Raw genomic sequence first — 134,094 nt, 5'->3', positions numbered from 1 at the left:
GACCTTGGGCTAGTTCTGATTTCACATCCCCAGCTCTATTAGTTATTCCTCTCCCATATTTTAAAAAATAACTTGAATTTTAGATTTATAGATTGCCTTGACAGTAGTACAGAGTTTCCTTATACACTCCCAGCTTCCTCTGTTACTAATATGTTGCATTAGTGTGGTACATTTGTCACAATTAATGAATCAGTATTGACACATTATTATATACCTGTAGAATATATAGTATTAGCATATTATGTACTTTATTCAGATTTCTCTAGTTGTTAGCTGGAAGTCCTTTTTCTGTTTTAGGATCCCATTCAGGATACCACATTACATTTAATAGTCTTATCTTCTTAGGCTCCTCCTGGTTGTGACTGTTTCTCAGAGTTTCCTTGTTTTTTGATGACCTTGACAGTTTTGAGTACTGGTCAAGTATTTTGTAGATCATCCCTCAACTGGGATTTGTCGGGTGTTTTTCTCATGGTTAGACTGGGTTAATGTTTTAGGGAGAGGAAGACCACGGAGGTGAAGTGCGTTGCCATCACTTCGTATCAAGGGTGCACACTATGAACACAACTTATCCCTGTTCATGTTGACTTGGTCACCTGGCTGAGGTCATGTTTGTCAGGCCTGTCCACTGTGAAGTGATTCCTTTCTCCTCTTTGGAAGGAAGTCACTGTGCATAGCCCACACTTAAGGAGTAGGAGGTATGTTCCACCTCCTTAGAGTGGAGTAGCTATGTAAATTATTTGGAACTCTGCATGGAAGTTTTATCTATTTGTTTACTTACTCAGCCATTTATATCAGTATGAACATATGGATAAATATCTTACACTTTGGGTTATAATCCAATATTACTCTATGTTGTTGCTCAAATTGTTCCAGCCTTGGCAATAGGAAGTTTTTGCAGTTGGCACCTGTATCCCTTTAGCTTTCGACATCCCATTGCTGTGAGTTGTTTGTTTTTTTAGCAGTTCCTTACCTTCTGGAACTACAAGATGCTCCAGGCTCACCTTGTCTGTTTCCTGCCATGGTTCCTTTTACTGGAGAGTGGTATTAGGAACCAAGGTCTGGGCATTAGGTGTGCTCATTGCTAATGGGGTGTCACTGCGTCTAGGCCCTCTCAGCTAATAGAGCAAGGAAATATATGTGTGTAGATATGTAACCATCTGTATCTATATTAAGGTAAACATGAGTTCATACTGATGTCTGATCTGATGATTCTAGCCTCCTCCTCTTGCTCAACTGTAACTTCCCACTGCTGCGGGGAGAAGCCCCCACTTCTGCCATCCACTTGTTCAATTCCAGTATACATACGCAGCACCTTCAGAATCGTTCGTCCATGCCCTGTGGGAAACAACTTTATCAACTAGAGTACAGTGCTTTATGTACAGTTTATCATGCCCTTAGTCCTACAGACTCCACACATTTCCAAAGTTACTTAGCTCAGCACTTTATTCCCCTACCCCAACCTTCAGTAATATTGTTTTATTTGTTTGTAATATATTTAGATTTATTTGTCCCATTCTGCATTTCATCCTGGGATCCCCCAACCTCCTAAATGAGTTTTTAAGAATTTATATACATTAAGGCTTACTCTTTGGGCTGTAAAGTTTTATGGGTTTTTACAAATGCTTAATTTATAAATTACATTACACTATCATACAAAATGTTTCACTGCCCTAAAAAACATGCCCTGTGCTGCACTTATTCAGATTTCTCCCCTCCCCCATGCCTGCCAGATACTGCTCTATTTACTGTCTCCATAGTTTTGCCTTTTCCAGAAGGCCATGTAGTGAAATCACATGGTAAGCGGCCTTTCAGACTGGCTTCCTGCATGTAGCACTGTGCATTTTAGAGTCATCCATGTCTTTTCATGGCTGGATAGCTCATTTTTTATTCCATTACCTGGATGTACCAGTTTGTTTAGCCATTCCCCTACTGAAGGACATCTTCTAGGTTTTGGCGATTATGAATAAAGCTGCTATGAACATTTGTGTGCAGGTTTTTTGTGGACATAAGTTTGTACACTAGTTGGGGGAATATCTAGGAGTGTGATGCTGGATTGCATGGTAGGGCTGTTTACTCTTGCCTCTCCTGTATTTTCCCACTCTCCCTGTACTGACAACTTTTCTGAATCATATAAGCATTCTCAAACCTCTCGCTTCTTTGGGGGAAAAAAGTCAAACCCTTGAATTTTAACTCACTCTGCTACTCCCCAGTGCCCCTGCTCTTTCTTCTTTTTACAGCCGGGCTTCTCAAAGAATCACCTGCACTCAACTGCCTCCTCTTTACTTTGCTCACCCCTTCGGTTCAGCCCACACTCAAGGAATGGGGGTTGTAACTGACTGCAAGCTAGACCTGTACTTCCACCAGGCCTCCTCCTCAGTTGCTCTGTTAGAGATCACTGTGCCCCGCATCTCATGGGATCTATTCTGTTCTCCTTCTTGACCTTTTATGACATTCGACACTGTTAACCACTCCCTTCTTGAGGCTTGTGACCACTCTTCCTGTTAGTGTTTCCCTTTATCTCTTACCCTTCTCCCTCTTCCTAGGTGTTTTTTTTCTACTCTCCTGGCCTTTAGTTTCTGCTGTGGCCGACACGCATCTTTATCTCTGCCAGTTGTCATTACAAAACTTCAGATCTCTATCCAACTGCCTATTAGATGGTCCCTTCCCATCCCACACACTTGTCCCAAACTTCACTCGCTTTTCCCCTTTCAGACCTGCCAGGTTCTCTAATTTGGGGGAAGCATCACCCAAGTCAGAAGCCTAGGCATCATCCTAGATTACTCCCTTCCCCTTACATCCAGCCCAATCTGTAGTTGAGACCCATTGATTCTATTTCTTTTCCATCTTTCATGTTAACCCGGTGGAGTTCCTTGATTTCAGACCCTCATCATCTCTTGCCTGTAACAGACCCAGGTCTCCAGCTAGACTCCCTGCTCTAATCTTACCCTCCTCTAATCTGCCGAAGCAATACCCCAGCCATTCAAGTTACCCCCATATATCAGAGTCTTTCGACCGTTCTCCACAGCCACTCTAGACTCTGTAAGTGAGTAAACTGGGGGAGTTCTGTCTACCCCGTGCTTACGCTTCCCCACCACACCTTCACCTTATGTTCCAGCAGTAGAAACACTGGCAGGGCTTTTGCTCATGTTCTTCCCTCTGCCTGGAGAACTGGCCCTTTCCCCCTAGTCTTCCAACACTTATCTTGCACCTAGTGAATTGCTACTCATGCAAGGTATTGGCACCATGAGGCTTATAATGGAAAACAACAGTCCTCTGCTCTATACCTCTCCTGCGGTAACTGCTTTTAACTGTTTTAGCTGGTTGCTTCTGGTGTCTGCCTCTGTATTTCTAAATATACTCTCATGAGGGTATATTTACAAATATACTGCCCCCCCCGACTGCCCCTATTCTTCATCCTTCTCTTCCTGAGCAGGTGTTTAAGGAGAATAGTCTGAACTCAGTCGCCACCTCCTTAATTCCCACCACAACTCAGGAGTAAATCCAGAAAAGATGACATTGGCTCAGGGAAGCAGGGGACCCAACACAGGAGAGAAGGAGAAGTATTTCCCAGGATGATGGGAAAGGAAGTCTTGGTCCAGTAGCTGTGACGTGCAGAAGGCCTGGAGAACTCAGTCCACACTGGAGCAAGAAGAGGAGGGCTCTCAGACCGATGTCTCTGAGGGGGAAAATGGAATTGATTTATTACATACTCTGACTCAGTTCCAGGAAAAACTTGACTCAGTTAATTACAGGAAAAGTTGTAGAATAATGAAAATTAGTCACTGTATACAATTGGCTCAGCTGAGAACAATATACAGAATGTCTTAAAAATATAAATACTAGGGCTTCCCTGGTGGCACAGTGGTTAAGAATCGGCCTGCCAATGCAGGGGACATGAGTTCGAGCCCTGGACCGGGAAGATCCCAGGTGCTGCGGAGCAACGAAGCCCGCGAGCCGCAACTCCTGAAGCCTGCGTGCCTAGAGCCCATGCTCCGCAACAAGAGAAGCCACCGCAATGAGAAGCCCACGCACCGCAACGAAGAGTAGCCCCCGCTCACCGCAACTAGAGAAAGCCCACACGCAGCAACGAAGACCCAACGCAGCCAGAAATAAATAAATAAAATAAGTTAATATTTTAAAAAATATATATATATATAAATACTAATTTCTGATTTGTTTATAGTGTTGTTTTATGACTAACTTGAAAGAATGAACAGAGAGGGTTAGAAGGGGTGTTTGAAGGCTGGACTCTTTCATTTTCCAGGAAGTCAATGGATTATTAAAATTCTCTGTCTCTTCCGTATTGGATCCTCTGTGCTGGATCCTATGTCTTCATTTTCTTGATTTCCTCTATCTTTTTGCTGGAGCTTATCCTCTAGTAGTTTCCTAAGAAAAGAGACTTGGGAGATATGTTTTTTGAAGCTTTGCATCTGAAAATATCTTAATTCTGTCATCATACTTAATTGCTAATTAGACTAAATAGGGACTTCCTGGTTAAGACCCATTTTCCCTCAGAATTTTGAAGGCATCGCTATACTGTTCTCTTCCTATATTGCTGTTGAGAGAATCAATATCATCCTTTATGATTTGTTTTCTTCTCTCTGGAAGGGTTTGGAACCACTGTTCTCAAGTGTCATGATTATGTGTCTTGATGTGCCTCTCTTCACGCCTATGCTGGGTGTTTGAGATGGACTCTTTCAATCTGGAAATTCATGTCCTTTGAATTCATATCCTGGAAATTCTTCACATCATATTGCTTTGATAATTCCCTCCCCTTCCTTCATTGTATCTCTTTCTGGAGCTTGTATTAGTCAGTTTGTGTCTGGATTGGTCTTTCTATCTTTTCTCTGTTGTTTGCTGACCTCTGATTGAAGGCAGTAAGATACAGAAGTGGTTGAGTCCTGGACCTTGAGTCAAGATGGATCTAAATTATGGAGCTGTATGTGTTGTTTTATTTTTTTTTAAAGCAGAATATTCTGAAGATTTTTAGATCTTTTGAAGAACAATGAATTTAATAATGATGTTTTATGTAAATGCACATATATTGACAATATGGGAAAATTAGCAATTTCCTTTTAGAAGTATGTTCTTCTTACTCAGTACTCAGTTATTAAGAGATAGATATTATTTGCTAAACAAAGGGCAACACATAGACCCTATTCTGTGAACTGCTGTTTATTAAGTTTCCTTCGTTTATCAGCTAGACATTCACAAAGTAAGTTTAATTTTTTAAACGTAATCTAAAACTTTTTTGGGGGAAATATTTTACATGTAGAGCGCCTTGGGTTCATACAACTATAATAATAGAGAAAGAGTGTTGTTACATTATTGTCCCTTTAAAAGTTATATGGTCTGCAAATATTTTTAAATATGTTTCAGGATACCAGCAACTTCTGGATTTGGTGACAGCTGGGTCTTTTTCTTTAGCAACCACCTTTTTCCCTCCTCTGCACTCTCACATGATATTAAAAATATCTCTTATTAAATCTCTTCTGTTATCTGCTTCCTGTTGCCCTTTTCTCCCTCTGTGTAAGTGTCCTATCTAAGCAGTGAATACATGAAGTCTTCTAAGTTCTGATAAGCCACACACTGTCCCCATAGGTGGGTTTGGAGCAGAGCCCATGGGTGCGTCTGTGTCCTGCTGAAACCAGAGCTTGTGATGGGAGGAAACAGGTGGACAAGTTGCTAAAGGGAATTCATTACTGATATATCTTGGAAAAACAGAAGGAACAAGTGGAATCAAAGCCTGAGAATTTGGCAAAAAATCTTAAACTAGCAAAGACACACTTTGCAGTTTCTTGCAATTCTGTTCTTAAGGTCATAATCAAGAATTAAGAAACAAAATCATGCTGGCTCTGTATCACTTTGGAAGTAAACGCATGGCAAGTCAGTAAACCACCTTAGATACGGGTATGAATATGGGTCGTTTACAAGGGACCAACTGTACTGAGTCATTCTGAACTGAATTTTGCATAATTACTACAAAAATTTGGGTTGGAAAGAAAGTTCAGGGCTGTTATTCCTATTTTCAGAGGAATTTTAATTGTAAAATTAAGTGCTCAAAGGTTTATAGCAAATTAGACCTGCCCCCTTCGCCACCAATCCTGTTCCCCCAAGGAAAACACATTCAACTCTTATAACTGTCTTTTCATGGCATCTACTCCCCTGGCTCTAACTCACTTGCTAATAATGCTATTTCTTGACTTTCTATTTTTAGACTTTTTTAAAAGGATTTTCTGTTATGGGAGAGGAGGATTTAGCTCTCTTAACCCCACTTTTGTGTCCTGTATCTCCTCCCCAGTTCTAATATATTTACATCAAAATTTTGTGTTAAAGCAGTAGTCACTCCTAACTTACTAGTACATAAATATGATCCACTTATGATCCAGGTAGTATATTGTGATTATTTTCTTATATAACTTTTGGGTTTTTGTAGAGTTAATAATAATTGCCCAGTTTAAAAAAACAAAAACAAAAAACTGTTTCATGTATGTACTTAAGTTTTTTTCCTAATTCTTCCATTGGTTTTTAATCTGCCATTCAATATTTTTACCCCTGGTCAGGTATATCAGTTAATCCATCAGTTTCATATTTTTCCTGGAGCCCTCTCCCCGCTGAGTCCTCTGACCTTTTGCCCCAATCTGGACTGGTCACTTTCTAGGTCTTTGTGCATTGCCATCTTGAGACCTCACTTGGCTGTTTTCAGTGTTGGGTCCCTTATTTTTAGAGTCTCCTATCTTCTACGTTCTTGCTTTCACGGAATACATCCCGCCAGGAACTTCATGAGAATTTTGTTAGTTTTTATGTGTTTTAAATGTCTTTATTCTACCCCCATCCTTGATTTTTATACTTACATACGTGGCTGGGTTTTAAACTGTCTTCCATCAGACTTCTGAGCTATTATGCCATTTCATTTTAGTTCCTACGGTTGATGTTGAGAAGTCTAGGACTCTTCTGATTTTTCCTTAAATGTGATGTCTTTTTCTCTCTGGAAACATTTAGGATGTTTTCTTTACTCCCAGTGTTGAGAAATGTCATGATGTGGTTGGCCCTTTCAACCTAGAGACTTGTGTCTTTAAAGTCTGGGAAATTAATCTTGTATTATGTAGTACTATTGCTTCATCATTTAGTTTTCTGTTCTTTTTTTCTGAAACTCCAGTTAATCAAGTATTGGATCTTAAATTCTTTTTGAAATGTTATTTTGATATACTCTTTCTTCTTCCTTCCCTCCCTCCCGTCCTCCCTTCCTTCCTTTCTCTCTCTCTTTTTATTTTTTAGCATGGTACCCTGCTCTTTCTTTTTTCCCCTAACTTTATCTCTTTGAGGACATAAATGAGGTTTTTTTGTTTTATTATCTCAACAATTCTTTATTAAGCGCTACTATGTACAGACAGTTGTCTAAGCACTTGAAATATACATGGGACAAGATAAACAACAACAACAGAATAATAGGACAAGCCACCCTGACTGTGGAAGATTGCTGGTTTCCTACCCTAATACCCCTCACACCCCTTTCCTTAGAAAGAGACCTCTAAGCTTTAGCTGAACACAAAACTGTCTGAAAAAAAAAGACTACATTCCCCAGCTAGTGTTCTGGGAAGTGAGCTGGGGTTCCCCTCACTTAATTCAGCAAACTCTTTTTAACTCCCTGATTTCAGCCTAAGGCCTAGACTTTACCCCCAGTTGAGTCTGTGTCCTCAAGTCCGGAGCTGCCCTGATTTTCCTTCACATGCCCGACAAAGCCCCCCGCTCTCCTGCCCTGCGTGCTTCTCCATCCTCCCCTTGCACCATCGCCCTCCCCGACCCCCGCGCCTGCTCCGGGGCCACACACAACTTCTCAGAGTGGGGCTTCCACCTTCCCCTAGGTGATTTCTGCTGATCCTTCGGGCTCCAACCCTTAGGTTATAAATGCTTGCTAATACCTGTACCCACAGCTCCACACTAGGCATGGCCTCTGCTCCCGTCACCCTCTCTGTCACCCTGTATCACAGCACTCGTCAGACTGTGGAGCGCACGTGGCTGCCGGTCTGTACGCCCCCCGGACTGTGCAGAAAGAGCCCACACTGCCAACATGCCCGGCATCAGCTGGCACAGAGTAGGCTCTCTGATCTCTGAATGAATGAATGACAACTTCTTTGAGCTCCCAACATTTTTGGTGTGACTTTTGGATAATTATTCTTGACTTTTTTCTTTTTTATCAGTAAGTTAAGGTTTGTGGTGTTTCAAGGGAATTGATAATATGTATCCATGAACTCAAAGGAAACTTTTGATTTTTTTTTTTTTTAAAGATTTTGCAGTCTCTGTTCTAACCTCTGCCATCAGTAAAAGAGGGTTACTGTGCCTAAGGGGACACTTGAAGTATGGCAGTGATGCATCAGAGGCATTAATGAACTTGAAGATTGAGAGATGAGTGGAGTCATCCAGTGCTGGAAAAAGGGAAACTTGACACACGCATTCTCGTGGGTCGTTGTTGCTGCAGCAGGGAGCGCTGATGGCTTAGGCTGTTGGCAAGGGCTGTGTGTGCCCATCAGGTCAGCACTTGCCATTACATCATGAGGAGAAGCCAAGAGCAAGGATGGTGCAGCTTGTGCTAAAAGCACCTCTTACGTGGCAGTCATCCAGCTCAGATTCTGATTGTTACTGTTGTTTTCTTTTTGGAGTCCTTGCAGTTATACATCTGGAATTCGGGTGTGGAAGGCCTAGTTACCACAGCTACTTCAGAGGGGTCTAGATATACTTTCCAGGTAGCACTTTGTGACTTGCTTCTGGGATGGCCCAAAGGTTCCTTGCCCAGAGTGGATGGGGCAGGGGGTAGGGAGAGGGGAGAGGGTGAAGAGGGATGACAGAACAAGAGTGAAAGAGAAACTGTGTGTTAGAAAGTAAGCGCTGAGTGATCTTATTAAACAGGCAGTTTTCCTGCTCTGCCCCCCTTACCTCTAGGGTCGTCCCTCGGTATTTGTGGGGCATTGGTTCCAGGAAACACCCCTCACACCAAAATCTGAGGACACTCAAGTCCCTTATATAAAATGGCATAGTATTTGCATATAACCTACCCACATGCTCCCGTATACTTTAAATCATCTCCAGATTGCTTTAATACCTAATAATGTAAATGCTGTATAGTTGCCAGCATGGGGCAAATTCAAGTTTTGCTTTTTGGAACTTTCTGGAAAGTTTTTTCAAATATTTTTGATCTGCAGCTGGTTTAATCCGCGGATGTGGAACCCATGGATACAAAGAACCAACTGTATTGCGTTTTTTATCAATTGTGCGGAAAGGCGGTCACAGAGAGCACTGCTGAATCTAGTGGGAGGTGCAGGGAGGAAGGGTCTGGGCAGAGTTTAGAGTGGAGCTGGTAATAAAACTTTCATCTCCTATAAATCAGTGGAAATCATCAGCCATTTGCCAGCAAAATTTCCCATTCCTGAGTGAACAGTGATGTTAGCGTCAAATGGAACAAGCAGTGGTTCTGCAGGGTTAGTACAGAGGGTTAGGCTAGGCCTTGCGTAACAAAGACAAAGCATATAACAGGAGATGAACCAGTTTGCTGGGGCTGCCATAGCAAATGACCACACACTGGGGGGCTGAAAACAGCAGAAATTTATTCTCTCACAGTTCTGGAAGCTACGAGTCCGAAATCAAGGTGTTGACAGGACTGAGCTCTCTCTGAAGGCCCCAGGGAGGATCCTTCCTGGCCTCTTCCTATCTTCTGGTAGTTGTGGCCATCCTTGGCATTTCCTGGCCTTTAGACACATCACTCCAGTCTCTATCACGTGGCGTTCTGTCTCGGTATCTTTCTTACAAGGACACTGGTCATGTTGGATTTAGGGTTACCCTACTCCAGTGTGCCCTCATCTTGACTAATTGCATCTGCAAAGACCCTATTTCCAAATAAGTTCACATTCTGAGGTTCTGGAAAGGGCATAAATTTGGAGGACACTATTCAACCCAGTACAATAGCTTAAATAAGAGTGTTTTTGTCTTTCACAGAAAAGTTCCAGGAGAAGCAGTTTGAGGTGGCCAGGTGACAGTAGGAGGAACCCAGGTGCTGCCTATCTAATTGCCCTACCATGTTTAGCACATACCTTCCACTTCATGGTCCGTGAAGGCTGCTTAAGTTCCAGCCATCACATCTGCTTTCCATCTACAAGAAGGAGAAAGAGGGGTGGAAGAAGAGTTTACGGAGGCATGTGCCAACTGTACTTTAATAACACAATCCAGTATTTCTGCTCACTTTGCATTGGATGGAACTTGGTCAAGTGCACAGCCAGCTGAAAAGGAGGCTGGGGACGTTGCCTTTTTTCAGACAGCTTTGTGTCCTGCTAAACCTTGCAAGTTCTCTTTCTGAGAAAAAGAGGGTGAATGGGTATTAGGTAGGCAACCAGCAATCTTCCACAGTCAGGGTGGCTTGTCTTATTTCCCCAGGACATGTATAGAAAGTCGTTTCTTAAATGAATCTCCGAAAGTTACTGTGCTTGTTTAATGATTTTCTAAATGTCTTGATAATATATTCTCTTAAAAAGTGATCTGGGCTTCCCTGGTGGTGCAGTGGTTGAGAGTCCGCCTGCCAATGCAGGGGGCATGGGTTCGAGCCCTGGTCTGGGAAGATCCCACATGCCGCGGAGTGGCTGGGCCCGTGAGCCACAGTCGCTGAGCCTGCGCGTCTGGTGCCTGTGCTCCGCGACGGGAGAGGCCGCGGTGGTGAGAGGCCTGCGCACTGCGATGAAGAGTGGCCCCCACTTGCCGCAAATGGAGAAAGCCCTCGCACAGAAACGAAGACCCAAGATAGCCATAAATAAATAAATAAATAAAATTAAAAAAAAAAAAAAAAAGTGATCTATGTTGTAGGAACCAGAGACACCTGAAGAACTCTAAAACTGACTTTGTTTTTAATGAGATGCAGGCTGTTGCGTTAGCTTGGAAGCTCAAAGGAAGTGACGGTGCTTCACGTCTGCTGCTCTGCAAGCACGACTAGGTAGCTGAGCCCCAGCCTCCCGACCTTGCCCAGGCAGCCCTCGTTCACAGAGAGCGGCGCCTTCCCGCCCGCACCCGGGTGTCGTCGAGTCTCCTCCGCGCTGCTCTTCTTGCAGATGGTTCTCCTCCGTCTCCTTCCTAGAGGTGTTTCTAAGCCCCCAAAGGTATGAAAGGAGTTAGGCTTTCTTGCAGCAGTCTAATAAGTCCGGACGTTATCAGATAACGTAAGAGGGAAGGCATGGCATTCACTAAAAATAAAACCTTTGGTCCGAAGGAGGCTGGGCCGAGGACGGAGGCGGAGAATTTCTCACTTGTGCCGCCTCATGTGGCCCTGGTCCAGTGAGTCCCCATCTTCACGCTGACGCAGGACTCTGACTCACTTTGCCTGTCTCTGTCAGTCTCTACCCGGTGTTCCCGCCGAGGGGGGCTTTCTGTCTGCGAAGATCGCGTTCCTCACGCTCGTTTCGTTGTCACTGCCCCCCCCGCCCCCGCCCCCGCCCCCGCCCCCGCCCTTAGCATATTTCAGTGGACTTGTTGAGGACACGTAGGAGGGGCTTAGACACTTCTCAGCTGAGTCCAGAGCTTGGGGGCGGGAGGGGGGCGGGAACCGGGATGCGCAGTTGGGAAGATGCGCCGGGCGGTGGGCACCTGCCATCGTTAGGCTCCTCCCCCGAGTTCATCCTCGCCCCTCTTCGCCTTCTCTTGGGTTCCTGCTGTTGGAGCGGAATGCCCTCCGAACAGCAGGGCTGGTGCAGGAAGGCCTCCACCTGAGAGCTTCTAGTCAAAGACTCCATCCTTCTCCTCGAGAAGCCGAGAACTAACAATTTCACTTTAATAAGACTTCATCGCGGACAGTTGCTTATACAACTCATGGAGGTTGGTGCATGATTTCCTCATTTGCCACTTCTCACCAGTTGTGTTAGTTTCGTAACAATGACTGTGCGGGAATAAAGGCAATGCTTTTCCCTCCAGGCGATTAGACAAATGCATATTTTCTGACAAAAATAAACCTTCCTCCTCGCATATCCTTTTAGGCTAACCCATACATCCCTTATTCGGGAGAGCTAGTGCCCTCCTACTAATGACAGCCCTTTGGGGCAGACCCAGAAGTTGTATCCAAAGATTGAAATACCACTGCCAGCTGGGTGCTGCCACCACTGTGCTGGTTGATGGCCCTTATCAAGCTTACTCGTGTTGAAATATTTCATCTTCCCAGGGCTTAGAGGGAAGAAGAGGCCGGAGTAAGATGTTCAACTTCTTTCTGAAACAAGTCAACTTGAAAGTATTGGGTGAGGCGGGGAAGAGTGATATAACTTGCTTTTTCCAGTGTTAAAAGATGCCATCTCTCTGCTTCTCTACAAAGAAGAATCATTTAAGCCAAATTACGTAATTTATTTGTTTATTGGGGCAGGTTGAAAAATGTATTCAGGGAAATCATATATTTTCATACCAGTTAGACACTGAAGAAGTATTTATGAAATGCTTACCATTCTGTTAGGCACTAATATAAATAAAAACATATATCTATCAGCTGTCCCCAAATCATGTTGAAAATGTGGGAACAAATATGGTTCTAAAATATGTAAACCATAATGTTAGCAAACAGATGAAGGTATAATTGGCCTGAAAATCACATCCAAGGCATAGAAAAAAGAGATTATTTTTCCTTTTTCCAGCTCTTAGAGCCACATTAAAAAATCCCAAAGCATGACCCCTTTGCCGAAGCCATTGAAGGCTCTTATCCACACCAAAACTTCAGTGTTTACCTGGCTTATCAGTCTTCCTTGAAAGGCAGGTAGACTCTTCCTACCCAGCCAGAGGTGGATGAAAGCCTTGGTTCCACGTCCTCATCTGTGTTTAGTTCTCAGTCCACCAGCCAGAGATGGGCCACTAGGCATCCTCGGTCAGACGGTAAAGTCGTCACACCGAATTTACCTATGAGACAGCATGTCGACTGTGAACTCCAAGCTAATCTTGGGAATCCGAAACAGTTCATTTTAGTAAGATGTTTTAAAAATCCTTGGTCCAGGACTTCCCTGGTTGCTCAGTGGTTAAGAATCCACCTGCCAATGCTGGGGACACAGGTTCGAGCCCTGGTCCGGGATGATTCCACATGCCACGGAGCAACTAAGCCCGAGCGCCACAACTACCGAGCCTGTGCTCTAGAACCCGTGAGCCACAACTACTGAACCCCGCATGCCTAGAGCCCGTGCTCCGCAGCAAGAGAAGCCACTGCAATGAGAAGCCCGCTTACTGCAACAAAGAGTAGCCCCCTCTCACCACAACTAGAGAAAGCCCGCGCACAGCAACGAAGACCCAGTGCAGAAAAAAATAAATAAAATAAATAAACAAACAAATATATTTAAAAAAAAAGTCCTTGGTCCAAGATTGGTGCTTGTCTAAAACATTTGTTTTGAGTAAGCTTCCAGGACTGGGATAGGAAGAACCTTGAATATCCCACGGAGAATGCTTCTCCCAACTGACGTTGAACAGGACTGAAAGGCCTCCAAATGCCCTCCTCTCCATATAGGAGCACTGTGGTCACACGTCATCCCCTAGCCCTCCTTTTCCCACCTGTCCTAGTGTAGGAAACACATTGTCTGCTTCTCAGAAGCCAAGCTGTAAGTCTGTCTCATGAGATGAAAGTAGAACTGTCTCAGCCCTTTCAGGGAAAGCTTTTGCTTTCTTGGTAAAAGGGAAAGATGAGCTTGTGGTTACCCTTTGTCCCAGTTCAAGTTTGAACCATGTGGCCCCGGTGCCCGGAGGTGCAACAGTGGCTGGACCATGGGCAACAAGCCTACTTGCCGTGGTCGGCAGAACAGAACCTGTAGATTCATCGCCAGCCCTGGACTTCTTACACCTGAAAAAGGAGCCCTTTCTTGTTTAAGTCCCAGCAGACCCAGGTTTCTGTAACTTATGGGCAGACACATCCCTGCCTGATACAGAATTAGGTATCTGAAAATGAGTGGCTCCCAGGATTATTTTTTAAATTTAATACGGAGCTTAGGAGGTGATGTTTATTTCACCTCATTTTAACAAATGTTTACTGAACGTTTTCTGCACGCCACGCATCGTGCAAGACCAACAACACAAAAAGAACAAGATGCATTTAGAGTCCAAGCCACATAGAAATATGAATCCATATTCAGCAAAGGTAGTTTTGTGGCTGGCTGACTCATTCTTGTAACAATTATTGTGCATCTACAGTGAACCAGACTCTTGGAGCTAAAGATACATGATGAATATCATGGCCCTAAGCTTTTAGGAGCACAGTCTTCCAAATAGCCATCCTTCATCTACCCAATAAATGTTCGTTGAGAACCTACTATGTACCAGGCAGGCTCAGAGCTCATGTGTTGAGGGGAAACATCAGTTAACAGGATTACAAAGTCATTCTGCTTTGAATAGGACCATAGGTGCTAGAAGTTGAATTCAGGAAGGAATGAAACAAGGGGAGGGGACCCGGACGGAGGCACTTCGGTGGGTCTGACCAGCATGAATGGTCAGGGCTCTCCCTGCGGAGTGATCGGGTGCTCCAGTGCCACTTGGGCCACAAGCCTCTTCCCTCTTCCATGTTTTGCGTCTGGCCGGGCAGTTTCCCCTGGCCCACATCCTTCGCTCCAAAGCCCAATTTCCTCCAGGGTGTTGGCTGTGTAATCAGTGCCTGCACCTCCATCAGTCCACCCGGTGCCCTTGTTACCTCTCCTTTGCCCCCAATCTGCCTTTCCGTCCCTAATTCAGAGACCTGTAGTGCCAGGGCTGGGAAGCCCCCTTCGAGGTCTTTCAGTCACTTTAGAGTAACTGAGGCCCAGAGAAGGGAAGAGGCTCATCCAAGGTCAGCAAATTAGCTGGTGGCAGCAGTTGGCACCAGAGCCTAGGTCTCCTGATGCCTGGCCCTTCCCATAAATCTGTCTATGGTTGGTGAAGCCCAAGGGCACAAGCTGCTCTTCTGAGCCAGGCTTGACCCTTCAGGACCGCCCAGCCCGCTCCTGGAGTGACAGCTCCTGACTTTAGGAACCGCTCTTCCCCAGCTCGGAAAGCGTGCTTCCCGTCGTAGCCGCCTGCACCTTCAGGACCTCCAAGATGGAGGGGGAGTGGGGACACCAAAAACCCCTGCTGTCGCCATCAGCTGTGTCCCTGCACACAGGGGTGGGGGGCTGGTTCACCATGAAATAAGGTGACCATCAGCAGGAAGAAGAGATGAGAGAGGGGCGGGTCCCGGCTGTGTCCAGGCGTCCTTGTGCCTGTTGTCCCTGTAGCAGGTTGTCATTCAGTCCTGTGGTTTGGATGTTCTGCCTTTTGTCCTAAGTAACCTCAGCATTCTTCCAGAAAACTGCCCTTTTGCCTACGCTCCTTTGAGTTAGGTATCTGTCCTTCAGACCCAAGAGTCTGATGCCCTTGCCCTGTGGGACTGATTTGGTACCTTGCTTTTTCTTTAACCTTATGCAGTCTCATCCTTCTCTCCTTCCCTCTGCAGCCCTGTGCCTGAGGAAGCTCTGCAGAGCGGCTGGCAGAGACCCCAGACACAGCCCTGGATGCTTCTGGCACATGACACCGTTTAGAAATTAATTCCCTGGCTAATTCTTGAAGCCCTTTTGAAGCAAGCAGCAAAGGCCTGGGAACAGCTTCAAAGCTCTTCTCAAATCCCGTTTAGCAACTTCCCAGCAGCAGATCTATAATTTAGCTTTCTTTTTAGTTTTAAACATTTTATTGCAAAAATAAATAACCCCCAACTCCAGTCTGGAAACCAGTATTACGTGTTATCTATAGGTAGCTTCAGTGCCCTGGGACAGAACCCTTGACTTGCTGGTAATGACAATTGTTTCTTTATTAAGTTTCTTATAACCCTGGAAAAGTTTCTATGTAAGCAGAGGAATATGAAGCAAATTAAACTCATACTTTTGAAAATTTGGGGTTAAGTTTAGGTGATCTGTATTTGGTATTTTAAGAACTTTTAATTTTAAGAGAAAGTGTCAAATTTGGGTAACCAATGTAGGAAGCTTGTGATTCGAATTGAGTAATTGATGTAGACTTGTGTTAAGTTAAAAGGTGCAGTGCAATTTTATTAAGATCGTAAGCAGTATGGGAACATTTAAGTGAACTCAAGATTCACCATATTCAGTTGGTCAAGAACTTGGGAAGTGGGACTTCCCTGGTGGCACAGTGGTTAAGAATCTGCCTGCCAATTCAGGGGACACGGGTTCGAGCCCTGGTCCGGGAAGATCCCACATGCTGTGGAGCAACTAAGCCTGTGTGCCACAACTACTGAAGCCTGTGTGCCTTAGAGCCCGTGCTCCACAACAAAAGAAGCCACCTCAATGAGAAGCCCGCACACTGCAACGAAGAGTAGCCCCTGCTCACCGCAACTGGAGAAAGCCCACGCGCAGCAACGAAGACCCGACACAGACATAAATAAATAAATAAATAAACAAACAAACAAACAAACAAACAAACGAACTTGGGAAGACTTGTGAGCAAACTGAAGTATTCTAAAGTTAATTTCATAAATGCAGGTTTAAATTGTTAAGGCAGTTTAAATAACTAAATTTCTAAATGGGACCAGTCATCCAAGTTTCCCTTAACAGTGAGAGCTAAATTTTACTCTATTTTATAAAATAAAGTTCTAAGTAGAATGATGCAGTTTTAAGTTAAACCTAAAAGCGTAAGGAAAACCTAAAATTTTGAATTTGAATAAAGTGGATATTAAATAAAAATAGACATAATTCAAGCAGTTTTTTATATATGTAAAAGCCACTCTCAATTACAGTAAAAGATGTTTGTCTTACATTAGAACTTTGATGTATCTTTTCTTTTAAGCAGTCGTTTGCTCCTTACATTCAGCCGACAACAGGTATTCTTTGTTGCCGAGATGGGGAAACAGAGGCAGAGGAAGGGAGAAGTGGCCTTGGCAGCAGAACCAGAGCCAGCACTGGACTTGGTCATGCATCTGCCACCTGCCTCCACGGCCTGACCCGTCCACTGTTTCGTTTGCCTCTTGAGTGAGTGTCCTTATTACAGGTGAAGTGAAACCTCATAAAGCAAATTTACCCTTTTTCTCCAGAAGTGATTATGTGACTCATTGAAATCACAATGACTCTTCATTTTCCCCTTCAGAGGCAGCATCACATTCTTGGACCATAATGGGGTGGAAAGCCGCCACTTGGCCCAGGAGATTTAGCCTGATTTCTGGGAAAGAGGCAGCCTGGCTCCTCAGCCATAAATAGGTTATTAAGACAAAATACATTGAGATCAAATGGCCCCCGATTCCCAGCTAAGCTTATCCTCAGGACTGTGACATCCTGCCCGCAGGACAATGAGGGCCAGGAGAGAGCACAGCTCCCTGGAGAGAGGGTGGGGAGTGAGAACAGTGGCCTCGGTCGAGAGGCCTAGATTCGGGCCTCTGCTCTGTCCTTGTCTGGCCCAGCCACGGGGGCAAACCCCTCCCCCCCGCACCCCCCTCCCCCCCCCACCCCCCGGGGCCAGCTTTGTCATCCGAGAAACGGGGTGAATGTTGGCCTCTGCATGAATCAAAAACTTGTCAGAGTGCAGTGAAAACAACACACGAAAGCCCTTTGTAACATTAAAAAAAAGCCTGGTTGTACTGACACAGGAGTGGCTTCCTAGGAGCAGACTGGTTACGCTCGGTCATTTGGGGCCCTGATGTTTTCAGTGGCTGTCCTCAGCGCAAACCCATCCCTGGGCCCAGTGGGCTTCAAAGGCCGGAGTTAGACTCTGTGAACCGCCGGCCAAGGCCAACCACTGACTTTGGAGCCTCACTTCAGCTATTCTTTCCTTCTGAAGAAAGGGGAGACTGTCCCCGACGGAGCTGGTTGGCCGCGGGGCACATGTTCCCAACAGGCTCAGCTGTAACTGCTCCGTGCTTACGAAGTTGCAGGGACAGTTGAACAAGAAACACAATGGCGCTCTCGTCCCTTGGGGGCATTAATCAAGGATTTGAAAAGGATCGGTCCCCTAGAGACTAAATCCTGATTTCTGAAACTCCAGCTGAAAGGAGGAGAGAGGAAAACTGACCACATTCCCGCACGGTCAGGGAGTTTAAGCAGGATGATTGCCTGGAGAGAAAGGAGGCCTCTCTGAGGCTCAGCCCATGGCTGGGCAGGGTCAGACTGGCTGGGGGGGCCCTGGGGCGTCTGCATCCTCACTGCGGGTAGCCCACTCTCCCCGTCCGTAACCTGCTGCCAATTCACATGCATGCATTCAGTTTAAGAGATTACTCCCCATGGTTCCAGGCTTCTCCCATGGCCCCCGAGATTCCTGGCCGCGGTGTACACACACCTCCGCAGTGATTCTGGCAAACAGGAGTCTAGGTACCACAGAGGAGGGAATTGCAGATGTAATTAAGAGCCCAAGTCAGCTGACCTTAAGAGAGGGGGATTATCCGGGTGGGCCTGAGTCCTTTAAGGCAGAGAGTTTTCTCCAGCTGGTCCCAGAAGAAGAGGTCAGAGCTCTGAGCGTGAGAAGGACTCGTCCCGCCTTGAAGATGGAGGCGGGAACGCAGGTGGCCCCGCGGACAGCCAGAGGGAAATGGGGACCTGCGGACGGCCACGGGAACTGAATTCTGCCCACGAGAAAGGGCTCGGAAGCGGGTTTTTCTCCAGAGCCTCCCGGTGAGAACTCAGCCCGGCTGACACCTTGGTTCAGCCTCGTGAGACCCTGAGCAGAGAACCCAGTCCCGCTGCGTGACCTCTGACCTACAGAACAGCAAGCTAGTAGATGGGCAGTGTCGAAGCCCTTCGCTGTGTGGTGATGCTTCCGCCACCTGGCAGTTGGGCCGTTCCCGTCACGAAGGTAATTAGCAGCTGATTACATGGCCAAATCAGTTTGGGAGTCTTCTCATTTAGTGAGCTCTCCAGCATCTATAATTACTTTTTAATTTTTAAAAACTTTTCATTTTGAATTAATTTCAGACTTACAAAAATGTTGTAAACAGTACCAAGAGTTCTCAAATACCCTTCACTCCAATTTCCCAATTGTTATATAAACACAGCACAATTATCGAAATCTGGAAATTAACACTGGCACAATCCTATTTAAATTTCCCCGACTGTCCTACTGGTGTCCCCTTTGTGGTCCAGGACGCAGTGCAGGAACCCTTCAGTCCTCCTCAGTCTTTGTCCTTTGTGATTTTAACGTTTTCGAAGAAGTACTGGCTAGTTATTTTGTAGAATGCCCCTTATTTTAGGTGCCTGATGTTTCCTCAGGATTAAATTCAAATTATGCATTTTTGGCAAGAACACTGAAGGTGTCATCCTGTGTCCTTCTCAGTGCCTTGTGTCAGGAGGCACACAGTGTCGATTTGGTCTATCACTGGAGGCGTTCACTTTGATCGCTTGGTTAAGGCAGCTGCCGGGTTTCTCCCCAGTAAAGTTGCCTTCTTCCCCTTTGTCATTAACAACTACCTTGTGGGAGATACTGTGAGACTGTCAGTATCCTGTTTCTCATCGTATTTTTGCTCACTAATTTCAGCAACCACTGATGATTCCTCTGTGAAACAATCACTACTGTGGGATTTGCCAAACAGTGACTGTCCTAGTCTACGATTCCTTCTACATTTATTAGCTAGAATTCTTTTTCTTTTTAGAGTTTTAAATCTTTATCTTTTTATTTGGGATTGAAGCTGAAGAATAGTAAACCAATTAGATAAAAAAGCAAAAAGTCTAAATATCAGTAATTGTGTTCTACAGCTTCTCCACGAAGAATAGTATTAGAGGGAAAACACTTTAACTGAAATAAGAACTTTAATTACAATATGAGGTAGTTATGGAGAAATGCTGTTTTTGATACTTGGAAAAAATTTGAGTTGATGCATTTATATGAATGGCAGGATTTTTTTTTTAACATCTTTATTGGAGTATAATTGCTTTACAATGGTGTGTTAGTTTCTGCTTTATAACAAAGTGAATCAGCTATATGTATACATATATCCTCATATCTCCTCCCTCTTGCATCTCCCTCCCACCCTCCCTATCCCACCCCTCTAGGTGGTCACAAAGCACCAAGCTGATATCCCTGTGCTATGCGGCTTATTAGCTAGAATTCTAATAATTTCTATAAATTTTAGAAATCATTAATTTCCATAAATCCTAGAATTTGTGAGGAAGAGCGTTCCCTCTGCTCCCACTTATTTACTCATGTACCTATTTCTTTATATCAGCGTGGACTCACAGAGTCTTTATTCTATGGGTCAGAACCCATTGCCATCATGATTTATCTTGTTGCTCAAACTGTCCCAGAAGAGCCCTTTCAGGTCGGCCCCCGGGTCTTTCAGACACATCCCCGTCACTTGTTGGCACCTCAGCATAAAAGTTACTTATCTCTTGGCACCCTAACATGTTCCAGGCTCATCTTTCCTGCTCCAACCCGCCAAGATCTCCTGGGCCCTTTAATCAGAGAACGGTATTTAGAAACCAAGATCTGTGTGTTAGACGTGTCCATAGAACTGTTTTTTTTTTAATTTTATTGACGCACAGTTGATTTACAGTGTTGTGTTAATTTCTGCTCTTCAGCTAACTGACTCATATATATATTCTTTATATATATATATATATATTCTTTTTCATATTCTTTTCCATTATGGTTTGTCACAGGATATTGAATATAGTTCTCTGTGCTATACAGTAGGACCTTGTTGTTTATGTATCCTATATATAATGGTTTGCATCTGCTAATCCCAAACTCCCAATCCTTCCCTCCCCTAACCGCCTCCCCATTGTCAACCACAAGTCTGTTCTCTATATCTGTGATTGTTTCCGTTTTATAGATATGTTGATTTGTATCATATTTTAGATTCCACATATAAGTGATATCATATGGTATTTGTCTTTCTCTTTCTGACTTACTTCACTTAGTATAATAATCTCTAGGTCCATCCATGTAGCTGCAAATGGCATTATTTCATTCTTCTTTATCCATTCACCTGGTGATGGACCATCCATCCATGGTGATGGACCATTGTTTCCATATCTTGGCTATTGGTGATGGACCATTGTTTCCATATCTTGGCTATTTCCATAGAACTACTCTTAATGGTCATAGTTTTCTCTGATACTGTGGATCATTAATCTTTTCATAGTCACACACACGCACACACACACACACACACACACACACACACAAACAGACTCACATTTTGGTAAAACGCAGAGTCACTGGGAGCTCATCCCCCGGCAGCTGGACTTCTCTTGCTGCACTTGACCCCCCTGAACCAGCCCCTACGTTTCCTGGGCCAGCCACACACTCCCACCCTGTGCCTCCCCAGGAGTTCCTATCACCTACCTCCTCTGCTGGGACCCTTCCCATTCACTACCCTGGGGACCCTGAAAGTAGCCTCTCTACGCTTCCAGCTCTATTAATATTAATATCATTAACAGTAACTACCTTTTGTTGGGTCCTTGTGCTCCAGGCAAACATGAGTTCGAATCCTTACAGCGATGCACAAAGAAGGCAGTATCCCCATTTATAGACCGACAACAGAGGCTCCAAGAGGGTGTATCACACAGCCAGAGTAGGAGGCACACTGTGGCGATTCTCACTCCCCACCCCTGCTCTTTGCGTCCACCCTTCCCCGTGCTGGCTGTAGGTCTGCCTTTTGGCAAACACCGAGGAGCTGGAAGCTTAAACCATGCCGAAGGGCAGAGAGTGAGGGGGCGGCCGGGCCATGGGAGCCAGTGCAGTGGGGACAGCCCCTGGTCTCCCCTCGCTGGCAGTTTGGTGGAGGCGGGGGTGGGCCCTGCCCCCGGCACCTTCCTCTTCCTTCCTCTTTCACACACACACACTTCTTTTTACCATTGTTCCTAACCCCCATCAAAAGTTCCCAGCCCCCTTCTTTGGCCTGGGAACCCTTCACCGGAGACAAAGCCTTACATTCTATAATTAGAGAGACAAGGCTTGAAAATGCAGATGCCCAAATACCTGGGAAGGGAAAGGCTGTGGTAGGGACAATGAGTTGCCAGGGGTACAGAGTGTTAGATCTCTTCCTATTTGAGTGCTACCGTCCCTCTGAGAGGGCATGAAAGTCTTCTGCCTATGAATCGGAAAAGAAATCTGGGTAGGGGACCCTTTTCTTCCTGCAGTGAGAAAACCAGAGGCTGTGGCCTGGGCACTTCCTGCCAAGAGCCTGGGAACAGGTCACCAAAGCCAGGAGGAAGGCAGCTCATGCCCTGGGTAAACAGAGCCCAAGATTCTGATCTAGCTCCTCCGGGGCCTTCACCTCACCGCTGAGTTTCACTTTTCAAGGGCGGTCTGGAACCAGGAGAACCAGCTACATCCTTATGACCTGGGCACCTTGCTAGATGGGCCAGTTCTTAGGCCCCGCCCCAGACTGAATCAGAAACGGGGGCTGAGGCCCAGCGATCCATGTGGGCAGCCCTCTAACCTCCTCTCCTGCCTGCAAGTTGGAGTGCCTCAGGACCTCAAGTGACCTCAGATTATGCTGCTGGCGGTGACCATCCTAAACTGATGATAAACTGGGGCCTGGAGGAGGCCTTGGAGTTTCCTCATGGTTGTAGCAATTAGGCTAGATTTTAAAAACATCACTTTGAGGTACCAAGAGTTCCTTAGGAGAGGAGCAGTGTTGAATCAATAGTGCATTAGATTGAGAACAGAAATGTCAGCAGACACAATTGAAATTTCGTGAACACTGATGAAATGACTTAGTTTATGACTCATGCTACATTGTTGACAGGGCCTGGGAATTTATTCTCAATTTCAAATTGCTTCCAATCTTTCCTCCACGTCTGAAAACCAGAGGGCCATGACCCACCACCCCAGCCCAATTCCCCCCAGTGCTGCGGTGATGAGTTAGTGCTTCAGCAAATCCAGCCGTCCACGCCACTCTTATCTCTTGCGTGAACTTGCCTGGGCTGTTTCTTCCCTTCTGCAAGGGAAAAGCAGAAGCCCTCTGAGTTATAAGATGTTGACATCAATCCTTGCTGGCTGCCTCTGACTGGTGGTGAAAGAACAAATGTTCTCAGGATTGTTAAACAAGCACTACAAAAATCTGAGAGGGCTGCTCTCTGAACACAGGATGGTAACCAGACTGTAAGGAGTCCTGCGTTCTTTTTCCTGCTGGCGTTAGACTCAAAGCCGAGGTCAGGCTGCATGAATCTGAACCCTTCTGACACCCAATGTGTCGGTTTTCCACACCAACAGCCAGTTGTCCAGCCCTCTGGACACTAACTGGATGTCCTGCAACTCAACTCCGTCCTGAAACTACCAGGGTTTAGCCCACATCCCACAGGTTACGGCCTCAGTCCCGCAAGACTGCCCCACTACAGATGCCCAGGGTACCCACCTTCTGTCCAATTTGGCTACGAAGTCTGGGGATCCTCCAACCCCGTCCTTTCAGGTTCGATAATTTGCTAGAACAGCTCACAGAACTCAGAAAAGTACTTCACTTGCTATTATCAGTTCGTTATAGAGGATGCAAGTCAGGAGCAGCCACGTGGAGGAGATGCACGGGGGGAAGGTGAGAGGGCAGAGGCATACGGAGCCTCCGTGCCCACCCTGGGTGCTCCACCCTCCCAGCGCCTTCATGTGCCCACCAACCAGAAGCTCTCCGAGCCTCATCATGGTGGGGTTTTTACTGAGGTTTCATTTTGTAGGTATGATTGATTAAATCATTGGCCATTGGTGATTGAACTCAATTTCCAGTCCTCTAATCGTGCTTGGTCTTCTGGCCACCAGCCCCTCTCCTGAAGCTATCTAGGGGCCCCCAGCCACCGGTCCTCTCCTTAGCATATAGAAGATCACTCCAGAGATTCCAAAGGTTTTAGGAGCTCTGTGTCAAGAACCGGTGAAAAAGACCAAACATAAATTTCTTATCGTAGCACAATCATCCATGTGAGTCCATAGGGCAGTAAAGGTGCCAACCAGAATGGCGCAAGGCCCGTCCTCTCAAAGTGCATGTCCTCTGGCTTCAGAATGACTCACAGCAGTCTGAGTCCGAGATGTGCGGTCTTGACACTTCATCTGGCCTTAGGTACAATCTGCCTTCCGTGGCAGCTAAGCCCACTGAGTAAAGTGCACGTCCACCAGGCATTATGGTCGTGGCAGGGAAAAGGGCAAGGGAGCTGGCCATTGCTCCCAGCACTGAATCTGGGACTCCCCCAGCATCCCTCACTTCCTGCTCCTCTCAGGCTGACTGATGCCTACACTCATCAGGGCTCACCATCTGGATCTCCAGCTGGGTCCATGCAACAGTGTCTTTCCAGGAGGCTCTACCATGTTCCCAAGCCAGCTGACAATACAGTATCTGACCCAATGGCTACTTCCTTCTCCCTTCAAAAGGGGGTGGGGAGAGCTCGGACTATTAATCATAAAAGACAACAGGCTGAACAACTGATTCTGATTAAGAAAAGATTCAAAAAAAAACCCCCACCAAACCACTGGCTCTGACTTTTCCAGCTCACCTGGATGGTTTTTTTCACTATACAGAAAGTGGGCCAATTGCTATCTGCATGGGTGCTTTAAATATTAGATCAGGAGATTGTGGCAACACCGGTCTTCAAACTGCAATGTGAAACAGCACTTGTCACAGGAATTAACTCTTACCTGACTGGAAGGATGACCTGCCTTTGAGACTTTTGAGTCCGCCAAATAATAAAGCATTTTCTCAGGTGCGGATCTTCCCAAAGGCAAAATAAATAGTAATGTGAGGGGTGAGCCCCCTCCCCCATTTCTCTGGGTTATAGTTCCTTAAGTCCCACTACCATCATTATTTTTTAACATATTTATTGAGTTGTGTGTGGGATTGCTCCCTCCAGCCCTCACTTAATTTCAAGTCAAGTCAACCTGCCTTTGAGCGGACTCCTGGGTCTGAGGACAAAAAGATTAAAATGGAATAAAGTTCCCCAAATACTTCCAGGGATGATGTCCTCCAGCCGCCCAAAGGCGTGGATGAGTGAGTTGCTTTTCTTCCAGATCAGGAGTTTCCTTTCCGCCCAGGGGCGTCAGGAGAGGCAGGCCCAGCTCCGTTGCACGGCGTGGGGGGCTCGCGACCCAGACCCCGGCTCGGGCTGGGGAGGCCGCCGGCGCGCTGCCTGGCCGGGAGCTCAGGGGTTAAGCGGTTCCCGCGAGGCCCGCCCCGGGGCCGCGCTTCCCGCTTCGCCGCGGTTCCTCCCTCCGCCGGTAACGCCCCGGCCTTTGCCCAAATATGTCCCTTTCCCCCTCCCTCGCCCAGCACCCTGCGCCCGTAGGCACCCCCGAGCCGCGGGGCTGGTACTCGGACGTCGCCCGGCCTCGGTGTCCCGGGCCGGCCCTGCCGGGAGCGCCCCTCCAGGATGCCCTTCCGGAAAGGTAGGCGGAGTGCCCCCCCCCCAGCGCTCCCGGGCCGGGGCGGGAGACCTGCGCCGCCAGGTGCCGGGGGGCGGCCGGGAGGGCGCGGGGCCAGGATCCGCACTGCCCCTCTCCTGCCGCATCGCCCCTCCGACCCCACATCGCCCCCTCCGGGCACTCGGCGGCCGACCCCACGTGCCGGAGCCGGTGCGCAGAGCCGGCGCGCAGAGCCGGCGGCGGAGGCGGCACGCAGAGCGCGGTCGCGGTAGTTCGACCGCACCCGGATTGCGCCGCAGCAAGTTCTGAGATGCAGGTGGAATCGGGTTCTCCCGGCGGACTGGAGATTTGGGGCGGGGGGGGTGGATTGTTCTACGGTGGCGAGAGGTTTGCAGCGTGGGGTCCCGGCGGCGCGCTCGGATTGCGGTCCGAGTCTCTGGGAGGGAGTGGAGGGCGAGGGGTTAGGGGGGCAGCTCGGCGGTGTGGAAGCAGGTCCGAGTGCGGGTCCTGTCTTCGGCCTTTTCTACCCTCTGACTCTCGGGAAGTCATTTAACCACCCGGAGCCTCAGTTTCTTCATCCGCAAAACGAGCGCGTGACCCGGGACGGCCGTGTGGGGACCGGGACGGGTGAGAGGCGCGCGGCGCAGCATGCAGAGGCGCGGGGAAACGGCCGGCCGGCCGGCCAGGCAAGACCTGCCTCCCTGTGCCTGGCAGCTGGCACCCAGCGCCCCACCTGGCCCACCTGCACCGCGGGCTGGGTGCGCGAGGCCTGCCGGAAAATCCCAGATGCTCGCGGGTCCCCATTTACCGGGCAGGGCGATGGAGGCCCTGCTGTGCCCAGGGCGCTGCAGAGCTGGGCCGGGACTTGCCACCCTCAGGTCGGAGCCTAGGATGGAGGAGACTCGTTTTACTTTCCGAACAGAGCTGATTGGCTCCTCCTGCTTTTTCTGTTTGTGTTGGAAGGGGTTTGGGCTCGGTTACCCATTGTCACTCTGACCCAAGGCTTCCCCACCCCCACCTGGGTACCACTGACCGGGGCGAAAAGAGAGGAAGCCGAGACTCCCTCCCGGGCACCTGGGTACCTGGGACTGGCTGCGTGGCTTCCCGCCGCTGCCTCCACCCCACCTTTCTGGCCGCCTCTTCACTTCTCTCATAATCCCGATGAATCGTCAGGTTAATGCTACGGTTGCCAGTATTACCTTATTGGCCTTTGTCCCTTAAACGGAGGTTGCTAAGGTGCCACTGTGAGGTCCTGGTTGTGAAGATACATGGTTGGCACTCCCTGTGCTGTGGGGATGTTGAGAAGGAAGGTGAAAGCCACGAGCAGGGACCGAGGCTTCAGTCGGATCCTCAGCTGATGACGTGTGGTCCCAAACTCACCGTCTTCATTGGCTCCATTATTCCATATATAACGGCAACGCCGTGTCCCTGGACGTTCCCCCGAGTCCCCAGCTGACCTCATTTAGCTGCAGTGTGAATGGTCATTTATCTGCTGTGTTCTGTGGCCTCTGGAGGCAAACTCCTAGGAGGCAAAGTGCCTGTTTACTTGTCACGGAGCTGGAGGGAGCCTTATGCAGGAGGCTTAAGTACCTGGGCTGTTGAGTGAGTGTTCACCTGTGAAGGTTTCCCTGTGTGATGGCATCATTAGGTCACATGCGACAGACGTCTGTCTGCCCGCTGCCAACCACGTTAAGCTTTGATTTTTTTTTTTTTTCTAATCCGAAGAGAACACTGCTGCCTGGAGAGGTGAATCCTGCCCCTCCATTCTGTGAATGCTGATTCCTAAAGGTCCAGGGTGTGAGAAACAGGCGTTGCTGGGTTTTCTGGAAGCTTTGGTGTGAGCCAGGGCAGGGGCCCTGGAGGGCTTGCTTCCAGCCCAAGGCAGAACCTCCCCACTTGGCGTGGTCGGAACCTCCTGTTGAGAAGTGAACACAGCAAGTGGAAATGATGGCGAGGCCGGGCTTGTTCGATCTGGTGATGAGACGTCATCTGGACCTGCCTGGAGGTGGAAAGGTGGGCCCGTGACCCGGGATATGGCACTCCACCCCTGGAACTGTCCCGGTGCTGGAGACTTCAGCATATGTATATATATATGGAATATATATACAGTATATATTCAGACTTCCGTATATATATACTCTTTTATACTTAAAAAATTCTTTGAACCATCGGAATCTACTAACTATTCAAAAAAAGTAATTTAAAAGATGGGAAATGAAAAGACTTTTGCTTCTCGCCCCGCAAAACGAAGAGAAGCCAGATGGAGAAGGACTTCCTTGTAGCTAACGTCTAGAAGGTTAATTGACCGCTGATTCCCTTCCCAGGCTGTGTTTCTGTGTCTTGACAAGTAAGACTCGGGGACCAGCTGGGTCAGGGCCTGGCAGGAAGCACACGCCCGCTCATATAGGGCAAGTTGAGAAGAATTTAATGAAGGGCCTGTTACAAAGGTTTGGGTTAGGTTAGAGGAAAACCACAGGGGATATTGCAGAAGCCCAGGCAGTCCCACCCCAGGCCTGAGGGGTGAGGGTCGAGCGGTCACTGGAGCCAGTGGCCCAAGGGGGGCTGCCCCTCCCTGGAGGATGCAGGCGGCTTGTGGCCCTGCAGAGGCCCCACACTGCTCCCTCCCTCTGACCCCAGGACATGGGCGGCCGAGGGCCAGGGAGCCTGTTGTGTGTGTGCAGGTCAGCCTGCGGGGACCGGAGCCGGGTGGATTTGCCCTTCGTGACAGCGGATCTGGGGGAACAAACAGATGACCAGCCGATCTCTGGTACTCGTCCTGGGCCTTGCCTGTGAGAGGCTTGATCAATGGCACTGAATGTAATTAGGGCAGAGTTCAGTGACTGCACGCCACTCGCTCGCTCGCTCATTCATTCATTCTTTCGTTCATTCATTCATTTTCTAGACGGAGCGCCTGCTCTACGCCGGGCACGCTCGAGGTTCTCTGTGAATGACAGACTTGGCAGTTCCCTCGCTGCAGTCACACCTCCCCGGCGTGGTCCACCTGCTGTGATCATGGCCAGTAGGGACCGTGTAGCCTGAGATGGGTGAATGGTGGGGCGGGGGGGCGGGCAGTAGCCGATGGTGCCCTTCCCCGCCGGCTGAGGGGATGGCATGCGGGCACCGCGTTCACACTCACATCCGCCCTGGCCTCTCTGCTTGGTGTCTCCAGGGTGCTGGGCGCTAGTGGGGCGAACAGAGTCCGACCCTCAGCCGAGCTGCTGGAATTTTGAGATGGGCTTGAGTAAGAAGGAAATGCCCTGACGTGGACCATTAGGGAAACTCGTGAGAACAAAGGGGTGGGAAGAACTTAGGTGGGCCCCAGGAGGAAGGTGGTGAATGGGGTTATTAGAGCTGGAAACTTCTCCATCTGGAGGATGTTAAAGGCAGGCTAGATGGTGATTTTCTAGGGGGTTGAGGAGTGCTCTGTTCAGCGACTGTGGTCTTGGCTAAATTCTCGAGGTCCCTTTCGGGTGGAGAAGCTGAAAAAAATGTCTTCAGATGGTGGAGTCCTAAGTATTCCTGCACATCCTACCTTCAGTAGGGATGGGGATAGGGGTGAAGGTTCTAATAATAAATAACAGTAAGAAACCAAACACACTTAGGGACCACCTTCCAGGTCCTGTGCTGAGTGCTTTGCACGTGTGCATTTGTCCTCACAACTACCCCAGGGGCTATTTCCACTGTGAAGGTGAAGGAAGTGAGGCTCAGAGAGGCTCCGTACACAACCGTCAACTCGTGTGCTGAGCAGCGCTGGACTGAGGCTCTGCCTTTCCGGCTCGGACCCCAGTGACGGGCTAGCCTGGGATGTGGTATGATGTGTGTCAGGCTGAGACCGTACAGTGTGATAAGTCTGCCGTTATGAACATCAGACGTCTTCCACGTTAGAAATGAGCCGAGAGACAGACTTAGATGCCTGACTCTTCTGAATCCTTGAGAGAGGCAGGTGGAAGGGATGGGACTGCACGTGGGGACAGTCGGGGTTCCCCTCTCTCCCGTGGCCCCAAGGGCACAGCTGTCAGGGGCTGGACTCATAACATGGGTCTGGTGTCGTGGAGATGATAGGCCAGCCAGATGTCAGGTCACAGCTGCCCAGGAACTGCCCCGTGCCCTGCTGGGCACGGAGGCAAAGACAAGTCCCACTGTTGCAGGAGATGCAGCACCTTAGGGGTTCCTGCAGGTGAGCTGCTTGCAGCGGGAACTCCATCGCAGTTAGGTCAGCATTTTTGGACCCAAATCCGGGACCTCTCCTTCCTTTCACTCCCAGTAGAAGTGCAAAGAGCAGATCCCGACTAGACTCGGCAGGGCTGGGCTGGTCCCTGGTCCTTTCATCCCTCCCCTGAGCTCCGGTGCTGGGCCGGCACCGCCCTCCACTCTGGGGCCCTGCGGGCGGGCTCTGTCCTCAGGCACACTTTCCTCCCTTGGGGTCTGGCAGCTTGCTGGGCAGGACGGGCTCCATTTCAGAGACTACTGCCCCAGGGAAGCACCCGCCAACCAGGCTGGGCCTGCCCGTTTCCATCAGGGCCTCTGTCTCCAGGTTTCCCTTCTGAATCCTCTGCTTTGTCTTCTCAGGCCTTTGATCCCTGGGCTGCGCCCTTCTAATGCCTTCCCATTATCTTAAAGTGCGTCCTCTGCTGTGGTCCGTGTCCTCAGTGTCCAGTAGTGGCCACCAGGGTCCCTGTGCTCCCACATCTGTGCTTCCCTCCTGCATCCTCTCCTCTCTGAGGACCCAGCCGCACCCTCCCAGGTGCTGCCATCCTTCACGGTACATTTGCACACGTGTGGATATACACGTGGGCACGTGCAGGCTTCTGGTGGTTCCTTAAGGCCCTGCTCAAGTTCAAGTCTTCTCTGCCCTGTTTTCCATCTATTCTATGCAGATGGGGCTCTTGCAGGCAGTTACTTGTCCTCACACTTAATTGTCCTCCATTTGGGGGAGGGTCTAGATCTCATACTTCTGTCTGGCCAGGTGATAGCAAGTGATTCATAAATCCTTTGCCTGGTTAATTTGTCCAAAACTCCATTTTCTTCTGCAGTGGGTAGTTGCAGAGCCGAGGTAAGACCGTCAGATCCCTAAAAGATTAGGGTCATCGTCCCACATGTAATTTAAAATAAAGACAATACCAAGTCATAAATGTAAGCAAGGCGGACACTCTTCTGATTTTTACTATGGTCACGATTTTGGTGCTTTTGGGTGAAATAGCAGGGTCCAAACAACAATAACAACGGCACCTGATGCTGTGTGCCTGAGTGTGGTCTGCACCTTGGTTAGTTCAGACCTGGGGGCCCTGTGCAAGCAGGCGCTCTTCTCCTTGCGGAGCTAAAAGTACCACATGCTCAGGAATTGTACATCCGTGAAGCGTCCAAGCATGCGTCATCCCTTTACCTCCCCTGCAAGGAATGTGAATCTTTAACTTCACAGGACTTTCCCAGGGCAGGGCCTGGGTGGTCACCTCTGTCCCAGCTCCTGGCACCTACGCGGGTGGCCTCCTGTTTCCTCCTTATCTGCGTCGGATTCCTGGGAGGTGCCGGAATCAGCACCTGGGGGCCCTACAAGAGGCAGGCAGACTCTGTCTTCCTGTCCTTCCCAATTGCTGCATTTAGATGAAAGCTGGATAAAACGAACACAGGAAGTCACAAAGTCACAGGAGAAACCCGGGAAGAGCAGGGGGAGGGGCACAGGCAGTGAGGGGAGGGGGAAAAGGAGGGGAGGGGAGGGGAGGGAGGTCAGGAGTGCTCCCACCCCAGGCCCCTGGCCGGCAAGCTGTTCTGCAGGAGTTGAGGTCCGAGGTCTGTAACCTAAGAGCCCGGGTCTTTTATAACCTCTGCCGCCCCGGCCGGCCCGCAGTGTGATGGCCCCAGGTGATGATCGGCAGAGACCAGGAGGAGGAGGAGCGAGTCGGCGTTTACAGGCAGGCTCTTCTCTCAGTGTTTATTCATCATTGTTGGGACAGTCCTGAGAGTGGCTGGGGCAGGGCAGGTACCCACAGGTGGCAGAAGTGACGCGGAAGCTGCAGGAAGCATCTAAGGATGTGGGGCCGTGCCCTCAGCAGGAGTCAGATGTATGCCATCGGGGAGACACCCTGGCTGGGCGCTGGAAGACCCAGTGGTGGCAGGTCCACCGTGTTGGTGACGGGCTGGGTCTCAGGGCCACCCCCTGGATGGCGCTCGGCCTCGGTTGACCCATCTGGAAACAAAGGGGGTGAAGTGAGATTCCCTGCAGCTCCGGTCCAGAGACTGATGCTTCCCAGTTGCTGGGACGCTTGTCACACATGCGCCCCGTCTCCCCCTCCGAGCTCCTTGGCTAAGCCGGGCCACAGGAGGCTGGGGGTCCCTGCTGGGCCGGGTTCTCCAGGGACTCTGTCCCGGGCACCCTGGCCTGTCTCTCCATCAGCTTCAGGCGGGAGGCGAGTGGCAAATGATGGCGTCTTGGGCCTGCGGTCTCTGGTCTCTGCACTCCTCCGGCTGCGACTTCAGGACGGACATTGGACCAAAAGGAAGTCGGTGTTGGAGCCCGCCTTCTGTGGAAGCACACGGTACCCTTCTGGAACCTGCCCGTGATGTCAGGCCGACGTCATCCTGGGTCTGCATCCTGCAGGGAGCTCGCGGCCACCACCTCTTTGCGGGTCTCCCCAGAGTCTAAAGGAGTCACCAGCAGCAGGGCCTTCCGTGCGGAACTTCAGCAAAGAGTGACCGAGCCTCACGTGTTCACAGGGGGCCTGGGGAAGAGCTGTAAATCAGGTATATCAAAAATCGAAGCCCCGGGGACTTCCCTGGCTGTCCAGTGGTTAAGACTTCGCCTTCCAATGCAGTGGGTGCGGGTTCAATCCCTGGTTGGGGAGCTAAGATCCCACATTCCTTGGGGCCAAAAAACCAAAATATAAAACAGAAGCAATATTGTAACAAACTCAATAAAGACTTTGAAAAATGGTCCACATGGACTTCCCTGGTAGTGCAGTGGTTAAGAATCCGCCTGCCAACGCAGGGGACACGGGTTCGAGCCCTGGTCCGGGAAGATCCCACGTGCCATGGAGCAACTAAGCCCGCGAGCCACAACGACTGAGCCCACCTGCTACAACTACTGAGACTGCGCGCCTAGAGCCTGTGCTCCGCAACAAGAGAAGCCACTGCAATGAGAAGCCAGTGCACGACAACGAGGAGTAGCCCCCGCTCACTGCAGCTAGAGAAAGCCCGCGCGCAGCAACGAAGACCCAACACAGCCATAAATAAATAAATGAATAAATAAGTAAAGTGGTTCATCTTATTAAAACAAACGGTCCACATCAAAAAGTCTTTAAAAAAAAGTGAAGCCCTAGTGTTTCCCACGTAAGTTCAATTGTGAGCAACTAGGAAAATGCAGAGAACCGCAAAGAAGAGCATGAAAGCCGCTCATCATTTCACGACCTGCAGAGAACAGTTCCAGGATCCCTCCTGGTGACAAGGCCGGTGGAGGGACAGCAGTAAGAGGAGCAAACCCCCATCCCACTGGCCTGAACCAGCATGTCCGGCTCCTGCCTGCATCTGTGTCCAGACTGAGCGAGGGGACCCAGCCTGGAGGTGTCACAGCCCTGGTCAGGGGCCAGGCAGGCGACGTCTGTGGAACGGGAGGGTTTGGGGCTGTGCTGCCCTGGCCGTCCTGCCTGGAAGTGCAGGGATGCTGATGCTTTTGAGAAAACAACCGAGGGCCGATTGCTTTGGTATTTTGACTGTCGGCCTCACCTGCTGCACCCCAGCGATGGGATTCAGGAAGGCCTCCCGCTGAGGCGTCATCCAGAGACCTGGGGATGAGGGCCAGTCTTCACAGGAAGGGCAAGATTCCATCAGCCGGCGGGGGTCGGACAGGAGCTTAGCAGGGTGCCCCCATGTGGGCTTTGAAGCAGGAAGAGAGAAGGAGAGAGGTCCTGAGCACAGAAAGATGCATTTTGATGCAGACTCTTGGGAAAGCCTGGCCCTCGGCACCACGCCCCCTGACTGCTGGGGTGGCTCATGCTGCCCGGGAACAACCGGTACAGGGGCACCGTTTGTCTCATTCCTGGCTGCACATTTGGGTTAACTGGGGAGCTTTTAAAAAAAGTCGGATGCTCCAGAAATTCTGATTTAATGTTCTGGGTTGATGCCTGGGCAGAAAGATTCATGAATCAATCTTATCTGTAGGATACGAGGTACAAGGTGACATTTCCAGTCTATTCCATTTCATTAACAAAGATTCTGGTCGGGCTCCAAAGACCCATTTCAAGGCCACGAATGGGGAGAGACCCACACTCTTGAAAATGCTAGGAAGCCCTCACCGGCACCTCCCAGACTCCCTTGCACCTCGGGTTCTGGGTGTGACTGCGTGTCTCCGTCAGGTCTGGGGGGGTGCAAGTGACCTGCCTGACCTTTGGGGGGTGGGTTTCTGAGCCAGGGGGCCGTGGGAGGAAGCAGCGGATCCATCTAGAGGGAGGGAGGCCCCCATCAAGCAGCCATCTGCATGGGCCATGTTTTGCTGGAGAACATCATAAACATTTTGGGAATATAGGAAAGGGAGAGTTATAGCTGAGGAACTTGAGAAGAAAAGGCAAGAAACACACTAGGAGGCCGGCTGCGCTGCCCCTGCCTGTGCCGACTGCCCCCAGCCCCGTGATGTTATCAATACTTTAGTCGCCCCCATTAGCCCTTCCATCACGTGGCAAATGTCTGTTCAGCGCCTCGTGGAGCAGGGCTGGGTCAAGTGCTGAGGGTGCAGCAGGGAACTGGACAGAGACGCCTGCCCTCGTGGCCTTACGTCCTGACGGGGAGACAGACGGTAACAGACGAGTGAGTACGGTATGTGTCCAGTGGGTATCAGTGCTGGGGAGAAAAATAACACGGGAAAGAAGAGGGAGGGGGCGGGGGCTGCTGTTTTAAATAGGATGATAGGATGGTCACTGAGAGGACATCTGGGCAGAAACCGAAGGGACTGGGGGAGTGGACCACGCGGTATCTTAGGAGAGTGGCTGGCAGGGGGACGTGTAGGTGCAAAGGCCCTGTGGCCACAGTGGGCTGAGTGTGGAGGCCAGTGGGGCTGGTGTGTAGTGCGTGTGGGACATGGCTCAGAAAGCGTGGGTCATTTGGGTCCTTGAGGCCGTGGTAAGGCTTTGGCCTCCTCCTTGGAGTGGGTGGGAGGCCCTGGGAGGGTTTTAGTGGGGGCGAGGCTCGAGTGAACTTTAGGTTAGCAAACCCTCTGGATGGTCCGTGGCTGCCCTCCCGAGATCAGGTTGCAGGTGGCACGGGAGTCGGCTGAGATGGCCCGCGAGCGGTGCCGTGGGCTGGGGTCCGGGTGGTGCAGTGGGAGGTTGGGTTCTGAGTGTGTTCAGGAGGTAGAGACCGCGGGACCTGTGGATGGATTGGACGTGGAGGGAGGGAGAGTGAGTCAGGGTAGCTCCCACGACTGCCCCCTGGCTGATCTGTGGGGATGCTGAGGACGTTAACAGCCTCAGGACCAGCCAAGGGGACAGGTCACAGCGGGGTGGGGTTAGGGGCCCCGGTGCCTGTTGAGTAACTACAAGAGGATTCGAGAGGTTTGGGACTCGGCACGCGGCCCTCTGCAAAGATCCGTTATGCTCCGGGCTCGTCTCCAGATAGAGAAGCAGCTGGCTTCCAAGTCAAATCAGGGTTGACCATTCTTGCCGCACATAAGGGATCCATCAAGTTTCCGTGTGGCGCTGGGCACAGATAGTTTCCAAGCTGGGAGGGAAGCGACTGGTAGGTTTCCCACGGGGCCAGTGTTTCCATGTCAGTAGTACCAAAGTAGCAATTTAATTTCTCTCCCTTCCTCAGTTTCCTTAAACTGTGAAGGCCCCCGTTGTGGGGAGAAAAGGAAAACCCCACTCCAGGAAGGCTTCCTGAACAAACTCAGGCCAGCCACCATCTGACCAAGTTAGCCTCCTAACGGGGTGACCAGCTTACCCTGGATCACCCGCGATTTCCCTGTTTTAGCCTCGACAGTCCCAAGACCCAGCCACCTCCTCATCCCAGGCAAACTGGGACAGTGGGTCAGTGGGTCAGCCTCCCAACCTCCAGCCAACCCTCATGCCTTGGGCTTGATGACCCCTAGACGGCCTCATGTTAGAGAACGAGGTTTGAAAACCTCAACCACGTTTGAACAACAAATTGAATCCAAGCTAATTCTGTGGCCCTGGGTTACGGCTTGAAAGTATGGAAAATACGTTTCAAAGCAATTCTGCCAACAGCCGCATCAGGAAATCAGAGCAAGAATTTTATCATCAACTTGCTGTAATAACAGCACAGAAATCTGAATCTGCAAGTTGCCTGGTTTCAGTGTGAAAATCCTAAAACTCAAATGTCATCCCCTTTTCATGAAAATGAGTCAGTCAGCATCCACTTTACCATGAATCATGTTTGCTGTTGTTACATCATTTCCCAGATATAAGTGGGGAAAAAAAACCAGAAAGCAGTTCCAGCTGAAATCATGTTTGGTGCAAGTCCCGGATGATATAAAAGCTTTTTGTATAAAGTCATTTGAATGCAGTGAAAGGTCATATGGTCACTACTGCTTTAGAGGAAATTGGTTTCTTAACCTCATAAAACTCTTACAAATTCATTGTGGATGCCTCCCAATAAGTAATACATGGCATGACACTAAACTGGTCATCCCCTCTCCAGGAGAACCAGCTGTGCCCAGCAAGGGGACAGGCCTGTGTGTCTACGTGGCCGTGTTCCTTTCTCTGGCTTCTGTTAGAAATAACCAGATGACTGGTAAAAACCTTTTAAAAATCAGGGAGCGTGTAATGGGCTGAAGAAAAGAAGAGAAATTTAGCCTCTTCTCAGGAAAACACAGATGGAGATCACCGTGGAAGACTCCATTTTACCCTTCTTTGCTGGCAGAAACGAAGTCTGACGTTATCAAGTGTCGGGGAGAATGCTGGTCAGAAGGGTCTCTGATATATTGCTGGTGGGCGTGGGAAACAGTTTGGAATTGTCTTGTAAAGTTGAAATCTGCACACCCTGTAACCAGGTGTCATTCCCGGGTGTGTCACAGAGAGACTTCTGGCCCGCTGGTGTTCACTCTAAGACTCTATTAGGAATGCCTTTAAACAACCTGAAAGCACATGGACAAGAGAAGAATGAATTCACTCTTGGTGTAGTCCCATAACAGAATATTCTATGGCCGTCTGAATGAGCTACACTCTGAAGACAGCTACACTCAGTATTGTCCATGACAATTTAAAAAATCTCAAAACATTAGATACAGTCAGATACTTTTTAAAAAATAAAATCAAAACAACAAAACTAAACAATATGCTTTTGAGGAATACCTATATAATAAAACGATATTTCTTTTATGAGATTCAGGAGAATGGTTACTTCTCTCTTGTACAGACAGACGTTATCAGAGCCGGTAATTCAGATGTCAATTGGCTGATAGATTCCTGGTTGTCTATTATATCATTAAAACGAACCAACATACAGAAGAGGGCCATTCAGGGGTCAATGATGGGAGCATGAGATGAACCAAGGGTTAAGATTAACCCAGTTCTCTATACCCAAATCACCAAAACATGAAGAGGAATTTTCCTTCCTACTTGTTAAAAAGATCAGCAGCTCCCAAAGCTGTAAGTTTTCATGGTTTATAAAATAGCTGTAAGGCAGTTAGATTGCCGTTTGTGCCCACAGGAGGGATTGTTTGCTAAGTGAGTGGACGTGTAGCAAGAAGAAGACGGTCAATCCAGGACTGAATGTCACATGGCATCTAAATAGAACATAAAGTCATATTTTAAAATTTTAAATTCTTGTTTCTACTATTACCAATTATATTTAAGTTTTAACAGAGAAATGAAATGATTTGGAGAGTCCATTTCAAATAGTAGGTACTTTAAAGTATTAGGTCCTTAGAGGGAAGGACCCAGATTAGAGACAGGACCGTAAATGCGGTGGGTGGTCCTGCCCCGGGTCCTGGGCGTGATGGTGCCCATTGGCAGAATTCATTTGGAGCCTGTATTGTATTTGAGTTAATTTCCTGCTTTTGATGGTTGTCCTGTGGTTATGCGTGTAGGCGAGCATCTTTGCTTTTAGGTAAGTATTAAGGAGGAATGGGGCACATTTTACCCTTGTGGTTCCAAAAAAAATAATTTGTATGAATATTTAATAATTAAAAATACTATGTGTGGTATTTTGTGTATGTAAAATATGTATATATTTAAATAGTGATAACACAGACTGATAAAGTAAATACGGCAAAATGTTAACAACTGGTGAATCTGGGTGGAGGATACATGGAAATTCTTTGTGCTACTTGAAATTCTTCTGTAAGTTTAAAATTATGTCAAAATGAGAAGTTAAAACAGAGGTGAGAGGTGTGTGGTCACCTCTCCAGCCTCATGGCCTTCCCCTGCCCCTGGTTCCTCTACGCACTTCCCATCACTCTCCTTGGCTGTCTCTCACCCCACTGTGTCTAAGGGTACAGACAAGGGCACTTTAAAAAAATTAAAAAAAAAATTTTTGGCTGTGCCGCGCAGCCCCCCCAGGGATTGAACCCGTGCCCCGGCAGTGGATGCGTGGAGTCTTAACCACTGAACTGCCAGGGAAGTCCCAGCAAGGGCACTTCTTATACAAAGGATTCATCAACTGTATAACCCAGCAGTTCCACTCCTAGGAATATGCCCCAGAGAAATGAAAAAACACATCTATGCAAAAAGATATGCGTGCATTTTCATAGCAGCATTACTCATAATCCCCTAAAAGGAGAAGCCACCCAATGTCAGTGGACTGATAAATATTTTAAAATGTGGTATATCCATACAATGAAATACTATTCAGCAACAAAAAGGAATGAAATATGCCACAACCTAGACAACCTGGAAACACACTCTCAGTGAAAAAGCTATTTCCAAAAGACTGTATGATTTCATGGATACTTACTGTCCAGAAAAGGCAAATCTATAGAGACAGTAAGTAGATTTGAGGTTGCCTAGAAGTTAGAGTGGGAGGGAGATGGGGACTGAGACAGCTGAAGAGTTCTTCGGGGGGGGGGGGACGGAAAGGTTCTAGATTTGTGATTTTTGCACAAGTCTGTGAATATACTAAGAAACAGTGAATTGCATGGTTTTAAATGGGTGAATTCGATCTCAAGAAAGCTGTTCCAAAAAACAAACAAAAAGAATTCACTGTCTTCACGACAGCTGGTTTCTCAGCCTTTGAGAAGGAAGGTTTGGCTCCACTTTCTGGATAAGCAGAAAGAGAAAGATTTCATAGACCTTGTCAAGGTGACGGATGACCAGGAGGAATGGCTGAGGCTGGTCCTGGGTTCCAGGCTCCGTCTGGACTTCTGCCTGCCCATCACTTCCTTGTCCTTCTTCCGTGAGGGCTGGCTTCGGGGCAGGGGGGCTTCGGGGCAGGGGTGACGTGGACCTTGACCTGGGAGCTGCCTCAGGAGACCTCTGGGAGTATGGGAGCGTGCTGGGCAGGCAGAAGGGACCTGGGTTCCAGTCCTATGATGTCTCTACCTGTCGAGGGACCTCTGATGGTTGCTTCATCTCTCTGGACCTTCATTCTCTCCTCTGTAAAACAGAGGAGTTAACTGGGTCATCTCTTCCAGCAAGTTCCTTCTGCAATTCTAGTGGTCTTTCATCTCTCATGCTGTTAGGATTAACAGCATTAAACATGCATTTGATTTTTAGCACCCAAAGGGCTATAGTAATGATTCTTACGTTTGATTTGTAATATATGTATTTAGTTATCTTGATGGGTATCATGAAGGTCTTCAGAAAATTAACTTTAATTAATTGCTCCTCTTCATGCCCTCTACAAAGCGTGTGGCAGACTGAGTTCTGGGAAGACCATGTGTAGAGGCAACTTGAACAAATCACGACAGGCCAGTCTCTCTTGCTTTGAAGTGTCATCTCTCTGTCCTAACCTGGGGCCCGTACACCTTACGTCTTTAGTGATTTCAAAACAGTGGTTCACACCAAGATCTAAGTCAGTCTTTTTTGTTATTGGTTTGCATTTTACGTTTTTTTAAGCTGATGTGTAGCATACATGCACTAAGTGTACAGATCTCAATCAGCTTCTACACATGTACACATCCATGTGACCAGCACTGGGGTCAAAGCTAGAGAACATTTCCAGTCCCCAAAGGCTCCTCAGTGCCCTTGCCATTCAAAACTCTTCCCAGCAGGAACCCCTATTCTGACTTCTCCCATTAGAAATCTTGTTTGTTCTTGAACTTTACCTAGATGATATTATGCATTACGTATCTTTTTTGTTTCTTCTGAATATTTTTTATATCGAATTATAGTTCATTTACAATATTATATGTTTCAGGTGTATAATGTAGAGATTCACAATGTTTAAAGGTTATACTCCATTTATAGTTCTTAGAAAATATTAGCTACATTCCCTGTGCTGTACAATACATCCTTGTAGCTTATCTTATACATAGTGGTTTGTGTCTCTCAATCCCCTACCCCTATATCTTGCTCCTCCCCCTTCCCCCTCCCCACTGGTAACCACTGGTTTGCTCTCTATATCTGTGAGTTTGTTTCTGTTTTGTTATATTCACTAGTTTGTTTTATTGTTTAGATTCCACATATAAGTGATATCATACAGTATTTGTCTTTCTCCATCTGATTTATTTCACTGAGCTTAATGCCCTCCAAGTCCATCCATGTTGCTGCAAATGGCAAAATTTCATTCTTTTTTTAACATTACGTATCTTTTGAAGGTGGCTTCTTTCCATCAACATTCTGACCATGAGATTTTCCTATGTGGTTGTTTGTAGAAGGCTTAGTTCATCCTTGTTGCTATGGAGTGTTCCGTTATGTCCTTTCTGTTGTTGACCTTTGGGTTGTTTTTGGTTTGGGGTTATCATGCCCTGAGCTCCGATGAACATTTTATTTGTACCTGCCTTTTGGTGGTGAAAACACTCATTTCTGTGGACTTGCCAGCTGATGGTGGAGATGGAGGTTTAGCTCCTCTAGCACCTGGCTGTAGATGAAGTTGTCTTTTGTGGATTAGAGATTGTGTTTTCTACTTGATGTTGGAGAAGGATGCTGTCTTCCTTGGGAAAAGTTTACCTTCCGGAGATTTTTTTCCCCTCATATCTTCCTTACTCTGCCTTCGCTCCCGGAAACACAAAGTTTTGCAATTCTTTACATTTCTTGCAATTTCATTGCATGCTTTTCCTTGTGCATACCCCTCACTTTCCCAGCTCTGCTTTTTCTCATCAGCTCCCTCCTTGGATGCATCTGTACCCTACCCTTCAAGGCCCAACTCAAAACACAGGCTGCCTTAAAGTCTTTTTAAAATTTGTCTAGTGTTTATTTTTAAAATGTTTATAGGTGTTGAATTCACTATTACAGTAGGAGAAATTCTTTACTTTGCAAAAAAGATCCAGCATTTTCTTCTTTTATTTTTAAATTTAATTAATTAATTTTTTAAAATTTAGCCTTACAGTCTTCAAGCCGGAGGTAGTCATGGTTCCTGTGCTGTAATGTGTGTTCATTCCATTTCCCCAGCTAGACTGTAAGCTCCCAGGTAGTGTCCTGTTGTCCAGCCTCGGGCCTGGTAGATGACTGACAACCATATGTTGAATTCACTAATGAATTAATAGGAACATTAATACTTCAGTGCACAGAAGAGGCCTCAAAGAATGTCATTCTCTGACTTGAGGGTCTTTCTTGCTTCTTGATTAAATCAGAATCTTATCCCAATCCCTGACAACGATCACACAGAAGGTGCGCTTTGGGGAGCCTGACCTACCCATGAAGGAACAGAAGCCCAGAAAGCCGACACCTTTTCCAGAGTCTCTGGGGTTTGCAGCTGCCTGGCTCGGGAGCACCCAGCCTCTAGGCCTTCATGTGTTGTTGACCCTGCAGAATAGCTCTGATGACTTCTTCTGCGGCATTTCCTCGAGTTTTATTCTGCATTGCACCTCTCCTTCATTGCTCCCCCTTCTAACCAAACACCTCTTTTTCAGAGAGAGACGAGTTAGACGCTGTTCTCTCCAATATGCTTAGGTAGGATCCTAAGTTATTCCAGCCGGGACACCCGCCATCACAACCACGCAGGGTGTCTGGGGGGACATTAAGAACGAATCAGAACCCCTGAGAGGACCCCCCTGGAACACGAGGTAATAGAGTTCAGGCGGTCCTGGGTCTCCTCCTGAAGGTTTGAGAACCACTGCCGTGTGTGTGAGATGAATGGATGGGACAGGCCTGGCTGGCTGTAACAAAGGAGACACGAAATGCTTAAGTGACAGCAGAAATGCGTCCCAGCACAAGTGGCCAAAGGGAGGCCCAGGTTTCAAGAGACCTTTTCTGTGACCCCTGTGCTTCCTAATTATCAATGTCCACGTTGTTCTTTGATCTGCAGCAGAAATGGCAGCATCTGCCCTCCTCGAAGTCTGTTATAAAGTGGCCGCCCACTGAGCGTGTGAGCCTCCCTAAAGGGGGCAACTGCCCTGCTCAGGAGGCAGGGGGCCTGGGAGCAGATGGGAAATCTTTTCCTGCAGTGAATGTTGGATAAAACACCCGGGACTCATTTGCCCCAGACGTGTCCCTTTAATTGCATATGTATTTTATTTGTGTGTCTACACAAACATAACACTTTTAACTTACACTTGATGACTCAGGAATAGTTTTCGGCTGCATGAGCATTAATTGCGTGTGTCAGGAAAGTAATAAAAGTGTGTGACGGCAATGAGGGACACTCCTTGCCTGGAGGGTTTTCCATTTCTCTCTTTTTACTTTAAAAAATGTTAAGCATTTAGCAGAGTTGCAGGCATGGCACAGGGAACAACCCGTGTCACCTGGATTCCCCGGCTGTTGCATTTTACTGTGTTATTGTCTCAACCTGTTTTGCTGTTGTTGAACCATTTGAGACTTTGTTGCAGACATAATGACACGTCATCCCTAAATAATTCAGCGTGTTCCTCCCCAGATCAAGAATGTTCTCACTCCCTTTTTTTTTTTTTATAAATTTCTTTTTCTTTCTTTATTTTTGGCTGCGTTGGGTCTTCCTTGCGACGTGTGGGCTTCTCACTGCGGTGGCTTCTCTTGTTGCGGAGCTCGGTCTCTAGGCGCGCGGGCTTCAGTAGTTGTGGCTCATGGGCTCTAGAGCGCAGGCTCAGTAGTTGTGGCACACGGGCTTTGTTGCTCCGCGGCACGTGGGATCTTCCCGGGCCAGGGATCGAACCTGTGTCCCCTGCATTGGCAGGTGGATTCTTTTTTTTTCTTTTTAACATCTTTATTGGAGTATAATTGCTTTACAGTGGTGTGTTAGTTTCTGCTGTATAACAAAGTGAATCAGCTATATGCACACACATATACCCATATCCCCTCCCTCTTGCGTCTCCCTCCCACCCTCCCTATCCCACCCCTCTAGGTGGTCACAAAGCACTGAGCTGATCTCCCTGTACTATGCAGCTACTTCCCACTAGTTATCTGTTTTACATTTGGTAGTAAATATATGTCAGTGCTACTCTCTCACTTCATCCCAGTTTACCCTTCCCCCTCCCCATGTCCTCAAGTCCATTTTCTCCCCGTGTCCTCAAGTCCATTTTCTATGTCTGCGTCTTTATTCCTGTCCTGCCCCTAGGTTCATCAGAACCATTTTTTTTTTTTTTTAGATTCCATATATATGTGTTAGCGTACGGTATTTGTTTTTCTCTTTCTGACTTACTTCACTCTGTATGACAGACTCTGGGTCCATCCACCTTACTACAAATAACTCAATTTCGTTTCTTTTTTTATGGCTGAGTAATATTCCATTGTATATATGTGCCACATCTTCTTTATCCATTCATCTGTCTATGGACACTTAGGTTGCTTCCATGTCCTGCCTATGGCAGGTGGATTCTTAACCACTGTGCCACCAGGGAAGTCCAAGAATGTTCTCTTAATTTGTCCATATGGATTCGGGGATTTTTAAAATTATGATCGCATGTGTTAGAATCCATTCCCGACATGATGCATTTTGACGCTCAAATCGTCCCAGATTTGGCTGAGACCCTTTCAACATGGCTGCCATGTCTCTTTGACACATTCCCTTTGCTTTCTGAGCTCTTCCTTACTTTCTGTCACGATCAGGTGCTGCAGGCTCGCCTCTACAGCCTGTCTCAGCCTTGGGATCAGCCATTTCTCCAAGGAGCCCTGGTTACTTTCACCGGAGGATGGCAGTTAGAAGCCAGACCTGGGCTCTGGTTTGCTTCCTGCACCTGGGCTACCACTGTTTCTAGGGCCTTTTCAATGGGCAGAGCTAGGAAACAGATGCTTTAAAATATCATAAATTCATACTGCTCTCTCGCATTCCGGTCCAATACCAGACAGCTCTTCCCTCTCCTTCCCCTCCAATTCCATATTTACTTTTTATATTTTCCCCAGGAATCTTTTTTGGTTTTTTTTTTACATCTTGAATCTCCTTTACTCCTGGTGTTATTAATTTGGTAGACAAAATTCCTCATGATGAATGCCTGATTCCCCAAGAGCAAGGGCAGCGAATGGATCATAAATTCAGTGCACAGGTGGGGGCTGACCCCGAGTCTTCTGGGGCCTTAAAAAATATCTGCACAGGCAGGGGGTTCTGGAGAAAACACAACCAGGAATTCTTCATGTTATTTCTGTACCTGCCAATCATTTCACAATGCGTGTATGTTACTTTAAAAATAAGACACAGGAATTTATAAGGGAAAAGTTTGGGGAATGGGGTGTAGAACCCCCTCGCCTGCTATCCAAGCCCCCCGCCTCCTCGCACTCCTCTGGTCAGCAGGGCCGCTCCTCACCCACAGTGATGGGAGCAGATAAGCAACAGGCAGCTCGGACCATCAGGCATTTCAAAAGGAGAAAGGAAAAGAAAAATGCTGAGGAAAACCAACACTAGAAGAGAGAAGCCACAAGCTTAACAGATACAAGTATTAACAGACAAGACACAGAGTTCTTAGAGAACACAGAGGCCGACTGTGGGATTGATGATTAACATCTTCAGAATGATTAACGCGGAGTCACACTGTGAAGAGGCAGCGGCTAGAGCCTTGCTTCTCGAGGTGTGGTCCCCCTCGCTGTGACCTGGGAGCTGGTTAGAAATCCAGAATCTCAGGCCTCACCCCAGAATGACAACAGGACCTGTATTTTCCCAAGACCCACAGGTGATCTACATGCCTATTGATGTCTGTGTGGCGCTGAGCTGGAGGGCCTGGTGTTTGAAATTCTGATGATTGGATGGAAAAAATGATTGGTGGACTGAAAAGCAGAAGTAGATTCAGCTGAACTGAAAATTAGTCAAAAGCCCCAGGTGAGGTGGTCTCTTTTTAGTACTGCATCTGAGCTTTCACTGGCAAAACCAGACATTAGGGGAAAACAAGGAAAAATATTTTTTCTTGGACTCCTATATTTAGTATATAACGTACCAGTGAAATGAGAGCAAAATAAAGATGCATTTAGGATGGCAAAGATTCAGACAAGTTACTAGGCTCATGCCCTCTGGCAGAGGGTCTGGGGAGTGAGGGGGACTGAAGGATGATGAAGGTAGCTGAAAGAATTTAATGTTATCAGATACGAGAAACAGTGGTAACGAAATAGAAAACCTAGATTAGGTTTCAGTAACTCTCGATGAGTAATTTTAAAATATGTATAACTAAAATCCTAGATAATCTCAAAATGGAAGGTTGCAGAGGGAAAAGAGAGGAGGGCAAAAAAAAGCCCTATATGGATCGGATGCCAACATTGCATCCTACATATTGCAGGGGAGGAAAGAAATTTTCCCTCCACCCTTCTGGGTCGTTGGCTGAGGACGCCCCCTCCAACAAAAAAAAGATTAATAGGAAAAAAATTTTTAAATGATGGACGTACGTGTACCCACAAAGATATGAGATTCAAAAGGATGCCAGGCAGTTGAGGCTTATATACCCTCCTGAGCTAAGGCCAGGGATGGGGGTCTGGGGGCTTCTCAGGGGAAGAAGGCAGTTCGCTGGAAGGCGGGGGGTGGAAAGGTGTGGTCCACAGTCCCCCGCCCTGCAGACAGGTGTCTCAGGTGAAGAAGTGCGCCTTCCCAGAAACAGGCCCCCCCTTCTAATGTAAATTTCCCTTGTAAAAGGGTAACTTCTCCTGTGTCTGCGGTTTCTCAAAAATAACCAGCTCAAAATAACCCTTAAGCCAAGAGGCATATTTTGGGGTGGCAGATTCTGCCGCCCTTGATACACCTCCTGGAGCCAGGCTGTGGGGACGGAGGTGGGCAGGTACCGTGGGATAAGGCGGGGCAGGCACAGGGCAGGGCTCTGCGGCGTCTCCCGGTCGGGAGGCCAGGCAGGAGCCTGCAGGTGGAGCCCTGCTCTAGCCGCCGCGCCCTCCTGGGGCTGATGCCCTAAGCGCAGGTCAGCTGAGCCCGGCCGCCCCTGGAGAGGTCACTCCCGGACACTAGGCAGCGGCGGGGCGGGGCCTGGCGGGCGGGGCGGGACCGGGTGCGCGGTCGGGCGCGCGGATTGGCTGCCGGCGCGGCGCACGGGCCGGTCAGCGCGCGCCCCGCCCCGCCCCACGCCGCGTTCACGTGGCGCCACCCCAGCCTGCCCCGCGGCGCGGGTCCTGCACGTGGGCGCGGCGTGCACCCCGCGCTGCCGTGCACCCCGCGCTGCCGTGCACCCCGTGCTGCTTCCCCTCCCCGCGGCTTGGTTTCATTTTCCGGCCAAGGGTTTCTTCCGAGAAGGCCTGGGAGTGGCTGAGCTTTGTTAAAGCGCCAGAGGAACTAGGTCGGCAGGTGGCTTGCCGAACCCGGGCGGGGCCAGGCGGGGGTGGGGGGGGTGCGCGCCGCAGAAGAGGAAAGGGGTCCGGGGAGGCATTAAAAAGAGCCCTGGACGCGGGAGATTGCGTAAGCGCGCGCAGTGTTTTTAATCTTCGGGAAGTAAATAGTGCAAGTGCCCCGCGCTGCGTTTTCCTGCCCGGCAGAAAGACGTACCAAACCCGCTGATCGTGGACGCGATGTTCCGTGTGACATCGTGTAAACAGCCCACACAGCCACCCTGAAAGGACGCCCCCCGAGGGTCGGGGGCCTCAGTGAACTCCAGAAACCGCAGCCACCCCTGCATGCAAGCTCTCCTAGCCCTCTCCCCTACCCCCGGGTTGAGGCCCGGGCCTGACCCCGAGCTGAGCAATTCCCCTCAGCCTGCATCCCAGCCCTCCCCCTCCCCAGAGCCTAGAATGAGTTGGGACCGTGGCTATGTACGACTCTTCTCTCTGAAGTTAACTTTCGCAGAGACTCTTCTCTCTGAAGTTAACTTTCGCAGAGTGACTCAGCTAGTGGAGGGTCAGGAAACCAAGTCATATGAAGAGTGGCTGAAGAACTGTGGTGTTTAGACCAGACAGGCCTCGAGGGCACACGAGCCCAGCTGCAAATATGTGAAGGACTCTCGGATTGCTCTGGTCCAGTGCTGCCTGAGCGGACAGAACAGAGATGCTTACAGGAGGTGAATTTCAGGTCAATTACAGAGACGGGTCAGGGAAGAAAGTTGATGGCGTTTTCTCCAGGAACCTGGTACAGCTAGGTGTTTACATGTATCAGTAGGAAAATGGTGGAGCTTAGATTCAAACTCTGATCTGCCAGATTCCAAAGCCCTTGCCTTTTCAGTTTTCATGATGTATCTGTTTTAACGGAATGGGTTACTTTGGGGGTAATGACAGTGCCAAAGGGTTTCTGCACTGATGGAGTGCATTGGACTGGAGGATAGTGGTGTCACTGAATCTCTAGCTCTGATGAAGAGGGAAGTTGTCCTGGGCCAGACAGGATGCCATGGCTACCTGAGAAGGAGGAGGCCCCCTATCTCACCAGCAAGTCAGATTTTCCAGCCACGCACATCTCTGATCCATTGTCCCTGCAAGTGCTCTCACACTGGTTAAAGCAGTCTTGACTTTGAGTTTAACAAATGTGATCACAGTATCCAATGGTCATCAGTCTTTGTCACGGCCTCCCAGCCCTCTTTTTGCAGCTGACCCTCTGCCCCTTGCCCACTCTGTCTGCCTAGACCTGGCTAAAAGTGGGACCAACGCAGTAAGAGCTGAGGACTGGGGGAACAAATAACTGACCTGAGTACATGTCAGCCCTCCAGGCAGCATGAGACACAGCACCCTGAAGTCAGGAGGGGAGTGCCCAGGCAACAAATAACTCTGACCTGAGTACATGTCAGCCCTCAAGGCAACATGAGACACAGCGCCCTGAAAAGTCAGGAGGGGAGCCCCCGGGCTGGTTGGAGTCTCTCTGTGGCCCTCAGTGCCTCATAGTTCAGACTTTAAGCCTCTAGGGAAGATGCATAGAGGAGGTGGCCCTCCCTGAGGTCTTGGGTTCATTTTATGAACTAATAGCTTCATGCTTTCTGAAAAGACAAGAGTACTTTAGGAGTCAGTTTTTGTCTCCACTACATGTGTTAAATTGTTCAGTGTATCCCATTTTAGCATCCCTGGGAGGAAGGTAGGGGTATGAAATGCATGTAAAGAATCTGGATTTTCTTGGATCTCTAGCGGACCTGGTTACAATTTCTTATTAAAAAAAAACCCAGTGAGAAAATACCAAGCTGAGCCCTCTTCCCCGAGAGGAACTTGCCTGAGGCTACTTCTGCTCTGGACACAGTTTATAGAGCTCTAGAGGCTATTTCTGAAGGTCCACTCTCCTTCCTTTTAGTAAATCTCCTGATTATTCATCCTTAACCTCCTGGGTCCTCCTCTGTCCTCTGCCTCCAGGGTATCAAGGCATTGGTCGTCTCCCAGGCAGCCCAGCCCAGCCCTCATCAACAGGGTAGAGAGGGGGAAATGTTTCTGTCTGCCTGCCTCCTGGTCCGTTTCTCCCCCAGGTTGCATTTTAACTGATAAACACCCTAGGGTTAGGGTAGGGGCCAAGGTTAAGGCACAGTGTTCTTCTTTCCCTAGCTTTCCCCTCCGCACCCTAACGTTCGCATCCTAAACGGCAGCTCAGGTGGGGTGGCTGTGGAGGTGGAGGTGATGAGTGCTTGGAAGCTAGCCATGAGACACCTCACTTCTGTTCCTGCTTACTGAGCCAGACCTCCCTGTCTGGTGGTCTTTGTATTCACTTATAATTCATTCAATAAGGGATTTGGTCAATAAGACCAAACCCCCCAGGCTTTGTGCTGGAGGCTGGGAGTGCAAGCGAGAGAGGTGGGATATTGCTTCGAGTTCTGGAGTCACGCTTCCTGGGCTCACACACCAGCTGCGTGACCTTGGGGAACTTCCTTCAGGTCTCTGTGCCTCCGTTTCCTCCCCTGTCAGCCGAGTGGGGTGGTCCTGAGGATGAAGCAGGAAGCACTCCAGTCTGGGCCTGCACGTGCTCGGTGCTCCACAGCCGGTGCCCTCAGTCCAGCGATGACAGCTCTGCGGTTGCTGCTGCCACCCGCTTCTGAGTGAGCTTCAGTGGGTTGGACGACGGGGGGGCGGGGGCGAGCGGTCAGCACTGCAGCTGCCGCCGCCTGGAGGGCTCACTGCCCTTCCAGGCCCGATGGACCCTGACACCCAGGACTGCCCTGTGGGAAGGCAGGTGGTCCGCGGTGCCGACTGTCTAGGAAACTTGCTAGTGATCCATCTGCCCGGGACCGCACCTCCCAAAGTGGTCCTCAGCGGAACGCCCCCCTGCCCGCCTCCCCAGATTCTCCAGCAGGGACCCCCCTCGTGCTTTCCCGGCTGCAGCTGATGGGGTGGTCCCTCTGCCTGGGGCGAAAAGTTTCTCCAGTTTTCCTCACTGGCACACCTGTGGTGGTGTAATGGGGTCTCTGGTGGCTACAAGCAGAGCTGGATCTTAACTTTAGTGGAAATAGGAGTGAAGGGGGCTCAAAACCGGGCCACAATCATTGCAGTTGCTGGGAGCCGGGAGGAGACGGCCATCCTCAGTAGATACAGAGCAGACCTGTGTTCCCGCTGGATTTTTGATTTTGATCTTGGGCCTTTGTCCCTCAGGCCTCCAGGGGCAGGGTGCGTGTGTGTGCGTGTGTGTGTGTGTGTGCGTGTGTGTGTGTGTGTGTGCGCGCGCACTTGCCCAGCTGACTGGTGGGTGTGGGGGAGGAACTGGGAGAAAGGGGTAGTTCTCTGAGGGCCAGGGAGAGGCTCACAAGTGTGAAGAATCTTTAAAAATCCTTCTAAAAAATGCAGCGTCCTTAAATGCATACGTAATTGGGCAAAATCCCAGCCTCTGGGCTTGCTACAAAATTTGCAACAAGGATCAGAGACCCTAGGGAGGACTGGCCCCGGCCTGACTCCCAATTTTATGTTTTTATGAAGTTTTAGTTTTGTAGATGTGCATTTCCTTAAACCTTCACCAGCCTCTTTGAGGTTCTGGGTCTGTACACTAGAAGATTGACGTTCTTACTGGTAGTATGTATGGCTTGCTCTCTGGAAGGACTTGACTTTTCCTATTCCCTGTTTGTACGAACCTTAAATTAGTAACATTTTGGGAATCCTTTTTTTTGCAGCGAATTTCCTGGATGTCTGTTTGTGGTTATTTTGAAGTGGCAGGGTTGGGGGGATGTGCCTTGGGGGCCTGCCCGCCGGTTCTCTGACGAGGAGACCGTGGTTTTGCTTTCAAGCAGAAGAACCACGTTTAGCATCTCCTGGAGCTCCAGAAATAGATCCGTATTCCAAGGTAGCAGGTGGCGTGCCTAGAAGCAATTAAAAAACCTCTGTCGTTTGAGCCTCATCTTATCTTGAGAGACTGCTTGGAGTGTTTGGTGATCCGGAAATCAGAAAGAGTGTGGATTGCTTTCACATCAAAAGAGAAATCTGTCTTCCAAGCTCACTCCCACTCTCTTCCACTCCTCATGTATGCTCGCTTTCCTGCCCCTGTAACAAATGCAATACAGAAAGACGTCTGTTTAAACGGGGGTGGAAACTTTCAGCCACACATATTCCTGAGGCCATGGGTGGTGCAAATGCAACGGTTAAGAACGAGAGTCGTGGGGGTGATACCGGGGCATGAGCGCTTGCTGAGAAGCCAGAGGAGATGACCGCTGCCAGGACCCCAGCTGAACCTCCGCGCTGAGTATCCCTCCTTAATCCTGCAGCCGGGAAAGGCAGAGTATGCCTGTGTCCTTCCTCCGCCCCCAAAGGATGACTTCAAGTGCAGGAAGAAAATACTGCAACTTCTCTTTCTACTTATTATTAACTCATCCTTTTTAATTTCTAATTTTCAAGCAAGTTTTATAACTTATATATCAGTGCAGTGACACCTGTATATAATTTACAACTAAAGACGTATCTTATTGGGGGGTAGTGATTGGTGATCAGAGAAGTTGGGAGGCCACTGCTCAGAGAAATGATGACACAGCAGGGAGAGAACAGTGCTTTGCAAACTTGAATGCATGTGACTCATTGGAGATGTAGTTGAAATGCAAATCTGTGTTCAGTAGGTCTGGGCCGGAGCTCCACATTCTGCAGTTGGAGGGTTGACTCAGAAGGAGTGAAATGGTGTTTCTCCCCTCCCCCGCCCCCTTTTTTTTTGCCACAGTATCCATTCATTCGGTGTCTTAGTCATAGAGTGCAACCTGAAAGCCAGCAGGGGGTCAGGAACAGATATTCTGGAGCCTCCTCCCCAGAATGTCCCCGCCTTACCCCTGGCACTGCATGGAAGTTCCTGTGTGGTGACTATCATAGAGGTCCTGGCATCTATTCCCATCAGGGATGTGTCATTGTCCTGGGTCATATGACATTGCTTTGCTTGGTCCAGATGGCCCTAACCCTCTGCAGTGCAGAGGGAGAGGAGGGGGAGGGGAGAGAAGGAGGAGGGGGAGGAGGAGGAGGTGGGCGAACAGGTACCCCGTTAAAGCCGGCCCCGCCCCTCCTGCCTTCTGTGCATTCCCCGCACTTCCCTTCCCTTGCCGGCCTTGTCTGGGCACTCTGAGACACAGGTGACACGGTTGGTACCTACCGCTTCTAACGTTAACTAACATTGGCAAAGCACATTTCAACACTGCTGCGTAAAAACCACAGCTCCCCGGGCCTAGAATTCTTTTTACCACTTTGTAGATGAGGAAACTGAGGACCTGAGTGGTCAGCCGACTCATCTAAGCTTGCAGGGCTGGGCAGCAGTGGAGCAGGGCAGGCTCTTCCCACTGCATGCTTGCTTGTTCTCTATGTTTGAATAAAAACTTGTCTCTATTCTGGGAGCCAGTGAGAGCTAAGAGGCTTGAGTTTTTGAGGACTTTAATGCTCATTCATTCATTCATCAGATAAGTATCTAGGATGTGTCCAGTCTTAAGTGTTCAGAATTCAGGGATGGACAAGGCAGTCCTTGGCCTTCAGGAGGGAGACAGAGGCGCAAAGATGCATCTACCAGCCTGTTGGGTGCCGTGACGGGGTCAGGGCTCTGTGCTACTGGGGGTTCCCGTTGCCGTGGAAGGAGCAGCAGAGAAGGTGAACTGGCGGAGCGTTTAGGCTGAGACCTCAGGATCTCAGCAAGATAAGGCGGGGGTGGGGGAGGGGGGGGACGGCAGCAGGGGACTCTGTGCAGATACTGGAATTTCTCCTCACTTCGACTGAAACAGAAATGATGGTGATTAATACATTTGAAACAATAACGATAACCCTAATGATTTATGCTGGTTGTTATGTCTTCTTGCTAAATCAGCCTATTTAACCATTATGGAAGGTCCCTCTTGAATGCTGCTAATATTGTTTGTTCTGAAATTTACTTTGCTGTTAATACAGCAACTCCCTTTTCTGTTGACTAGTGTTTGCATGCTGTAGTTCCCCCATCCTTTTACTTTTAATGATGCATGTCTTCGTACTTAAGCTGGATTTCTTTTCGTGGGGCTTGCTTTTTCTTTTTATCCAGTGTGATGTGTCTTTTAAGTAGTGTTTGACCATTTGCACTTAACGTAGCTGTGAATTGTCCTCAAGCACAAGAACAGAAATGTCCCCTCCGGGAACCAAGGTGGGAGGATTTTCTTCCAGTCTGTTCTGGGCCAGAGTCTGGATTGGGTTCGGCCTGCTGGCTCTAAAGAATATTTCCCCAGCATTGGGCCCCAGAGTCAGTGACCTCGGGTCTGAAGCCCATGGAGCTTGGTCTTCAGGTTTGGGAAAGGAGCTGACTGTGAACAGACAGCACAGGCCCCACTGTCCCCATCCTCACACCCATGTCTCGCCATTTAGAAGCCCCACCTTCCCCCTTCAAACCCCTCTGGCTAGAAAAAGCCCACTTAGGAGGCTCGTAAGCCCACTTCCTCCATGAAGCCTTCCTGGGCTGCTGACTGATGTACAAAGGGGTTTGCCTGTGGAAGGCATGCGCATTCAACACCAGCCTTGTGGTGGCCCAGGGTGTGGTAAGCTTCCCCGACACAGCATGAGAAGAGTCTCTTTGAAAAGAGAATTTCTAACGCTTTCCCTGAAGCCTCAAATGTAACAGCCAGGCCGGGTTTGGCACGTCCTGAAGCAGAAGGGGTTGGCCCTGGGCGTGGGTAGGGTGGACATCCACCCCTGTGTCTGCAGCATCCGAATGGAAGGTTGCTCTCCAGGTAAACATCTGAATGCCCTGTTGATGCATCTGGTCACCACTCAGCGTCCTTGTGGTTCAAACACTAAATTCTCAGACCCCTAACGGGACCCAGCAGTCAGTGGGTTGGGAGACACAAGAGGCTTGGTTTCTGACGAGGACCAGGAACACATGGCAGGTGATGGGTCACCAGGACCTGGGCACTGAGGACCAGAGTGATTTACCAGCCCCCCAAGGCCACACAGCACCTGGGAAGGAGCAGCAGGACAAGGTCCTCCACCTCCAGGAGTGCTGGAGCACATCTGCCCTGTCTCTCCCCAGGGAAGTCCCCTCCGTGATGAGCCTGACTTCACGACCTGCTCAGTCACTAAGGCCCGTTACTCAGGCCTCCCCGGACCCCCTCACACATGATCCTCTTCCAACTGGGGATGTCCTCCTCTCTCACCCCTGTCCTCCCCCTTTGCGCACTTGACACTTCAGATTTCCCCTCACGACACTTCCTCCAGGAAGCCTTCCCAGACTGCTCGTGGCGGAATTGAGCGTTCTTCTCGCTCCTTCCACCAGCCCCTCACGCACTTCCATAAGAGTCACTGCTTGTGTTTGTGTCTGTGTCCGCAGCAGCCCATAGAAGGTGGAGGTGAGATTCCGTAGTCTCCACGTTCCCAGGGCCGAGTGCATCTAAACTGGAGGGAGAGCTTGTCAAGAAGGCTGCGCATGCTGTTGGCATCTTGTGTGTGTCTAGTCCATCAGCGTATACTTTCAGCACCCACGTTCTGGGGGGGGCTATGCTCCCCGCTGTGTTGGATGCAGAGAGAACATTCAGGCTCTGAACACACACGCACAACACAGACCCACGCATGTGAAAAGGTGCAGACAGGACGCCAGTGTTTGATGTAGTACAGGAAATAAAAGCTCACGGGAACAGCAAGGGAGAGATGCTACGAGACACGGAGGACATGTAGGGATTGGACAGAAAGGAGGAAAGGGATTTCCAGAGGGTTGCTCTGTAGAAAAGCAGAGATAGGCGGGGGGCGGGTGGTGGTGAAGGGGGTGGGGGAGGGCATGTCTGGGGGAAGAAGCAGATCTATGGCCCAAGTGGAGGAGGCACAGGGGAGAGAGGCCGCCGAGAGCCCCCTGCAGAGGACCTGCAGTGAAGACTGAGGAGGTTGGAAGTGGTCTTAGGGGAAGTAGGGAGCCAGTGATAGTTCCTGAGCAGGGGGCAAGAACAGAGCTGAAGTACCGTTTTAGGAGATGAGTGTGTGAGCGGTGTGTATGTTGGACTGGAATAGGGAGGCTGGAGGAGGAGATGGGAAGTGACGACCTGTGGTCTCGGGAGGTTCGAGGGCTTACATCTGACCGGAGATGGTAGGATCGGGCAGAACACAGATCACTTGTATGTGACCTTACGTAAAATAGGGTCTGGTGACTAATTAGCCGTGGGGATTGGAGGGACCTGAAGGAGCAGGTTATGGTCAGAGGAGGGATCAGGGATCACCAGTTGGGCTTGTCTTCTAACCTCCCTGAGCCTCAGTTTCCTTGTCTGTACACTCAGGGAGCTGGGGCCTGGTGACTCATCCTGGTCTCCTGGCACACGCCTGCTGTTTACATCGTTTCACGGACCAGGCCTGTTTACCGGAAGCCCAGCCCTCCCTGATCTCTTCCCGTCTGGCCGCATCACCTACTTTTCCCATTCATCTGGCGTGGGGCTTCTTAGAAGAGTCCCAGCACCCCCACCACCTGGCCTGGTCTTGGCCCGGCTGTCCAGGCAGGGTGTCCCTGGGTGCAGCTCAGGTTCCATCGAGTGAGGGTGGCCACAGACCGGGCTGACCTCCTGGGCCCGCTGCCTGGAGCTGCCCGAGGCCCCGGCCAAGGAGGCTGAGATGGAGCTCAGCTATCAGGCACGTGGTCATCCCTGCCCCGGTCCGTGGGGACTGGCCAGCGAGGCCGGAACTAAGCGCTTTTGGTATGGCGGGAGGAAGGGTGGGTGTGAGGCCACCTGGCGCTCCGTGGGGCCCGGGGGCTCCGAGTTCCCAGTCTGCAGGCTTTGCGGGCGATGCCTGGACCTGGGGTCCTGGCGAGCCTCATGCATGGGCCTGTTTGGTTTTTTTTCAGTGGAGATGAATCGGACCCAGCGTCTCTCCTCAGACACCAGCATCACCTCTTCTTGGGTTCCCACACCATGAGGGTAATCTCTTTCATAGGGAGAAGCAGGAAGCTGCTATTGAAGTGGTGATAAATTACTGACAGATTGTGAAACGTTGTCTCAGTCTTGCTCTGCGCCCTCTGTCCTTTTTCTCTGCCATTTCTGTCTCTTTCAGGGGCATATTGCCAGGTATCGTGGTCAAAATCCCAATGCATCGAGCACTTAGTTCGTGCAGGCATCGTCCTGGATGTTTGCGTGCGCACATTCAAGCTTACGGAGTGAGGTCCTAGCATCCTCAGCCCCATTTCACAGAGGGTGAGGTCCTGGCATCCTCAGCCCCGTTTCACAGAGGGTGAGGTCCTGGCATCCTCAGCCCCGTTTCACAGAGGGTGAGGTCCTGGCATCCTCAGCCCCGTTTCACAGAGGGTGTCGCTGGGCATGGGGAGGGATGGAGCCCAGAGTGATGGCCACTCCCTGTGTCACTGGAGCTGGAACGTGACCAGGAAGTCTGGCTCCGGAGCCCTTACTCAGGAAACGGCATTGCTCCATGAAAGTCACTGTGGAGGAAGGAGAAAGAAAAACCAAACAAACCAGAAAGGGCTTTAATGTGGAAACACAGATATACATCTCATTGTGTTCAATGAGGAGGCATCCAAATGGTCAGGAAGCAATGAAAAGCGACTCCATCTCCCTAGTCATCTAGGAAATCAAATTAAAGCCACCATCAGACCCTTGAACAATGTAGGGGTTAGGGGTGCTGACACCCCCCAACTCTCCCCCCTGCCACACACACACAGTCGAGAATGCACGTACTGCTATCTCTGCCTCAAAAACAGAGGAATTGATAAATGACTCACCCAAGGGCAGGAAGCTGACACAGTTTGGAATGAATCAGGACTCAAACCCTTGTTCTTTTGATTCCACGTATTATGATCTCTAAGTGCCACAGACGTTTTCCCCACCCTTAGTTAATTTAAGGGTCTGTAAAATGAAAACACAGATACTCTATTTATTGAAAAAAACTCCACATAAAAGTGGACCCACACAGTTTAAACGCATATTGTTCAAGGGTCAACCGTCTGTCCCTGTTTCAGCCAGGATGGCTAAAAAGAAAGAGACCAAGTATTGAGGAGACTTTGGAGTGACAGGAACGCTCGTCTGGAGGTGAAAATTGATATCATCATTTTGGAAAATGCTTTGGCAATATTTACTGAACCGTGGTCCAGCAGCTCCAGTCCTCGGTGTAGACCCGCAGGAATCGTTTATGTGCCCAGACGTGCAAGAATGTTCCCAGCGGCATTATTGCAAGAACCTCTCAGTGGAAACCATTCAGCGTTCCAGCAACATGGAGAAAGAAATTGTAGTACATTGTGCAATGGAACAGTGATAATGAAGGAACCACGGCTGTAAGAGGCGACACGAAAGAATCTCACGGGCACAGCGTCGAGTGCATAAAGCCAGACCCAGGAGAACACTAATGTGCTGCTCCGCTGACATAGCGCTTGAACCGAACAGACTAATCCGTTGTCCTAAGTGGGTGGTGACTGTCAGGGGCACGGGGCTCCTGGGGTTTCGGGAAGTGACCTAGTTCTTGCGCGGGCGATGGTTACGCAGGTGGGTTCACCTGGAGCTTTATCGAGGGGTGCATTTTTGTACGTATGTTACAGAAATGAGAATGAGATGTTGATTTTAAAAATGGCTTGGGGGATTGGAAACCTGGGTTCTAGCTGCCACTAACTTGTGAGTGCCTCGGGCCAGCCACCTCCCTCTGGATCCACTTTTCTGTGAAGTTGATGGCCTGGACTAGGTCATGGTTTGCAGATCTCTCAGGGCCGCAGAACCATCTCTTCAAACAAAACCTCACCTGAAGTCTAAGTACATGAAACAGATCGAGTGGGTTGGGAAGAAATCAGGGATGAAATCAGGATGGGAGATGCAGGTGCTGTCTGGCCAGGGCTGGGGGAAGCAGATGGCAGCCCCCTGACCGTGTGCTCTTGGGGGCTTGCAGAGCTGGGCTTCCTGGGCTGGGAGCAGCTCTGAGGCCTCCTATGACTCTGGTGTCCAGCGCTCAGAGCCCCTGCAGGGAGCCACCCCAGCGCTTGTGGTTTTGCAGTGGCTTCTTACAGGACACACTTCCGAGCTCTGCAGTCAGCCCGAGCCGGGAGGGTTTGGCTGACCGCTTTGCTCTTCCTCCCAGTGGACAGAAATTCAGCCGCTACCTGGTGACTGGCATGCAGCCATTCACATCTTTGTATGAATTCCTCGTATCAGATTCTTTTTCCCCTACACATAAAAGACTTCAGTAAAACCCCGTTAATGGGAAGTTTTGGATGCAGGCATGGGCGGGGCGGGGGTGGGTATGGTTTGGGGAGCGTGGAAAACTCTGGGAGGTGGAGTGCATCGCAGAGAGCTCTGGGCACCTGCAGGGGTGCACGTGAGGGTGGATGTGAGAAGTGGGGGCTGGTGTGAAGACCCCAAACACGGGAGGGGCCCACGTACCGAGAAGCTCCTATCGGACTTGGATGCCGCCTGGGTCATAATGGGAAACGTGAGGCATCGAACACCAGTGATGCCCAGACTCAGAGAGTGAGCCCGTTTGTTTATTCAGGCCCCACTGACTAGGCCACTGTGGGCACACGCTGCCCAGCCCAGCACCACCCACTCGTCGGATGTTTACGGCACACCTACTGGGCGCCCGGCTTTGTTCGTACTGAGGCTTCATTAGCGGCAGAAACAAACAAACAAAAATCTCTGCCCTCATGGAGGAGATGAGACAATAAACAGGATAACATAACACAGCACGTTAATGGTGATAAGTGCGGGGTGGGGGTGGGGGGGGTGGAATAAAACAGGAAAGAGGGGTGTGAAGTGTCAGGGGGATGTGTGTGTGTGCTAAATCATAGTGACGGGGGCGGGGGGGGGTGCATCACCAAGTGACTGCGGCAGGGGGTGCGGGAGGGGAGGAGGGGGCCGGAACTGTCACGTGAACAGAGAGCTCCTCCCTGACACAGGGGCCTTTGGCGATTCCTCTGGAATGCAGTCAGGTGCTATTTCTCCTGGGGGCAGGGAGTGGGCGTCTTCGCCTTGAATTTGTTTGCTGGATCGAGGGATTTATTGCTTTTGGAGCAATTCCAGGCCTCGCAGGGCACGTGGGGAAGTGTTTGAGGGCCTCTGCGTGTGTTTGGCCCCTACTTGCTTCCTCTGCCCCTACTTGCCTCCTCTGCCCCAGAGGGCACCCTGCCCTTCTGCCTCTGCAAATTGGCCTGGTGGGATTTGATGTAGGACTTTGGTCACTGCTGGCATCACTTTTGAAACAAACTGCCTTGGGAAATGGTCTCTAGTCCCAGTTTCCTCCTCCCTACCCTGGTGACCACTGTGAAAGGCTTCTCCACCACTCCGTGTCCTAGGACAAGTTATTTAATCTCTCTGAGATTGCCTCCTTATCTCCAGAATAGCAATAGTTCCTACCTGGTTGGGTGGTTCTAAAGATGAGAGATAGTCTCTTTTAAGTACTTAACATGATGCCTGGTACATTCAGTAAAAGGGAGCTGTGATGAATTTATTGGCTAAGAATAAAAATAGCTAATACTTCCTGGGCTCTGTTTTCTACCCTGTTTTCCCAGTGAAGAAACTGGGGGCACAGAGAGGTTAAGTTCTTGGTCCAAGGTCACACAGCTGGTAAGTGGTGAATCTGAACCCAGGCAGTCTGGTTCCCACCAGGGAGGAGCAACAGATGAAGGTGAAGCAGGCAAAAGCTTGAACTTGTAGGACCCTGTGCCGCTTTTGAGCTCTTTCTCCAAGTCCCTTACTCTTTGCTGGAAGCTTTCTGATCATTTATCAGCTAACAGTTTGTTCCCTTTGGTGCTGAAAGGCCACAACTACAAGGAGAAAGATTGGGGCATGGGGAGGAGGCCCCCAGCTGGAGGAATTTTCCTCTTCCTCCTTTCTCTGCTCTGGGGTGTCACCATCCGTTCGGGTCCTCAAAGGACGGTGTGGAGGCCCAGGAAGGCAACAGGCAGAAGGTGGGGGAAGAGAAGGAACCCATCCCCCTGAGTTCCACCTGTCGGAGGCTGGGTTTTCGAATGGTGAGGAAGCGGGCGCCCCAGGAGCCCCAAGGTGGAGAGGAATCCTCTTGTCTGAGCAGGTAGGTACGGGAGGGACGAAGAACAGAGATGTGCATGTGAGCCAGACTCAGCCAAGGCAGACAGCGGTGCTGGCGCTGGAACTCAGTGCTCCTTCCAGTTTGGTGAGTTGTGAGATGACCTCTGAGCCCCCCGCATGACAATGAGGCATGTGACTAGCTCCAGACGGGGAGTGCCCTTTAACAGGCGCAGAGTGAGATCAATCTAAGTGACAGGAACGACTGCACGGGAATGATCGGACTCTCAGCACTCAGCCATTCAAAGTTACCAGCTTTTAGAAATGTCTGGGATTAGTGTTATTTTGAATGAACGAATGAATGAATGAGTGAGTGAATGATGTATATGTAAGTCAGTGTGGACTCCAGGACAACAGGCAGTCCTAAGGCATTCAGACCGAGGGAAAAACATAGTACTATTTTTTTTTCCCTAAGGATCACAATAATACAGGCTCACTGTAGAAAGGGCAGGAAAGTACAACGAAAGAAAGGCATCACCCGTGGTTCGCTAACATAGAGGTAGCTGCTGTTATCATTTCTGGGAATTTTCTTCTTTCTTCCAAAAAGTTGATCATGGGATGTATGCAGTTTGTACTCTGACTGCCTTACTTTTAAGAATTCAAACTAAGATGGTCTACTCGGTTTACTCGTTCTCTGGAAAATGGCAAATTGTTGAATGTGTCCCTAAAACTAAGGCACATCCTAATCATATGATGTAGAGGCTGACCCTTGAACAGGCGTTTGTATACCCATGCACATTCACCACAGGCAAAAGGGGGACGCAGCCAAGTGCCCATCGACAGATGAATGCATTAATCCACACAATGGGATAATATTCAGCCTTTGTGGAAGGAAGGACTTTGTGACATGTGCTGCAACACATGTGAACCCTGAGGACATCATGCTAAGAGAAATGGGACAGTCACGAGAGGGCAAATATATGACTCCACCTCTCTGAGGAATTCAGAGACAAGAAGTAGAATGCAGGTTACCAGGGCCGATGGGGAGGGGGAGGGGGACTTATCCTTTAGTAGGTGAGAGTTTCAGTTTGGGAAGATGGAAATTTCTGGAGGTGGATGGTGGTGATGGTTGTACCGCACGTGGATGTGCTCAGTGCCACTGGACTGAACACTTAGAAATGGTGAAATTGGTAAGGTGTAAGTTACATATATTTCACCAGAAAGAAACAAAACAGGGCAAAAGATAAGAGTTGGAGCCGTGGAGCCTGGCTTCCAGCTGTTGGGTCTCTGCTCCGGTGACTCTTCCTCCCCCTCCTCCCCGCGGCTGCCCCTCTAACCCCTGACCCCGTCCTCTGGGAAGCGTGAGTCTGTGCATCACACACAAGAAGAGGGGAGGAGGAGGGGCAGGTAGCGGAGGGGAGCCTGGCACACACTTGGGGTGGCTTGGAATCCTGACACCACCTCTGGGAGAAGCAGGGCCTCCCAGATCACAGGCCCGATGCCTCCCACGGGCTGGCTCTCCACCCGCTCCTGTTCCTCCAGGCTGCGGACATGGAACCTGGCTCGGGGGCCAGTGGAGGAGGCGGCGAGATGGCCCCAGGCTCTCCCTGGCTCAGCTGGACGATGCCCAAGTGTGGGTGAAGTTTGTCATCCAGAGTTCAGGGTCTGGGGCCAGGGTCAGGAGGGCAGAGGGCCGAGTCTCTGCCAGGCAGTGCAACCCCATTGCCGGTGCCCCAGGGACCCCACTTGCTCCACGGCAGGGTCAGCCGGAGTGTCCGTCTGTCCCCATGGACCCACCCTGTTGACCTCAGAAAGTGGACATGGCCGAGCCCTGCAGGGTCTGAAGCAGCAGAGCCCTGCGTGCACACGTGTACACGCACACACACACGCGTGCACCCAGGCCCATCCCTAGGTGACTTCGTCTTTACCCGCCACCCCAGCTGCTCTCATGGGGGGTGGGGAGGAGGCTCCCAGTGAGTCTCGTCATCTCTGTCGGGTGAACGGACCTCGTGGGTAAATGACCTTTTGGGGGACTTTTCTAGCCTAGCAAAGCAGGTAGGAGGGAATTTTCTCTGGAAACTACCTAGTAGTTTAGTATCCTAAGAATTTATCCAGCTTCTTTGAGAAGGTCAACCCAGTTCTTCATTCTCAAAAGCAAAACAAAACAAACAAGAACAAGTTTCAAGGCTGGTAAGTGGTTGGTCATAAGGCACAGAAAAGAAAAGGCTGCAGGTGTAGCAGGAACACCGGCTCCGAGAGGTTCACTTATTCTAGATTTTTTTGCTCACGGATCTCTCCAAAACACCAACAAACTCCATGGCGATTGTGTCTACTAGTTGCTTCCCATGCAGATATGTCTTGTTTCCAGAACAAGATATAAAGTATTTGTAGTCAGATGCCATGAACTTCTCCCAATCCCGTGGCCCCAGCCTGAAGCTCAGCATAGGGCTGGTTAGGTGTGGTGCAAATTAGGATCTTTATTTGGCTAGACACAGCGATCACTTGAGAGGCTTTTAAAAAATTGCAAAGCCTAAATCCTACCCAGCAGTTCTGACCGAATGGGTCTAGCATGGGGTTTACACATCGGATGTTTGGAAAATGTTCTCTGGATGGTTCTCGTGTGTCCCTGATGCTGAAAACCAGTGATCTGTATCATGGTTCAGGTTAAGTAATCAGTTTTGCGTGTTCACTCCTTTTTTTCCCCCTAGGTTATCCAGCCTATCAGCCTGGGATCTCAAGTTATTGAAACCCAGGACATAACAAACCTGATTGAAATAGCCAGGAGGCTAAGGCCTGGCTTTACATGAGGCTCAGTGGAAGAAACACGTGGGTGACCAGGTCGTGCCCCAGAGGGTTTCCTGCTGAAGTTCCTTCACGTCTCTTATCGGCCCATGAGGCCTTCCAGTTCTCTCCATACATCCTCATTTGATCTCTCATTGCTTTGGGAGGATTATGGAAACGACTGCTGTTTTAACCCACAGTCCGGGCCAGGCTGCTTCTGCAGGGAGCTCATCCCATCCACGTTACCTGGAGGCTGTAGCGTCTGCCAGGACCCATAAGTTTCTTCTCCTTTTGGTGCCTTTCCTCCAACTTCCAGCATGGGGCTTGTCAAGGAGGAAAAAAAAAAAAGAGTTCCCTTGTCAAAAAAAAAAAAAAAAAGAGAAGGTAATCAGAAGACACCCCCATTTATAGTTGCTAATATGCTAGTCGTTTACTGTATCCCTTGCTTTTGTTAAAGTGTTATTTAACCCAATTTGCACTGGAGGTCAGACTGAGAAATGAGAGGCTTTGTCTTCCTCCAGGAAAACTGTTTGGATCAGCAAGTAGGTGAGAAGGGGCGGTGAGGGCTGCCAACCTCAGGCTCCCTCCCCGGGGAGTTAAACCTCAGGGGCCTCTTCCTTTGGGTGACACGGGGGCTCCCGGTGGCCCCTCCTGCCTGAGGGTCCCCAGCAGACCTCCAGCCCAGACCCGCCATCCTTCCCGTTTTCTTGCCCCCTTTAACCAGTTTCACACACACATATATATTTCTTTTAAAAGGGTTTCATTTCGGGAGGCCGATGGGGAGCAGTGGTTAACGGCAGGGACTCTTAACTTCGCGGCAGGCACATCTGGATTTGAATCCCTGTCGTGTGAGCTGGTGCGGGATTTCTACCTCTCAACCTGGATTTCCTTCTCTGAAAATTAGTGACACCATTACTTACCTGATTGCATTGTTGAGAAAATATATGTAAAACTTGAGTACAGAGCTAGGCCCAGATTTAGTGATTGATAAATGGTGGCTCTTTTAATAATGATTACTATTATGGTTATCAAATAGTTGTTATAGTATTGTATTCTAGTCATTATAAAATATCTTAAAATACATTCACAAAATGAAAATGAAAATCACCTATAATTCAACCACCGAGATCTATCATTTCTGATCTATAGACACATCTAATATATTCTAGAAAGTTGAGATTCCACCAGCATTACTTTTTAAAAAAAAATTTATCAAAGTATTGATATAGTTGATTTACAATGTTGTGTTAATTTCTGCTGCACAGCAAAGTGACTCATTTATACATATATATATTCTTTTTCATATTCTTTTCCGTTATGGTTTATCACAGGGTATTGAATATAGTTCCCTGTGCTATACAGTAGGACCTTGTGGTTTAGCCATTCTATATGTAACAGTTTGCATCTGCTAACCCCAAACTCCCATTCCGTTCCTCCCACACCCCCTTCCCCTTTGGCAACCACAAGTCTGTTCTCTATATCCCACCAACATTATTTTATGTGTAATTTCCTTGTCGCCGTATTCTGCTATCAGCAGTACACCTCATATACGGCACGTGACAGTGTCCAAAAGACGCACTCACCGTGGCAGTGACACCATCTGGGTCCAGTGACTTCTGTGTCTCTGGCTTTTATCCTTTTCCCCCTTTTCCCTGCTGCTGAGTTTCTGACCACTCACTGTGGAGCTGGGTCATCAGATTGGGTCCCTTGCATTGGCTATTCGTCCATGGGGGTATTTTCCACTTGATTTGTGCACCCAAAGGACGCCCTTGGAGCCGGTGCGCTGCCTCCCTCTTGTTCCGAGTGAGTGGGGTTCTCCCTGCACACCTCTGCCTGGCAGCCTTGTGCCTCCGCCTCCTTCTGGGTGTGGGTGTCTTTCCAGCTCTAGAAGCAGCGATCTGGGGCGGGGGGCGGGGCCAGGCCAGGATGCTGAGTGGCTCGGGCCAGTCTCCTAAAGACCAAAGCAAAGAGAGAATCCCCCTCAGCAGGCAGACGTGAAGGGGCTCAGGGATCCCCCCAGAAGAGACCAGCCCCTGGAAGCAGATGTAGGCCACAAGAGGCCAGTCCTGAGCCCACCCGCCGCGTGCAGGACCTCGGGATCTGTGCCTGATGTGCTGTCTCTTCAGCTTAAGGGCTTGGATGCCGGTTAAGTCCAGGACCACGGGAGGGGCTATGCTTTAAGCCACCCAGCAACCATTGATAATCTAATGGGGATGGGGTGTAGATTCTTTTCTGGAAGCAAGCTTGATAAGGGTGAAGAGAACAGGCCACAAAAACTGGCCAACTGAGGGGGCGAGGAGGGCGGTGGAGGAAGGCCAGGGCCTCAAATGTGGTCCCTCTGGTCCCGCCCATCTTCCCGCTGGTGTGGCTGGACCAGTTCTCAGTCTGGGAGCGGAGGCAAGTCGCTCCGTGGGGCTCAGGCCTCACCTAGTTATACTAGATCAATAGTTCCTTCCTCCTTTATTACAAAAACTCCGGCACCCTTTCCACAGTGATGTAAGGTCTTGCTGATTCTCCCGCAAGAGCAGGAACCCTGTCCAAGTTTTCTGGGGCAGCCCAGTGAAGCTGTTGGGGTCTTGCCTTGCTTTCAGGGATGCAAAGAGGCCAAAATCAAAAGTTTTTTTTTTTTTTTTCTGGTGGTGTTTTTGGTGGTATATAACAAGAGAAATGACTTTAAGTGACACTCTTTTGTTCTCGATTATATTATTAACATAATAATTGTGTGTGAAGTCTGTATTAGAATTTTCATGATGCTCATGATACGTCTACCAGTTAGGAATGCTATTGGCTAGAACTCACAGAATTCCTGACCATCAGTAGCTTAAACCTAAAGGATGTTCTTTATTGTTTTCCATCGAGAATGGGTCAGATGGTCACATCCAGGCCTGCCAGGGGGAGTGGCTTGCGGATGGGACGGGAGGCAGCTTACCCTGAAATTGGGGACTTCCGCCTCCCCCATCTGCCCAAGCGAGGTGCAGGCAGCTGGGGAGAAACGGAGGGGCTGCGGGGCGGACAGTGGGCCGCGTCTCCACATCCACTGAAACAGATCTTCAGCTTTCGGTATTTTACAGCTAACACAGGCTATTTGATTTACTTTAGTTATGGAAGGGAAACATGAATTTTCGTCAGGTGAGTTCAAGAATGGCACTGTAGGGACTTCCCTGGTTGTCTAGTGGTTAGGATTCGGCACTTTCACTGCTGAGGGCGTGGGTTCCATCCCTGGTCCCGGAACTAAGATCCCGCAAGCCACGCAGCGTGGCCAAAAAAAAAAAAAAAAAAAAAAAGGCATCACACGATTGTACCTGTTCGGGTTGGAGACGGAACATATAAACCTCATTGGTCTCATCTGAGTGCAAATCTTAATAGCTTTCCCCACTCTTTTTGTAATAAAAGACTATGTCTCCTGAGAGGGGTTTGTTGAAAAACTGTGTTATCCGAAAAGGATGCTATGGCAGACACTGCGAGCATTCCCCCAACATCCACGCGCCCACTTTCTGAGCAGCAGAATCCCGGGCATTCGGTCCCGATAAAAGACTGAGTTTCCCTCCTGACTTTGTGGCCAGTGTGGAAACCACGTTCTGGCCAGTGAGGTGATGGGGAGGAGTTCCAAGACTTCTGCAGAGTGTTGTTTTCTTTTTTTTTTTTTTAACATTTACTTACTTATTTGGTTGCACCAGGTCTTAGTTGTGGCAGGCAGGCGCCTTAGTTGTTTTCTTAGTTGCGGCATGCATGTGGGATCTAGTTCCCTGACCGGGGACCAAACCCGGACCCCCTGCATTGGGAGCGCGGAGTCTTAACCACTGCGCCACCAGGGAAGTCCCCTGCAGAGTGTTTTAAAAGTAAAAAGCCAAGCATCCTTTATGCCAGTATATTTTGCTCTACATAACTTTATAATATTTAAATAGTGTAATATGTACGACATAGCTTATGTTACACTGTTTAATATAGTGTAATATATATGACATGGCTTATGTTACACCATTTAAAATATTGTAAATGAGGAGAGAAATGTTAGGCAACTATTCTAGGCTGCTTCTCTACAAATTACCTGTTTCCTGTGTGGCAAGACTTTTCTGTTTTTTTTTTTTTCGGCCAAGCCACGCGGCTCGTGGGATCTTAGTTCCCTGACCAGGGATCGAACCCAGGCCCTTGGCAGTGAAAGCTCGGAGTCCTAACCACTGGACCGCCAGGGAATTCCCATGTGGCAGGTCTTTTGTTGCCAACAAGTGAAAAGTTAAATTAAATGTAATTGCCATTATACATAATCTTTCAACATTAGATTTTGAAATATGAGAGATGCCGTGATTTGATCAGATGCATGCAAATTCCAACCCTGAGGAAGAGCCTTTTGAAGTGAATGTGCAGAATTACTACCATTTTAGGTGCTTCATGAACTTAAAATTTTTTTACTACCATTTTAGGTGCTTCATGAACTTAAAATTTTTTACTACCATTTTAGGTGCTTCATGAACTTAAAATTTTTTTGAGTTTTATTTTTTGTTTTGAAATAATTTCAGACTCACAGGAAAGTTGCAAAAATAGCACAAAGCCTTCCAAGATAGCCTTCATCCAGATTTTGCAAATGTTAACATTTACCCTATTTGATTTCTGCTTCTCTCTTTTTCTCTCTCCCTCACTCCTCTGCCTGTCTGTCTCTCTCTCTATCCATCCATCCATCCATCCACCTTACCCACCCTAGGTGCGCCGTGTAAATGGAATCATACAGTATTTGTTCTTTTGTGACTGGCTTATTTCACTCAACATAATGTCCTCACGGTTCATGCATGTTGTAGCAGACATCAGAATTTCCTTCCTTTTTACAGGCTGAATAATATTCCACTGTATGGATAGACCATATTCTGTGTATCCATTCATCTGTGGATGGACATTTGGGTTGTTTCCACCTCTTGGCTACCGTGAATAATGCTGTTTTGAACATGGGTGTGAAAGTTACTCCTCGGGATCCAGGCCATTTATTTCTTAGAATATCCCCCTATCTGGGTTTGTTTGTTGCTTCTTTATGATTAGATCCAGCCTCTACATTTTTGGCAGGAACACCTGGGAGTAGTGCCGTGTCCTCGGGGTAGGTCTTTGTGTGGTAGGTCTTTGTCTTATTCCTGCCCATGTTCACTTTGATCCCTTGTGTAGGATGGCATCTGCCAGCTTCCTCTACTGTGAGGTTACTATTCCTCCTTTGTAATTAATAAGTGTCTTGTGGGGAGATACTCTGAGATGCTGCAAATATCCCATTTCTTGTCAAACTTTCAGCCACTCGATGACTCTTATCTGAAATAATTATTACCAAGTAGGGCCTTACAAATTTCATCGTTGTTTTTACACTTATTTGTTGGCATTCTGTGTAAAGAGATGCTCTTTCATCTCCTGCACCCATTCATTCATTCATTTTATTTACAGGTGAATGGATTTGGGGATTCTCATTTTACTCAGGGTTATAATCTATTACTATTATTCATTTTGTTGCCCAACTTGTACCAGATTTGACCCATGGAATGCCTTAAAGTAGACCCTTGTGTCTTTTTTGACATCTCCTTATCATTTTCTCATGAAGTCACATGTCAACATCAATGATTCTTGTGGTTCCCATCTTTACACAGTCATCAATACAGGGTATACATCAAATACCAAATAACTGAGACTAAATTCGTCTGAAGCTGTACCATGGCCAAACCCCTCAGCGCGGCTCCTGATAATTCATCTGAGTGCTAAGCCAGCCAAGCATCAAGAGCACAATCGTCTTGCACCCTAACTTCTGTGAACTTCATACACACTCGGATGCTCTCAAGCTGTTTTATTTTGGGCATGTGTGTTGGTTGGGTCCTCGAGGAAGCAGACAGGAGTCAGAAGTGCAAGAGATTTATTGGGGGTAGTGCTTGTGAAAAATAAAGGGAGAGGCTTGCAGGCCTGATACCTGTGAACGGCGAGTTGGGGGGTGTGCGGGAAGAGATGGAGGGCATCTCTGAGAAGTCTCTGCCAGCCCCGGTGGGGAGCTTCAGTGCAGAGCTTACCCATTGTGGGCAGAAACGGCCAGGCCCTGGTGCCCCGCTGGGCCTCAGTCCTTACCTGGGAGCTGCCAGGAGGCCCTGGTGCCCCGCTGGGCTCAGTCCTTACCTGGGAGCTGCCGGGAGGGGCATAGCCTGGGCTCCGAGGCCACCATGGATCCCAAAGTGCTGTGGCTGGAGGCTCATTTAACTGCACCCCTCATAGCTGATGAGCAAGTTGTTTCTTAAGGGAGACCGGAGGGGCACACCTCTAAGGCGGCCGTAGGAAAAATATTTAAAGATTGTGTTTGTTGATTCAAAAATTAGAAATTTGAAACAGAACTAATTCCTACACGGGGGGTGAACATCTTCTTGGGATCCCACGCGTTTGTGACTCCCCGAGGTTTCAGTCATCACTAGATGGGAAACGCTGGTCTAGGTGTCTAACTCCGTTCTTGTCTGGGGTTTCGAGCTGGAGTCTCTGATTGGTTCAGAGGGGCTGTAATGGTCTCCAGTTGCCCCAACAGGTGACTGGAAAGAATGAGTCGTCAGCCGGATCACCGGAGGGCTATAGCATTCCAAGGGGCTTGTCAGAGGAATGTTCCACCCAATCTGTGGCTCCTGGCCCCGTGGCTACCCAGGCTGATCAGATGTGTGATTAAATGCTGGGTCAGCAGCTTTGTACCCAGATTCACTTAGTATCGTGGTTCTAGACTTAAAGACTTTACAACGGAAAAGGACCACTGACATCATGAGATCGTTCCACACTTCAGGTGTACAGAAGTGCCCTGCCCCAAATCACCAAGTTGATGAGCTGGGCCGGGGGCTCACAATGCGGCAGGCACTGTGTCATCGTTCTGTCCCATCATGGTCCCCCGTAGCCTCCAGCCCGCAGTCGGGCTTCTGCTCCCGGGAGCAACACAATGCAAGTCAGCTCCCCTGTATTGGTACCTGGTTATCATTTTATCTCATCATCTTGTTCTTTATCTCACATCTAGTTCTTTAGCTGTTCCTCACAGAGTGGTTTCCAGATGCCTGGGGCCTTCTGATTGCCTTCCTCTGGATGTGTCTGAGTTTGTTACCGTTCCCTTAAAAGGCGTCTCCCAGAACCGGACACATGCGCAGTGTGGTCTTAGCGCAGCGATTACAGACCACCCGCCCGTCTAACTTGAACGCTAGGCGTTAGCACTGCCCAGCTGCTGTAGGCTTTCCAACATCTACTCAGTGCTGTTTTCTAAAACCTGCATTTAAACGTTTTTTTGGCTTGATTTGGCTCTATTTTTAGAATGTTTTCCACCGGGAGAAGGAAGAAGTACAAGGGGGAACAGAGAGGGGAAAGGATGTCAGCTCTGATTTGGCAATTGCAGAGCTGCATGCGCCATGGGGCGTAAGCCGACTTGCGACACAGCCCGCTCCCCACTTTCTCAACGTCGGCTCCCGGTGCATCGCCCTGGGCGCTCACCACACGGCAGAAGGTGGCTGCTTGTCACTTCTGTCCTCACCAGGGTCCTGGGTCGGGAGCCTCGGTTGTTTTGACTTCGGCTCTTCTCCGTGTGTGTGTGTGTGTGTTGAGGAAACCAAGGGCTGGAGACCAGGTCATGTGTGTGTGTGTGTGTGTGTGTGTGTGTGTGTATGTGTGTATGTGTGTTGAGGAAACCAAGGCCGGGAGACCAATTCATGTGTGTGTGTGTGTGTGTGTGTGTGTGTTGAGGAAACCAAGGGCTGGAGACCAGGTCATGTGTGTGTGTGTATGTGTGTGTGTGTGTGTGTATGTGTGTTGAGGAAACCAAGGCCTGGAGACCAATTCGTGTGTGTGTGTGTGTGTGTGTGTGTGTTGAGGAAACCAAGGGCTGGAGACCAGGTCGTGTGTGTGCGTGTGTGTGTGTGTGTGTGTGTGTGTGTGTTGAGGAAACCAAGGGCTGGAGACCAGGTCGTGTGTGTGCGTGTGTGTGTGTGTGTGTGTGTGTGTGTGTTGAGGAAACCAAGGGCTGGAGACCAGGTCGTGTGTGTGTGCGTGTGTGTGTGCGTGCGTGTGTGTGTGTGTGTGTGTGTATGTTGAGGAAACCAAGGGCTGGAGACCAGGTCGTGTGTGTGTGTGTGTGTGCGCGTGTGTGTGTGTGTTGAGGAAACCAAGGGCTGGAGACCAGGTCGTGTGTGTGTGTGTGCGTGTGTGTGTGTGTTGAGGAAACCAAGGGCTGCAGACCAGCTCCTGTGTGTGTGTGTGTTGAGGAAACCAAGGGCTGGAGACCAGGTCGTGGAGCCTCAAGAGGAGAAGTCTACTAACACGCCTCAGCCACCACCTCGGGCTGGGCCTGGATGATTCAGAAAATGCTAACCTTCATGTGTGTGTTGAGTACTGGAGTGTTTGCCTGAGCACTTTCTGTGGCATCTGATTTGACCCCCTTCCCCACCTCGCCAGGTGCACAGGCAGCGATTATCCGGATTTTCCAGATGAGCCAGCTGCTCACCAGGGCGAGTGGCTCTCTGTCCCTCTCCGAGCCCTGGGGTTCCCTGAGTGGTTATGGAGGCTACTTCCAGCCCATGATGCGAGCCATATAGCATCACTGCAAATACGTTCTTCCTTCATCCAACATACTGAAGACGTCCTGTGTGCCTGACATGATGGCAGGCTCTGGTGATACACGGATGAATAGCTGTCTGTGTTTTAAGTGCTTATAGTCTAGTAATTACCATCCAGTTTCTATTTGCATTTCATTGAGAGCAATTAGAATCCTTGGAGAAGTGGAGGAGATGCTTCCAGACCATCTAGAGGGCTCATGGGCAGAGGAGGGAACTTGGGTCCAGAGAGGGCAATCCTGTGACCTGGTACAGACAGGGTCAGGGCGGGGTCCAGGCTCCCAGCCCTAGCCCATGCCCCTCCCCACCCTGCAGTCTCTTCCTTGCCCCCCACTCCCGCTGAATAAGCTTTGGAGACCAGACAGGGCTGGTTTGCGGAGCTGAGGATCCAAACCTGTGTTATCCATAGGTTCCCTAGTATCGCTTTTTGCCAGTCATTTCAAGAGCCTGGCTGTGGTATTAACAGCAGGTCTTATGGTGTCAGTCAGCATTCACTCCTCCCTAGAACCTGATTCCTTTCACATCGTGGGGCCAGTTCACTCTTGCTCTGCTGTGTGCCGTGGAAGGCTGTGTTCACGCTGCTTTAAAGCCCAGGAGTGGGCTTCTGAGCCTGAAGGGCGCATGTCTCATGGGGACACGACGGCTGCTCACACAGCTTGGAGGGTGGGCATCTGCCCTGGAGGAGGGGGCAGGTGGCAGAGAGAGAATTGAGGGAAGTTGCAGGAAGGGACATTTGTCTGTCTGGCCAGCAGCCCATCTAATACTAGAATGACCAGCCCGAAGCCACAGGTTCAAGCTGAGGCTTTGCAGGAGGGCCATCAGATTTCTAGATTGGGGTTTGTAGATGCGGTGTGGAAACAGCCTAGGGGACATGCAGGGTGTGGAGGGTGGGGATGTGAGCTGTTCCAGCAGCAGAAGAAGGTGCCAGGTGCGGGCGGGGGAGCGGCTGGGAGCTTGACCCTCTCCCCCGGCTCCACCTTCGCCTCAGCCATGGCTAACCTGCAAGTCTGAAAATCATCATTTAGCTGGGAGATTGTTTAGCTAAAAACGGGGGTTCTGCTGCTAAGGATGATGGGAAGAGTGGCTACTGGGGTGAGTGATGGTTCATTTTATGTGTCAATCTGACTGGGCCAAGGGGTGCCCAGGTAGCTGGTAAAACATGATTTCTGGGTGTGTGTGTGTGTGGATGTTTCTGGAGAGACTGGCTCTGATTCAGCGGACGGAGTAAAGCATATGGTTCTCCCCAAAGCGCTGTACACCATCCTGTCTGGTGAGGGCCTGGGTGGGACAGAAGCGTGGAGGAAGGGCGAGCTCGCTCTCTCGGCATGAGTTGGGGTGTCCATCCTCTTCTGTCCTTGGACATCGGACCTCGGAGCTCCTGGTTCTCAGGCCTTCAGGCTCTGAGTGAATCCCCCCTGCTTTCCTGGGTCTCCAGCCTGCACGCAGCAGCTGGTGGGACCTCTCAGCCTCCAAAACCGTATAATGAGTGTCCTTTTGTACATACATGCATATTTCTCAGGAGAACCGTGACCTATTACAGGAAGTAATGCAACCTCCCAGCTGTGTGATGGATTTCACTGAGCAGGGTGGAGTGGCGAAGGTGGAGGAATCGGGGAACCTGTTTTCTAGCTTAGATGCCACCACCTGGCTGAGAGTTCAGGGTGAGATGCAGGGTCTGGAGAAAGCTGAAGGCTCGCTTTGCACAGAGCTCTTGGCTACAAAATCGTGAGCCCACTGTGTGCCAGGGGCTCTGCTGTGCACTCTTCATACGAAAACCCCATTGTATATAGGTGGGCATTGTCCCCGATGCATCGTTGAGCAAAGCCACTCTGGTACAGCAGGTCACACCCGCCTGATGTGGAATGAACACGATGTGAAATGATTTTGTTCGGTCTCCTCCCCTCTCCTCCTTCCCTACCCCTTGTGTGGTTGATAACAAGGGGCCTGGGTAAGGAGCAAAGTGGGGGAAGGCTGCCAGTCGGCAGGTGCAGACCGGGCTGTGGATGCAGAGGTCTGGGCTGACCGTGTCTTTTCTGTTTTTCTCCGGTCTCTCGAGTTTGCTTTCTCCTGGTCTTTCGAGTATCCTCTTCTCCTCTGTCTTATTTACCACCCTGTCCTAACTTGAACAGGTTTAATATCTTCATTTTTCGGATCGCTCTCTGTCTTCCCTCATCCGCTGTCTTTTTTTTTAAATTGAGGCAAAATTCACATAACATAAAATGAACCATTTTATTTATTTATTTATTTATTTATTTATTTTTTTATAAGTGGGTTTTTTTTTTTTTTAAACTTTGGGTTTATTTATTTATTTTTGGCTGTGTTGGGTCTTCGTTTCTGTGCGAGGGCTTTCTCTAGTTGCAGCAAGTGGGGGCCACTCTTCATCGCGGTGCGCGGGCCTCTCACTATCGCGGCCTCTCTTGTTGCGGAGCACAGGCTCCAGACGTGCAGGCTCAGTAGTTGTGGCTCATGGGCCCAGTTGCTCCGCGGCATGTGGGATCTTCCCAGACCAGGGCTCGAACCCGTGTCCCCTGCATTGGCAGGCAGACTCTCAGCCACTGCGCCACCAGGGAAGCCCCTGAAATGAACCATTTTAAAGCACACAATTCAGTGGGATTTAGTACAGTCACAGTGCTGTGCAACCCTTGCCTCTATCCAATTCCAAAACGCGTTCATCACTTGGAAAGGAAGCCCCATCCCCAGTAAGCAGTCACCCCTGTTCTCATCGGCCCCTGACAAGCACTAATCTGCTTTCTGTCTGTATGGATTTACCTATTCCGGATATTTCCCATTGATGGAATCACACAGTACATAACCTTTTGTGTCTGGTTTCTTTCACTTTGCATAATTGTATTAGTTTGCTCTGGCTGCCATGACAAATACCACAGACTGGGTGGCTTACACAACAGACACTTATTTTCTCATGGTTCTGGAGGCTGGAAGTCCAAGATGAGGTTGGGTTTCTCCTGAGGCCTCTCTCCTTGTCTTGCAGATGCCCGGCTTTTTGCTGTGTCCTCACAGGGCCTTTCCTCTGTGGGCATACACACCTGGTATGTCTTGCTGTGTCCAAATTCCTCTTCTTTTTTTTTTTTTGGCCATGCCACACGGCTTATGGGATTTTAGTTCCCTGACCAGGGATTGAACCCGGGCCCTCGGCAGTGAGAGCACGGAGTCCTAACCACTGGACCCCAGGGAATTTCCAAATTCCTCTTCTTATAGAGACACTAGTCAGGTTGGATGAGGGTCCATGCTAATGGCCTCATTTAACTTAATTACTTTTTTAAAGACTGTATGTCCAAATGCAGTCACATTCTGAGGTACTAGGGGTTACGGCTTCAGCATATGAGTTCTAGGGGAACACAACTCAGTCCATACCTGTAATGTCTTCAAGGTTTATCCATGTTGCAGTGTGTTTCAATACCTCCTTCCTTTTCTTTTTAAATTTTTAAAAAATGTATTTATTTATTTATTTTTGGCTGCATTGGGTCTTCGTTGCTGCGTGTGGGCTTTCTCTAGTTGCGGTGAGCAGGGGCTACTCTTCGTTGCAGTGTGCGGGCTTCTCCTTGTGGTGGCTTCTCTTGTTGTGGAGCACAGGCTCTAGGCACACGGGTTTCAGTAGTTGTGGCTTGCAGGCTCTAGAGCGCAGCTCGGTAGTTGTGGTGCACGGGCTTAGTTGCTCTGCGGCACGTGGGATCTTCCTACACCAGGGCTCGAACCTGTGTCCCCTGCATTGGCAGGCGGATTCTTAACCACTGCGCCACCATGGAAGTCCCCCTCCTTCCTTTTCATGACCGAATAATATTCCACTGTATGCATGGACCACATTTTGTCTTTCCGTTCATCTCTTGATGGACACTTGGGCCTTTGGTTCTTGCGAAAAATGCTGCTACATCCACTGCCTTTTTGCATAAAGGAGTTACTGGCACTGGGGGATGGGTGGCAGAGGAGGGCCAGGTAGGATGTATACACTGTCCCCAGGGAGCAGTGCTAAGTGTCTGGGTGCAGATTCAAAGTCCAGCCTTCTGTATCAGGGCAACGCTGGCCCTCCTAAAGCTGGTAACAGGTATCTGACAAGCAGCTGTGCTGTTGTGAGCTTGCCTTGGGGCAGTGAAGAGCTGCTGGGTTGTGTGAGTCTTTAGTGGATGTAATCACTGTTCAGGCGTTTGCACACTCTCCCTGGCATCTCTCTGGCCTCTTTATCCACCATGACTAATGGCTGAGTGATAGCTTTCTTACTGATGAAGAAACAGCAAGAGCTATCAAAAAGAATAACTCCAGAGTTGTCCAACTTATCCTCAGTTTATCTAGTGATGTACTCTGAAAATCTTTCACCTACTGAAAGTCACGCAGCCCTCTTCTCATGGCAGAGGTGGGTTTTTGCCTGTTTCTTTTCCATCTGTGATTTGGGAGAGAGTGTTGTGCAGGTCCTAGAAGACCCTCAGACAGGGGACATCTGGGGTGGCTTAGTAGCTGCCATGGTTTTCCCTACTCCACAGTGAGTTTACCCAGAGCTGCTACATCAGTTTATCTGGGTCTTTCTTCACTTCTGGATTGTTTCTTCGATCTCTGTTCTGTGTTTGTGTCTATAAATTATTGTCATTGGGAAACTTTTCTGATAAGAAACAAAGTCACAAGTGTTCTAGGGCATATATCCATGCTCACAATGAAAACAAACCAGGTTGGTGTCAGAGAGGAACGGGTGGCCAGCCTTGTCTGTGTGGGGTCCCTGTGCCCTGGTGTCTGGTCCTCAGATTTTCTTCTTTAGAAGCTGGATTTTAGCAGTGCAGCCAGAGATAGTCAAGCCTAGGGAGACCAAGTCACAAACCAAACTGGTGAGAGAATGGTATTTAAACTAGATTGCCCACTTGGTACGTCTCTAAGAGGATCATGGCTGCTGGTCAGAATAGAACATTCGGGTCTGCTCGCCGGTGGGCTGTCTGTGAGGGCAGGTAAGCGGGAGTTAGGGGGATTCTGTGCCTGGCGGGGCAGTGAAAGGAGCATGTGGGTTCCTGTCAGGGCTGCTGGCAGGAGCTATGTATCAGAAGCTGATACATAGTTTCTCAGCAAAGTACCCATTAATTTATCCTCACTGCAGACGGCAACTTTTTTCAGGATCTGAGGACCCTTTACCACAACGTATAGTGTGGTTACGGATCCCAACATCCAGTTATGGGTTCCAGCACCCCGATCTTTTTCTACCCCACCCCCGCCTCTTGTTTTAAAGCCTTGGAGAGGAATTTTCCAGAATAAAGGTTTCTGGCTTGGTCTCCTCTTCTAGTTTCATAGGATAAATGCTCTCTGGGGGAGGAGTGGAAGAGAAACTGTCTCCACGCAGGGGCCTGTCTCTTGAGCTCCCCTTGACCCCATCTTCCTTACACACCCAGAGTGGAGATCCTGGAGCTAATGGTTATTTCAGGATCCCAAGACCATTACCTGATTATTATAACCTGTTCTTAGCACCGTAACCAGAGGCCAGTCTTTTTTTTTTTGCCACTGTGGCATGCAGGATCTTAGTTCCCTGACCAGGGATTGAAGCCGTGCCCCCTGCATTGGGAGCGTGGAGTCTTAACCACTGGACCACCAGGGAAGTCCCCAGAGGCCAGTCTTTAACCAAACATGCATTCTGTCAACCAGTGTTGACGGATATGTGCCACCAGCCCGGCTCTGTTCCAGGCCCCTCGGGATGGAAACAGCTGTGAAAGCGAGGAAGGTCCCTCCCATCCTCTTGGTCATCCTTCTCAGTGCCCTTTGGGGACTTCCTCTTTCTCAGAACAGGAGCCAGTCGTCCTGAGGGTCCACAAGGTGCCCCCTGACTGCCCCGCCCCCTCCTCACTCTCCTGTCCTCTCTGTGCCACCCACCTGGCTCTTCCCTGAATCCAGATCCTACCCCAGCGCCTCTGTCCGTGTGTCTCCACTTGGACGCCTCTTACTCCAGATACCTGAAAGGGCGACCGAAGATACAGGACACAAAATGGAATGGGGACCATCTCGCCAACTTGTCACAGCACGTGTTGAAGGGACAGTATCTGGGCTATGTGAGGTTACCTAGGATCTAGTGCTGCTGTTAGCTTCTCCTGTTTCTTCTCACAACTGGAAAATCTTAAGCCAAGGTTGTCGCTCCTATGGGCCAGTGCTTCCCTGCAGCTACGGTGATGTAGTGCTGTTGACGGCCTGGCCGTAAAGATGTATTATCAACAATAGAAATTTGAAGCTTATCGAAGAATTTGAATAGTGTCTGAGAAATAGGATCTTTCTTTTCTTCTTTCCTTTTGCTAATCAATTAGGCCATCTTAAAACCTTTGAGAAGTACACAGAAAGCCCAAGGCCTCCTCTACCTCTTTTAAAAAAATTTTTAAAGCTGACTCAGTTTTATTTCATAAAATAGTAATTTCTTTTTAAATTGGCTCAGCTGTGGTGTCGACCATGAGCCTTTTCTGCATCAGTAGGCGAGGCTGTCCCAGTATGAGGGCTGGGACTCTTTGGGAGGCTATCTCTCTGTCTTCATATGCTAAGTAGCACTTTACATTGTAGGTTCATTTGAAAGTTTTTAGTTATTAATCTTCATAATCGTTTCTTAAGACGATTCTTATTTCCTCATTAAATCCAAATACTAAGTAATTTAGACATTGTCATAGAAACCACTTGGATCCCAAGTTTTATTGTTGACTTTGTTATTGAGAAGAAGACTGAATGTTCTAGTTGGAAAGTAATTTAATTGGGTGACACTTGAAAGAATACCAGCCTAGCCGGAGAACTTGTTTTTTATTCCTTTGCTTATTAGCTATGTGATCACAGGGAAGTAATGTAATATTTCTGAGCCTCAGTTTCATTAACTCTAAGGGAAAAAGGTAGGGGCGCACGCACACACGCGTGTGCATGTCTGTGTGTGTTTGTGTGTTAGGGACACTGTGAAATTCAAAAATGAATTCATAATTCTGACAAGGACCACATCTCACTTGACTCTGGAGACCCCGGGACAGTTGCTTTCAGTGAATACTTGTTTCATGTGGGAAGAAATGAGAGATACTGACTTTTAGTTCCATGTTTGCTCTTGGGCTTAGCAGAGAAAGGCTGAAGGACAATGAAATGGATATGAAATTCCCAGCGGATCTGCCCCCATTACATGCAAACTTTCCTTATTCTCTCAACCTGGACTTTACCCTGAGCCTGCATTTGGCATAATCTTACCCAACACCTCTCTCTTAGTTCCCTGCTTGTATTCTAATTCGTGTACATTTCCCCCTCTGGTCTTCAATTACAAGCTCTTGGGCGTGGGAGATCTTTCTTTGTCATACCCGGAGCGAGATGGAGCACGGAACACCTTGATGACAGCTGTGTGATCACCTGCTCTTCCTGGCTGGACCCGAGCTTGTTGAGGTTGCGGTGCAGCCTGTTCTGTGTCTGACACGCAGCCACTGCCTGTGAGCATCTATTACACGTGCCAGAAGATGCACAGTGAGCTGCTTATCTCTGTGGCTCCTCTTCCCTCCGGGAAAGACAGGCTCAGCATAGCCGTCTGGAGTCCTCAGCTGAACTCTGCATGTGTCTTCTCTTTATTTTGTGTTGTGCATGCAAATTGGTGACAACAAAGACTACAAACCCACCAATATTCTCCCGACGATCTACGCAAAGCCCAGAAATAGAATCATCCCCCCACCCCAAGTAAAACACAGCTTGAACTTGATTCCGTTTTTCCACAGGTGCAGGATTTGTGCAAATTCTGTTTGTATATTTGTGTCATTTGTAAGAAGCAAAGGTGTTAGGAACGCATGCAAATCACTACAGAGTTCTTGGCTACCTTTCCGTCGGTTCCCTTCTCCTTCAATGCCTGGATCTATACCATCTATGCTTTTCTTCTTCTTTTTTCCTCCAGAATTTGAGCAAACTGAGCTATCATCGATTTAAAATTTGGGGAGTTTTTAAAAAACTTTTTATTTTGAAATACAAGAAGTTACAAAATAGTGCGTAGAGTCCCATGAACCCTTCACCCAGCTTCCTTTAATGGTGACCTCTTATATGACTGTAGTAAAATATCAAAACCAGGAAATTGACGTTGGTACAGGACTGTTAACTAGACTACAGAATATCTGATTTTTAAAAAGCACACATATTCTGAAGTCATAAAGTAATACTTTTAAACACAAATAACATATGTCTTGATATAGGGTGAGGAGGTTGACAGGGAGTGTAAAATACTCTCAAAACAGGAGCCTGGTGGGATGCTAAGTGTGAAACACCCAGGGGCAGTTTTAATAGCGTGGTCCCAAGGTCAGGGGCGTACACTCAGAAGAGGAAAGGCCTGCAGGAAGTGGAGGACCGCGGACTGGGCAGAAGGAAAGGAAACTTGCTGGTTCAGTAGGACTTCAGTTGTGACGCTTCACCCGGAGCCAGGTCATGGCCACATTTAACTGTCCTGATACTCTCGTAATGAGTTGGGTAAGTCCCCTCATTTGGAGAAAAGTGTACGTGACATTTGTAGAAGAGGAATGATTTTTTAAAAATGGACTTTATTTTTTAGGACAGTTTTAGGTTCACAGCAAAATTGAGAGGAAAGTATGGAGATTTCCCATGTACCCCCTGCCCCTGCTCACGCACAGCCTCCCCTGTTATCAATGTCGCTCACCAGATGGTACATTTTTACTAAGGGTGAACCTACACGGATACATCATTATCACTCAAAGTCCACAGTTTACTGTGGGTTCACTCTTGGTGTTGTATATTTAATGGGTTTGGACAAATGTATAAAGACATGTATCCATCATTGTAAGATCATACAGAGCAGTTTCACTGCCCTAAAAATCCTCTGTGCTGCTCCTATTCATCCCTCTTTCCCCCCAACCCCTGGCAACCATTCATCTTTTTTACTATAGTTGTACCTTTTCCAGAATGTCATAGAGTTGGAATCATACAGTCTGTAGCCTTTTCAGATTGGCTTCTTCCACTTAGGAATATGTACTTACCGTTCTTCCATGTCTTTATCGTGGCTGACAGCTCATTTCTTTTGGGCACTGAATAATATCCCGTCGTCTGGAGGCACCACAGTTTATTTATCGTTTCACCTACTGATGGACATCTTGGCTGCTTCCACCTTTTGGTGATTATGAATAAAGCTGCTATAAACCTCTGTGTGCAAGTTTTGAACTGGGTTTTCAACCTGCCGTTGTGGCATCGTGTGGACGTCCGTGCCTGTGTTCCCATTCACATGAGTTACATTTTATTTAGAAAAAAACCCAAAATGTCGCCCTCTCCCCTGTCTTTGGCTTTGGATGGGCGGTGAGGTAAGGGCTTATTTCAGTCTTTTATTTGGCGTCTCTCTTCACTCTCTCAGACACAGGATTGTTCGCAGGAGCAAATGATGACACTTTGTGTCTAATTAGCAACTTCTGATTGCTCACGCCTGCCATGGCTTGTTCTGCCTCCTCTCACTGGACAGAAGGAGGTAGGTTCCAGCATGGTTTCAATGTTTAAATCTGGCTCGCTGGCTTCTGATCGTGGAAATGGGGTTGCTTTTGGCTGAAGTTACAGCAGCATCGGGAAGCAGGGGTGAGGGTTAGATGCCTTTAGCCGGCAGAGGGAACTGAGAAGAGAGAGGTCATGGAGAAAACTCACCCCCACCATCCTTTCTGAGTCTGGAGCTAGCTAAGGAATTCGCTATAAATAAGCACCGCACCAGGCACTACTGTGCAAGAAGGGCTTTCTTTGCTCTCTCCTGCCAGACCACTCAGCTGTTCTGGGTGAGGTGGTCTGAGTCACAGTGTGCTCTGCCCCTCATCAGGACTCCACTCAGCACCCCCAGGTCAGGCTGTAGTCATCACAAGTCCCTTGGGGGCCATCTGCCCACTGTGTCAAGTAGAGGGTCCTAACTGGCTGGGTTCCTTGACCTTTGGCCTAGTTCTAACCCCTCTAATCGCTAAACTTCCCTTTACTCATTTAAAAGGATGACTGGATTATCTGGAAAATTCCTTCTAGCCTTAATAATGCCTAGGACCACGGGTCATAGAATCCACCCCACCCGCCCCAGTACTTGGAGCTGTCCTATCTGTAAAACCATCATCGTATTCCAGGAATTTTTACATTCTCTGCTGCCTTTTCTGAAGGACGGCGTTCTGATCGTCGGCTTGGGGGGAGTTGGTCAAAGCCCTGGATAGTTGGATACAGATGCGGTCGTTAGCAGAACTAGGGAAAGAGGTGGATGTCTAAAACAGTAAACACTGAACCAGTACGTTCTTGGAGTTCAGATGCAGTTGGGTTGTTTGTAAACGGCATTGCAGTGAATCAGTGTTAGCTTGCAGAAGGATGCTACGCTAATGTATGGCGCTTGAGGATTGCAAGGGTCACACCAGTTCTAGCTGCCCTACCCCCCCCCTTTATTTTAAAGTGTAAATTTGTCCTAGTCCCCCACTCATTCCCAGTTTGTTTGCACTTAGATATCAGAAGTGGGAGGGGGATTACGTGAAACTTCCATTTGCTGGCCCCCATTAGGTGTAGGAGGTGATGAGGGAGAACTTAGTCTCTGCTCTGTAGCCAGAACGCCTAAGGCTCTAGGCATTACCGACATCCGGGCCGGGAAGGCACCAGGTCTGGGTGTGGAGTGTGAATACTTAGCTAGAAGCTCCGAGGAACGTCAACCGCCTGGTGCCCTCAGAGCTGGACCCTGGTCAGACACATCCTCCAGATGACGAGATTACAGATGTGCCTTCACTGGTGTGGACCGCTCTCCCGCTGAGCTGAGACCCACAGTTGTTTTCAAGCTTGGACCGCCATCCCCTGCCTTGCCCTTCAGCGTGTGCAAAAAAATCGGTGGGCAAGTACAGGCACGCGGGTACACCAGGTACACTGGGTCCTCCGGGAGAGACAAGTGTGCAAGCTCGTAGGGCTGCAGCCGTCCCCACCCCGGCCCCAGCGACTTTCCGGCGCGGGCGTCAGCGCTCCCTCGCTGCTATTTTCCTCTTTGGATCAGACCACTCTTATTTCAGGAGTGGAGTGGGACTCTCCCTGGGGCGCTATAGGGTGTCATCTCTGGCATTTGCTCCCGGTACAGAAAAACAAGTCCAAATGCAGTGCACTCGGGTTTCTGAACAGCTGCCCAAGCGCCGAAACCAGACTGTCAGCAAAGCTGTGGGAGGGAGGAGAGCAGGGACTCAGGAGAGGGAGGTGGTGGTGGGAGGGGGGGGGGGTACCCAGGGTGGGGGCGGGGCGGGGGGAGGAGGAGGTCAAGGGCACCCTTTCGGTAGGCGATGCTCGTCCCTGGGCTGGGATGCGGGGAAAGTGGGGGATGCCCGGGCTAGCAGGGTGCCTAGAGTGGGCGTCGGGGCGCGGGGCGGGGCGGGGGAAGGGGTCGAGGGTACCGCCGGGCGGGCAACACTGGGCGCTCCGCGACCCTGGGCGGGCTGGGAGGGGGATGCCTGGACTGGGGGTGTGCCTGGGGTGGAGGTCGGGCTGGGGGGTGGTTTGGGGCACCCGCCCGATGGGCGACGCTGGGCGCTCCCCGCCTCTGGGCGGGCTGGGGTGAGGGGAAGGGGGAGGCCGGGGGGGCGGGGCAGGCGGGAGCCGCTTGACGGCCGCCAGGGAGCGGGCGCCGTCCCAGCCGAGCCATGCGGTACGTGAGCGACGTGTGGCAGCCTCTGCGCAGACTGTTCCGTGGCGGTGTGGGTTTCAGCGAGCGCCGCCTCCTTCCAATCACGGCGCAGCCCAGCGTGAGGGATACACCTCTGCAGGGCAGGGCTGCGCTGCGCACCGAGGCATCGCATTCCAAAGTCACATACATGCCATGCCCTGTGCGGGCGGCAGCCTCCGCTCAAAGCAGCCCAGATCTTCACAGGGCGCCCACCGACCTGACTACACGACTGCCACATGTCGCCTGCTGATGCAAAGCTGTGGGGACCGGGGATGCAGAAGGGACACATACACCAAAAACTGGCGAGGAAGAGATGCAGTAGGGCTGCGCCGGTTAAATGGCACGAATTTTAGGGGTTTGCACAATCATGGTGGCGCCTCCCAATAGTTATTCCGGGGCTTGCAGTCAAGTCATGAATTGCACGTCGGAATAGGATCTATTTTATTTACTCTTCTACTCGGAGAGATAAAGCTATATCGAAAATATTGTAAACGGTGACCATGAAAACCAAGATGCCACGTTCCATTTTGGTCCAGCCTCCGTGTCTCTCCCACCCCCTCCTCGTGCCCGGCATTCCGGGACCCGGGGTTCCAGGTCTTGGGGGCTGGGTGTTGGGGGAGCAATGTTCAGCACAAGTTGGGGTTTCTAAGGAATTCAGGAAATTGGGCGGGGTGAGGACGAAGGACCAGGGAAGCCCTCTCCCCGTGGGTGGCGGGGCCCGTGGTGGGTGACTCACAGGTATTATTAGGGAGCAGCTCCGGCAAGGAGTGACCCACAGGCGCTCTCAGCATCCTCCCTCTGGCTTCCCTCTAGGGTGGCAGAGACACCACCCCCCCGGGTGCCCTCTAACCTCTCTGCAACCTTTAACCCTAAAGCCGCGTCTTCACCTTGACTGTGCCTGACCCGGAGCTCGTGCTAAAAATGCAGAGTATGGGTGTCCCATTCCCAGAGAGACCGAGTCAGCAGAATGCATTAAGCATGCCAGGAGATTCGGCAGAGGGGCTCCGTGGACCACACTGGACGGTGCTGTTTCTTTCCTCCCAGCGCAGTTGAGGTGATTATTCTGGGAAACCGTGCAGGTCGCTTTTAGGGGATGATAGGAGGAGGCTCACGGAGTAGCACTTTCAGCCAGGGCTGGTTTAGGGCGTTATCCGAGGGACCTCAGTAGCCGGGCGCGCCGATGTCGCCGGCCTGCAGGGGGCGCCAGCAGGCTGTCTCCTGGCTGGGCCACCCTCCTTCCACGTGAAAGGGGGATGGAACACGAGGAATGCGTCCCCGCCCCGGGGCTGACGTGTGCGTCTCTGCCGGCCCGGATTCTTAAAAGCCCGGGAGGAGCGCTGGGCATCCCAGCAGAGCCAGAGAGGAGGCGAGTTGGTGGGGACCGCGGCGCACTCGAGCCGGCACACGGGGACCGCGACTGTCACGGCGCTCTGAGCATCCCGGGGCTTCCCGAGCGGAAGAGTCCAGCCCTGCGGGAGCTGCGGGTGCAGCCCCAGCCCTCACGCCGCTCTCTGGGAGCCTCACGCCTCAGGCGAGCGTCCGTGATTTAGCACAAAGCACGTTTCCAAAAAGCCGCGCTCTCGCGCACGCACCCCCTCCCCCCTTTGTTTCGGGGGTCGCCAGATCGCTCTCCTCCCCAAGTCCGAATTCTTCAGAAGGGGCGGAGGGCCGCCGAGTCTCGGCTGAGAAGATGCCCTTGGAGCTGACTCAGAGCCGGGTGCAGAAGATCTGGATCCCGGTCGACCACCGCCCCTCGTTGCCCAGATGTGAGTGCAGACGTGCGCGGGGCCGGGCTGCCGGGGAGGGCGCGCCGTGTGGACAGCGAGGCCATTGTGTGGCGGGCGCCGGCCGGGCGCTTTTGTGCCGGCTCCCCTCCTCCGGCGCGCTCGGGCGGGCCGGGCGCCGCCCTCCACGCCGTCCCCGAGGCCCGGCCCAGGCGCCCCCAGCTCCTCCCCGCCGGCCTCGGCGCGAGGCGGGGACGGCGCGGGCGCTGCGCCTACCCTGGCCGGCGTCAGGGGCGCTGTGGCCCGGCCCGGGGTCTCCGCGGAGCTCCACTCCGCTCGCGCCGGGAGCGCAGAGGGACCCGGAAACGGCGAGCGCACGGGACGGGAGGCGCGGAGCGCGGCAGAAAGTCTCCGCTTTGGGGAGGCGTGGGAAGGGACGTCGGCGTGTCTCCCGGCCCGGGCCCCGCTCCCGGGCGCCCACCGCGCCTCCTCGGGTCTCAGCCCCCTTTCTCTGTCCGTCGCTACCTCCCCTCCTCTCTCTCCCCCTCCTTCCCTCCCTCCTTTTTACCTCTTTCCATCTCGCCTTTCCCTCCTATATATTTATCTCTCAACCTCTATATTTCCACCCCCGCTCACTCCATCTTTCTATATGTTTCTCTCTCTTTATATATCTCCTGTTTTTCTCTCCTCCTTTCTATGAATTTCTAATCTCCTCTCTCTAGTTCTGTTCTTTACCTCTGTCTTCTCTGTCTTTACTGCTGTCTTCCTCCCTCCTCTCTTCCTTTGCCCGCTCCCACCTCTAGTTCCTGTGCTGGGTCCTACAAGAGAGCTGTCTGGAACCAAGCCTTTGTGCAGGTTTTGGGTGGGGGTTCTGCGGATGGGTGACTGCACAGTTGGCAACGTTTCCCACGTGCGCGCGCGCACACAGACACTCACTGAGCTCGGAGTTTGCTGGCAGTTCACTTCCTTGCCCTGTCCGTCGTGGCCCATAAATGCTTTGGGAAGGTTTACCTTGGGCTCCGTCCCCAGCCAGGGAGAGAGCCACCTCTTAAAAGGGTGGTTTGAAGGCGACACCACCCCTCCAGGGAACCCGCCCAGGAGCCTATCAGGTGGCCAGGCCGAGACAGTGGTGTTTTGCTCCAGGTCAGGTCAGGTTGCCTGAGAGGTAAACGTGGGCTCCCAGGTGCAAACCCTTCAGGTGGCTTTTAGGCATCCACAGAGCCTGAGCACTAGGTGGCCTGCTGACCTTCTCTGCTGCCACGTTTTTCAGGGGATGGTCACCAAGGCCACGGTGACAGCTCCTCTCCCCAGGCTTTGCCCGGGTGTGAATCACACCCCCCCCCGCCCCCCACCAACCCCGGACCTGCCCCAGGAGCTTGGGAGAGCTGGCCCTGGGGTGCTCCTAGGGCGTCCTGTTGATGGGGACCTGGCCAGGTGCTCCCCACACTGGGGGCGGGGGGGCTCCTCTACCAGCTTGACCCCTCAGGTCCAGCGGGCTACAGGAGCCTGAAGGACAGCTAGGCTTCTTTACGACGTAGCCGAGGGCTGGGGGCCTTGCAGATGTCTTGTTCCGCCGGCCTTTCAGGTATGCTCTTACATAGCTCGCTGAACAGGCTGACCACGGTCCAGTTGTATTTCTGTGAAACCTATTGGTAGTGAGGAATGCCCCGCCTGAAATCCTGAGGGAGATGGCGAGATGCAGAAACAGCCCCAGCCTTTTTGACTTTTGAATAAAAGATATTTATGGAGTGCTCGGTAAACTGTAATGGGTCATACAAATATGGGTTGGTTCTCTAAACGCCTGTATGTATGCGCATACAAATGCACACCCACATTTAGTCGTCCCCTGGGGTTCACGGTGGGGTGAGGACTGGGAGGTCCAGCCGGTGCCGGGGTGCTGAGATTGGCTGGCATCCGCTCAGCCGCGTGATTGTGAGAGACACAAGTATGCAGCCATGCTTTTCCTCCAGGCTGCAGGGACCCATCCATTAGAATCTATCAGTCTGCACGTCTCACACGCAGATGAGAGATTTGCCTGAAAATCCCTGTCGGAACAATTCACGGCTTGAGGTGGGGGGGGCTTGCTAAAGCTGATGGATTAAGTCTCCTGTCCCCGCCCACTCCTGGAATCCTTGCATGTGGCTGTGGGGTTATGTTTTTTTCTTATGAAAATATCTGTACCCTGGATATTTACTGCTTGCATGCCATTATTTTAAGTAGCAGTGTCTGTCTCTGTTTATATAGTCACATTTGTCTCTCGTCCAATAGCGAAGAGAGGGTATCCCTTCTTGGCGTCTTTCCAGATTCCCTGCCCCTCCCCCCTTCTTTCATGGCATTTGGAACATTGGGTGGATTTTCTCCCTTCTGAACCTGTTCCCGTCTTTCTAAGTGCTGTCCTAGCTGGGGGTCTACAGCAGCCTCCTCTGAGATGTGAAAACTACAAGAGGGCAGGGGAAACACTACTGCTGATATATAAAGAACACTCAAACAAGCACGGTACAGAGCCCCAGATTGATTCGTTTGGTGGTATTTCCACCTCTGAAACACATCGGTTAGGGGCCCCGTTGCTACACCTTCATGGCGGTAAATGCTTCTTACAAAACCTGCAGCTTCCTTCAAGTGCAGACCGTAACTCAGGGAGACTTACTGACTTGGTGAATCAGCTAAATGGACAAGGAAGTAAATTCTCGACTGGCAAGAGCTGGCGATCCTTTCTGTTTGTCATCACAGAAAGCTGAGAGTTCTGTGTACAGGTCTGGACCTACTTATCGTTTCCCCACTCAGAATCCAGTTTCCTCATCTCTGTAAAGTAGGTTGTGTACTGTCTGCTGAGAGAAGGTTTCATATCAGCAGGGGCTTAGCTCCACTGATGGTTTTCCAACTTAAAGAGGGAAGGAAGGGAAGGAAACCTTCCAGAGAAATCCTGACCTTATCCTTGGGTGGCCACTATAACTTATAGAGGTGATTCTTGGCCCTGACTTCACATTAAAATCATTTGGGGGAGGCTTTGGGGAAAAAATCCATGCTGGTACCCCACACCAAGTTAGAATTGCTGCAGGTGGGGCCCGGGCATCCTGGTTTTAAAAAACTTCTTAGGTTCAGTCACTGGTTGAGAACCGCTGATTGAGGAAGGAGGGATTGAAGGATTTCGGGTGAGAAAGACCGAGGTGAGCCCCAGGTCTGTCCCTCACCGCCTGTGCAGGGGGACCTCCTTCACTTGTGGGTCCTAGTTCCCTCGCGTCTGGGATGATGAAGCTTTAATGGCTGATGGAGGCCAACGTAGCAAGTATCTTACACATATTATCTTGTGATTAATCCTCCCGAGAACCTTTATGAAGCATCCCTGCATTTCACAGAAAGGGAAAACCAAGACCCTGAGAGATCAAGTAACTTGTCCACGGCCCGAGGAAGCGCCAGGGCCCGGCTTTGAACTCTGCTTGGCTCTAGACCCTCTCAGCCACCATGCTCTTGTGTTGTCAACTGATTCACTAAAATGCGTATCCCTCGCTCTCTGCCAGAGAGCATGTCGGGTTGGGAGGGCCGTTTGCTGCACAAAGGTTAGGCGCGAGTTAAAATGTGCGTGCAAAGCAATGAATGAGTTTGGCATCCACCACATAGTCCAGAAGAGCTTTGAAAAGAGATTTTGCTGAGCTGGGGTCTCCCTACCCCGCAGAGCCTCAGCCCACCTGCCTGGGGCAAGCTCACTTAGATGTTTTGTTTTGTTTTTTTAAAGATTTTTTTTTTTTGATGTGGACTATTTTTAAAGTCTTTATTGAATTTGTTGCAATATTGCTTCTGATTTATGTTTTGGTTTTTTGGCCGTGAGGCATGTGGGATCTTAGCTTCCTGACCAGGGATCAAACCCACACGCCCTGCATCAGAAGGCGAAGTCTCAACAACTGGACCGCCAAGGAAGTCCCTAGATGTGTATTCTTAACACGGACCAAGCAGACTCTCTGGGCTGGTGTGATCTCAGGAGAGGGTTTGTGTCCAGCGGAGCACTGTCCAGGGCCAATCACATGGACCCGTTCCCCAGAGAGCCCTTCTTGGGCAGTGGCATCACCGCAGGGTCACAGCAGGGCTTCCTGTGCAGCATGTGGTTTGCCCTTGCCTGGCAGCGGCGGGGAGCAGGTTGCCATGGTTACTGTAGACACGCGGCCGTGGAACTTCCATGGGGCCATCCTGAGCACTGGCCCTGTCTACAGCTGCAGCTTGGCCGTCGGTCTTCCATTAGTTCCCCTGAAACTCGGCACTGAAACATGACTTACCAACTCGTAGGGAAAGAGCACAAGTGATGTGGCATCTTTTTGAGGTTAACATTTAGGAGCGCCTCTGAGTAGAGGAAAGCTTGCAGGAGGTATGGGAGCAGTGGCAAAGTGTCTTCCATTGGTTTCTTTTATTTTCTGAGCCTGTGTTGTGGTGTCCGTACCATGGGCCAGGACAGCTGTCCTGCCTGCTTGAGGCAGTGGGTTACATCGATCAGAGAGGTTAGCAGCTCAGTCAGGGAGCAGGGCTGGAATTGGAACCTGCGAATGCAGCCTCTGTCCAGGGGCTTCAGACGATTGCTTCTTTACCCCTCTAACCTCTGTGTATCCCCTTACACACAAGTACTTTTTGGAAAATCTTGTGAAAACCCCTGTGCTGTTTGGGGAGGAAGACGAAAAGGCAGAGCTCCAGGGAGGAAGGTATGAGAGGTGGGAGGGTTAAAAAGGTCTGCAGAGAAAAAGAAACTGAGAGTCAGAGGGGAACTGAAGCAGAGGCAGGTGATTATAGGACCATGAAAGCACTTGAGCTGTGTTGTGAGTTTAAAAAAAGAGGGGGCAGGAATGAAGAAGAGTAAAACCCGAAGGTTTAGCCACAAGGTTTTGTGGTTTCCCTTCTCTCTTGGGGACCCTTGCGCGGAGGGGCAGCTGTAGGCACCTTTGGCCATCCCTCTGGCAGCTCTCTGAATCTCATGCAAGAAGCCAAAGGAAGAGAGGAATCATTTCTGCTTCGCCAGACAAAGGAGGGATGGTTTGTTTGGGTTTGAGATCCAGCTTGAATTTTTGGCTTCAGATATGTACTCTGCCATGTCTTTATGGTTTTTTTTTTTTTTCCTCCCAAAGTGTCTACTGCCAGAGGAGATTTGCGCATACGATTAGTGGATATAGAAGTAATCCCCGATTTGATAAATCGGTCAGCCTCTGTCTCTGTTTCCTTGGCATGAGTCCAACAAAAGTATTCCATGTATGTGCACAGCTGAGAGTGTGTGTGTGTGTGTGTGTGTGCGCGCGCGCACGTCTGTCTCTGTGTGTGTCTGGATGCTCTTGAGAGCAGTGGCACGTGGGGACATCAGATAAGACCAGGGGAAAACCGGTGGCTTGGGGGAAGGGTGAGCAAAATAAGTATTGTTTCCAGGCACAAGCGAGGACACTTTCACTTTCTCATGTGTCACCTGCAGTTGCCAGAGTGACACATGGCCGACGGGTACTTCTTTGCCCCACTCGTGTGCTCACGCAGGGCAGGGAAATGGCCTCTGTTTTCTAGGAACCTGTTTGTTCCCGGCCGATGGCTGCTGGGGAATCCCAGCCAAGGGTTTCTGTGGCTCGCTAGTGTCTCCTGGCCTCCTCCCCCTCGCTCTGCGTGGAGAAGGTCACCGACGGTCTAGAAACATGAAAGGAGACACAGCCCCTGTGTGCGGTGCTTGCTGCCTCTGTGGCCCCAGCCTGCAGGTCCAGGGGCAGACCCTGGAACAGCATCGCCGGTGTTTGGACACGTGACCTCAGTTTGGCCCCCAGGCCCAGCATCACGGGGCTGTGTTGGGGTGTCCAGCTTAAGAGGAGGCGTCTCCTCAAGCCTGTGCTGTCAGTGTGGCCTGGCGGCCCTCCCTGCCTCCCCTCTGCTGGTCAGGGGGCGGGCAGGCGGCTGGTCTCTGGCTTCCATGGGCAGCCCCAGGCTCGAGAGCACTCGCGTCACCAGGATGCCGGAGAATCTCAGGGGCAAGACGCCAGCCAAGGAAACACTGCACCTGAAATGTCCAGAACAGGGTTCTTTGGGCTGCTTTCTTCAAACCCAGTGAAAACCTCTCTCCCTGCTGTTTTGTTGAGATTCTGAGGAACATGGGACAGTGGTTCAGCAGCGAAGTCAGGAGGGGATTCACAGGCAAGACCCTCTGGGTTTCCGGGGGCCCTGCCGGGGCCCATGTGACCTGGTGTCAGCCTGAACTTGGAAGGGGAGGAGGAGGAAAGGGCAGGAGAGTCTCAGGGACAGATAAATTTGTGGGAGTCAGCCTTCCGGGTCCCTGACCTACTTCCATTTGATAAACTCTTACTTGTGAAAATTGCCTTTTAAAAATTACTTACTTTAGGAAGGCCATGCAGACTTCGTGCATGGCGGTGGGGAAATAGGCAATAGGCTTCTGTCTGTAATTTGGCCACCGCTGGGGCCCCGCCCCCCAGGGCTCCTACTTGCCGCCTCGATTTATATGTTATATTGCATCTGAAACAACCTCTCCTACTGATAACCTCATCATCATTGGTGAGCCTTACACCCCCAGGGGTGATTTCTGCTCTGGGGTTAGTAATTGGTTCCTGGCTGGGTTTTGGGCCCTCAGGTGTCAGGCTGGGAATTTGGGGTCCCTGCCGTGTGGACCTCAGAGCAAGAGAGAGCTGTGTGACCAAGGGTTCTGGCCACCAGGGGCCCAGTCCCGCTGGATTGTAAAATGTAGGGGCTTCGAGGTGGGAATGAAAGCCGTGTGTCCGTGGAATTCTTTCTTTCTTTTTTTTTTTTTTTTTTTTAAATTTAGGTGGGTGAGGGCTTGAGGCTTGTTTTTTTTTTTTTTAATTTATTTATTTAATTAATTAATTTATTTATTTTTGGCTGTGCTGGGTCTTCGGTTCGTGCGAGGGCTTTCTCTAGTTGCGGCAAGTGGGGGCCACTCTTCATCGCGGTGCGGGGACCGCTCTTCATCGCAGTGCGCGGGCCTTTCACTATCGCGGCCCCTCCCGTTGCGGGGCACAGGCTCCAGACGCGCAGGCTCAGCAGCTGTGGCTCACGGGCCCAGCCGCTCCGTGGCATGTGGGATCTTCCCAGACCCGGGCTCGAACCCGTGTCTCCTGCATTAGCAGGCAGATTCTCAACCACTGCGCCACCAGGGAAGCCCGGAATTCTTTCTTTTCTTTTCTTTTTTGCCACACCGTGAGGCTTGCAGGATCTGTAGCTCCCTGACCAGGGATCGAACCCATGCCACCTGCATTGGGAGCACGGAGTCTTAACTGCTGGACTGCCAGGGAAGTCCCCTGTGGAATTCTTTTAAAGCCTGTTGTGGGCCCCGCTGGCTGCTTTATTCATGGCCCTTTCTGTGTTGCTCTCCCCAGCCTGTGGGCCGAAGCTCACCAACTCCCCAACGGTGATTGTCATGGTGGGCCTCCCCGCCCGGGGGAAGACGTACATCTCCAAGAAGCTGACCCGCTACCTCAACTGGATTGGCGTCCCCACGAAAGGTGAGCCTGCACCCCCAGGCCAGGGCTGTCAGGCTGAGGGCACCCTCCCGCTTGCCATGACCGCCCCCCCAAAAAAAGAATGGCCTTTCCCTCTCCAGCTGCTGGGACTCTCTTTGCAGGGCCATCTGGGGGGTGCTGTCCCTGTAGTCGAGGGACACACTTTCCTTTCCGGCTGTGCCACCCACCACCCTGTATGCACACCCTGCTGTGTATGGGAGGGGGAGGGTCTCTTTTCACTGGCTGCTCTCTGGTTCCCACTGCCCTGCATCCTGCCCAGCTCAGCCCTCACCTCCTCCAAGAAGCCTTCTCTGACCACCGCAGTCTGTGCGGATCTTTTCCTTTAAGTTCCCCAAGCCCTTAGTTGTGACACTCCTCCACTGACCGTCATAAAGTGCTCTGTACTATTGATTATATTTTTGCGATTCTTTGCCTGGTCTTCCCACCTACACGGGGGGTGTTGAGCATGGGGACTGATTTTTCACATTTGCTGCCCACCCCGCCCTGTGCCCAGCGCAGTGCTTCCTACACTAAGCGCTGGCTCAGCACCCACTGCCCACCCTGGGTGCGGGCTGCTGATCTACAGAATGGCTGCTGTGGCCCCGGCCATGCGTATGAGCCCTCACTCCCCCCACCCCCAGTGCGCTGGCGGACATCATGACCCCGATTTTCACTAGGCCTGCAGCTGCCACCTGCTCTCAGGCTCAGGCTCCAGCCCCTGCCTGGAGAGGCCGGCCTGCAGGCTGGGCCATGGGAGGTGACCCCGGAGAAGCAGGGTGCTGGGTCTGGGGGAGCTGGGTGGCCTTCCAGGCCAAGCGATGCTAGCACAGGATGCGGAGCCCACTGTCTGGTTTCCGGGTCTTATCGGGATCTTATTCAAGTCGTGTGCTGGCTTGCTTTTCTTTTCTGGAAAGAGCGATCCTCACCATGAGAGGCCCTTCTAGTGGTCAGTGTGGTCAGCTAAGGGGCCTTTCTTTTCCATCCAGTGTTCAACGTGGGCGAGTACCGCCGGGAAGCCGTGAAGCAGTACAGCTCCTACAACTTCTTCCGCCCTGACAACGAGGAGGCCATGAAAGTCCGCAAGTGAGGCCCGGGCTGCGGTGGGCAGAGGGGGACAGGCGCTCCGTAGCGCCAGGTTGGGTGAGAGAGAGGCAGCTGGTCCCCCTCCTTGTGTATCAGCATGGGCCCCTCGACCTCTGAGCCTCACTGATCCCGCTGACCAACAACAACATCTCATTAGGAGTGAACTAAATCATTTTCCTGGAAAATCATCTGTTTACGTTGGAAAAGGATTTTCTTTTCAGCTCAAAGTGACCAGGGAACCAAAGTGTGACAGCTGCACTTTAGAATCACTTGGGAGCTGGGCACAGCCCTGCCCAGATGGGTACAGTGGGCATTTGTGGGCAGGACCTGGGCATCCGTGTTTTGAAAGCTCCCAGGGGAATTTCAGTGTGCAGCCGGCACGAGGCTGAGTCCCAAGTGCTGCAGCCATGTGTGCGGGGCCCCCATCGGGGGCCTCGGGCCTGACGGTCCCGCCTGCCTGGGCAGTTTAGCAGTAGAATCACAGGTCACCCTGCTCGTTGGGGTGAATTGGGGGTGCCTGCGCGTCCCCCTGCGATGGCCCGGCTCTGACGCGCCCATGCTCTTTCTGTGTGTTGCAGGCAGTGTGCGCTGGCTGCCTTGAGAGATGTCAAAAGTTACCTGACGAAGGAAGGGGGCCAAATTGCGGTAAGCCCGGAGTACAAGCCCTGTCTCCGATCCCAGCGGGATGGTGCCCTGCGGGGGAGGGGAATGTAGACAGAGCTGTGTGGGGACACCTCTGGTGGGGACGGGTGTCTGGCCTGAGCTGTGAGGGAAGCGGGGGGCAAGGGCAGCACAGGGACTCGGGAGGAAGGTGATCGTCGGGCGGACTCGGGGGCACAGGCAGCTGGACCTGGGGCGGCTGCAGCCGAGGGAGCCAGTGTCCCTTCCTTGGGCTCCCTCCCCTGCCTATGGCTGTTGTTCCTTTGCTTTAAGTTCTATTCCCACCCCTCCCCTTCCATCCTTGAGTGCAGGAGGCAGTGGGGGACCTGGGAGGGTGAGGTCTCTCCTGGAGCCCCAGGAAGTGCCAGGCCTGACCTCTGGTGGTTTGGTAAACACTGTTCAACTCAAACTGGGCTCTCTTCACTGCCCTTCTTTCTCCCTGCCAGGTTTTCGATGCCACCAATACTACTCGAGAGAGGAGACACATGATCCTTCATTTTGCCAAAGAAAATGATTTCAAGGTGAGCCTGATTTCTTGTCTCGCCTCGGAGCGCTCAGGAGCAAGGGAAGCCCCGGAGGGATCGGCTGGTTCCCGTGTCTGGAGCACCTGTGCGCCATGCTCGGGCCTTCCCCTCCCGCTGCCTGGGTTTTGCTGCCTGCAGATTGGGCCTGGCTGGTGGGGGCTCTTAGGGGTCACAGCGACTAGGGAAGGGGAGGGGGAGCATCTGTCTATTGGGGGCGGGTGCGGAGGACTCAGGACTGAGTGGCTGGTTCCTTTTTCTGTATTTGGGGATTTATGAGTGGGGTCCTTTCTGCTCCATCATGGTAGTGACATCACAGTGATACCAAAGTTGGCCCTTTGTGTTACGACATTTGTTGTTTCTTAGCGTTTCTGTCTTGCTTCGTCCCAGGTGTTTTTCATTGAGTCTGTGTGTGATGATCCTACAGTTGTGGCCTCCAACATCATGGTAAGACCCTTTGTAGTGTGCTAATCTGAGAAAAGTGAGGGACTGGGTCAGCCCAGAGAAGCCACCCTGAGAACGAGCTGGCTCTCCCAGCTGGTTGTTGATTTTGTCTGAGGAGGGATCGGAGGGGTCAGAAGTACAGAGCGGTATTTAACTTAAAAGCATATTCTATGACTTGGACTGGCTTTATCAAGGTCCTTTCAGACGGTTGGCAGAAAGCTGTCTTTGTGGGACATAAGAGAGGAATTGGGGGACCTCGAACAGTTTCTGTTGGTGGCAGGAGCTTGGCAGTTGGGGGGTGATGGGGCTGCTTAGGGCAAAGAGCAGCTCACCCCTCCAGACGGGAAAGGAGGTAGCAGGCTGGTCTCTTTTGCTGTAAAGGCCCCTGGTAGGTAAGAATGGTTGTGTATTGACAAAAGCACATGGGACTCAGCAGACAGAAGGCAGAATTCCCAAATTTGGGAAGAATGTGGGTGGTTAAACTATCTTCCTGCTCCTCTCCCTGTACCAAGGGGAAGTTGCCCGGGTAAATTGAGGGTAATTGGCAGTTTAATTTGATTAATTCTTAAATTTTATTTGATAGCAATAGATCATAAATAGAAACGGTTACTATGAAGACTTCACCGCAGTTCCCTTTCTTATACTGTAGATAATTTCTTCTCCAGCTTAAATACATCAGAGTAAGACGTTACCTGTAAAGAAAAGCTGGTCCGACACTTCTACAGGGAATGCTAGAGTTTGGCCATATACAAGTGTGCATCCTTTAAAGGGATGCTGGGAGTTAGTTAGCTTTTGGTGTTGGGCCTTTTCTCCAAGGCAGTGGGAATATTTACACGCATTTCTCAGAAATGAGTTCATATCTCAGGAAGAGCTATTGAAATGGTAGAAAATCAGTCCAGCTTGGTTTCAGTGGCCCCAAAGGAAGAGGCTCAGAGTATGAGGAAACAGAAGTTGCCATGCTCTAAACAAAGGGTTTTGCTGTATTTCTTTGGTTTGGTTCTACCATTTCCACTTGGTAGGGAAGCAGAGTGCAGCTGCAGAATCGTTTTTCCCCAGTGAGCCGTCTACACTCGCTTTGGCCAGAAACTCTGTCTCATCCTCTGTGAATCTGTGGATCTGTTTGCCCCGACCCTCTGTGTTCAGAGATCTCTTTCTCTGATGAAGCCTCAAAGCAACTTTGCAGTTTTTAGGCCTTTCTGTTGTGCTTTTTATGCAAAGGCTGTGCCGGAGAAAGGGGTTTGTGAACTGAGATTTTTTTTTTAAATTGTGCTAAAATATACATAATATAAAAGGTACCATTTTGACCATTTTTAAGTGTTCAGCTCTGTGACACTCAGCATATTCACATTGTTGGGAAGCCATCCCCACCATCCACCTCGAGAACTTTTTCATCTTCCCTGACTGTAACCATGCACCCATGAAACTCCCCGCTGAACTCGGATTTTGCAGCGCGCCTGCCTCTCTTTTATGGTTGTGGTCCTCCTTGAGGACGAAAAGAGCACATGCATTAACAAATCCTGGGTTTCCCTGAAACCTGCCAGGTTGCTCAGGCCTAATGTTCAGTTATAGGGGATGGCAGGCCCGAGGGGCATTTCTCCTCCGTCTCTGTCCCATGAGAGCAAGCCCTGGGCAGGACTGGACACGCAGTCCAGGTGGAGAAGCATCCACTGGGGACCGGTGACAAGTGCGTGCTGCCCCCACCTCTGGGCAGTGGAAGAAGAATCCTGCCTGGCACATGGGACCAGGGCATCACCAGCACCTCCCAGTGCACTTTTGCTTACGGACAACCTCCGCTTGGTGGGGTGAACGCTGTAGGTGCTTATGGGGAGCTCAGCTGAATTGAAGGCTGGGTTGTCTGCTGGTGACCTGGCTACTGGATTGATCCCGAATCGGGGCCCTTTCAGAGGGGTTCATTAGAATCCGCGTGGATTTCCTGTGTTCGCCCTTCCAGGCTGAGAGGCTCTGTCTACCCTGGGTGCTCTCCCCGTGGAAGCATGGGGTTATGACTCAGCGCCCAGCCGTATCTCTTTTTTTTCTCTTAAAACGCTGGCTAGGGTCATCATCATTCTGAGCCCGTCTGTGCTTTTCCCCGTTTGCGAGCCCCAAATCCTGCTTCATTCTAAGCAGAAAGCCTTCCAGCGTGATTCATCAGCTGCCTCTTTGTGGTGTTACAGGAAGTGAAAATCTCCAGCCCGGATTACAAAGACTGCAACTCAGCAGAAGCTATGGATGATTTCATGAAGAGAATTAATTGCTATGAAGCCAGCTACCAGCCCCTCGACCCCGATAAATGTGACAGGTAATTCCTAAGAGGTGACCATCCGAGCCACCTACTTTAGGGCTATGAATATTATTCTTGATGTTCCCACGAAGCATTTGCTCCTGGATACTTTTATAAACTCTTTTTTTAAGTATCTTAAAAAAAACTCTTGATGACATATTCGGTGCTTTAGACACTGTGTACAAGTGTGGAAAGTGAATATTTGAGCCCCATCTTGCTCCTGTCCTTTGATATTTCCCTTGCTTTCTTTTCCATCCTCTTGCTTTTCTTTCCCCGTGCTCTGGGAGGCCAGCCAGCCTCTCCAGCACTCACTCTTCTGCGGGAATTACAGACTCAGACCCCCTGACTCTCAGAGAAGAGAGGTTCTGTCCGTGTCCCCAGGAGCTGACCCTGCGGATCAGTTGGGGCTGAGTCTCGGCAGTGGGGCTGGGGCGGGGGCGGGGCTTTGCCCCGGCTGTGCTGTCCAGTGTTCTGATCTGCTGGTCGCCCTCCTGTGCAGGGACCTGTCGCTGATCAAGGTGATCGACGTGGGCCGGCGGTTCCTGGTGAACAGGGTCCAGGACCACATCCAGAGCCGCATCGTGTACTACCTGATGAACATCCACGTGCAGCCCCGCACCATCTACCTGTGCCGGCACGGGGAGAGCGAGCACAACCTCCAGGGCAAGATCGGAGGGGACTCAGGCCTGTCCAGCAGGGGCAGGAAGGTAGGAGGAGTGCGGGGATGGGGCAGGAAACCGAGGGGTGGGGCTGTGCGTCCCTGTGCGCGTCTCTGTGTGTGTGTGTCCCTGTGTCCGTGTGTCCTTGTGTGTACATGTGTACATGTGCATGTATGTCTGTGTGTGTTCCTCTGGGTATGTATATGCACGTGTGTCTGTGTGTGTACGTATATGTGTCTGGGGAGGGTGGAGGGTCTCCTGAGCCTGTGGGGAGGGGTGTGTGTGTGTGCCCGAGGGGAGGGGGTACGTGTGCAGTGGCTGCTCCCAGGCCCCCCTCACCAGCAGTGAGGACAGTGTGGCCGACCCCGACGTGCACGGGGACCGGCCCGGCACTGTTTCTCTGGGAGGGAGGGGCAGAGCTGGTGGTCCAGCGTGAGCCCCTCATCCCGTCCGCCGTCCCACCCCCCCCACCCCCCCAGTTCGCCAATGCCCTGAGCAAGTTTGTGGAGGAGCAGAACCTCAAGGACCTCAAGGTGTGGACCAGCCAGCTGAAGAGCACCATCCAGACGGCGGAGGCCCTGCAGCTCCCCTACGAGCAGTGGAAGGCGCTCAACGAGATTGACGCCGTGAGTCCGGGGCCTGAGAGCTTCCCACCTGCAGGGGCTGCGCTGGGCAGGTCGGGGCGGCCGTGGCGGGTATTCCCTCAAGTGACCTCTGGGTGTTCCCGCCAGGGCGTCTGTGAGGAGATGACCTACGAGGAGATCAAAGACACCTACCCCGAGGAGTACGCACTGCGCGAGCAGGACAAGTACTACTACCGCTACCCCACCGGGGAGGTGCGTGCCGCCCGCTGCCTCTGCGTCTCGGGCTCGGGCCTGTGTGTGCTGGGCAAGTGATGGGCAGGTGGCCGGGGGGCTGTGGGCAAGGAGCTGAGCTGGTCCTTCTGAGGCTGCTGTGTCTGGCGAGGCTGGGGAAGGGGGCTGCTAGGGACCCGGAGGGACCCGTTACCGGTGACTCCGGGGAGGAAGGGCCCCTGCGTCCACCCCGCTACCCTGTCCCGATGCTCGTCCTGGCCCGTCTGCCTTTGAATCGAGTCTTCCCGAGTTGGACCTTGTAAACAGCTCCAAGAGAAGCACAGTTGTGTTTCCCACAAGCAGCAGGGACAGATGTGTTTCTCTAATGACGTACATGACAATTCAGGAAAGAAAAACAGTCCTGGATGGTGATTCACTGGACACGAGGGCCCCCTTGACTGTGGGCGACATGTCAGACACATCAGCAAGTCACTTGTACTGACTCCGTCGATGCTGGTGGAGGGACCCTTATGCCGTGTAGCCCCCTCGGGCTGAGCGAGCAGCTGCCTGCAGCACTGAATGGAGAGTCCCGCTGTAGGCGGTGCTCTGGGGTCTCTGCAGGCTTGGCCTGGTGACACCCAGCAGGGGTGCTTCCTGTCTGTGGTCCTTTCTTCCGCTCAGCGTGTCAGTTACCTGGAGCCCAGGACGCTGTCCCTGGTCCCTCCCAGGCCCTTGTTCCCTGGGACCTGCTTAGTGAGAGAGGGGACCGGGGGTGGAGGGAACCTCGGTGGTCTTAAAGGTACAGGCCTACCTCTTTTTCAATTTTCTTTTATTGAGATAAAAGTCACATCATATAAAAGTCACCATTTTAACCAAAGTGTACAGGTCAGTGGTTTTTCTTATATTGCACAATATTGTGCAGCTATCACCACTAATTCTAGAACGTTCCATCACTCCGTAAACAAACCACAGCCTTTTAGTGGTCAGTCCCAGTTCCTCCTCCCCCGCCCCCGACAACTGTGAGTCTACGTTCTGTCTCTGGAGTTCCCTGTTCTGGACGTTTCACATCAGTGGAATCATACACCCTGTGGTCTTTCACTCTGTGTAACGTGTTCAGGGCTCTTCTGCGCTGTAGTGTGTGTCAGGGCCCCGTTCCCTCACTTTCCCGGTGGAGGGTGAGGGTCAGGAAGGAGCAGTGAGAGGGAGAGGGCAGTTGGGGTGGGTCCCCCAGTGCCCGGGAGGGATGCAGCACACAGACGGTGGCGGGGAGGAGGTTGATGGAGGATCCATCGTGTGGTCTCTGGTTTATAAGTGGGAGAGGTGTGGCCACGGATGCCGGGCTTCTGCTCCAACTCGGTGCCCCGTCCCTCTGCCTTGCAGTCCTACCAAGACCTGGTCCAGCGCCTGGAGCCGGTGATCATGGAGCTGGAGCGGCAGGAGAATGTGCTGGTCATCTGCCACCAGGCCGTCCTGCGCTGCCTCCTGGCCTACTTCCTGGACAAGAGCGCAGGTGCCTGGTCCTCCGATGCACCCTCTCCCGGGAGGTCAGGGGGGTGGGGAGCCAGTCACAGCCCCCCCAGAGGAGAGAGGGAAAGGAAGCTGGCCTTAGAGCTGGGGTAGCCTGCTGCCAGGGGTGAGGCAAGGCTGCGTCCCTTCCCCCCGCCTAGCGCCTCCTTGCAGCCCCTGGAAGGCACTCGAGCAGTTTGATGCTGGGTGGACTTAATGGCTTCGAGAACCAGCCTCCCGGAAGCCCTGTGTCCCCACGTCTCAGGGGCTGTGGGTCGGGTGCGGAAGAGGCAGCCCACCTCTAAGGAGTTAACAGCCCAGAAAACTCTGACGTTACTCTTAACACTTAAATGTGGATCCTGACACCTAAATTGTTTGGGAAATTGACTCTTTAACTCCAGCTCATTGTGTGAGGGTTTGGGTTTGCTTCGGTTCTGTTCTTTGTAGGGCCGCCTGCCTCGAGCAGCAGGCCGGCCGGCCGGGTTGCAGGGCAGGGAGACACCCTGCCCAGCGAGGCCTCTGCGGGTGGTCCCCACGTGGCAGAAGCTCTCACTGGGGCCTGGGAATGTCCCCCCTCAAGTCTCCAGTCTCACCATGGGCCCTTCTCTCCTTCTCAGAGGAGATGCCCTACCTGAAATGCCCCCTTCATGCCGTCTTGAAGCTGACACCTGTCGCTTACGGTGAGTGTGGTGACGCGGCCCCTCCGAGACCGGTCTCCCCGGTGGGGTGGCGGTGAGGCTGTGAGCGCAGGGCCCCTCTAACCGGCAGCCGACCTCTTCCCTGCCCTCGCCCAGGCTGCCGAGTAGAATCCATCTACCTGAACGTGGAGTCCGTGAGCACGCATCGGGAGAGGTCAGAGGTGAGTGGGAGCTCGCTGCCCCCCCCACACCCCTGCCCTGTCCTCCTTCTGGGAAGGATACTGCCAAGCGGCGGCACCAGTGGGGGCCAGCACTTGGGACGCCACCCCACCCCCCGCCGGCGGCTTGCTTGTAAAGGCTGCCTGTGTCTGTCGGTGGATTCTGTCTCGTTTGGAACAGTGGCCCTCGTGACGGCCCTCCCTTTCCTCGGCATCCGCGTGCTCCTCCCTGCCCGTCTGGTGGCTTCTCGGCATCGGCTTCCTTTCCTTTCTTACCATGCTTCTTCCCCCACCGCTTGACCCGAGCAGTGAGTGTTGAGGAGGAAGACATTCTTGCTCTTTTAAACGTAACCGTAGCCCGGTTACTGTCACCTTGTCCTCCGGGGCAGCTAAACGATTGCAGGTTCCAGAGTCACGGGACCCACACATCCGCTCAGTCATCTGCATGCACTCAGGTCCCGAATTCCCACGAAGACAATAAGAGTGAAGAAGGGGTGGGACTGGGAAACACAGCTGTGATTTGGGAGTTAGCCATGGGAGCAATGGCGGGTGGAATGATCTTCCAGGAGACCCCAGTGCCTGGCCGCACCTGACCCCCCCTCTAGGGTGGGGTCTGGAATTCGGTGGTCAGCCTGGCTGGGCCTCCCAAGGGCAGCGCAGGGTTCTGCCCAGGCGTACGTTGTGAAAGAAAGTTTGAATTTACTCTATACCGACTGTCAAACTCCAGCACTCTGCCAGCATCGGTCCGACCCTTTCTTTTACACCGAGTGTGATGTTCTTGTCCCTGTTCCCGAGGAGCTTGGCCAGAAGATTTTGGCATTAAAATCCCAGCTCCCATGGCAGTTGCTTGGCTGGTTGAGTGAAGCGAAGGCGGACGGCTCCCCTTGGCTGTGACGGCGCCTCCTGAGCCGGGGTGGCGGGATGCGCGTTTGCCCTCCTTCCGGGAGTAGCAGCCTCCCCTCCCGACTGCCAGCAGCCGGGTTCTTGGGGTTGGGCCCGAACTGGGCTCTGGTGGCCCCTGAACGCTTCACTGTTCAGAGCAGGGCAGGGGCTTGATGGAGACAGACCCCAACTCAGGCTCCTGGGCCACGAGCTACAGAGTGACAGGCCCTGGGGGACTTCAGAGGTCCCCACTCCACCGGAGTTGTCACTTGGTCGGAAGGCTAGTGTGTGGCCCTCGCTGGCGGTTTCCTGCGTCTTTGGTCTCCTGGCTGGCGGAGGCTTGCGTTTCCTGTCCTAAGCTGGGTGTTCTCACTGGGAGCAGGAGCTGTGAAGATCCTGGCTTGAGGTCAGTGGGAGGGGGTCCAGCACCACACCTGCTCCCCCCCGCCCCTCCTGCCGCCCCCAGCGGTCGCCCGAGCCTCACGCCCAGGACCCCTGCCTCTGTGTTTTTGGAGGCTGGCAGCAAGGTCCTTCTGATCTCTTCCCTGCTGTAACTGCATCACTGTCTGTGCAGAACCGTCCTGCTCTTCCTCCCTCGCCTGCTTTGCGAACATCGTGTCTGTCTGAGTGGGTGTCTTGGAATGATCGGGCAGGGGGTTCGGGAGGAGAGATCATCCCTTGTTCTTGCTGAGCGCTAGACACGGGACGAGCCAGCAGCCCCTCGGTCCAGGGCCGTTCACCGTGGTCGGGCTTGTGGTCTCGGTGAAATCCAGAAGCAGAGAAACGTGTTTGGTTTGGTTTTGGATTTTTTTTTTTTGGCTTATTTACTTCCCCTTCCTCGTAACTGTCGCCTTCTCTCTTTTGTCTTTGTCTCGCTTAGGATGCAAAGAAGGGACCTAACCCGCTCATGAGACGCAATAGTGTCACCCCACTAGCCAGCCCCGAGCCCACCAAAAAGCCTCGCATCAACAGCTTTGAGGAGCATGTGGCCTCTACCTCCGCTGCCCTGCCCACCTGCCTGCCCCCGGAGGTGCCCACGCAGCTGCCCGGACAAGTGCGTTGACCCCCTTCTCCTTCCTGAGTCGAGTCTCGTGCAGGGTGGGGAGAGCGTGCCTGGTGGGAAGGAGTGTGCCCGGCGGGGTGGCGGCGGCCTCAGACCCAGGCCCGCTTGGGGGTGTGCGGGGAGAGGACACGGACGCCGCTCTGAGTGTGGGACCCCCGGATCCGTCCTTGAGACGTTGGCTGTGCGTGCACACGCCCGTTCTCGGGGAGGTGGTCTTCCCCGGGCAGAACCAGGCAGAGCAAAGAAATGGCCGAGTGTCTGCGATCCATTCACATTGGTGGATAGTTTCTTCTAAAAGTTGAAGGCAACCCCCAGTTCAGGAGTCTCCATCCAGCTCTGGGCTGTTGGCTTCTGTGTGTCCCGGGGACGTCTTTTCTGTCCCCACGCTGAGTATTCTTCCTGACTTGCTCCCTTGCCATCGTTCCCTGTTAGAGAAAAGCTGTTGTCAGATGGGGCCCTGGGAGCGTGTACAGAGCCAGCATGGCCGGGCTGGAACCCGGGCCAGAGGACCTGGAATTAGCCACTTTTTCCTATAATGCAGTAAAAAACCCCAAAGCAGAAAACCAATTAGATTTCAGTCTTAGGTTATTTCACTCGCTGTGATGGTGAAAGGCTAAAAGATACTGGCTACTGGGCATTAAGATTTTTTTTCAGAGAACCACTCTTTTCCTCAACAACACCCGGGAATCCTGGCCAGGATGTGAGATGTAGAAATCCCTGGGCACAAATTCGGGTCCCACCCAGTGGTCTCCCCCACCTCCAACCCGCCACGCCTGGCCTCTGACACAGAAATCACAGGCTCAGGTTTGAATTGGATTTGTTAATGAGCTGAGTGCTGAAGGCCCACAAACTCTTCCTGCGTTTCCCCCCAAACTCATTTAAACCGTGTGTTGTCTGAAAATGTGTTGTGGCGGGGGGGCGGGTGTTGTGCAGCCCCAGCAGGCCATCGTACCTCTTCAGGCCTCAGTTTTCGCATCTGTGGCATGGGGGAGCAGCAGCTACTGCCAAGGGCTGATCAATGGGGTGATCGTGCTGAGTCTGACATGGTGGTGTCTGCTCCCGGCGCCGGCTCTGGGGTTTTATTGTCAGGTTCCATCACCTCCCCGGCCTTCAGTCTCCCTGTTTTTTAAAATGAGGGAGGTAGACTGGCTGGGAGATGTCTAATTAGTGCTCCTTTCAGGTCTAACGTCAGAGGTGCTTTTTATGAAAACTGAGAACTGAAGTGGTGTGTCAGTGGTATCCTGTGTTGGTGTGAACGGTGAGGTCATAGTTGGAAGGTTAGAGGCCGCAGTCACAGACGCCGTGGGGGCCGGCTGAGCGGGGGTTGGGCGGTGTGCAGGGCCTCTGGCTGGCCAGGCCGGGAGGGTCCAGGGCTCTGACCCCGTGGAGGCTGTCTGGTCCCCGATGACCTTGGCCCTCACCCTGTCCCTCAATTGACTCTCTCTCCCACCTTTTCTCTCTGCAGCCTTTGCTAGGGAAAGCCTGTTTGTAAGTATTTTTCTCTGAATACTTTTGCTTTTTGCATCCCTTTCTCCTTGCTTGCCAGTTTGGCCTCCTACCTGTTAAAGTGTTGAGGGTAATGCCAGTTTCTGTGGAATCTGAAGGAGGAAGATGGGACGGGAGGAAGAATAAGGGATTCATGGATTTTCAGAAAAGGATACAGGAAGTCGGCGGGTTTTTGGTGCATCTTCCTGCTGCCGCGGCCACCGCGGGGCCGGGGCGACTGTTAGTATTTGCAGTGCTTGATGGCTGGATGTCTATATCTACTTTTTCCCTCTTAGAGTCAGATTTTGGCGGGAGCTGGGTTTGTGCCTACTGATGTTGTCTTTTAAGTTCTGGGCCTCTCCCGGGAGAGCCCTGTCATTTTGAAAGGAAAGTTTACCCAGAGCCTAACCTGCAAAACAAAGAATGGAGGACCCAAGCCTCTCCCTCCTGTCCTGGCAAGGACCCCCACCTTCAGGGGCTCCGGGACCCCCAGGCTCTGGGGAGGTCTGTTTGGGAGCCATCATTCTGCATCGGGTTGTCCTGTATCACAATCTGCTCGACATTTACGGTCACGTTCAGGATGGGGTGCAGCTTTTTCTCTGCAGAGAGTTCAGTGTTAGCAGCTGCTGGATAATTCAGTGCTTCCTCTGCTCCGGCGGCCCCCAGCCCCAGAAGGAACTGAGGCCTTTATGTTGCAGAGTTTTAATAAGAGACACCCTGAAATATCATCCCCAATGCCACGAGTCACACCCACCCCGCGTCCCTTTCGCTGGTTAGGCTACCTGGACTAATTCACGCAGAAACGTGGCTTATTCTTGGAAAATAGGCGCTGTTGGGCATCATGCTTGGACTAGGTGGTACCACCTGTTGAGAAATATATTTCATCACTTTACGGCTTGTACACATCCCGAGTCTTTGGTCCTTAAAATAACCCCAGGAGGTCGCAAGGCAGTTCCCATCCCTGTTGCCCACATGAGGGTGAGTCTCTCACCCACGGTCACCCAGCTGGTTCGTAGCAGAACCAGCCCTTGAATGGGTCTCCCAGTCCCAAAGCCTGGCTGTTTTCTCTCTGCCGATTTCCAGAACAGCCAGGGTCCTATTCACCTGCCTATCCGGGGCACCTGACGTTTGCAGCCTGTGGGGCGCGGCCCCGAGCTGTTCAATTTCCTTTCTCGTTCTTGCAGCCTCTCCCCTGCAGCTGCTTCCCGTGGCTGAGACGTGTTTATTTAATGGTGGGCCTGCCCGTTAAGTTCAGTCTTTAAGGGTAGCAGTCCCACGTCCATTACCCCCTTGACGCCAGGCGTTGCACCCAGGATGCCCTGGGATCAAGAGTTCTCCTTGTGTGAAAACTAGCCTTTGGGTTAGTGGGAGGGGGCCATTCAGGCACATCCCCCAACCCTCTGAGGTTGAACTTGTCCATCTCTAAGGCTAATGATGCCTGTAGCCAAAATCCCTTCAGTTCAGCAAAAATGTGTTCTCTGGACCCATCACACCTGCATCCACTCAGGTGTCCCAGCGTCCAGGTGTTTTGATGATGAGAATATGGATGTAGCACTTAGCAAGATACCTGACATGTGGTCAGTGCCTGGTGCACAGTAGCTGTTCCCGTGGGAGATGTGATGCCCTGTGCTTTGGTGGTTACATCCAGGGCTCTGTGGTCTGTGTTCCCTCCTGCACAGGCCAGGGGGATTTCTCCTCGTGGGCAGCAGGAGCGCCTAGAGACTGGGGAGTGGGGTGCCCCTGGGGTCTTAGGGTTGTGGCCCGAGGATGGCGGTGATGCTGGTGCTCTGGTATAACAGGCACGACAGCCAGGTGGGACTCAGCGCCCGCCCTGCAGTCCACTCTCCAGGGGCTGCACTAGGGCTCGGGGCCAACGGACCATCTGGCCCTCACGATGCATCCTTGACTTTTAAGTTTCAAATGCACACTAAGAAGAGAATCCTACTAAAGATGTTTTGTTTTGTTTTTTTCTTTCCCAACATGTTTCTTCCTTCCCCCCTACTATGCTTGAAAGACGAACTGTCTGTCATATTTTCTCAAAGTTTTCTCCTTACTAACCTTGGAAAGGTAAATGGCTCCGTGCATGCCCTCCTGTCCCCTCCACGTCTCTCTGGGTCATGGCATCTCAGCCCTTGGGGCGTCTCAGTCTGCGTGCAGACTGGCCATTGTGAAGTCTGTGACTCATACACCCTGTGCCCCATACACCCTGTGCCCCAGAACTTGTGTGTTTTTTAAGAGCAGCCCCATTGTCTTGAGATCCCCCATGTGTCCAGAGCCAGGGGCACCATGAGTGAATGACGTGGCCTGTGCCTGTGGTCCCCAGTGTCATCATTGCATTGCCATCATTCGTGGGTGCTCCAACCTTGGGCATGAGATGTCCCAGGGTGGGTGGGAGCCAGCACCTCCATCTCTGACCCCACGGGTTGACTGGGTCCTCTCTGGCTGCGAGGCTGGGGGCCTCCCCAGGAGACACCCCGCTCACAGGGGGCTGTCTGATGCACTCGTTGTCGGAGGGTCGGTCACCTGGGCTCCTGAGTCCGGCCGAGAGCAGGCTCAGATCAGGCACTGGCTTCCGTGCTGCCAGCCCTGCGATGGTCCTCTGTAGAGATTCTCCACCTCAGCTCCCCGGTTCACGCGGGAGGGGAGTGGGCCTTGGTGATGCTTACGTTTCTGTCTGCCTGGGTTCCACTCTTCCTGCCGCCCCTTTGAGACAGTCTTGGTGGAGACACTCAGGATGCAAGAGGACACTTTTAAAGATTCTGCTTCCCTTTCCTGCAGGGTGGGTTAGGGGGAGGGTAGGTCAAGAGACTGCTGCTGTGTGGTGGCAGCCATCATCTGTTCCCAGCTGATTGAAAAATATTTTTTAAGGGGGTTTTGGTACTGGCCAGCATCTTTGGGTTGGAGCTTCTGGGTAGGATTGCTTTTATTAGAACAGGGTGAGAGCTTTACTGACACATGCCTTCTCCGCCCGGCTTCCTTGGTTGAGTTCCGGCATCCGAGCTGTGTTCCTGGAATCCAGGTCCCTAGGGCTGTGGTATACCCTGCTGGGAGGAGAGTCCTGATGCTTCTTCAGATTTAACCACCCCCCCGCCCCTTCCTCTGCCTGACAGCAAAGCCAGCAACAGTTTCCCCGGGTTGGGGCAAGGGTAGCCTTGGGCTCTAAAGGGCCGTGAGCCGGGCGGGGGGGTGGGGGGCCCTAGGTGCTGGCACCCAGTGCTCCCCAGAACAGCTCTGACCCACAGGAGCTGCCTGCCCTCCCCTCCCTGCCTCCCTGCCTGCCTCCCTGCCTCCCTGCCTCCTACAGGCAGATGTCCGGGCCCCTCCCGGCCCTTCTCCCGTGGGACCCCCGGGCTTAGCCTCCACCACGTTCCTGGGCCTTTGTTTGGTGATGATGCTCTTCAGGGCCGTGTTCTTTGCTGGGGAGAGGGGGGCACGTCTCAATTGCATGGCTTTCGTCTTTGCTTTAGAACCCTAGTCAACAGGAACGGTAACCGGCTTCCCCGTCTTTTCTCCCGAAAGCAGAACATGAAAGGCTCCCCGAGCGGCGCGGAGGCCTCCAGGACGCACTGATGCAGCCCCGCCGGCGCCCCGCCCTTTCGCTCCCGCAGCTTTGCTCCTGCCCTTCTGTCTGCCCAAGGCCAGCGATCCCGAGGACATCTCCCGGAGGGCGGCGTGGAGGAGGGGCTGCTGCTCCAGGAGGACCGGGCCCCCGCCTGCCTGTGCTCGCTCCCCTGGCCTTCGGGCCACGCGCCCCGCGGACCCCTTGAGGCCCGGGAAGGACGATGTGCATTGGAGGCGGGACGGCGGCGCCTCCCCGTGGGCTTGTTCATCTTGTTTCTGGACCTTCCCTGCTGGGGAGATGACACTGCCCCGAGTCCTAACCTTAAAGGGGGCCTGGATCTCAGCTGCTGAAGGTTAAGGGACACTGAAGACTTTCAGAAGGCTCTTGGTGCCTCTCGGCCTGGACGTTGCCTCCTGCAGGGAGCCCTCGGCCCGTGCTAGGTTGGAGTCGGCCGGGAGAGCCCGGAGCTGGACCTGCTGGTCAGCCAGGCAGCGACCCTCCACATGTCGCTCACCCTCCCAGGTATGTGTCCCGCCTCTGAAGATGGTGTGGGACCGTCTAGCTGCGGAGGCAGGAGGAAATACGTTGCTGCAAGAGCACCAGGGCCTCGCCTCCCAGGGAAGGCTCCCGCCTGGATTCGAGGCACCTGGGACACGGCTCTCCCGGGGCTGCTGGCTCGTGCACTTTTTTTATGGCAGAGAGTGTGACCTGAAAGTCACACCTTCAGGAACTTAGATGTTTGCATTTTGCGCCCTTGGGGTTGGAGCTCTGAAAGGATGGGGGAGTTGGGCAGCCTGTGGGGAGGGGAGGGACCCCTCACCCCATAAAACGGCCGCGGAACGAGGGTCTGGCCTCCTCCTCTGGGGCCTTCATCACCTCCTGTGTTTCCCTGGTGGGGACAGTGACCCAAGCCAGGCCTCGCTCACGGCCACTTCCTCCAAGAGCCTGGCTATCCGCTGTCTCCTGGCAGGATTCAGCTCGGTTCCCTATGCTTGTGTCGAGCGTCTGCTGTGTGCCCGGCGTGGAGCTGGGTGCCTTGGGCGATTCTGGAGTCCTCGTTTGCCTTCATGGCACCTGTGGCATTTTGGGGGCGTGGTTCAAGGCAGGGCTTGTGGACACGTGGTTCTGAACACCTGTAGTTTCTGCCTGCGGGTTTTCCTCTGAGGCCTCCGGGGACGGGGTGGGGGGGTGGGGTGGGGGGGTGGGTTGTCGAGGCCCAGGAGGATGGATTTGGACTCAGCAGTAGAGTTTGTCCAAATGACCCTTTTCAGGATCTCTGAAAGCCAGTGCCAAAGGTCACCTTCCCTTCCTGCCTTCTGCTTTGGGGTCCCACATCCTTACCCCTTTTAGCTTGTGCAGTAGTCACTGGGGGTAGGGGCAGCGGTGTCTAGACAGCTGGAGCTGGGAGTGGGGAGAGGAGTTGTTTTGGGGTTTCTGTTTGAGAGGAGCTTCTAGAAAAATGCACGTTCCTCTGGTTGGGAGAAATGGGAACACGATTCAGACACCCTACAACCAGGTTTGTGGGTTTCACACAAAACCATTCAAATCCTCCCTTCCCTTAACTGGCCATCTTCCCAAGACGATGTCTTTCTGTACATTGCCGTGCAAGACTGGTTACTTTCTCGCTTTCCCGCTGTCTTGTCAGACGTGTGTGTGAGTGTGTGTGTGTGTGTGTGTGTGTGTAGGTTTGTGTTTTTAGACGGAGGGGCCTGCAGCTCTGCTCTTGAGAATGGCTCTCTTATGTCCACCTTTTGGCTCCTTCTCTGGTTGTTGGAGCTGACCCTGAATTTTGACTCTCATGGTTCATCTGAGTGGAGGCTTCGTGAAGGTGTGTCCCCCCTTGCCTCTGACTGCCCGAAATCAGTGCATCCACAAAGGATGCACTTGGCCTAACCCGGGACCTTGGTTTTCAGGAGCCTCAGTGGGGAGAGAGAACATCAATACGGGCAGGGAGGGGAGATGGGGAGAGAGAGCGGAGGCTGGGAGACTGGAGACCAGGGACCTGACATCTGAGAAGGGAGGCGGTGGACAAGGGTGTGTCTGAGCCACGGTCTCAGGGCTTCTGCAACGCCGACCATTGACTCTCACTCCCTCACCCCCCTAAAAACATCTGGGACCAATATTTTTAACTTTGCGTGTTTGTTTTGGGGGTGGGCTCACCCCTCTCCTTCTTCTGTCCTGAGACCGTGGGCGAAGCTCTTCGTTTGGGGGCGGGGGGGGGGGGGAAGAAAGACTGTTTGAACCACGCCAATGACGTTTTCGTTTCTAATACTTGAAATTTATTTTTTTATTATTTTGATAGCAGATGTGCTATTTATTTATTTAATATGTATAAGGGATCCTGAAGATGGAAAGCTGTATAGATTGGGTCTTGTTAGTTGGTTGGCTTGGGGGCCTTTTACGTGTGATTTCTGACTTCTCTGTGTTCTGTATACATTTGTCTGAATTAATTACCTGGGATGAAGCTGTGCCAGCTTTCAAACAGGGGATGCCTGTCGGAAATTTGTATATTTTGCAGTTGCCAGAACAATAAAATACCTGGTTGAAATACACGCATGAAGTGCATCTCTGGTCCTTTTTGGGGGGCGGGGAGGAAGAGTCTTTAATCACACTTGGGGGGCTTCCCTGGTGGCGCAGTGGTTGAGAATCTGCCTGCCAATGCAGGGGACACGGGTTCGAGCCCTGGTCTGGGAAGATCCCACATGCCACGGAGCGACTAGGTCTGTGAGCCACAATTGCTGAGCCTGCGCGTCTGGAGCCTGTGCTCCGCAACAAGAGACACTGCAATAGTGAGAGGCCCGCGCACTGCGATGAAGAGTGGCCCCCGCTTGCTGCAACTGGAGAAAGCCCTCGCACAGAAACGAAGACCCAACACAGCCAAAAATAAATAAATAATAAATAAATTAATTTAAAAAAAAAAAGAATCTAGGCAATAAAATAAAGTCTAACCTTTAAAAAAAAAAAAAAAAAATCACACTTGGGGTCAGTACACCAAGTTTCTACCACTCAGCCCCATCACCTTCCTTCAAACAGGACTTGCAGGGAATTCCCTGGCGGTCCATTGGTTAGGGCTCTGCGCTTCTACTGCAAGGGCCCTAGGTTCGAGCCCTGGTTGGGGAACTAAGATCCCCCAGGCCGTGAGGCGTGGCCAAGGAAAAAAAACAAAACAGGACATGCAGATTCTGATTGCCTAATGTCTGCATTTGCAAAACAATGTTGTGTCACCTTTAAAAAAAAATGAATAGCCTTTATTTTTAGAGCAGTGTTAGGTTTACAGAGAAGAACAGGTAGTACAGAGAGTTCTTGGATACCCCTAGGTCCAGGCATATGTCTCCCCTGTTATTAGCATCTTGCATTTGTGGTGCATTTGTTACAACTGATGAGCCAATATTGATGCGTTATTATTACCTAGAATCTATGGTTTCCACTAGGGCTCACTCTGTTGTGTGGTCCTGTGCGTTTTGACAAACACATACTGATGTGTATCTACCATCACGGTATTCAGAATGCCATCCATCCCTTCTCCCAGCCCCTTCAGTCAGCAGCTGTTCTTTTTTATTGATTTATTTATTGATTTATTTGGCTGTGTCTGGTCTTAGTTGCAGCACATGGGCTTCTCTCTAGTTGTGGCGTGCCAGCTCCAGAGCGCGAGGGCTCAGTAGTTGCGGCATGTGGGCTCTCTAGGTGTGGCACGTGGGCTCTACAGCACGCAGGCTTAGTTGCCCTCCAGCATGTGGGATCTTAGTTCCCCCACCAGGGATCGAACCCACATCCCCTGCATTGGAAGGTGGATTCTTAACCCCTGGACCACCAGGGAAGTCCCAGTCAGCAGCTGTTCTTATACAAGCCCTGCAGATGGTGTTGGGACCCTGGGTAGAATCACAGGAAGGCATTTCATCTTAGGTTCTTGGTCCCTTTCACTTCCCTGCCCTTCCTCCCACCCCCTTGTAACCCCTTTCAGGGTTCCAATGGGAAGAGACTCAATCCAACTTCCAGGACCACTTTGCCACAACTCGAGCCTGTTATTTTGCTTCAGCATCTTCATCTCTGCGATGAAGGGATTTCCTCAGGCGGGTGCGGGGCTGGATGAGGACATGCGTGTGGTTATAAGGCAGCACTGAGCACCCCCATCGGGCATGGCCTTTGTGACCCGCAGGGCTCTCACTGCATCTGATTTTTTTTTTTTGTCCACAGCCCCACTGCTACGCTGCAGAAATAGCCCTCACTCCCAAATTAGTCTTTCTGCATCCCATACGCTTTCCAGCCCTACCTTGTGAAGAGAGTAGGACTCAGCAGTTTGGCACCTCCACTGTGAAATGACTTCGGAGGTTGTCACCTGTCACCGGCGTGATGGGGCAGAGCGCTCATTATGCATTGGGTGCAGGGCTTAGAGAGGCAGCTTTCATAGACACCGGTCCTTGTCCCCAAATCAGGGCCAGTCTTCCAGGTTACCTACTAAGGAAATTGGAAGGCTACCCTAACAGGATATGTACATAGTTTAAAGTCCCGGGCCTGTTGGGAGATGGGAATCCATGACAGTTCTGTGGCCTTTTGGGCAAGCTGAAAGTCATCTGTGCGACAGTGACCGTTATTGAAAAAATACTGAAGAATGAGTCACCAGGTGGACGCATGGTGGGTGAAGGGATGCAGAGAGCTGCAGGAAGGTGAATGCTGGAAGGACACTCATTATGGAGGGTCTAGAGCCAGACTGTGGCTCTTTGTACCAGGAAAACCAAGTGAGGAATTCCCCAGCGGCAGATAAAGTCATTCTGTCAAACAGGAACAGCTGCAACGCCGGAAGACTTAATGGTCTTAAGGAGATCCTTACGCGCCCTGAGGGGTGAGGCTTTTCCTGTCTGCTGTTTTGCAGATGGAGAATCCGACACTCGCCAAAGGTAAAGAACTTCCCCAAGGCTGCTTAGCAGGTGAATTTCAAGGATTCAAATCCAAGTGCCTGGGACGCTAAGGTTTGTGGCTTTACCGTTGTAAAATTTCCCCTCTGCATATATCTGGTCTCTCCAAGTTAATGGGAGTTAGCAGTGGAACAGGTGAGAGGTCAGGTCAGTTTCAAGCCGATTGCCTGCTGGGCTGGGAGGCATGGGCCGTCTTCCCGCCTTGCTCCCTGTGGTGCCCAGCTGGTGGTCAGACGGTCAGGCTCTTCAGGGAAGTCAGCAGTGGCCCTACAGGAGAAGGTGGGCACCCTGGTCCAGATTCTGGACTCCCCAGGTAATATCCAGAATCCGCCTTGCTAATCTTTCCTCCCAAGAAATTGACTAGCACTTTTAAGAGGCAACAGATCACAAGGTTGCATAGCGAGAGGATGCCTAGTGGGGTGGGGAGTGAGCATGCGTGCTTAGGGAGGATTTGCTGCAGCAAAGTGACCTGAGTGAACAGAGCTGGTGGCGTCCCTCTCGAGGGCGGGCCGTGCCTGCATTCTTCATGCCAGGTGCTCCCACCTGCCGGCCTGGGCGGCCGGCAGGAGCCCCCAGCCAGATTGATTCTCATCTCACTTTGCCCTCAGCTCACTTTCCACTTTTCCCACCAGCACGGTTGAGAGTCTCTTAACTTGGAATTACTTAATAAACTGTAACGGGAGAACTGGCCATTTGGGATGAAAAAGCTAATCAGATCATGTGTTGCACCATCCACCTAAGTGTTTTTTAAAAATCAAGCTATTAACAAAGGAGAAGAAAATGTTGGTGAATATCTAATTTTTGGTTGGACAAAGACCAGGCTTAGAAGCAATAAGATTAACTACAAAGGAAATACTGAGATTCCACACCCTGTGAACATTTTAAGTTCAATGTCATCGAAAACCTTGAACATGAGTAAAAGGAAAACAACAGGCTAACAGATATTTGCAACAAATTTGACAAATCCCCCAATTTTTCTAAAATGTAAATTGGAAACACATCCAGAGCAGTAAGAAAAACATGGAGACTCTTCTAGATCCTTGGACAAAGGCTTTTATTTAATCCTTACCATTTAAAGATGTGGCAACTGACGTTTGCTGGAGTTAAGTTCTTTTTTTTTTTTTTTAATACATTTATTTATTTATTTATGTTTGGCTGCATTGGGTCTTTGTTGCTGCGTGCAGGCTTTCTCTAGTTGCGGCGAGCAGGGGCTACTCTTCGTTGCGGTGCGTGGGCTTCTCATTGCGGTGGCTTCTCTAGGTGCGGAGCACCTTCTCTAGGTGCGCAGGCTTCAGTAGTTGCGGCATGCAGGCTCAGTAGTTGTGATTCACGGGCTCTAGAGCACTGGCTCAGTAGTTGTGCTGCCTGGGCATAGTTGCTCTGCGGCATGTGGGATCTTCCTGGACCAGGGCTCGAACCTGTGTCCTCTGCATTGGCAGGTGAACTTTTAACCACTGCGCCACCAGAGAAGTCCCTGGAGTTAAGTTCTAATGGCTGTTTTATCAGCTTCAGTTGGAACTCACATTTTTTTGACACAGTGTGAGTAGTTTGGGTCAAGTCTTCAGCCAGTGCATTGATGGCTTAGGCACAGGTTTCAACCTACAGGTTCTGACATACAACTAAGATCATGCTCAGAGAGAACTCCCATGAAGACAACAGAAGCATGGGGGAGTAAGAGGTACAAACTCTTATGTATAAAATAAATAAGCTACAAGGATGTATTATACAACACAGGGAATATAGACAATATTTTATAATAACTATAAATGGAGTATAACCTTTAAAAATTGTGAATCACTCTGATATACACCTGTAACATATAATATTGTACATCAACTATATCACACAAAAAAAGTAAAAAAAAAAAAAAAAGACAGCAGAAGCACAAAACAGAGTACTTCAGCCACTTAGGACTAAAGGGGGCCCTCCGCACACTCCCTGAGAGATGTCTTTGCATGTATTTAATGGTGTGGACGTCCATGGCAGAAGCCTCATTTTTGTCACGCATTAGCCACACAAGATTCAACGTCTAGGGTGAAATGAAGCCCAGGGCCAGGCTGGCTTGGTGGGCTGTTAGAACCTGATGGTGGTGGGGATGAGGGTGGGCAGTGTGCGGACGTGTCCCCCATATATAAAATATTTCATAACGTTGCATTGTCAGTAGGTGCTCTACACTGGGGGTGCCAGGCGTCCATTTTCAGTTCCTTGAGGCCTAAACCTCAGCTGCAGGCATCAGAACAACTCTGCCTCTGACGTCGGGTTAACTGCGCAAAAGATGTCTCACCTGGATATCCTGGCACCTACATTTGGTGAGCAAAGGGGTAGAGGGGGCACTCGAGGCCTGGGTGGGCTCAGTTTATTTTCAGAAATCTGTGCCATGTGGCAGAATCAAGGGGAGAGGGGAGGCTACCAGCCCAGTGCAGTGAATCAATAAGATGACCTCAGGCTTTGGAGAAAGATAGTCCTGAGTTCACTTCTGTCCTCCCACGTTCTTGATGTGTGGGCCTGGACAAATTATATTTTTAACTTGTTCTCCATCTGTAAAATGGGGGAACTCATACCATATTTTCAGTAGAACACACCATCAATTTATTAACTTTTCCTACAAAAGAGAACTAACCACATGCACAACCAATGCAAGACAAAATTCAATTTCGGATGTGTTAAATGTAGACCAAAAGTCTCCTTAGAAGTGCAGCAATACTGTAATGACTTTTCAGGCTTTCTGTGAGGACTAAATCTTATACATGAAGAGCCCTGGACAGTTCTGGCATAGAGTAAGCACTGGAATGGCTGTTATTAATCTAGTCACAGGTGCTGGGTCCTTTAAATGCAAAGTCGATGCTGTGAACCCCACTTTACAGGTGAGGATCTGAGGCTGGGAGAACTTACAGAGACTGCCTGATTCCGCCCAGCCCAGTTAACTGGTGGTCAGCTCCAGGTGTCAGGGCTGAGCCAGGCGCTGCCAGATGAATCACATGTTAATTAGCAAACGTGCTTTTGTGTCCCTGGGGCTATGGAGAGGAATGTCTGTATCCAAAAATACGTTAAGAAAGTAGTATTTCTTTAAGGGGTCGTGATTCAGGATGCCCAGTCTCTAAGATTCTGTGTTTTCCCCTTCCCACCTGTTTTAAACTGGGCCTCAAGACCATCTTTTGGAGTACCCCATTCCTGGGGTACATGAAGGCTTTCCCAGGAGTTCACCTGCATAGGTTAGGGTGACGTTTTAGGCAAACAGGTTTCCAGATCCTCAACGTCCACATTTGCCCTTTCCAGAGTAGCCTGAGAAGTTTGCTTAGATTCACAAATAGTCTTTCTCTACTTTGCAAACAAGGCAGAGAAAGGCAAAGCCCTCCCCACCCCAAAAGCACTCACTCTAGTGCATTGCACCCAGGGTGGAAACACCTCCAGGGCACCCAAGAAAGGGAAGCCTCCTTTAATGATTAACTCAGGCACTACACACCCCCAGGGATTTCTTTCCTACCCTATCTTTCTGTTAAACGTGCAACTCAGCTACTATTGGAATGTTTTAAATTTAGAACAGTTAACGCAATATGTTGGTGCAACAGTTCTCCAAATTTTTGATTTGGCTCCTTTCCACTCTTAAAAATGATTAAAGACTCCAAAGAGCCCTTGTTCGTGTGAGTTATATCTATTTATATTTAGTGTATTTGAAATGAAAACTGAAAAGAAATTTTAAACTATGTTTTAATAATTTATTTAAAAATAATAAACACATCACATGTTATAACTAACCTATATTGAATGCAAACTAACTATAATTTTCAAAATAGAAAATTTTTAGGGAGAAGAATGGCATTTATATTTTTTAGAAATCTCTTTAATGGCAGATCCTCATATCTGATTCTGTGTTCAATCTATTGTGATATGTTGCTTGAGTTGAAGTATGTGAAGAAAATCTAGCCTCACACAGAAATGTAGTTGAAAATGGGAGGGGTATGCTAATAGCCTTTTCAGATAATTGTGAGTATTCTCCTTTGATCCTACACCCACACTGGGCAAATTATAGTTTCTTAAATGTTAGCTGCAGTGCCAGATCTGAAACCATGTCAGTGAACTTTTTGTAGTTTGTTACATTAAAATCCATTTGGTTATCTTGCTCTTTGGATTGATTTTTTTAACCCACACGTGATTATGTAACATCCAACACTGGTCATTTGGAAAATATTGATTCACTGAGTTATGAAGATCTTCCAGTACTGACACATTTCATAACACAGTATTTAAAAAAAAAATCACGTTGATTAATCTCCCTCTGATCTCATCTTCTTAAAGTATTGGAAAGCAACCTTATAGTGATGGATTCAAGTTTTCTACAGTTCTAATTTTTACTTGAAAACTTAAAATGGCCAACAAATACTGTCAGTTGTTTTCCTTAAAGTGATAAGCTCACTTCATTCATTTTTGAGAAAATGTCTGTAAGTATTGTTTTATAATTTAAAGGTTTTTAAGGGACATCTGATAATTCCTATGCATAAATCCTTTCAGTGACCACCCATTCATTTCCCAGAAAAAAGCACAGGACGTTAGTGTGGCAGGCAAAGCCCCCAAGCCAGGGACCCTTCTGCTTACCTTCCAACACCTCCCCTAATGACCTCTAGGCCTGGCTACCCCAGGTCCCACTGTCTGAACCTCTGTGATTTTCAGAGTGAGCCATGTTTTCTATTCTTGACCCTCTCCACATTCTTCTCTCTCTGCCTGGATCACAAATCTTTACCCCCAAATTTAGCCAAGTCTCACGAATCCTTTAAGACTCAATTTTATGTGTCAGTCTTCTGGACTGTCTTCCTTCATCCTTGTGATGGTTAATTTTATACTTTAACTTGATTGGGCCACAGGGTGCCCAGGTCAAATGTTATTCTGGGTGTTTCTGTGAGGGTGTTTTTAGATGAGATTCACATTTAAATCAGTAGACTGAGTAAAGCAGATTGCTCTCCCTCATGTGGGCGGGCCTCATCCAATCAGTTGAAAGCCTGAATAGAACAAAAGACTGACCTCCCCTGAGCAAGGGGAATTTTCCTGCCTGACAGCGTTTGAGATGGGATATGGGTCTTCCCCTGCCTTTGGACTCGGCCTGAAATGTCGGTTCTTCCTGGGTCTCCAGCCTGCCGGCTTTTGGATGGGAACTACATTGCTGGTTCTCTTGGGTCTCCAGCTTGCTGACCCAACCTGCAGGTCTTGGGACTTGTCAGCCTCCTTAATTGTGTGAGCCAATCCCTTATTATCTATCTATCTATCTACCTACCTATCTATCTATCTATATCTCTCTATCTCTCTATCGTTATACCATTATATAGCTGTATGAAAACATGAAGTTTAAGTATGGGGTTCTTTGAGAATATATAATATTAAGGATTGTATTAATTGATCAAGGTTCTCCAGAGGACCAGAACCAGTGGGTATATATATATATATATATATACACATACATGATAAATACTCAATTACCAATCTCAGAGCAAATAGGCTGATGGTGAATGAGTGAAAGAAGGGCTACCATTTGGAAACTCTCATCCTTCTGTTTCAGGTTACTTCAGACCTTTCTGTCTTTTATTAACCAAATTATTTTTCACTTGATTAATCACAAATCACATTCTTGGCTGCCATTCTGATCATACGATATTTATCAGATGCTGCAGTGGTGACCAATGGACAAAATGACACTCACCCAACTCTGCATTTCCCTCTGAATCTCAACTATTTTTAAAAAAAAATTTTTATTGAAGTATAGTTGATTTACAGTGTTTTGTTAGTTTCTGGTGTACAGCAAAATGATTCATATATATATATATATATATATATTCTTTTCCATTGTGGTTTATTACAAGATATTGAATATAGTTCCCTGTATATTCCTTTGCTATACAGTAGGAGCAATGTTCCTTTGCTATACAGTAGGAGCTTGTTTACTACTTTATGTATAGTAGTCTGTATCTGCTAATCCCAAACTCCTAATTTATCCCTCCTCCCCCACCCCCTTTCCCCTTTGGTAACCATAAATTTGTTTTCTATGTCTGCGAGTCTATTTCTATTTTGTAAATAAGTTCGTTTGTATCATATTTTAGATTCTGCATATAAGTGATATCATATGATATTTGTCTTTCTCTGTCTGACTTACTTCACTTAGTATGATAATCTCTAGGTCCATCCATGTTGCTGCAAATGGCATTATTTCATTCTTTTTTATGGCTGAGTAATATTCCATACATATATATATGTGTGTGTGTGTACCACATCTTCTTTATCTACTCATCTGTTGATGGATATTTAGGTTGCTTCCATGTCTTGGCTATTGTAAATAGTGCTGCAATGAACATTGTGGTGCATGTATCTTTTTGAATTAAAGTTTTCTCCAGGTATATGCCCAGGAGTGAGATTGCTGGATCATATGGTAACTCTATTTTAAGTTTTTAAAGGAACCTCTGTACTGTTCTCCATAGTGGCTGCACCAATTTACATTTGCACCAACAGTGTAGGAGGGTTCCCTTTTCTCCACACCCTCTCTAGCATTTGTCATTTGTAGACTTTTTAATGATGGTCATTCTGACCAGTGTGAAGTGATACTACATTGTAGTTTTGATTTGCATTTCTCTGATAATTAGTGATGTTGTGCATCTTTTCATGTGCCTATTGGCCATCCTTTGAATCTCAACTCTTGATCATGTCGAATGGGGATGGGGTGGGCCATCTCCTTAATCTCGTCTCCAAGAAGCTGGGTTCAGTTTACCTCCTTTCTCCAGTTTAACCTCTTCTTTGCCCAGACGACCATGACTTGTTCAGGACAGTGGTCTTTAAACTGGTTGAGGTTTCCCCTGGGTGTTTAAAGGAAGACCTTCTAAGGTGTAAGGGGAACAGCAATAGTTTCGAGCAATCCCAGACCTTAAATTCCTTAAATTGTATTCTTTTGAAAAATAATGTGTCTGAGAATGTGCTTCTTGCCCATTTCAAATCTCCCCTAGCTGCATTGCCCCAGTGTATAAAAAAATTCTAGGGCACGAAACAAAAAATGACTCCCTCAAGTATTAATCAAGGTACCCTGAGCCCTGGAACTTCCTGCCTTTCCCTGCCTTATAGATATTTCTTTAAAGGGAGAATCATTTTGTTACATTATTCGGAATGGTATATGATAAAAGGAAATGGAAGAAATAATAATTTTGTTTCAATGTCTTGGCCTCTTCCATTTCTCCACTAGTGTCCAAGGATACAACCCTTCTGAAAGAGGGTCACTTGAGAAAAAGCAAAGAATATCAGTAAGAAATACTGAATGCTTAAAATTAAAAAAAATTTAAACATAAGTGATTATTTTCAGTTATTCTCAATATTATTCTCTAGCTGGAGAGAAAAATACCTTTAAACAGAGCAGCCATGTAGGTTGTCATAAATAGTCTTTAAAATGTAACTGGAATGTTTTCTAAGGCTAAGACAATTTGTAGAAAACATTGCAAAAAATCCCCACAGATAAAACTTCTATGTCATCTCTTACACTGCTGGTTTCAGGGCTGTGATGTCTCCATACGTACAACTTACGCAAAAAATGGCTGAGTGAAAATTCACCTTGGGGGCGGGGGGAGGGAGAGAGAGAGAGGGAGAGAGAAAGAGAGGAAGGATGATAAAGCAAATGGGATAAAATGTTAACAATAGGTAGTCCAGGTAAAAGGTGTATAGTTTTTTTTTTTTTTTTGGTTCCATTCTTATTCTTACAACTCTTCTGTATTTTGAAATTTATTTCCAAAGAAAAAGTTAAAAACTTTTACATGTTTCCGTGTGTTTTGTTAAAAAAATAATAAACATATCTTTGCTGATGTCATTGCAAAACCGATTACATTAGCGGCAAAAAAGTGTTCCTTGAGTTGACGTCAGAGGCAGTTACTCTCCAAAATGTTAAGTTAAACAAGGTCCAACGGCAATATCAAAACGTTAAATTTTACATTGTCTTTACTACTTTTGATCTTCTGAACAATTTTACTGAGCAAAATAAAATAGAAGATTACATGTTTATTTTTTCTTCAGGAGTGTCAAGGTCTAATTATCCAAACAATTTTTATTATAAAATTGAACTTCGAAAGTGTCTGTAGAGTTTGGCTTTCTTCCCCCCTCTCTTTAAATCAGCAGTCTAACAAGGAATAGAAAAGGTAAAACTCTGTTCAGTGCTTCTGACAAAGCAGAGTGAAAACAGAAGCATGGAAACATGTAAATTATGTGAAAAAATTTCTTCTTAAAGAATTTCATGAATTCTTTAAATGTCTGGGGCATTTAATGAGATGGTTAAAACCTATTCTATCAAATAGTATCGTGAAATATTTATTCTGATTGTCACCAGTCCTCCTTTTATTTTATTTTTAAATGTGTAGTGATGTCTACCACCTATCAATTAAAATCAAAATTAAAAGTATGTGCCAGCTGCCAGACAGGTTAGATTTTAGCCATGTTAACTTTTCTCTTTCACTAAATATATCTAGGGAAAATCTGAATTTGATGGTTAGTGAAAGGAAAGGAGCTACTTCTTGTTTTTACTTTATTTCTGTTTTATCTTTTAAAAACAAAACTTAAAAAAAAATTACTTTCATTACTTTATAGAGTCAATATTTGTAGGGACTTGCCCAGGACTGCATGGCCAGGATGCCTGGGTTCTAGGGCCATTAGAATAAAGTCCATGTAATTAAAGGACCATTTATCAAGCACTTACCACATGCCTGGTGCTAGGATACTGGACATTTGCATGTTAGCATCCCCAGATTTCTTATATATAAAATGAAGAGCATAGACTAGATAGATTCAGAAAAACTTTTCATTTTTGAATATTTTTAGATTTACAGAAGAGTTGCAAAGATTGCACAGAGAGTTCCCATCTACCCCTTACCCAGCTTCCACTAACGTTAACGTCTTACAAAAACATGATACGTTCATCAAAACTAAGAATTAACATTAGTGTAATACCATTACCAAAACTGCGGACTTTATTTGAATTTTCCGTTTTTCCACTAATATCCACTTTCGGTTCCAGAATCCCATTCAGGATCCCACATGGCATTTAACCTCCTTCAATTTGTGACAATTTCTCAGACTTTCCTTTTTGTAAATAATGACTTTGATACTTTTGAGGAGTGCTAGTCAGGTATCTTGCAGAAGGCTCCTCAGCTTGGGTTTGTCTTAGGTTTTCTCACGATAGGACTAAGCTAACGCATTTTGGGGGAGGTGATTTTCTCATCGCATCATTTTGGGGGACAAGATAACAACACGACTTATTGCTGGTGATGTTAACCAGTCATTTGGTGAATGTGGTATCTGCCACTTTTTAAAAAAATTTTTTTAATTTAATTTAATTTTTTTTTTATACAGCAGGTTCTTATTAGTGGTGTCTGCCACTTTTCACCGTCAGGTTAGTGTTATTCCCTTTCAATTTTCAGTTCTTGAGGAAATTATCTCCATTTCTGAAGGGAGGAGTAGTAAAGAATTTGTGGACATGTGTTAAAACCACCACAGTAATTGATCAAGATTTGGGGGGAGACACTGAGGATATACAAATATCCTGTTTCTTCTTAAAGTTTCACCCTTGAACTTTAGCATTCATTGGTGTATTTTCTTTGCGGATGTTATTACGGTGGTGTCTAACGGCAATTTTCTATTTCCTTCCTTTCTTTTACAATGATTGAGTGTGATTCTTCTGTAAGGAAAATTAGTCACTCCTCCCCATTCATTTACTTATTCAATCATTTATTTATATCACTGTGGAGTCACAGATATTCCTTTGCAGATGAGTTTTTAAGTTTCTTACCTCCTCTGTAGTTCTTTGATTTCCATGAACTATTGCCCTCCACTACCCAGAATGTTTAGCACTTCATATTCCTAACTGGGATGGAGTTGGTTGCCTGTTTCCATGCTAACTGGAAGGTCAGCGTCATCCTGGCTCAGGGTTTCCTCGAGTGCAGTAACTGCAATGGAAGATTTCTCTCAGGTGTTTGGGTTGAGCATGCAGGATGAAAACATTCTCACTGTAATGCCCTAAAAACAGTTTTTGTTTTGCTTTTTTTCTTTCTTTTTTTAAAATTGAAGTATAGTTGATTTACAATGGTGTGTTAGTTTCAGGTGTACAGCGAAGTAATTCAGTTATAGATGTATACATATATCTATCCTTTTTGAGATTCTTTTCCATTATAGGTTATTACAAGGTATTGAATATAGTTAGTTCCCTGCGCTGTATGGTAACTCCTTGTTGTTTATCTATTTTATAAACAGTAGTGTGTATCTGTTCATCCCAAGCTCCCAAGCTCCCAATTTATCCTCCCCCCTTTTTTTTTTACAGCAGATTCAGTTACTGTGCAGTCTAGAGGGGCTCATTCACTAGAACGTGAGGCTTTCACATATGACTTGGAAGGGGCTTATCCCTCCCAACAAGTATCTGTTGAAGGTGTGTTATGTGCAAGTCATTGTTCGAAGTACTAGAGACAGTAAACATTTTAAGACTGGGCATCACCCTTTCTGAGCTAGCAATCTGATAGATTCACTGGGGATGCCCAGGTCCTAAGAGTTCCAGTACGGCCGAGGTGTCAGCATAGAGAAGAAGGCAGGTGCTTCAGTGTCTCATTAAAGAAAGAAAACGATTCCTTTACGAACCACATTGTCATGATTGGAAATGGAGCAGTGGCTGGTCCCAGGGCAACACATTTAGCATTTTTGTCCACCTCCAAGATGTGAGTCCAGAGTAGACTTGACCATAGCCTATTACAAATATACACAAAACTCCTAGATGTAACTCCCCGCCCAAGGCTCTTTACTTTGTATTAAAGTCCCAGAATGTCTCAGTGGATGAAGGTGGTGAGGAATGACAGGGATGGAGGAAAAATAAGGAAGGGGAAGTAAACGCACTGTGACAGCATCAGACGAGCCCTCCCCGACCCCCCCAGGAGGGAGCAAGGACACAGCCATGTGCTCAGGCTGGCCTCTAAGTGCCACCCCTCTGATCTTGTCTGCACATCTGAGCTGTCAACTGAGGCAGATGTTTTCCTGGGCTGCTCCCCCGGGGCCTGGGACTTTTTCTTACTGGGGCCTGTTTTCTTTCTCTAATTCACTTTGCTTCTCCCCTCCAGTGGAGTGGAAAAGGTGTGAGACAAATTATGATTCGTCATTTTGTAACTCCAGGGTTTTGGAGTTGAACGTGGTAGCTCTTAGTTTCTTCAGCCCATTGAGGGGACAGCGTGGCCTCAGCTCAGCTGTTGGGGACTTTCTGGGCCCCAGGTGCCAAATGAAGAGCATGACACCACTCCGTTTACCAGGTTAAAAAAGCATATACCCAGGGAGCGTTAGTCAAGTGCATGTAGTGAAGATCAAACCCTCATTTCTCCAAGGCAACTGGACCACCACCAGCCACAGGAAGACGAGCTTGGTCAAGACCAAGGGACTTTCTGGAGAGATGCTGTTCTCTCTGGAGCAATCTGGTTGCTCACTGTGTTTTAGAAAGACACTAACCATATTCCAGTTCAGACCAGGCCTGAGAGTGTGGGTACAGTCCCCCCCAAAGAGCTGTGCTCAGCGGATGCTCTGGGTCAGGGGGACCTTAGCCCAGTCAACACTCTGGGCTTTCTTACACAAGAATAAATTAGTTCTGTGGCAAGCAGAGTACATCTGGACGAGTAATTATTATTTTTTTTCCTGATTTGATCAGTTTTTTATGTTAAATCATAAATTGGAGTTGATTTCACAGAATGTGGGGTTTTTTTTTACATGTACAAAAATTGTGCTTTTTGCCCTTTTATCTATTGTTGTGTTGTATTATGTTATGAGAGCTTTTACTACATCCTTCTACTTCTAAGATATACCCAACCTGGTCATTATTTATTTTTAAAATACATCGCAGATTTCAATTTGCAGATAGACATTTTTAGGAGTTTTGTGTATATTTGTAATAGGTTATGGTCAAGTCTACTCTGGACCCAGTAATGCAATAAAAACACAATGCTTCAAAGACACAAAATTGTGGTCCTTGTAGTGGAAAAAGGAATTGCTTTATATAGTAATAGATAGACCCTTGAATGATGACCCCTCTCCTTTTTCTAGAGCACACATGGAAGAAAACTGGTGACTTGGGCTCTTTGATGTGGTGGATTTCTCATCCTGCCTTCTCTTCCCAGAAAACAAAACTTAGGAAGCACATCTCTGAGAAACTAGGCAAGAGTTGGGAAGCTGTATCCACTCTCTTACTTGTGTCTTTATCTCGTATATTTTGTGTTTTATTTGTTTACTGATTCAGGAGGAAACTGAAATGAAGGTCACCAGGAATTAGATTTCAGTCATCATTCTTAGCAGTCTTTACTGAAATCAAGCCTTTTGGTTCTAGCCTCACACTATAGTAAATGTGAAACTGGCTTATAATTGTTGTTTCTTACACTGTTCTTTCCTGATTTTGACTCAGACTTATATTCATCTTATAAAAAATCACTTAAGTGTTTTTCTTTTTTGGACGTTTGGTATACTTTGCCAGTAGAATTACTTGGCCTTGGACAAGTAATTCCCGGGCTTTAAAATCCACAGCTCACGAAGGATTAGGTGAGTGAGAAGCTGGAAAAGGGCAGTTAAGGACAAAGGAGTATTGTACTACTAGTGGGGCCTCCTCACTCAGAGATGGAGCTTCTCGGGAGTGAGAAGAGCTGGGTTAAATCAGGTTCGTTCCTTCATTCAGTCACTTGGGGTTTATAGCGTTCCTATTACGGTCCAAGACTGCTAAATGCTAGGAGAAAATTTTATAGGAGATGAATGAGAAAAACATTAGTTCCTATCAAAGATAATTATAAACACATCATCATATGAGCCTTTTAGTCTTTGAAGCCATGATGGCTCGAGCTGGGGTCTTCAAGGTCTTCTAGTTCAACCCTAACACTTTACAAATGAGGAAACCGAGTCTCACAGAGGGGAAGCAATTTCAGGCATAATAGCAGCTGGGACAAAACCAACTTGACTCCTGATCCAGCTCTTTTTTCACTGAGAGTTAGTTCCCTGGAAAGAATGAGAGAGAAAACAGTGCCCGAGGATGTGTCAGAAGCTCTGTGTGGCATTAAAGCTCTAAGCTGCCAGATACAGCCACTACCCGCTACTACTAACAGCTGAGAAGACAACTTCCTTCCTCTCCTGCAAGCTGACCCTCTTCCCCCTTCTCAATGATGCCGCATGGGGTTCCTCAGCCCCAGTGCTCTCCTGCGTTGCTTTTTGGTGCTGGCTGTCAACCCCGCTGGACCCAAGCTCCTTAGAGTCTCCTGTTTAAAGGGTGAATTTGCCATGTGACTTGCACTAAGAAACTGAGGCAATATTTATTTCCCAAAGAAAGGACTGAAGAAGTTTATACTCAGATTAAAGCCATGGAGCACAATGCTTTAATCTCAGAGCAGGTGATGACTTTAGACAGCAACAATGAGAAGTTCTCAGCAGCTCTAGAACTTCAGAGAAAAATCCATCAGTGTTGCAAAGCTGGGCAGCAAAGAAACCTCCCGAGATGGTGACAATGGGCACACAGAACCCAGCCACTGGCAGGGTTTCCTCTCCCCGTGAGCCTGAAATGCAATACGCCCCAAAACAAAGGAAGGGAGAGCGCTGAGGCCATTGTGTAGATGAACCAAAGGCGATCTTTGCTTGTGCTCATTCACTGGAAGTAGAAACAAGATGTCTAAACGATTGTCTTCACGCTCTGCTTTGCTAGTTGGGGTCTCACCTCCTGGTAGTTTGATATCCATATGAGTCACGGTGGGGCCTTTCTGGTGGGTGGAAATCTCCAATTCATTTTCTAAGGGAGAAAACATTGTCAGCTAAATGAAAAAAAAAGCGATATTTCTTTTCCTTGGGGGCCCAAACTTGATCTAAAATGGAAAGGCTTTGCCTCTCAGCCTGATTTAATCGCTGAACAAAGCCCTCTTCTTGTGGGGAAGAAAGATGAGGACTCAACAATTAGCCCTCTCAAAGTGTAGGTCTGTGAAAACAGTCCGGAGGAAATAGGCAGAGACATCCATCCGCCCACCGCTTTTGGCTAGTTGGCAAAACACAGGAAAACACATCCAGTTGGTTCAAGAGTTCAGCTCTCCCTTCAGTAAGGGAAAAATCCATCTTTCTTTTCCCCAACCAGCCCAATTTCCGGTTCCACTGCTCTGATGTGTTATCTTTCAGACCCGTCCTAACTGAACCCTTTCTAGTCTTGATGGGGGAATCGCCTTAGCTCTTCCGTGGCCAGTTTTGGTGTTGGATGAGTTCTGGGAATCAGGACTACAGGCAAGGACTCAACTTAATACCACAGAATGTATGAAGACATATAATAATATAATATATATATAACATATAATATATATGAAGATATATAATATTCTATGGTCCCCAATAATACACAGAAGTAGTACTTGAATGCCCACTATGGGCTAGATGTCTAGACTTGAAACTTTGCATTGAATCTTCCCCACAACTTTATGAGTTAGTTCTATGTTTTTTTTTTCCATTTTGTATTGTTAAGAACAAGGCAACGGGCCCAAAATGGAATCACTTATGCCAAGTGCCACGTCACCAAACCCATACTTAATTACAGTTTCCGCTCTTCCAGAAATGGAGTCTTAAGCCAGTCAATCAGGAAACACCTTATCTGCACTAGTTAGGTCATCTGCCTGATAGACCCCTGCATCCCCTACAGGAAAGTAACCTTGCAATAACCAACCCGCTTTTTGCCTAGAATAACTTCCTTGTTCCCACTCCCTTCTGGCTATAAATGTCTTTCATTTTGTACAGCTCTTTGGAGCAACTTTCTATCCGCTAGATTGGATGTTCCCTGATCCAAGTCAAGTTCTGCTCAAAAAAACTCTTAAAAAATTTAATATGCTTCAGTTTATCTTTTAACAAGATATATGAGAAAACTCTGGCTGAGAGTTTAAATAATTTGAGAGGTTAAATAATTTGCCCTGGATCACACAGATTGTCACGGCTAGAGGGGGAAATCAAACCAGGTAACCATGGTTACCAGGTGGCCATGAAGCCAATGTCTTTGTTATTTTGCTAGATCCAACTTGATTAAAGTCAGTGAGTTTCCAGAAAGAGAAGAAAATCTTTTGAGACGGGGAAACAGAGTTTTTCTTTCATTTTTATTGAGGTGATTTCCCTGGAAATGTATTCATTTCCACTCTCCTGGGCTGATGTAAAGTATAAGCTGTGAATTTTTCTGGCTTGGGAATGTCCTTCTCTCTCCTATATTTGATGTGTTCAATTTGAAGTTGTAAGAAATGCATTTTGTTCCTGACGTTGAGTTCCTAATGACTAACTCTCATGGGAGTGTATTTAATCGATCACGTCAAGAATGTTTATCAAATACCTACTACATGCAGAGCACTTTGGTGGATGCTGTAAAGACACAAAGGTAGCCGAGAGGTAGCCTGAGCCCTCAACAGTGGGAAGGAGATAAAACAGTTTAACACATGAGGATCTAATCTAAAGTCTAAGGAATGATAGAAGCGTGTTGAGTTAACCCAGTGCTTCTTAATGTTGGCTGCATCCCAGAATCACCTTGGGAACTTTAGGAAGTGCTGAGGTCTGGGCCTTGCCCGCAGAGCTTCTGTTTTAATTGGTCTGGACGTCCCCTTGCCCTCCCCCTGCACCCCTGGAACATATTTTTAAAAGTTCCCTGGTGATTCTAACATGCAGCCAAAATTGAGAACCTTGAACTAGAATAACCTAAACTATTTTTTCCAGCTCTCAGATTGCATAAACCTGAATGGATGTGAGTATACCTCGCGTGTTCAGGGGCAGGGGTTGGGGTAGGAGGGAACCACTGCATTTATATCTCTACTCTCGGTTAATCATCACAGGGATCATCCATCACCTCTCTTCTGTCTACAGCACACTCACCCACACAACCCTTCCCCAACTCAGCCATCACTTCTGAAACAAAGTGCCATCTCTGATCACGGGGTAGAGCCCCCTGGCTCTCTCTCCAGTTTAGTGCCTTTAGACTTTTTTTTGAATCTGTGGTTCCCAATAGCTTTTAAAAAATATGTTTTTGTTTGTTTATCCAGTTTTTCTCCTTCTCATTTTTCCAGTGTTGTTGGTGGGCGTGATGGTCTGTTACAAGCTTCTGTGTTCCAGTTGGACGTGGAACTCTCTCTCAGGCACTGGAAGCCCTTCGAAGGGAGGGATGTGAACCGGTGCAGGGGAAGATTAGTCTGGTGGCAAAGGCAGGATGTTTGAAATTGAGAGCTGAGAGGCAAGGGGAGGATATGGAAAGAAGGGAACAGAAGTTGATAAACAGAGGTATTATGAGAGAGTAAGCATCAAGTTGTAGAGACAGATTCAAATCTGTGTCTAACTCCAGAGCCTAAACCTCTGGTCTGTATCTTCTGTGTCACTGGTCACAGGATGCAGCTGCTGCTGCTGCGTGGCTAATACAGAAATAATTCTCTTTGGCTTAAGTTGTTATCCTGGGGTATTTGAAGGATACACTTTTGGGACTCCTATACTCTGTTTTATGAGAATGAAGGAGATGGTTCAGAAAGCTCAAGCCAAAGCTCATGGTATAATTGGTAACAGATACCCAGAATGTTCTCTGTAAATTTCCTTCGTGATTTTTTTTTTTTTTAGTGTTATTTGTGATCAACAGTAGTATATACTTTCTGATTGGTAGTTGGATTCTGTTTGCTAGTATTTTGTTGAGGATTTTTGCATCTATATTCATCAGTGATATTGGTCTGTAATTCTCTTTTTGTTGTATCTTTGGTTTTGGTATCAGGGTGACAGTGGCCTCATAGAATGAGTTTGGGAGTGTTCCTTCCTCTGCAATTTTTTGGAAGAGTTTGAGAGGGATGGGTGTTAGCTCTTGTCTAAATGTTTGATAGAATTCACCTGTGAAGCCATCTGGTCCTGGACTTTTGTTTGTTGGAAGATTTTTAATCACAGTTTCAATTTCATTACTTGTGATTGGTCTGTTCATATTTTCTATTTCTTCCTGGTTCAGTCTTGGAAGGTTATACTTTTCTAAGAATTTCTTTCCATTTCTTCCAGGTTGTCCATTTTATTGGCATAGAGTTGCTTGTAGTAGTCTCTTAGGATGCTTTGTATTTCTTCAGTGTCTGTTGTAACCTCTCCTTTTTCATTTCTAGTTTTATTGATTTGAGTCCTCTCCCTCTTTTTCTGGCTAATGGTTTATCAATTTTGTTTATCATCTCAAAGAACCAGCTTTCAGTTTTATTGATCTTTGCTCTTGTTTTCTTTGTTTCTATTTCATTTATTTCTGATCTGATCTTTATGATTTCTTTCCTTCTGCTGACTTTGGGTTTTGTTTGTTCTTCTTTCTCTAGTTCCTTTGGGTGTAACGTTAGATCGTTTATTTGAGATTTTTCTTGTTTCTTGAGATAGGCTTCTATAGCTATAAACTTCCCTCTTAGAACTGCTTTTGCTGCATCCCATAGGTGTTGGATCATCGTGTTTTCATTGTCATTTGTCTCTAGGTATTTTTTGATTTCCTCTTTGATGTCTTCAGTGATCTCTTGGTTACTTAGTAACTTATTGTTTAGCCTCCATGTGTTTGTGGTTTTTACGTTTTTTTCCCTGTAATTGATTTCTAATCTCATAACATTGTGGTCAGAAAAGATGCTTGATATGATTTCAATTTTCTTAAATTTACTGAGTCTTGATTTTTGGCCCAAGATGTGATCTATCCTGGAGAATGTTCTGTGCGCACTTGAGAAGAAAGTGTTATCTGCTGTTTTTGGATGGAATGTCCTATAAATATCAGTTAAATCTACCTGGTCTGTGGTGTCATTTAAAGCTTGTGTTTCCTTACTAATTTTCTGTTTGGATGATCTGTCCATTGGTGTAAGTGAGGTGTTAAAGTCCCCCAGTATTATTGTGTTACTGTCGATTTCCTCTTTTAGAGCTGTTAGCAGTTGCCTTATGTATTGAGGTGTTCCTATGTTGGGTGCATATATATTTATAACTGTTGTATCTTCTTCTTGGATTGATCCCTTGATCATTATGTAGTGTCCTTCCTTGTCTCTTGTAACATTCTTTATTTTAAAGTCTATTTTATGTGATATGAGTATTGCTACTCCAGGTTTCTTTTGATTTCCATTTACATGGAATATCTTTTTCCATCCCCTCACTTCCAGTGTGTATGTGTCCCTAGGTCTGAAGTGGGTCTCTTGTAGACAGCAGATATATGGGTCTTGTTTTTGTATCCATTCAGTGAGCCTGTGTCTTTTGGTTGGAGCATTTAATCCATGCACGTTTAAGGTAATTATTGATATGTATGTTCCTATTACCATTTTCTTAATTGTTATAGGTTTGTTTTTGTAGGTCCTTTTCTTCTCTTGTGTTTCCCACTTAGAGAAGTTCCTTTAGCACTTGTTGTAGAGCTGGTTTGGTGGTGCTGAATTTTCTTAGCTTTTGCTTGTGTGTAAAGCTTTTGATTTCTCCATCGAATCTGAATGAGATCCTTGCTGGGTAGAGTAATCTTGGTTGTAGGTTCTTCCCTTTCATCACTTTAAGTATATCATGCCACTCCCTTCTGGCTTGTAGAGTTTCTGCTGAGGAATCAGCTGTTAACCTTATGGGAGTTCCCTTGTATGTTATTTGTCGTTTTTCCCTTGTTGCTTTCAATAATTTTTCTTTGTCTTTAATTTTTGCCAACTTGATTACTATGTGTCTTGGCGTGTTTCTCCTTGGGTTTATCCCGTATGGGACTCTCTGCGCTTCCTGGACTTGGGTGGCTATTTCCTTTCCCATGTTAGGGAAGTTTTCGACTATAATCTCTTCAAATATTTTCTCGGGTCCTGTCTCTCTCTCTTCTCCTTCTGGGACCCTTATCATGCGAATGTTGTTGCGTTTAATGTTGTACCAGAGGTCTCTTAGACTGTCTTCATTTCTTTTTATTCTTTTTTCTTTATTCTGTTCTGCAGCAGAGAATTCCACCATTCTGTCTTCCAGGTCACTTATCTGTTCTTCTGCCTCAGTTATTCTGCTATTGATTCCTTCTAGTGTATTTTTCATTTTAGTTATTGTATTGTTCATCTCTGTTTGTTTGTTCTTTAATTCTTCTAGGTGTTTGTTCTTTAATTCTTCTAGGTCTTTGTTAAACATTTCTTGCATCTTCTTGGTCTTTGCCTCCATTTTTTTTGCAGGGTCCTGGATCATCTTCACTATCATTGTTCTGAATTCTTTTTCTGGAAGGTTTCCTATCTCCACTTCATTTAGTTGTTTTTCTGGGATTTTATCTTGTTCCTTCATCTTGTACATAGCCCTCTGCCTTTTCATCTTGTCTATCTTTCTGTGAATGTGGTTTTTTTCCACAGGCTGCAGGATTGTAGTTCTTCTTGCTTCTGCTGTCTGCCCTTTAGTGGATGAGGCTACGTAAGAGGCTTGTGTAAGTTTCCTGATGGGAGGGACTGGTGGTGGGTAGAGCTGACTGTTCCTCTGGTGGGCAGAGCTCAGTAAAACTTTAATCCACTTGACTGTTGTTGGGTGGGGCTGGGTTCCCTCCCTGTTGGTTGTTTGGCCTGAGGCAATCCAACACTGGAGCCTACGTGGGCTCTTTGGTGGGGCTAATGGTGGACCCTGGGAGGGCTCATGCCAAGGAGTACTTCCCAGAAGTTCTGCTGCCAGTGTCCTTGTCCTCACAGTGAGACACAGCCACCCCCCACCTCTTCAGGAGACCCTCCAACACTAGCAGAAAGGTCTGGTTCAGTCTCCTATGCTCTTTCCCCTGGGTCCCGATGCACACACTACTTTGTGTGTGCCCTCCAAGAGTGGAGTCTCTATTTCCCCCAGTCCTGTCAAAGTCCTGCAGTCAAATCCCTGTAGCCTTAAAGTCTGATTCTCTAGGAATTCCTCCTCCCGTTGCCGGACACCCAGGTTGGGAAGCCTGACGTGGGGCTCAGAACCTTCACTCCAGTGGGTGGACTTCTGTGGTTTAAGTGTCCTCCAGTTTGTGAGTCACCAACCCAGCAGTTATGGGATTTGATTTTATTGTGATTGCACCCCTCCTACCGTCTTACTGTGGCTTCTCCTTTGTCTTTGGATGTGGGGCATCTTTTTTGGTGAGTTCCAGTGTCTTCCTGTCGATGATTGTTCAGCAGTTAGTTGTGATTCCAGTGCTCTCACAAGAGGGAGTGAGCGCACATCCTTCTACTCTGCCATCTTGAACCAAGAATCCTATATGTAATATATGTTATATATAATTATGATAATTATAATTATATAATTATATATTGTATATAATTAATATATAATTATATATAATATATAAAATTTATATATAAATTTTAATATAAATTTATTTATATATAGTAAATTTATAAATACATTTATATATAATAATATATATTTAACATTAAATATAATAATATAATTATATATATAATATAATATAATATATATTAATTATATAATATATTACTTATATATAAAATTTATATTTAATTAATATAATAATATAATTATAATTTAATAATATAAGTTATATAAAATACAATATAAATCATATAAATATTACTGAATAATATAATTATATATTAATTATATATAAAATGTATAAATTATATATATTATATGCCAATGTATAGAAAAAAAGACTAGAAGGATACATATCAAACTGCCTAATAGCGGTTAAGTTAGTTTTGGAGGTGAAGGTGAAGTGGTTGGGGATGATAGAGTGGGACCTTTACGTTTTACTCTATAAACTTCTATATTTGAATTTTTTACAGAGAGAACAATTACTTCTATTACATATGTAATTAAAACTAGTAAAATCTTTAAAAGACTTGACTTTTCGTTTTCTTCCTATGTGCCTTCTCTTAAAGCTTGCCTGCTTATTGCAGGGTTAAAAAAAAAGTTACCCTCTCTTCCAGAAATCTAAAGTGGTAGCATAAAATTTAACTAATTGGGCAATTGCCTTGAGGTGAACTGGCTACCCAATGAGGTCGCCCACAAGTTGCATGGAGGTGGATGGCTGTGGGTGGCAGGGTGTGGTCCCCTAAGGAGGATGGATTTGGTCCAGGCAAGGGTGACGGTGTGTCATCACCCAGTAGCCAGCAGTGAGGTGTGTTCTGTGACATGAGTTGTTAGCTCAGAAAAATCTCTCCCATCCTTGGTTCCAACATCCTTCTACCTTGGTCACTGGTGTAGAGAAGAGACAGAAAAGGCTGCCACAGCCTGGCTTTGGGGTCCAGGGGATCAGGAGGGCAGTCGGTGTGCCGTCAAGGCGAGAGAAAGTGTACAGTCTCTGGGAAGCCGTTACTAAAATGTGACAGGCTTCACTTGGGACAAGGAATAGAGTGTCTTTTAATTCACGTACTTTCAGGTGGTTTGTTTTTCCTCTTTATCCTCTTCTGATTATCCACTCAAGCCAACCAATCCACAATGTGCTCCTTCCTATTTAGGGGTTCAAGAATGGAATTGCTGGGAGGGACCCGGGTCACCCCGTCTAAGCCCCCTGGCCAGCAGAGTGGTCGGTGGATATGCGGAGAGGTGGCCTAGGCGTCCAGGTGCAGGGATGACACCTGCACCCAGCGTCCTGGAGCCCGGACGGGTCCTTTGACTCCTCCTTCACTGCTCTGGCTCTCTTGAAAGCATCTCCTCAAGATAACCCAAGACAAAAGTGAGCCTCCCAGAGAAGGTTTCCTTGTTCTGGGGTCATCTTGTGCTTTCTCAGATCAGTGTCAACTGCGTAAAATATAAGTTTTAGTGTCTTCTGTACTTTTGGTATCAGTACAGACCTATTGAAAGTGATTGTTTTCCATTAACCTGTCATTTTATACTGTTTGGGCCCCACTTACAGCGTTATGTTGAAGGGTCACATCTATTTCTGTTTCTTTCTGACCCCCACGCAAATGAAATAAAATTTAATCAACCTCTTAAAAATATCAATAAATTTTCATAAAAAACGCAAGGTATATTTTTTCTGGATAAGATCATTTCAACAGGTGTCTCCCTTATCTGACTGTGTCAACTTGAGAGACAGAGTACTTTTTTGGTTTAGTTTTGTTCAGTACGCAGATCTCCGCCAGGTCAAGCAAACAATGGTGTCCGATGGACTGGCTTTGCCGGGAGCAGCTGGGATGTGTGGGTTTCAGGAGGTGAAGGCTCTGGGTCCTGAGCAGCCTCTGGCCGGAGATGCTCTGAGTTTTAGGCCGAGAGGGGCGGCCTGGGCGGGCGTGTTGCTGAAGCCGCTGGCGAAGTGGCACAGCTGCTTCTCCTTCGGGGCCTTTATCTCTACGAGGTGGGAAAAAAGTGA

At 49.3% G+C, this 134,094-nt stretch overlaps 1 protein-coding gene across 9 annotated transcripts; it reads left to right on the top strand.

Annotated features, from left to right (window-relative positions):
• Positions 1 to 25,139: 25,139 nt before the first annotated feature.
• PFKFB3 (6-phosphofructo-2-kinase/fructose-2,6-biphosphatase 3) lies at positions 25,140 to 108,093 on the top strand. Of its 9 annotated transcripts, none has more exons than XM_057543853.1 (17): positions 25,140 to 25,290; positions 91,002 to 91,127; positions 92,111 to 92,207; positions 92,786 to 92,852; positions 93,314 to 93,388; positions 93,779 to 93,835; positions 96,007 to 96,131; positions 96,613 to 96,820; positions 97,252 to 97,398; positions 97,504 to 97,608; positions 98,947 to 99,076; positions 99,690 to 99,752; positions 99,867 to 99,931; positions 101,691 to 101,864; positions 103,339 to 103,361; positions 105,373 to 105,425; positions 106,881 to 106,905. In XM_057543853.1, the coding sequence occupies exons 1-16, from the start codon at positions 25,275 to 25,277 to the stop codon at positions 105,413 to 105,415; spliced, it is 1,521 nt and encodes a 506-aa protein (XP_057399836.1). In that variant the 5' UTR covers positions 25,140 to 25,274; the 3' UTR covers positions 105,416 to 105,425; positions 106,881 to 106,905. The 9 variants fall into 9 exon arrangements, with proteins under 9 accessions (XP_057399836.1, XP_007167502.1, XP_007167500.1 ...); XM_007167440.3 differs by lacking the exon at positions 25,140 to 25,290 and adding an exon at positions 83,260 to 83,688 and having other exon boundaries at positions 106,881 to 106,903; XM_007167438.3 differs by lacking the exons at positions 25,140 to 25,290; positions 105,373 to 105,425 and adding an exon at positions 83,468 to 83,688 and having other exon boundaries at positions 106,881 to 108,093.
• The last annotated feature ends 26,001 nt before the right edge of the window (positions 108,094 to 134,094 follow it).

The sequence above is a fragment of the Balaenoptera acutorostrata genome, chromosome 3 (assembly GCF_949987535.1).
Source record: "Balaenoptera acutorostrata chromosome 3, mBalAcu1.1, whole genome shotgun sequence".
Lineage (NCBI taxonomy): Eukaryota > Metazoa > Chordata > Mammalia > Artiodactyla > Balaenopteridae > Balaenoptera > Balaenoptera acutorostrata.
The sequence above is the reverse complement of the archived record's forward strand: the minus strand, read 5'-3'. Positions and strand labels throughout refer to the sequence as shown.

Coding starts and splice junctions, on each gene's coding strand:
- PFKFB3 (XM_057543855.1), top strand. CDS start 83,613: ATGCCCTTGGAGCTGACTCAGAGCCGGGTGCAGAAGATCTGGATCCCG. Junction 92,208..92,785: donor GAGGCCATGAAAGTCCGCAA/GTGAGGCCCGGG, acceptor TGTGTGTTGCAG/GCAGTGTGCGCTGGCTGCCT. Junction 96,821..97,251: donor TGTCCAGCAGGGGCAGGAAG/GTAGGAGGAGTG, acceptor CCACCCCCCCAG/TTCGCCAATGCCCTGAGCAA.